At 42.9% G+C, this 144,179-nt stretch overlaps 4 protein-coding genes across 10 annotated transcripts; 3 read left to right on the top strand and 1 right to left on the bottom strand.

Moving 5' to 3' along the window:
- The first annotated feature begins 963 nt into the window (after nt 1-963).
- Nucleotides 964-13,201, top strand: LOC139576526 (ABC-type oligopeptide transporter ABCB9-like). The gene is given in 13 exon segments (XM_071402726.1): nt 964-1,241; nt 2,470-3,209; nt 4,274-4,388; nt 4,588-4,718; nt 6,966-7,171; nt 7,383-7,580; nt 7,828-7,956; nt 8,110-8,298; nt 9,296-9,469; nt 9,716-9,875; nt 10,259-10,395; nt 10,863-11,086; nt 11,088-13,201. Coding segments are annotated over 12 exon segments (2,484 nt in total). The 5' UTR covers nt 964-1,241; nt 2,470-2,521; the 3' UTR covers nt 11,221-13,201.
- A 123-nt stretch (nt 13,202-13,324) lies between these two features.
- LOC139576530 (vacuolar protein sorting-associated protein 37B-like) lies at nt 13,325-45,338 on the top strand. Its single transcript, XM_071402738.1, has 4 exons — nt 13,325-13,567; nt 20,484-20,655; nt 41,562-41,644; nt 41,954-45,338. The coding sequence occupies exons 1-4, from the start codon at nt 13,463-13,465 to the stop codon at nt 42,422-42,424; spliced, it is 831 nt and encodes a 276-aa protein (XP_071258839.1). The 5' UTR covers nt 13,325-13,462; the 3' UTR covers nt 42,425-45,338.
- A 5,283-nt stretch (nt 45,339-50,621) lies between these two features.
- Nucleotides 50,622-121,275, top strand: LOC139576528 (serine/threonine-protein phosphatase 2B catalytic subunit gamma isoform-like). 7 transcript variants are annotated; one of them, XM_071402731.1, is made up of 14 exons: nt 50,622-51,268; nt 65,552-65,749; nt 70,009-70,133; nt 97,146-97,257; nt 101,875-102,020; nt 103,470-103,609; nt 105,978-106,055; nt 107,700-107,794; nt 108,520-108,645; nt 108,882-108,959; nt 109,459-109,546; nt 111,757-111,854; nt 115,897-115,923; nt 117,981-118,261. In XM_071402731.1, the coding sequence occupies exons 1-14, from the start codon at nt 51,199-51,201 to the stop codon at nt 118,121-118,123; spliced, it is 1,524 nt and encodes a 507-aa protein (XP_071258832.1). In that variant the 5' UTR covers nt 50,622-51,198; the 3' UTR covers nt 118,124-118,261. The 7 variants fall into 7 exon arrangements, with proteins under 7 accessions (XP_071258832.1, XP_071258831.1, XP_071258833.1 ...); XM_071402730.1 differs by having other exon boundaries at nt 50,625-51,268; nt 109,456-109,546; nt 117,981-121,275; XM_071402732.1 differs by having other exon boundaries at nt 50,625-51,268; nt 109,456-109,546; nt 117,990-118,261.
- Nucleotides 121,276-121,710: 435 nt separating this feature from the next.
- Nucleotides 121,711-134,741, bottom strand: LOC139576527 (zinc metalloproteinase-disintegrin-like berythractivase). Its single transcript, XM_071402727.1, has 22 exons — nt 134,592-134,741; nt 133,320-133,405; nt 133,048-133,124; nt 132,680-132,758; nt 132,507-132,583; nt 132,230-132,413; nt 131,899-131,961; nt 131,576-131,647; nt 131,075-131,244; nt 129,784-129,865; nt 128,473-128,606; nt 128,016-128,193; nt 127,074-127,163; nt 126,081-126,276; nt 125,489-125,594; nt 125,210-125,366; nt 124,998-125,084; nt 124,110-124,203; nt 123,757-123,865; nt 123,506-123,596; nt 123,304-123,393; nt 121,711-123,187 (listed from the first exon to the last, which is right to left on the bottom strand). The coding sequence occupies exons 1-22, from the start codon at nt 134,647-134,649 to the stop codon at nt 123,158-123,160; spliced, it is 2,310 nt and encodes a 769-aa protein (XP_071258828.1). The 5' UTR covers nt 134,650-134,741; the 3' UTR covers nt 121,711-123,157.
- Between the last annotated feature and the right edge of the window lie 9,438 nt (nt 134,742-144,179).

Here is a 144,179-nt window from a genome sequence, read left to right as displayed (position 1 = left end):
TGGAGTACCCCCTGGTTTCTGATGTTCATTGAGGCCTGCTATGCTGGGGTTATGGTATACAGGGTACAGAATTGAGACTCATACAGTGACTGTATTGATGGCTCAACTATTTGGCTCGCTTCAGTGCTGCGATGGAGACATTATGTCCACATAGCTAAGCAGCTTCACCTCTGAGAGAAGATTGGTAAACATAGAGGCACCAACATCAAGAATCCTGACCAAAAATATTTATGAATTATTGGGTTGGTCACGTGTCCAAATTAATAGGATCTCTCTAGCAGTGCCTGGTGGATTTGTGGTCTTGTCATTGCTATTGTGACGCCAGTAGGTGCTAAAGGCCAATTTGTTTTCAGCAAGAGGTGAACGAAATTAATAATTTTACACTAGATAATGTAGAATACACCTGGATCTCCACCTCTGTTCAAAATCGGATATGAAGTCGCATTGATGTCACGGAGCAGTGCACTTGGAGCCAGCATCAGTTTTTTTGGGGGGCCCACACTTGGGATACTTCAAATCCACAATCAGTCATTCATGAATACTTTGAATTTCGGCTCTGCTACATGCTTTAGGGAAGAAACGTTATTCATTGGTTTGGGTCCATATCAAATGATGTCTTAAAAGTTTATTGCTGTGCATGGATCAAAATTCCCCATAGGCCCCACATTCTACTGAATAATCTTTGAATAGGGACATAACCACACAAAAAAGTTTTGTTATTAACAGACTCAGTACCCCTGAAGTGATAACTATGACTTTCACATGGAAGTTATGAGTCACTTAATGCACATTGTAATAAATAAATGCAACAGTTCTCCTATGTTTGTCCAAATGATCTCTGTCGTACATACAAAACACACACACAATCTCTGAGACCCTTTGAATAAACCTCATAATAATACACTGTATGGCTCTGGCTATTTAGTCCTGTTGACGAGACTCACGTGATTTAGCGCAGGGAGCACCGTGTTAGAAGGACTCCGAAATACTGGCTCTCTGGATTGCCCCGCCAGTTCCGTCCTGGGATGATCTTGTAGGAGGAGCCTCGCACACCATTTATATTACCGGTTTCCATATACATTGCATAATGGCTCACCAGTGCAGCTCAAGTGCAAACCGATATGAACTCAGAATGCGACAGAGTGGCGAGACGGCCATGTCGCCTAAAATATAATAAATGACTGTATCAAGGAAAGCTGTAAAGTGAACGAATATCCGAGAGGAGATAAGAGCGCCGCACGGTAGGTCAATGTGATACAGTAACCTTGTCGAAACCTGATGTCACGGGTGCATTTGTGATCATTGATCACGGAAGGCATTTATACTGAACAAAATATAAACGCAACATGCAACAATTTCAAAGATTTTACTGAGTTACAGTTCATATGAGGACATCCGTCAATTTTAATACATTCATTAGGCCCTTATCTGGGGATTGCACATACCTGGCAATACAGATATGCATCTGTCGGCCACAGATACCTTAAAAAAAAAATGGGCCTCACTATGGGCCTAAGGATTTAGTCACGGTATTTCTGTGCATTCAAATTGTAATCGATAAAGTGCAATTGTGTTCGTTGTCTGTAGTTTATGCCTGCCCATACCATAACCCCACTGCCACCATGAGGCACTCTGTTCACAATGTTGACATCAGCAAACCATAAGCCACATGATGCCATACATGTGGTCTGTGGGTGTGAGGCAGGTTGGACATACTGCACAATTCACATAGGAGGTGGCTTATGGTAGAGAAATGAACATTCAATTATCTGTCAACAGCTCTGGTGGACATTCCTGCAGTCAGCATGCCAATTGCATGCTCCCTCAAACCTTGAGACATCTGTGGCATGTGACAAAACTGCAAATTTTAGAGTGGCCTTTTATTGTCCCCAGCACAAGGTGCACCTGTGTAATGATCATGCTGTTTAATCAGCTTCTTGATATTTTTAAAAATCTTTATTTAGCTAGGCAGGTCAGTTAAGAACAAATTCTTATTTTCAATGACAGCCAGTGGGTTAACTGCCTTGTTCAGGGGCAGAACGACAGATTTTTACCATGTCAGCTCGGGAATTCGATCTTGCAACCTTTCGGTTACTAGTCCAACCACTAGGCTACCTGCTGCCCCTATCAGATGGATGGATTATCTTGGCAAATGAGAAATGCTCACTAACAGGGATGTAAACAAATTTGTGCGCCAAATTTGAGAGAAATAAGCTTCTTGTGCGTATGGAACATTAATGGGATTTTTATTTCAGCATATGAAACATGGGACCAACACTTTACATGTTGCATTAATATTTTTGTTCAGTGTAGTTCGGTGAACTTCCATTTGGGTTGAATTCAAAACACTTGTTCAAAAAAAAAACGTCATATAATTGTAATAGCCTATAAATGTATTGTAATAGCAACAATATTAAAACAAAACAATAGGCTACAGTTTTAGCTTTTTGTATTCTTGTTTCTCCCCAGACTTGTTAATTCTTCACAGGACACTATCTCTCCACGGATAGACTGAAACGGAATGGAGGTCATAGTAGTGGTGAGCTGTATCTTGTTATTTATCCTGGTGGATGTTATTGTCACCACTGTCCTCTACTTACATGGTTGCCAGACTGCAATATTCACAGAGGATGTGCAGAACTTTGACATTCTCCACTCCGTCCTGGACCTCTGGGGGACTATGCTGGTCAGAGTCTGCCTTCTGCTTGGGGCCTCCATAGGGGTGTTATGGAACAGAGTGGACGGCCCATGCAGGGTCTCTGCTCTGGGGACCCTGACTCTCCTAATCTGCCTGACCATCAGCACCTACGCCTTAGCTAAGCTCCTGATGCTCTCGGAGCAGGGCGATCTGGCACACCAACCCTGGTTCCTCAGTCTGTTTTCCTGGACCTGTGTGTCAGTGCTGGGGACCGTGCTCCTCTGGAGGCTCCTGGGAAGGTCTCCTAACACTGTGACTGACGGAGAGGGAGATGGTGGAGGAAGTGTCTGTGAGGAGACTGAGAGGCTAGTGGAGGCAGCAGGAGAGAATGGCACTGAGGAGGTGGAGGAGCAGCAGAAGCATGGGGAGAAGAAGAGGAGTAGGGCGAGCAGGAAAGGAACAGAGGACCAGAAGAACTCAGGGGCCACACTGGGGCGTCTGCTGTCCTACTGCAGTAAATACGCTGGGCTGCTCTCTGTAGCCTTCCTCTTCCTCCTCATCTCTGCTGTATGTAAGTGGCAACTTGTTTAATTACAATGCACAGACGACTAGGGCCCTACGTTTTTCCTGAACACATGACCTGACCAGGAACAACTCAGGGCTCTAGTTACAGACTATAACTAGGGAACTGAGGATTTCCCTGGTCAGGTCACATCAGTTATTTGGCCTGGCCATGGTCAGGAAGAACTCGTGGGCCCAACAGATGACAAGTCAAGTTGATTAATGTAGAGATCATCACCATTGTGAGGCTGGCATATTACAGTGTTGCATGAGATAGTTACACAGAAGATGTGTAATAAAGAAACATAACCAGCCTCTTGGAAGTTCTGTTTGGATCCCATGCGTTTGTATTTAAGACTTTATTACTGAACTCATAGCAGCATGGTATTGCATTCAGGGTTGCAAGGTTGCTCTACTACTCATTATAAACTGGGTGAGCCGAGCCCTGAATGCTGATTGGCTGATAGACGTTGTATATCAGACGTTGTATATCATACCACAGGTATGACAAAACATAAATTTTTACTGCCCTAATGATGTTGGTAATCAGTTTAAAATATCAATAAGGCACCTCAGGGGTTTGTGATATATGGCCAATATACCACAGCTAAGGGGCTGTGTCCAGGCGCATAAGAACAGCCCGTAGCTATGGTATATTGGCCATATACCACACCCCCTCGGGCCTTATTGCTTAATTATAGGAGTGACAAATTACATTAATGACTCATGTACCATGAATAAAGCATGATGGGGCTCCTGAGTGGCACAGCAGTCTAAGGCACTGCATCTCAGTGCAAGAGGCATCACTACAGTCCCTGGTTTGAATCCAGGCTGTATCACAATTTGCCCAGCGTCGTCCGGGCCCGTGTAGGCCGTTATTGTAAATAAGAATTTGTTCTTAACTGACTTACCTAGTTAAATAAAGGTTCAATTAAAAAATACTCTACCCTACTCATTTCCTTTCATTACAGACAAATCAAAATATATCTATACATTTAACTGTATTTATATTTTACACAATTGTGCTTATTATTTTTCATAACATTTAATGGTACTATGTTATCCACTTTATAGGTGAGGCCTTCATCCCCTACTACACTGGGCAGGCTATAGATGGCATTGTTATTCACAAGAGTATGGAGTACTTCACCAAGCCCCTGATCACTCTCACAGTGTTGGCCTTAGTCAGGTAAGCCATGCTGAAGTGAACAGTGTTCACAAGACGTGTGTTTTGTTAACTGGTTGTCCTTGTTGTGTGCCATATCTTCTTTGATGTCTTGCACATACTGTATATCTATTATTGATTCTACAATATATACATTGATCTTGTGTGTTTGTGGAGTGTAATGTATCTCTGACTGCGTTTCATTTCTTGCGTCTCTCCTTAGCTCTATAGCTATTGGAGTACGAGGTGGCCTCTTTAATCTAACCTTTGCCAGACTGAATCTTCGCCTGCGGAATCTTCTCTTCAGATCTCTGATGCGTCAGGAGGTGGGCTTCTTTGACTCTAACCACACAGGTGAGCTCTCAAGGTTTGTCTTTATTCCTTCCCTTCATGCTTTTCCCTTGTTCCTCTGATTAAATCAAATCAAATCAATCAAATCAAATTTTATTAGTCACATGCGCCGAAAACAACAGGTATAGATAGACCTTACAGTGAAATGTTTACTTACGAGTCCCTAACCAACAACTCAGTTAAACAAAATATGGATAAGAATAAGAAATAAAAGTAACAAGTAATTACAGAGCAGCTGTAAAATAACAATAGCGAGACTATATACAGGGGGGTACTGGTAGAGAGTCAATGTGCGGGGGCACCGGTTAGTTGAGGTAATATGTACATGTAGGTAGAGTTATTATTGTGACTATGCATAGATGATAACAACAGAGAGTACAGCGGTGTAAAAGAGGGGGGGGGGGGGGTGGACAATGCAAGTAGCCTTGGTAGCCATTTGATTAGGTGTTCAGGAGTCTTATGGCTTGGGGGTAGAAGCTGTTTAGAAGCCGCTTGGACCTAGACTTGGTGCTCCGGTACCGCTTGCCATGTGGTAGCAGAGAGAACAGTCTATGACTAGGGTGGCTGAAGTCTTTAACAATTTTTAGAGCCTTCCTCTGACACCGCCTGGTATAGAGGTCCTGGATGGCAGGAAGCTTGGCCCCAGTGATGTACTGGGCCGTTCGCACTACCCTCTATAGTGTCATCTGCAAACTTAATGATGGTGTTGGAGTTATGCCCGGCCGCGCAGTCGTGGGTGAATAGGGAGTACAGGAGGGGACTGAGCACGCATCCCTGAGTGGCCACTGTGTTGAGGATCAGCATGGCGGATGTATTGTTACCTACCCTTACCACCTGGGGCAGCCTGTCAGGAGGTCCAGGATCCAATTGCAGAGGGAGGTGTTTAGTCCCAGGGTCCTTAGCTTATTGATGAGATTTGAGGGCACTATGGTGTTGAATGCTGAGCTGTAGTCAATGAATAGCATTCTCACATAGGTGTTCCTTTTGTCCAGGTGGGAAAGGGCAATGTGGAGTGCAATATAAATTGCATAATCTGTGGCTCTGTTGGGGCGGTATGCAAATTGGAGTGGGTCTAGGGTTTCTGGGATAATGGTGTTGATGTGAGCCATGACCAGCCTTTCGAAAGCACTTCATGGCTACAGACGTGAGTGCTATGGGCCGGTAGTCATTTAGGCAGGTCACCTTAGTGTTCTTGGGCACAGGCCCTATGGTGGTCTGCTTAAAACATGTTGGTATTATAGACTCTGACAGGGAGAGGTTGAAAATGTCAGTGAAGACACTTACCAGTTGGTCAGCGCATACTCGCAGTACATGTCCTGGTAATCCATCTGGCCCTGCGGCCTTGTGAATGTTGACCTGTTTAAACGTCTTACTCACATCAGCTGCGGAGAGCGTGATCACACAGTCTTCCAGAACAGCTGTTTCAGTGTTATTTGCCTCGAAGCGATCATAGAAGTTGTTTTGCTCGTCTGGTAGGCTCTTGTCACTGGTCAGCTCTCGGTTGTGCTTCCCTTTGTAGTCTGTAATGGTTTGCAAGCCTTGCCACATCCGACTAGCGTCAGAGCTTGTCTAGGACAATTCGATCTTAGTCCTGTATTGACGCTTTGCCTGTTTGATGGTTCGTCAGAGGGCATAGCGGGATTTGTTATAAGTTTCCGGATTAGAGTCCCGCTCCTTGAATGCGGCAGCTCTAGCCTTTAGCTCAGTGCAAATGTTGCCTGTAATCCATGGCTTCTGGTTGGGGTATGTACGTACAGTCACTGTGGGGACGACGTCATCGATGCACTTATTGATGAAGCCAATGACTGATATGGTGTACTCCTCAATGCCATCGGAGGAATCCCGGAACATATTCTAGTCTGTGCTAGCAAAACAGTCCTGTAGCTTAGCATCTGCTTCATCTGACCACTTTTTTATTGATCTAGTCACTGATGCTTCCTGCTTTAATTTTTGCTTGTAAGCAGGAATCAGGAGGATAGAATTATGGTCAGATTTGCCAAATGGAGGGCGAGGGAGAGCTTTGTATGCGTCCCTGTGTGTGGAGTAAAGGTGGTCCAGAGTTTTTTTCCCTCGGGTTGCACATTTAACATGCTGATAGAAATTTGGTTAAACGGATTTAAGTTTAAAAGCCCTACACATTTCTCCCTCTACTCTGCCTTCATAATTCTGCTCCTATCCTGTCATTAAATAAGGAAAATAATTCAGAAAGAGTTTGGAAAAAATACAACAACAAAAATGTTTGTCCTGCAGGTGACATCACCTCTCGCCTGACCTCTGACACTACTCAAGTGAGTGACCTGATCTCTCAAAACGTCAACATGTTCCTGAGGAGTATGGTTAAGGGCATAGGGTTCTTCATCTTCATGTTCGGGATGTCCTGGAAGCTGACTCTGGTCACCATCATGGGTTTCCCCTTCATCGCAGTCATCTCCAATGTGTATGGGGAGTACTACAAGGTATTCACTCTGCTGCTTGTATACACACGCACAAGCATGCACACCCACACATGCACAAGCTCTCACGCACACACGTACACACATACACACTTCACCCCAACCCATGTATTAAATTGTAATAGATTTTAATACTTGTTTATTAAAAGCTTCATTCATACAGTATTTAGTTTGTACTTTTACTTGTTAAACTTTCCACGGTTCTCATCATCAGAGATTGACCAAAGAGGTCCAGACTGCCCTGGCTCAGGCTAACCAGGTGGCCGAGGAAACTGTTTCATCCATGAAGACGGTACGCAGCTTTGCCAATGAGGAACAGGAGGCTGATTCCTACTACAGCAGGCTGCATGTCATGTTTCAACTGAACAAGAAGCAAGCGTTGGCCTACGCCCTCTACATGTGGTCCAGTTGTGTAGGTATTACCGTGTACAGCAGCTACCGTCTGTAAGACCATCAACGTACATAAGAATGAAGAATTTGTTCTTAACTGACTTGACTGGTTAAATACAAGTGAAAAAAATAAAAGACAGCTCAGATGAGGACTGAATGTTAAGGAGCTCCCTCGTGTTTCATGTCGTGTGTTTTTTATTGCATCCAGTGTATCTGCTCGCTTCACCTTGGTCGTTGGGCACATTCAAATGTGTTTCTCGTTGCTCCAGATCTCAGAACTTGCTCTTCAAGTGGCAATCCTCTTCTACGGCGGTCACCTGGTCATTACTGAGCAGATGAGTGGAGGGACCCTGATATCTTTCGTCATATATGAGTTGGAGCTGGGAGAGTGCCTGGAGGTATTTCTCATATGACTCATTCATATACATCTCTAACTGTACACATGACAATCACAACCTATCCCTCTAACCACCTTATATTACCATAAGTAAGACAGCTACCAAGCTAATTGTATTATCCTTGTCCCCTGTCTTGAATAACTTGTGTTACAGAGCATAGCATCGGTCTACACAGGTCTCATGCAGGGAGTGGGAGCAGCTGAGAAGGTGTTTGAGTATATCGACAGGGAGCCCAAACACCAACATGATGGGAAAGAGGTCCCCGACACCTGCAAAGGACTGGTCGAGTTTAAAGATGTCACGTTTTCCTACCCAACACGGCCCGAAACAGACATTCTAAAGGTATGTGTCAGCTGACCATTAGGTTTGGGCTCAAAGCTAGACTGATGAGTGGAGCTATAGACAGAAACAATGTTGTCAGGCAATTCTGTATCGTTTCATGCCAGTAGAAAGCTTTTATATCATCCCCATGCAGCAAAGCCAGCCAGTACACTATCAATCATACAAGAAAGCTACTGTATTGATCAATGTCGGAACTGTTAGGTTCTAAGTTCTGGTACAAATTCCAGTCGTACTCCGAAAAAAGCTCATGCTAGATTTATTCGGCACACTGGGTCATACAGCTGCAAAGACAAGATATGAAGTCACACGCACATATATTTATGACCTCCAACTAGGCCTCAACCCCGCCCCTTTTTCAAAACAGACCCCCCTTCTGTGTGTAGGAACAATTCATCTCTGTGGCTAGGCAGGTGGTGCTATCGTACCAGCTCAAATCTGGAACCTTTGGTACACCTCCAGCAATCTCACGGTCTTCTTATCGGTCAGGAGAACCCTTAAGTTTAGGGAGTGCATATTCTTGCAGCCTGCCGCAGTCCGATAGATAATTATCCTCATACACAAAGAGCTATTTCTGTGAATAAGCAATCTATTCATAATATAGGGACGCAAAACATATTGAGAGGATACAATGATGTAAAACAGTAAAACTATAAGACAGTGTTATAGGGCAGTAGTTTACAATCTATTAGATCTAACCTATGGCTCCTATCTCACCCTTATGGAAACTTTTTGTTTCAAAGACAGGCCTCCTTTGAACTTTTACCTCTAGCAAAATACAACTGCAATGGTTGGGTATATATGAACAGATAGTTTGTCTTCTTCTTCTTGGTGGTCCTCTGTAGCTCAGTTGGTAGAGCATGGCTCTTGCAATGCCAGGATAGTGGGTTTGATTCCCAGGACCATCCATATGTAAAAAATGTATGTGACTAAGTCACTTTAGATAAAAAATATCAGCGAAATGGGTTTTTACATTTTTCTTAATCTTCTTCTTCTCCAGAGTGTATCCTTCACGTTGCGGCCTGGAGAGGTGACAGCCTTGGTAGGACCATCTGGCAGTGGAAAGAGCTCCTGTGTGGGTCTCTTAGAGAACTTCTACGCCCCACAACAAGGCCAGGTGCTTCTGGACGGCCGGCCGGTGCACACCTACCAGCATGGCTTCCTCCACTCGCGGGTCAGTGCTCCACATTGCTCCTCTGGCATTTTAACTCCTCGTTTACAATGTGTACAACTAAGCCTCTGCGTTAAATCACAATCACTGTCTACCTGAGAAATTTGCCATGAAATCTAAATATTCTGTCTCGTGCTAGATAGCTTATTCCTTTCAACCACCAGAGGGCATCAATATTCATTTTAAGATGAAGACTGGTAAAGATCCCCGTGCAAAAAGACTGAGCCTGTCTCTGTGTTGTTGTTGCAGGTAGCACTAGTGGGCCAGGAGCCTGTCCTGTTCGCCCGTTCTGTAGAGCAGAACATAACCTATGGACTGACTGACATCCCTATGGAGGCTGTGGTGCAGGCTGCCACCGAGGCAAATGCACACGACTTCATCACCGGTCTAACCAACGGCTATAACACAGGTGACATTAATGCTATTGCCTAAACTAATGGTTCGCAAACTTTTTTGGTTACTGTACCACTATCTGAATTTTGATCTGTCCAGAGTACATCTGAAGTACCCCCTCGTGTGCATTTTACCAGTAAGCATATGGTCTCCTGAGTCTTTTCAAGCACCCCCTGTGGATAGGCCAAGTACCCCCAGGGGTCCTAGTAGTGAATCTAAAAAAATAGCAAACTAAAAACTGCAAAATGTTATGTTTACTGCAACATACTGTATGAACATTGGCCAAATAATGTTTTGAGTAACACAAAATAATAGCCTCTCCTCACTATTTGCATATGATTTTGCATTTCTATTTTAAGATCTCGAACGCAATGAAATTGTTCCTCGTTCCTCTCTTAGGAGTGGGTGAGAAGGGCACCCAGTTGTCAGGGGGGCAGAAGCAGCGGGTGGCCATCGCACGGGCACTCATCCGCAACCCACATGTTCTCATCCTGGACGAGGCCACCAGTGCACTGGATGCAGAGAGCGAACATGTTGTAAGGAGACAGGCTAAATCAGTGTTCTGTGACTGTGATCTGGGTTTAATCAGATCAAGTCGTGAATTATAGATAAAGATACAGTATGGATTTAGAGAGGAAGCGTGTATATTCTGTAATATGCAGCTCCTCAAGTTTCATGACAATAACCTAGTTCATTAAATGCAGTCTAATGTTATTATAATAACTCTCAGCTGCTGGTGTCCTCTCTGCTCTCCGTCTTTAATCAGATCAAGTCTTCAACTATACTAGATACTATTAACCCTGGATAATCATTTTTAGTATAACCAAACTCTCTGCATTGTAACTATGCTGGCTTAAAAATGTCAGTATTATTATTTAATCTTGGACATATTCTCTTTATCGGTTGTCTCTAATTTGATGGCACTTTATCTCGTTTTCTGAATGCTATCTCATATTTGACTTTTAGTGTAGCTTAGGATCTTCTCTCTGTTCTCTCTCCCCAGGTCCAGCAGGCTCTGAACAACATCATGCGTCAGCACACCGTTCTGGTGATCGCCCACCGCCTCAGCACAGTGGAGAGGGCAGACAACATCATAGTCATCAACCGCGGCTGTGTGGTGGAGCAGGGACCACACAGCCAACTGATGGCCAAGGGGGGGCTCTACTGCAAGCTGGTACAGAGGCAGGTCCTGGGAATCGAGACGGGTGCAGAGGTTCTTAACCCTCCAGAGGTGGACATCTGAGGGTGGTAGTCAGCAGAGGCAGAGCGGACATGATAGCAGCAGTGCCAGCGAGTCAGAATATGAACACCATGCTACTGAGAGAGGTTCTAGGGCTTTATTGGTAGCCAACACTGACTGACTGGCACTTTTGGGCATTAATTGACTGAGCAGTGCCTCGAAACCAAGGCATTACATTACCCTTGATGTTTTATTTGCACATTAGGTTGAATAGATTCAACTCAAGTCTATTTTACAGTGTTCAAAACCTTGAATAATTGTTATTGAATAATCAATAAGAGTATACATTTTGTTTGTCATTTGACCAGCTCTTCTGGACATGAATGAGCAACACTCTAATTACTTAATCCCAGTGGTGATATTACATTGAACAAAAATATAAACACAACATGTAAAGTGTTGGCCCCATGTTTCATGAGCTGAAATAAATTATCCAAGACGTTTTCCTATATTTTCCTATTACATCCCTGTTAGGGAGCATTTTTCCTTTGCCAAAATAATCCATGCACCTGATTAAACAGCATGCTCATTACACAGGTGCACCTTGTGCTGGGGACAATAAAAGGCCACAAATGTGCAGTTTTGTCACACAACCCAATGCCACAGATGTCTCAGGTTTTGAGGGAGTGTGCAGGAATGTCCACCAGAGAAGTTGTCAGAGAATTGAATGTTCATTTCTCAACGATAAGCCGCCTCCAATGTCATTTTAGAGAATGTGGCAGTACAGCCAAACGGCCTAAACCGCAGACCACGTGTAACCACCCCAGCCCAGCCCAGGACATCCACATCCGGTTTCTTCATTGGCAGGATCGTCTGAGACCAGCCATCCGGACAGCTGATGAAACTGTGGGTTTGCACAACCAAATAATTTCTGCACAAACTGTCTGTGCTTGTCGTCATCTTCACCAGGGTCTTGACCTGATGGCAGTTCGGCATCGTAATGGTCTTCAGTGGGCAAATGCTCACCTTCGATGGCCACTGGCACGCTGGAGACGTGTTCTCTTCACAGATGAATCCAGGTTTCAACTGTACCGGCCAGATGGCAGACAGCGTGTATGGTGTCGTGTTGGCGAGCGGTTTGTTGTTGTCAACATTGTAGTGCCTCATGGTGGTGGTGGGGTTATGGTATGGGCAAGCATAAGCTATGGACAACGAACACAATTGCATTTTATCGATGGCAATTTGGATGCACAGAGATACCGTGATGAGATCCTGAGGCCCATTGTTGTGCTATTCATCCGCGCCATCACCTCATGTTTCAGCATGATAATGCACGGCCCCATGTCACAAGGATCTGTACACAATTCCTGGAAGCTGAAAATGTCCCAGTTCTTCCATGGCTTGCATACTCACCAGACATGTCACCCATTGAGCTTGTTTGGGATGCTCTGGATTGACTTGTACGGCAGCATGCTCCAGTTCCCGCCATTATCCAGCAACTTCACACAGCCATTGAAGAGGAGTGGGACAACATTCACCAGGCCACAATCAACAGCCTGATCAACTCTATGTGAAGGAGATATGTCGCGCTGCATGAGGCAAATGGGGGTCACACCAGAAACGTATCTGTGAACAACAGATGCAGATCTGTCCCAGTCATGTGAAATCCGTAGATTAGGGCCTAATTAATTAATTTCAGTCCATAGATTAGGGCCTAATGAATATATTTGAATTGAATGATTTCCTTATATGATATATAACTCTTTGAAATTGTTGTATGTTGCATTTATATTTTTGTTCAGTGTATGAATATCTTTAATATCATTGATTGTATGACGTACAAAACAATAATAGTATTGTGATACTTTATTTCTAATTGCAATATTAGGTGGAAATGGTAAAGTTATCTCTGTGTACATCTAGGCCTTTCTGTATCTGGTTAATTTGTAAACATATACTGTATACAGGACAGAGAGGTGCCTTCACTGGATGAGAATGTGCAGACTGTATATATTCTATGCAAATCAATGGGAAGTGCAATGTCTTGAAACTATATGACACTATCATTGCTGAATAGATTAGATTTCATGTGGATGCTGTCCAATACTTGATTTTGCACAAGTAAAAGTGAATGTACTGAATTAACAAAGACATGGCTACAACTAGGCTACTGAAAACATATTGTTTGTTGCTGCCTGTTGGTTTTATCGTAGCAGAGGCCTCTTCGACTGTATTACATTCAGTATGACGTCATATATCCCCACCTCCAATCCTGTGCCAGAGACACACAGCTTCCGGTTACAGTCCGTAGCTTTCTCGTTTTTTCAGCCAAGCTGTTTATTCTTCGGAGCGCGTGAGGGTGAAGGTGCTTCAACGAAGGGGATCTGAGGGGAAGAAATAATCTTAAAACAGATGTGACAGAAATGTCTGGTTTTTGGAACAAGTTTAGCTCCTACTCGATGACGCAGCTCAACGAAATGCTTGAAGATGATGACAAATTTAACAAAATTATTCAAGAAATGGAAGAGGTAAGCCACTGTAACAAATTCTCGAATCACTTGGGTTTACTGCCGCAATGTTTACATTTTTCAAGCCTTTTGTTTTGCTTTTGCCAGCATGCAGGGTAGGTAACGAAGCATTTAGTGAATGTCGAGAATTAGCGCGAAATTATATTGCATACTTTCCACTACATTGTTTTCAACCTTTGCTGCGTGGACAGATAACGTTAAAGTAGACTCCCGTCAATGTCAGGTGTTTTTAAAAAATATATAAATATTTACTCTTTGAACACCTTTAGAATTTTGCTGTCTAACTCGAAGTGGCAAACCTTCCTGGAACTCGAGATGCTTTGCAAAAACATGTTATCTTGTATAACCAGCTGCCTTTTTAGCCATAAGGAACCTTGAATGAAGTTTGGTAACACAACTGGCTATAAAGTCACTGATGACGACGATCATGAAATTGTCAGCTGCTGAATGAACTTTGCTGCCAGGTGTGCCGAGTCATTACTTTCAGTATGGTAGTTTATTTGTTAGATTATCTTTAATATAAACTTATCCATTGATGCTTGCTTATTAGGGAGGCAGGTAGCCTAGTGGTTAGAGCATTGTGCCAGTAACTGAAAGGTTGGTGGATCGAATCCCTGAGCTGACAAGGTAAAAATCTGTCGTTCTGCCCCTGAACAAGGCAGTTCGTAGGCCATCATTGTAAATAACAATTTGTTCTTAACTGACTTGCCAAGTTAGATAAAAAATTACACAGACTAAGTTCTCAGAGTTCTACTCCTTGGGCAGGACTTCTAGTAGCACACCTGAGACAAGAACAAGCTGTGAGGGTGAATTTACATAGTTGTTCCTCGACAATTCCATAGATCCATCTGTAGGGGAAAGGATAATTCTATGTAAGTTGTAAGGTCTTTAACTGACCTTGTAAATTAATAAAGGAAACCAGCTAGCATTGATTTGCATGTGTCTCGATACCAGAGAACTGCTTTTTATAGTCCCAGTTACGATTTTATTCCTCCCTGTATCTGATTCTAGCTGCCAATGGTTTCGTTTTCCTCGCTTTGTGGCAGTGGAGTAGAATGACAAAGGGCTTGATATCACAGCTGCTTGCTGTAGGTTACCAACCATAGATCATTTTTTCCCCTCATAAATCTACACAATAGCCCATAATGACAAAGCGAAAACAGGTTTTTAGATTTTTTTGAAAATGTATTAAGAATAAAAAAAAACAGTATTCAGACTAGGGATGCGCGATATATCAGTGAGCATATCGGAATCGGCCAATATTAGATAAAAATGGCGACATTGGCATCGGCCCGATGTCTAGTTTAACGGCAATGTGCCAAACCGATGTCAAAGCTGATGTGCATACGTGTTTAACGTAAGTAGATGACGTAATGACGCCACGAAAAATACAGCGCTACACAGAACAAAAGCAGAAAAATACTAAGCGCACACTTCCAACAAGTTTAAGTTGAGCAGTGATTTGAGAGGCGAAATCCATTAACGCCAAGATAATGGAATTCATTATGCTACTTGCTATGGGCGTCACGACTGACATTTGGACCAGCGACGTCAGCCCCATGAGCATGCCGAGTCTGACAGCACCGTGGGTCGTCGATGATTTCGTACTGAGGAAAGCCTTGTTGCATGCTCAAGAATGTGCTGGTTGTCATACCGCTGCTGTCATTTCAATGACATTTGAGAACATGTTTGAAACATCAACACACTTCTAGCGCCATTCGAACAACTCACTTGAGAAATAAGCTAATCAACTGCTTCTGCAGCAGATGTGATACCCTCTGTCATGGCATTGAAACGCCTGCTCAACAATACTGCTGACACAGACCGTGGGGTTAAAACTTACAAAAGTACTCGAGGCTGTGAACAATCGATTCGATGGTATTCTGTCTGAGCTTCTTTACTGTGTCGCCACCATGCTCTACATATGTAAATGGGGGACATAATGTACGTAAATGCCAACAAAATAACCTTTTGTTCAGTGTGGTGTGTGTGTAACCTTTATTTAACTAGGCAAGTCAGTTAAGAACAAATTCTTATTTACAATGACAGCCTTTGAACCAGGGACTGTAGTGACGCCTCTTGCACTGAGATGCAGTTCCTTAGACCGCTGCGTCTGTGTTTGTGTGTAACTATTTAACTGTACTAGAATGCTTAAAAGGCCGCTAAAATAAAAGACAACGGTGCGTTTTCTTTTTTTTGGCCAGGATTTTGGTATCGGTCAAAGATGTCATATCGGTGCATCCCTAATTCAGACTCTTTGCTAAGAGCCTCGAAATTGGACGTGATTTGTAAAGTCACACACCTGTCTATTTAAGGTTCCACAGTTGACAGTACATGTCAGAGCCAAAACCCAGCCATGAGGTCAAATGAATTGACGGAAGTCACACCTCAGTAAAAGCACATGACAGCCCACTTGGAGTTTGCCAAAAATGCACCTAAAGAACTCTCAGACCATGAGAAACAAGATTCTCTGGACTGATGAAACCAAGATTGAAGTCCTTGGCCTAAATGCCAAGCGTCACGTCTGGAGGAAACCTGCCACCACCCCTACGGGGAAGCATGGTGGTGGCAGCATCATGCTGTGGGGATGTTTTTCAGCGGTAGGGACTGAGCGACTAGTCAGGATCGAGGGAAAGCTGAACGGAGCAAAGTACAGAGAGCCTTAAAGAAAACCTGCTCCAGAGCGCTCAGGACCTCAGACTGGGGTGAAGGTTCACCTTCCAACAGGACATCGACCCTAAGCACACAGTCAGGACAATGCCGGAGTGGCTTCAGGACAAGTCTCTGAATGTCCTTGAGTGGCCTGGATCTAACATCTCTGGAGAGACCTGAAAATAGCTGTGCAGCGACGCTCCCCATCCAACCTGACAGAGCTTGAGAGGATCTGCAGAGAAGAATGGGAGAAACTCCCCAAATACATGTGTGCCAAGCTTGTAGCGTCATACCCAAAAAGACCTGAGACTGTAATCGCTGCTAAAGGTGCTTCAACGAAGTACTGAGTAAAGGGTCTGAATAATTATGTAAATGTGTTATTTCTGGGGTTTTTCCTTATACATTTGCAAAAATTTCTAAAACAGTTTTTGCTTTGTCATTATGGTGTATTGTGTGTAGATTGAGTGGGGGGAAACGATTTAATCAATTTTAGAATAAGGCTGTAACGTATCAAAATGTGACAAATGTCAAGGGGTCTGAATACTTTCCCGAGTGCCTTCTGTTTTCCCCGCTGCTCACAAGGATTCGTTAGAAGGGAGTGTGACCAATAACACACCTTATGACTGAGAGAAATTAATTCTCAACATACTTCCTTCAGACTGGAATTTGACATAGTATCTTTGTATTATTTATTGAGATGCTTAGTCTTCAGGTTAAAATGACCTAATTACTTTAGGAATATTTTAATAGTTGTGTCCTTTTCAACGATTATGAAGAAAAAAATTGGTTGTACCTCGACTCATGTTGGTTGAGCACCCTCTGCTTCTTTCCTAATTACTTTGAGAAACATTTAATTTTAAGGAAAGTTCTTTATTGGTGTTTGCATTGCTTTTTATACAGGTCTTCTGAAGAATAATAGCATGTGGAAAATCTCCACCCCCTCTGCAATTAACCTTTTTTTTGTTTACGTCTGGCCCCTCTAAGAATATGGTTGATTAGCCCTGACGTACACAATGTAATCTGAGCAGGTACAGTAAGTAAGTACACTGTACTGCTCCGGTATGGAAATGCATTGAATGCATACCTGTAAATATGGACACTTTTACACTTCATGCTAGCTAACTAACCACTCTTTTTCACACTTGGAATACACACTCGCACACCTGCTCACTCTTTGTATGCAAATGGTGTTCAATGGGTGTGTGTTCCTATCATCTCAAATAACCAGAACAATGTCACTGCCTCTCGCTGGAATCACATGAATCTCTTCTCTATGGCCAACCTTGGTTAATATCATGGCTACATACTGACAGTTCATATTTGTCTGGCATGTGTGTGCCGTGCCAGGAGATATAAACCCCTTGTCCCAAGTTAACAGTAGTGCGTTATCATTTTACTGCACACTCTAATGGCATGTTTGGATTGTGTGCGTGAATGTACATGGCAGTCGGGGACAGACAGGAGCAATAGCTGCCAGACTGGTCTTGGTTAATGCAGTTGCTGGGCCTGATCAAACTTCAACTCAACACAGCCAGCTAATAATAGCATATCAATCAACTAAAGTTCCTTTTCAGCAAATGTACCAGGTAGTATCTCAACACTGGGTGGCGGTTGACCTAGTTCTCCATCACCACATGATGTGTCCGCTGATTAACTTTGTGTTTTAGACATTTCACATGTGAAGTGAATTTGAGATTAAGCCGACTTTGTACAGTCATTCAGCCCCTCTGTGAATTCCTTCCATGATCAGTCAGTCTCAGTAGGAAAATCCTCCCTCAATAGAGCGCTGTAGAGAGATGTACTGTCACTTTGAAGTGATTGTGGTTCAAAAGAGAAATGGAAGGAAGGAAAATAACATAACCGCAGGTATGAGCAAGTGTCACTTAGTTGGGAAACTGTGATTTGCAGATATGTAGCTAGACCTATACCAGGCATGACATTGAGACATGTAGCCCTCTATATCTTGCTCCCTGTTTGGCAGAGCTCTAGAATAGAATCATCTCTTGGACTGGGCTCCAGAGGAGGCGCTGAATGAAAACCCTCTTTGGGTGTGATGCTGGCTGCTGATGCTGCTTCTGGCCCCCTGAGCTGTGGTCCTGTATTCATAAATCATCTGAGTAGGAGTGCTGATCTAGGATTAAGTCCTCCCTGGCCATGCTGTCTTATTTCATAATAACTTCATTATGTTAAATGGAGGGGTGTCTTAAATGTGAAGAAAAAAGGAATGTATTGAACACAGTATGTTTGTTGTGACGATTTTGGTGTTCCCTCTAGTATTTTTCACTAGGGTACTGTCACTGTGAACAGAGAAAGTGGAGAGTTTTTCTGAAAGCATTTCCTTCCCCCGCAAAATGTGTTTGGTTGGACAGAATAAGCCTGCAGTTGTGGATGCTATTTAAGGGCCTACTTTTTTCGGTGCACAGTGTTGGAGTGGCTAATTGAGCTGTTTGGTCAGCTCAGGACATGGCAGTGCAGTGGCGGAAGCAGTAAAGCACAGTGGTACTAAGTGTATTTAGCCTCTGGCCTTGTCTGAAATGTTGTTTTTTCTCTGTCACCCTCCAACCCACAGCCCAGCGGCCAAAGCCCACACGGCTGTCTGGTTTGTGTCTTTCTGTTACAAGATAATCCGTTTTGGTTTATGTATTTTCAGAGCTGGGTCACATGATTCTATTCACGCCCAAGCCACTTGCTATTTCTGTCCTTGGAGAAAATGTAGCTTAATGCGACTGTGAATTTGAGTCATGTGGGAAAAGCTCTTGAATAGTTAGTTAGTCATCAGCCACTGTTTAGATTCTTGGCTCAAATTAAACTCCATATTCATATTTTCTTCACGTGACTAATTAGATTTAAAAAAAAAACATAATCCACATTTACATTTAAGTCATTTAGCAGACGCTCTTATCCAGAGCGACTTACAAATCCCGGGGGCTTGTTGTGAGAAGTCACACAGCGGGTTCTAGCTTTGAGTGTTGACAGGACAGGCACAAGATCTGATCCCTACCCATCCTGGTGTTGCCTTACATTGTGTTTGTGTATCCGCATGTCTTACCATGTGTGTCTTTATAATGTGTCGTACAATGTATCTCTCTCTGTATGTCTTAAAATGGAACTGACAGCATTTTAACTACTTTGCAGATATGAAACACAGGCGATCAGTCAAATATCAAATTCCCAGTTTATGCTACAAAACCAACTTTATACGAGGTTTTAAAAATAGGTTCTATTTGACTCAAAATTCCGTTATGTAGAGTAAGGCATTTTTGGCAGAATAGATGGATACAGTTCAATGCATGATTCATATAATTCACTAATACATTATTTGGAAGTCCAAAAACTATTGCTATCAGGTTATAAATCACAGCTGACCTGGTACATTGTTTGCTGCCTCCACCCATTCAGGATGCATGGTTTGTTTCAATGACTCAATATTTTGGACAAAAACTGACAAATGTAACCAAGGCTGGGAATGTCAATACAATCAAACAGCAAGGACAGTGACCACAAGTCAATCATATCATGGCCAATAGGTTAGCATATCTATTCATTTAGGTCTTTATTTAGCAAGCTTGATTAAAACACGAAGCCTACTTTAGCTACCTAGCTAGCTAACTAATGGGAGGTTGTCAGCTTTTTCCCCTCATCGTTTTTCGCTGGCTACAGCTAGAGATGCAGGTGTCATTTGGTTAGCTAGCAAGAAATGGCTATCACTTTGCTAGCTAGCTATGCTGAACTTCAATGATTATCCACAGTTAGCATGCATATCTCTTAGTTGTCAATCAAATGTATTTGGCATCGATCAAATGTGCAGGCAGGCAATTCCCATTCAGTTGTCACTGCCTGTAAACACACAGTCCAGTTCAAAGTGAATGATGGCAGGCCTGTGTGGCAACTAGCTGATTTGCATATATGCCTACTGTAGCTCTGATTGGATATGGGGCACCGGTCTGCGTAGGGTCCGGTCCTGGACAAGACTAACAGTTTTTATTAGGATTTATTTACCGCAGTGTCTATTAATTGTCCGAACGCACGGCCGCTTTCCCACAATATTGCTGTAGAATTTCACAAATGCCTTACTCGACGTCATTACCAAACGTTCTGTGAATGTATGAAAACGTGAACAGGAAGCTGTCTCAGTGCTCGCTTGTCAGAAAGGAGTCATATTCTTCCTGGGGGTGTGCTGTATCTGAGCAGATTTCTATAAGATTTGATGTTGCTTAAAGACTGTCAGTTTCACTTTGTTTGTGGGTCTTAATGTGTGTTGTAGATGCAGGAGGTGCAGCAGATCAAGGAGATGATCCTGGCCAGTAATCGGAGCCTGGCAGAGCAGAATCTTCAACTGCAGCCCAGCCTGGAACACCAGAAGAGCCAGCTCACCAAATGCTACAGCTCACTACAGGAGAGCTTTGAGGCCTACCAGGTCCACAAGTCCAAACTAGGTAACGCATGTTCACTTGTCTTCAGATTTTGAGTACATTTCATTATACACTGAGTGTACAAAACCGTAAGAACACCTGCTCTTTCCATGACATAGATGAACTGGGAAGGGGGGGGGGGTGCACAACTCCATAAGGAAGTACCAAAACCCCTTACTATAGGGGAGGTGCATGCAAGCAGATAAGGACATTTGGCTAGGATGGAATAAATTATATTGTAAAACCTGCAAAAGAGCGAATGTAAACCTGGGGAAAAACTACCCTCCCTGTGCACCCTCCCCAAAGCAAAAAAAAAAAAAGTTTGACAACCCTCCCCTATTTTGGACCACCCCACAGTAAATTGCGATCTGTCCCTTACAATGAAAAAGCAAGGTATTTTTTGTAAAAATTATGCATGGCCATCATATTTCTAATATTTATCATAGAAAGAATGAAGCCTGCTACATATCCTAATGTTTTGCTTAAAGTTAATCTTGCATTTTAAGTACCGGAGAAAAGTACAGTGGCAAGAAAAGTGTGTGAAGCCTTTGGAATTACCTGAACTTCTGCATAAATTGGTCATACAATATCATCTGATCTTCATCGAAGTCACAACAATAGATAAACAGTCTGCTTAAACTAATAACGCACAAAAGATTTGACATTTTCATGTCTTTATTGAACGCACCGTGTAAACATTCACAGTGCAGGGTGGAAAAAGTATGTGAACCCTTAGATTTAACTGGTTGACCCTCCTTTGGCAGCAATAAGCTCAACCAAATTTTTTCTGTAGTTGCGGCTCAGACCTGCACAACGGTCAGGAGGAATTTTGGACCATTCTTTACAAAACCGTTTCAGTTCAGAAATATTCTTAGGATGTCTGGTGTGAATCACCCTCTTGGGGTCATGCCACAGCATCTCAATCAGGTTGAGGTCAAGACTCTGACTGGGCCACTCCAGAAGGCGTATTTTATTCTGTTGAAGCCATTCTGTTGTTGATTTACTTCTGTGTTTTGGGTCGTTGTCCTGTTGCATCACCCAACTTCTGTTGAGCTTCAATTGGCGGACAGATTGCCTTACATTCTCCTGCAAAATGTCTTGATAAACTTGGGAATACATTTTTCCGTCGATGATAGCAAGCTGTCCAGCAAAGCAGCTCCAAACCATGATGCTCCCTTCACCATACTTTACAGTTGGGATGATGTTTTGATGTTGTGCTGTGCCTTTTTTTTCTCCACACATAGTGTTGTGTGTTTCTTCCAAACAGCTCAACTTTAGTTTAATCTGTCCACAGAATATTTTGCCTGTAGCGTTGTGGAACATCCAGATGCTCTTTTGCGAACTGCAGACGTGCAGCAATGTTTTTTTTGGACAGCAGTGGCTTCTTCCGTGTTGTCCTCCCATGAACACCGTTCTTGTTTAAATCAAATCAAAATCAAATTTATTGATATAGCCCTTCTTCCATCAGCTGATATCTCAAAGTGCTGTACAGAAACCCAGCCTAAAACAGCAAGCAATGCAGGTGTAGAAGCACGGTGGCTAGGAAAAACTCCCTAGAAAGGCCAAAACCTTGGAAGAAAACTAGAGAGGAACCAGGCTATGAGGGGTGGCCAGTCCTCTTCTGGCTGTGCCGGGTGGAGATTATAACAGAACATGGCCAAGATGTTCAAATGTTCATAAATGACCAGCATGGTCAAATAATAATAATCACGAGTCGAGGGTGCAGCAAGTCAGCACCTCAGGAGTAAATGTCAGTTGGCTTTTCATAGCCGATCATTATTAAGAGTATCTCTACCGCTCCTGCTGTCTCTAGAGAGTTGAAAACAGCAGGTCTGGGACAGGTAGCACGTCCGGTGAACAGGTCAGGGTTCCATAGCCGCAGGCAGAACAGTTGAAACTGGAGCAGCAGCACGGCCAGGTGGACTGGGGACAGCAAGGAGTCATCATGATAGGTAGTCCTGAGGCATGGTTCTAGGGCTCAGGGCCTCCGAGAGAGAGAACGTAAGAGAGAAAGGGAGAATTATAGAGAGCATACATAAATTCACAAAGGACACCGGATAAGACAGAAGTACTCCAGATATAACAAACTGACCCTAGCCCCCCGACACATAAACTACTGCAGCATAAATACTGGAGTCTGAGACAGGAGGGGTCAGGAGACACTGTGGCCCCATCCGATGATACCCCCGGACAGGGCCAAACAGGAAGGATATAACCCCACCCACTCTGCCAAAGCACAGCCCCCACACCACTAGAGGGAAAACATCAACCACCAACTTACCATCCTGAAACAAGACCGAGTATAGATCTCTGCCATGGCACAACCCAAGGGGGGCGCCAACCCAGACAGGAAGATCACGTCAGTGACTCAACCCTCTCAAGTGACGCACCCCTCCTAGGGACGGCATGAAAGAGCACCAGTAAGCCAGTGACTCAGCCCCTGTAATAGGGTTATAGGCAGAGAAATCCAGTGGAGAGAGGGGAACCGGCCAGGCAGAGACAGCAAGGCCGGGTTCGTTGCTCCAGAGCCTTTCCGTTCACCTTCACACTCCTGGGCCAGACTACACTCAATCATATGACCCACTGAAGAGATGAGTCTTCAGTAAAAACTTAAAAGTTGAGACCAAGTCTGCGTCTCTCACATTGGTAGGCAGACCATTCCATAAAAATGGAGCTCTATAGGAGAAAGCCCTGCCTCCAGCTGTTCGCTTAGAAATTCTAGGGACAATTTGGAGGCCTGCGTCTTGTGACCGTAGCGTACGTGTAGGTATGTACGGCAGGACCAAATCGGAAAGATAGGTAGGAGAAAGCCCATGTAATGCTTTGTAGGTTAGCAGTAAAACCTTGAAATCAGCCCTTGCCTTAACAGGAAGCCAGTGTAGGGAGGCTAGCACTGGAGTAATATGATCAATTTTTTTTGTTCTAGTCAGGATTCTAGCAGCCGTATTTAGCACTAACTGAAGTTTATTTAGTGCTTTATCCGGGTAGCCCGGAAAGTAGAGCATTGCAGTAGTCTAACCTAGAAGTAACAAAAGCATGGATGATTTTTTCTGCATCATTTTTGGACAGAAAGTTTCAGATTTTTGCAATGTTACATAGATGGAAAAAAGCTGTCCTTGATATGTTCGTCAAAAGAGAGATCAGGGTCCAGAGTAACGCCGAGGTCCTTCACAGTTTTATTTGAGACGACTTTACAACCATCAAGATTAATTGTCAGCTTCAACAGAAGATCTCTTTGTTTCTTGGGACCTAGAACAAGCATCTCTGTTTTGTCCGAGTTTAAAAGTAAAAAGTTTGCAGCTTCATTATGTCTGAAACACAGGCTTCTAGCGAGGGCAATTTTGGGGCTTCACCATGTTTCATTGAAATGTACATCTATGTGTCATCCGCATAGCAGTGAAAGTTAACATTATGTTTTCGAACGAAATGTACAGTTCATTTGTCAGAGGACAAACCATCCACAGAGACAAACTGATATCTTTCCGACAGTGTTTTACGTATCGTAGACTCGTCAACGGAGATGTTAGCTAAAGACTTACAGAAATCCCTGGAACATGCTGACACTCTAGGATTCTTCTCATTGAGCTGGGCTGTGCTCTTGCAGTCCTTTGCAGGATGGCTACTCCTAGGGAGAGTAGCAAGAGTGCTGAACTTTCTCCATTTATAAACAATTTGTCTTACTGTGAACTGATGAACATCAAGGCTTTTAGAGATACTTTTGTAACCCTTCCAGGTTTTTGCAAGTCAACAATTCTTAATATTGGTTCTTCTAAGATCTCTTTTGTTCGAGGCATGGTTCACAACAGGCAATGCTTCTTGTGAATAACAAACTCAAATTTTGTGAGTTTTGTATAGGGCAGGGCAGCTCTAACCAACATCTCCAATCTCGTCTCAATGATTGTACTCCAGGTTAGCTGACTCCTGACTCCTATTAGCTTTTGGAGAAGTCATTAGCCTAGGGGTTCACATACTTTTTCCAACCTACACTGTGAATGTTTAAATGATGTATACAATATAGACAAGAGAAATACAATTTGTGTGTTATAAGTTTAAGCACACTGTGTCTGTTGTGACTTAGATGAAGAGCAGATCTAATTTTATGACCAATTTCATGCAGAAATCCAGATAATTCCAAAGGGTTCACATACTTTGTCTTGCCACTGTAGCTACACATCACTCAGTGTTGTCTGCTTATTGAATACCCGTTTATGAATTCTCACCCAAGTGGAGAAGTGCAACTGAACATTTTTCTAATGCCGAGAAGAAATTACAATAAGAAGCATTAAAGGTCTGCGTTTACAAAACGCAGCATGATATTTCTTATGCGTTTTTTTTTCTTTCTTTTTTTCTCCTCCACTGCTCGGATAACAAAATTATTTGTTAACGCGACCCCTAAATTTAACTTGCTAGTTATTTATTCAGTCATTTACTTAGATAAGGTAATGGGGCATCATATTGTGTTAGTTGTCTGTAGTGTTTGAGAAGTCAACGCCCTTTTGGATGAGTCATTTTTGTTCTCACCCATCTACACACAATACTCCATAATGACAAATTGAAAACGTGTTTTTAGACATTTTTGCTATTTAAATACAGAAATATCTAATTTACATACAGTAAGTATTCACACCCCTGAGTCGATACTTTGTAGAAGCACCTTTGGCAGCGATTGTACACTACCCTTCAAAAGTTTGGGGTCACCTTAGAAATGTCCTTGTTTTTTAGGTGAAAATCTCCCAAAAATTGTCCATTAAAATAACAGCAAATTGATCAGAAATACAGTGTAGGCATTGTTCATGTTGTAAATGACTATTGTAGCTGGAAATGACAGATTTAAAATAAAAAATTTAAAAATGGAATATCTACATAGGTGTACAGAAGCCCGTTATCAGCAACCATCACTCCTGTGTTCCAATGGCATGTTGTGTTAGCTAATCCAAGTTTATCATTTTAAAAGGCTAATTGATCATTAGAAAACCCTCTTGCAATTATGTTAGCACAGCTGAAAACTGCTGTGCTGATTAAAGAAGCAATAAAACTGCCCGCCTTTAGTTGAGTATCTGGAGCATCAGCATTTGTGGGTTCGATTACAGGCTCAAAATGGCCAGAAATAAAGACTGACGAGTTTCAGAAGAAAGGTCTTTGTCTCTTCTTCTGAATGAAGGGAAGTGAATGGTCGTAGGTGACACACCCCCTTCAACATGCATGCTATAAACAGACCAAACTCATCTTGTCTCCTCTTATTATCTTTGGTCGATGTGAAAGTGTTTTACTCAATTATTTCGATCAATGGTGAGCTCACCCGTGATGTGATGAATTATAAATAGTAATTGCTATTAGCTAATTCAATTCAAATTCAAAACAAAATAGATGATCGTGGACTTCAGGAAACAGCAGAGGGAGCACCCCCCTATCCACATCGACGGGACAGTAGTGAAGAAGATGGAAAGTTTTAAGTTCCTCGGTGTACACATCACGGACAAACTGAATTGGTCCACCCACACAGACAGCGTTGTGAAGAAGGCGCAGCAGCGCCTCTTCAACCTCAGGAGGCTGAAGAAATTTGGCTTGTCACCAAAAGCACTCACAAACTTCTACAGATGCACAATCGAGAGCATCCTGTCAGGCTGTATCACCGCCTGGTACGGCAACTGCTCCGCCCACAACCGTAAGGCTCTCCAGAGGGTAGTGAGGTCTGCACAACGCATCACCGGGGGCAAACTACCTGCCCTCCAGGACACCTACACCACCCGATGTCACAGGAAGGCCATAAAGATCATCAAGGACAACAACCACCCGAGCCACTGCCTGTTCACCCTGCTATCATCCAGAAGGCGAGGTCAGTACAGGTGCATCAAAGCAGGGACCGAGAGACTGAAAAACAGCTTCTATCTCAAGGCCATCAGACTGTTAAACAGCCACCACTAACATTTAGTGGCCGCTACCGACATACTGACTCAACTCCAGCCACTTTAATAATGGGAATTGATGGAAATTATGTAAAAATGTATCACTAGCCACTTTAAACAATGCCACTTAATATAATGTTTACATACCCTACATTACTCATCTCATATGTATATGTATATACTGTACTCTATATCATCTACTGCATCTTGCCATCTTTATGTAATACATGTATCACTAGCCACTTTAAACAATGCCACTTAATATAATGTTTACATACCCTACATTACTCATCTCATATGTATTTGTATATACTGTACTCTATACCATCTACTGCATCTTGCCTATGCCGTTCTGTACCATCACTCATTCATATATCTTTATGTACATATTCTTTATCCCTTTACACTTGTGTGTATAAGGTAGTAGTTGTGGAATTGTTAGGTTAGATTACTTGTTGGTTATTACTGCATTGTCGGAACTAGAAGCACAAGCATTTCGCTACACTCGCATTAACATCTGCTAACCATGTGTATGTGACAAATAAAATTAGATTTGTAGTTTCTGTCAGCCGAGAGTTATAAAAATATGACTGCTTTTGTTATGTCAATCTTTCCTCAGTTAGCGCTAGGATAAATGTAGCCTACATTTTTTCCGGTTTGGATGATTGTGTTATGCTGTAGGTACTTCTGTGATGGTCTGAGCATTGCATCCAAAAATAAACTGCTCACATTCTGGACATAACTTTCTAAGGACTGTGTTTGTGCAAAATGTTTCTGAAAAAACTGTGTGGCCAGCTCAAATGCTGATTGTTGCGCCATTCGAAACTGGATGTTCTAAATAAGCATTCTAATCACACTGGTTTGATCGTACGCTACAGGGACCGCTGTAGAATGATCACACCTGTGTGTTGGTACATGTGAAAAGGTTAGTCACTATTGGCTTTATGGTAAAATCCCTGAGCAGTTTCTTTCCTTCCCGGCAACTGAGTTAGGAAGGATGACTATCTTTGTAGTGACTGGGGATTTTGATACACCATCCAAAGTCAAATTAATAACTTTACCGTGCTCAAAGAGATATTCAATGTCAGATTATTTTTTTTGTAACATTTTTTTAATTGTACATTTTTAAAAATAGTTTACCCATTCCAATAGGTGCCCTTCTTTTGTGAGGCATTGGAAAACCTCCCTGGTCTTTGTGGTTGAATCTGGGTTTGAAATTCACTGCTCAATTGAGGGACCTTAAAAATATCTGTATTTGTGGGGTACAGAGATGAGAGTTATTCAAAAATCATGCTAAACGTTATTGCACAGAGTGAGTCCATGCAACTTATTATGTGACTTGTTAAGTAAGTTTTTACTCCAGAACTTATTTAGCTTTGCCATAACAAAGGGGTTGAATACTTATTGACTCAAGACATTTTCATTGTTCATTAATTCCACTTTGACATTATGGGGTATTGTGTGTGTATATAGGCCAGTGACATTTTTTCATCAATTTTAAATTCAGGCCATAAGACAAAATTGGCTAAAAGTCAAGGGGTGTGAATCATTTCTGAGTTTAACTTTATGAGCTGGATTGCCTGTCTATGCAATTTGTTTATTTTAATTTGTGCTCGTTAGCATATTTATATAAAGCCAATTCCTCCTTTGGCCGCCTCTCCTTCCAGTTCTCTGCTGCAATTGAGTGGAACGAACTACAAAAATCTCTGAAACTGGAAACACTTATCTCCCTCACTAGCTTTAAGCACCAGCTGTCAGAGCAGCTCACAGATCACTACACCTGTACATAGCCCATCTATAAATAGCCCAAACAACTACCACTTCCCCTACTGTATTTATTTATTTATTTATTTATTTTGCTCCTTTGCACCCCAGTATTTCTACTTTGCACACTCGTCTACTGTCAAATCTACCATTCCAGTGTTTTAATTGCTATATTGTATTTACTTCGCCACCATGGCCTATTTATTGCCTTTACCTCCTGTATCTCACCTCATTTGCTCACATTGTATATAGACTTATTTTTCTACTGTATTATTGACTGTATGTTTGTTTTACTCCATGTGTAACTCTGTGTTATGTGTTGAACTGCTTTGCTTTATCTTGGCCAGGTCGCAGTTGTAAATGAGAACTTGTTCTCAACTTGCCTACCTGGTTAAATCTTTGTCCCCTTGTGTAATAAGCTGGTAATACCGTAAATCATGGATGAGAGAAGGACGATATGAAAATCTGTATATCATCCAACCCTATTAATTGTGATGGCTTAATGGTTTGAAAAGGTTACATGCCTATTATCTGGAGTGCCAAATCAGTTGACAACTCACTCTGAACTTTTGAACATTGTTTACTGTCATGGATAGTTTGAGATGGTAGTTACAATGTTTTTCTCTTGTTTGTTCTTCCATTGACACGTTTCTCCAGACCTGACCAGTTTCTCCATTTCCTGAATTTTTCTTTCTTTTTTTTCCCCCATTAGAAGACTCCAGGGGCCAAATAGTGGCCCTAGTGCATTTGTCATTTTCCTTCCCGCAGTAGCTGATCTCTGCCAGTATTGAGCAGAATACAGCATTGACTTAGATCCCAGCTATACTGCAGTAGGAGAGAGGTAGAGTACTGTATACCCCCATGTTGGCACACCTTAACAGCACTTTGTGTGGAGTGAGTAATAAATTGTGTGCTGATACCTATGACTTGGTATGACGCAACGGTTGCCAGTGAAGTCACTCTGAACAGCATGCCAACATTTCATTACTTACTTTGTTCTGGTGGGTGTAGTTTAGCACTCACTGATGAAGTTGGTTTAACCTTGTATTCTCCTGTAGTCAAAGGAGCAGTGATTTAGAACTCCCCAAGGCATGTACACTGCCATTTTCCATCTTGTAGTTGAACAGACTTTCTGTCTCTCTCTGCCTCCTGTTGTACACAGAAGATGGTATTATGGTTTTATATTCCCATGCTTTGTTTGTGTGGCTGTTAGGCTATTTCATGGAATGGAGTAAACAAATAAACTGCGACAGACAGCGCCTGGCCTCCTGCCATTTGCTTGTTGAATGCGAGCAGGCTTTTGTCAAATGTAGATTCCCCTGTGCGCTGGCTGTCCTAGCAGCAGATGCCTGGGAAGGACAGAGCAGAACAGCACTACTGCGTCCCAAATGACAGCCTATTTCCTATGTAATAAACTTTATATAGAAAATAGGGTGCGTCATTTGGGACGCATCCCACAGCAAAAGAAAATCAAGGTCTCCAAGCAGAATCAACCCAGTATTGTTTGTTTCCTTTGTATACAGTGACTCCCCCACCGATCCTTCAAGGCAATGCCAAAGGGGGTTCTTCAGAAGAGACTCCCAGTTTGGCAGTGAGTGGGAGCCAGGATGACAGGACAGGCTCCCCTGCCCCTTATTACAGTAGTCCACAGTGAGCCATTGTGCTGCTGGGCATGTGAGAGTCAAACGGTGCTAGAGGGAAAGAGGGAGGTAGGGATAGAGGGAGGCCAAAAACTCTCCCTCAGACTATCAGTGGAGGCTGGCCTGTATCCATTACTAAATGGCAGTCTCATGATCCCTGGGTCGAAGGTGTGTGTGTGTTTGTGTTCCTCGCTGGTCTTTGAGGTAGAGAATCATTCCATTGTGTGGAGGAGTGCTGATACTCCTGTGAGTCTATCTTTAGAGGGGGGAGAGTCATTTTGCTGGGGCCTTTGCTGGAGCCATAGTGGGTGGAGAGACACTTGCTGTGCCAGAATACGAGCTTCTATCATCCTGACACCTCAGAATCAACTTTATTTGCCAAGTACATTTACACATACTCAGAATTTTACTTGGTGATATGGTGCTGCTAGTGATAGACAACATTTAGAGACAGAATACAGACAGTGGAGTTTAAGCAAATTTTAACATACATTATATACAACTAGGTAGAGTGAGCATAGAGCTATAAGAGAATGAACAGATATCCAAATATACAGTGGGTATACGATTGATATACAGTATATTGGATGTACAGATTTACAGTATAAAAATGAATATATTGGATCTAAATGCAGAGATGAACAGAATGCAAATGCAGTGTACACCGACATGGTAACTAGGCTGCTGACGGTCATTATTAGCCTACCAAACTTGCTAACTGCCTGGTACTCAACACTCTATTGTCCCTCTAATCACTCTGATATCAATGCAAATGTTATCGAAAATCGAATAAACTTAATGAGAGCCCATGAGCTTATGTTGCGCAACATTTCTATAGGCTATGCAATTGCGTGATAATTATTTTGGTGGCCTCTTAAAAAGCGGATCCCATCAGCTTTCTAGGCCTACTATATTTATTTATCAACTTGCCTAATATTAACCACATTGCTTTGCTTTACAACAGGAATATAGCTTACCTGGCTGGCATGAAAATGAACCACGTGAAAAGCGTCCTTCATTCGCTATTTAAGTATAGATAACATGTTTTTTCCCCCATGCCGCTGTTCCAAGACAGTTGCATGATAATGGTTCATTCTAAATCAAAATAATTTCTCACACACACACACACGTATATGTGTATATACATGTGTGTATATATATATAATTTACTATATGTAAAGACGACATTAAATTAAGAATAGAATGATGGGTGACTATTAGCCTATCACCTGTGAATGATGCCCAGCTTGTGCAGTAAGGCAGTCGTATACATTATTATTTTTTTATTTTTTTACTTTCTTCAAATCATAGTCGCACACCACTGTAGCCTAGCCCATGGGCCTATAGGTTTTGATAAGGTTTATCACAACTGAAGTGGCCAAATAACTTCTTAAAATTAAGCACATGAATCCGCTTTATAATCAGTTTAAAGCCTAACTGGCGTACCTAGTCTGCGCATAAGTTTCAAGTTTGTGGAAGAACATTTTCACACAAAAAATGCACCTTTATAATAAAGCATTACATGGATAATCACATTTGCTGTCACTTTCAAGAACGTTTTACCGTTAATTGATTACAGTATGGAACATTTGTGCTTGTGGCATACTGCCGTGTGCGCATTGCTGCACTTATAATGTGAAGAAATAGACTATTAGGCTATCAACTTTTGTAAGCTAAACGTTCTGATCTGTTGCATCAGCCTCATTGCTTTTAAAATGTTTTTTTATGGGAGTGGTTGTATTAATTTGGGATCTATCACATTCCACAACTGTCCCAGAGTATGTTTGGAATATTTATTTATTGCACAGAAGGACAAGTTGACCAATAGTACAAAAATTGACCTATTCTATGGGGGATAGTAGATTGACATAGGCTAGTGCTTCTACTGTTCGTTAGGCCTACTCATCTTGTTGGCTGACAAAGTAGGCTAAATGTGGACATCTTCAATATGCGCCTTGGAATTCGATAAGAGGGACGAGCACATTTGTGTCTTAATTAACTTGTAGCATACTTAGCTGAAAGGCCTGTGAGAAGGACCGGATCACATGATGGGCGTTTGCTAATAAGAATTGAGATATCTGAGAGTGCTTCGGAGCATGGCAGCCAGGAGAAAGGAATTATAACTGTTATATTCAGCCCAAGGGCACAACGGCCACTTTGGCCGCAAAAGACAGATTTTTTTTTTGCGGGCATTATGGCCACACAACCGCTGGGAAATTCAAGTCCTGGTGAGAATATTATCAAGTGCTTGTCAAATTGTGAATGAGAGACTGATGAAGTGTGCAGCTTGAACAAGAAACAAATCAGAGCTCATGCCTTTTCATGCAACTTTTTTCAAATCATCATTAGAGTTCCCATCATGTAACCTTAGAATGTATTAAAAATCTGAGCATATAGCCCAGCATTTTGTATCACCACAGAAGTTGCATAAATAACTCAAAATTAAGCATATAGGAGGACCTGTTTCTTTGTTAACCGCTCAACACAGAATAGACGTATGTGTGCACTTCCTTTTAAATCGTTTGGAGAAAATATCCTTTGTATTTTATTAAGCTATGTTCAATTATATTCTTCATACTATAAAATAATAACAAGTAATGCCACGGAATTCTAAAAATCTTGTCTGCTGAATGAACTCATGTAGCCCACAGCCATATTTCATAGCTATATCAGGGCCTAACATAAGGACAACTCATAGTATGCTAGTCTGTTCTTCTGAAATATAAATTTTATTCATATCATGTTTATTTAGACCCGTCTAAAATGTATTTATTGTGAAGACTATATTCAATTGATTTATTCTACTTTTTTTTCATGAACGCCACAGCAATGTTCGCTCTAATAATCCATGAATGGCTATTTGCATATAGGTCTACTGCAGCTCTGATTTGTTTAAGGCGTAGTCTGTGTAGATTACGGGCCTGAGTCGTGCCTGTCAATGCAATAGGATCATACTCCAATTCACTCTTGCTACAAGAAAATCTCTTGCGCAGTTAGAATTGCATACTAAGTTTTCCATAGTTGGTTTTTGTTTCTGTATGTTACATTGAAAGTGGCTAATATTGCGTTGATTCGATCACAATTCCCACAGTAGAGCGAAATGTTGATAGTGTTAACTGAAGGGAAGAACTCTAGAAAGTTGAGTGAAGTTCAATCTCGTTCTTCTCTGCGCAGGCTGATATTACTTCTGTGCGGCTGTCTGAGGGGAGCTGCGTGCAGCTTAGACGGAACATGCTTTTTGCTCTAGAGTCGTGCAGGACTTTGATGGAGGGCAGGTGGCAGCCGACGACCCTCTGCAGACTGGATAATGCGTTGCAGTTTGCCATTGCAGCGGGCAGATGCAGACCCAAACCAGACTGTGATGGAGGAAGTGAGGTTGGACTCAACGATTGATGTGTAAAACCGGAGCAGGATTGACTGGGAGATTTCAAGATTTTTCATATGCCGCAAGTAGTACATCTGCGCATGCGTCTTCTTGGTGACCGCCGTGATGTCCTCCCACATGAGGTTGTGGCAGATGATAGTCCTCAGGAATTTGAATGATTCAGCCGTGCCAAAAGCTGAGCCATCAATCTCTCGAGGGGGAGAGATGGTGGGGGGTGTTTTCTGAAGTCAACCACCATCTCCATGGGTTTGTCTGAGTTCCAGGTTATTGAGACTGCACCAGGCCACCAGCCGGTCGACCTCTCCACGGTACATGGACCCATCGCCGTCAGTGATGAGACCGACCAAGCTTGAGTAGCTTGACAGATGTGTTGATGCAGGTGCCGTCATTGGTGTAGAGTAGAGATGATAGCACGCATCCTTGCGGAGCTCCAGTGCTGAGGGATAAAGCGTTCAAAATATGTTTTCCCAGCTTCACGTGTTGCGTCCTGTTGGTCAGGAAGTCAGTGATTCGCTGAGAGATGGTGCTGGACATGTTCAGCTGGGAGAGTTTGTCTTGTAGCAGTTCTAAGATGGTGTTGAATACAGAGCTAGTCCACAAACTATATCCTTGCATATGTCTTTGGGTAATCAAGGTGTTTGAGAATGTAGTTAGGCCCATGTTGACCGCATCGTCCACAGACCTGTTAGCTCTGTAGGCGAACTGCACTGGGTCGAGGGAGGCTTCATTAATGGTCTTGAGATGGGACAGTACCAGGCCTCAAAGGTTTTCATGAGGTAGAGCAAAGGGGTGCCTGGAGAGGAGTGGGGTAGATGGGTGAGATGGGGAAGTGGCTCACACCTACAGTACATTTGGATTTAGGTTCTAGTACACTACTCGTAACATGTCTAGTTCATCAAGAAATCCAACAGTCTCAGTCATGCCAGTTGGACCGACAACCACTTCCCCTGCCCCATACTCTCTGTTTTAATGTTTTCCTGTGATGTTATCAATAGAGTGATGATGGTGGATAATGGACAGACAGTTCTCTCTCTGTATCAAAAAGGGGCTTAGCTGGTGAGCGTGGCAGGGGGGCGTGCCCACCATCGAGAAAATGTTAGTCCTCCATCTTGGCGGTGCCAATAATTATATATATATTTTTTTTTTGTTGCATTTTTAAGGCTAGGCACCACAAGCAAAAACTGTCAATTTTCAGATTTTGGGATATTTTGCAACTATAACTTTCATAGAATGTTCACATAAATTGTCAATAATGTATATACGTACTTTATTTGTATCATTTTATCCCAAATTCGTCAAATACACCTACCATAAATGTCGTTCTTGATAGCATGTTTCATGTAGAACTTCAACCACTATTTTTAAAACACTCCATGTTGAATCATATATCATTCAAAAGCTTGTTTTCCGGATCATATTGTTAGCTAGCCCATACATGGCTATATCCTTTGTAGACGTAGTACTTAATGCTGAAAGATTAGTAATTTCCTGACATTCGATTGGTTACTGGCATTTAAAGGCCCTTTCCGGCAACCTGATTGGTTAAAACGCCTCACGTGGCGCGCAGCACTTGTCTGAAAATATCTCCCGCGAAGAATCAATGTAAATGAGAAAATCTCGATGAATATACCTACAGTATGTGAATAAATAGGCGATCTCAGTTAGCCAATGCAAGAAAAGCAGTGATTGAAAGAATGTGCCTGATCCGCCAATCGAGGCAGTGGCAGTACAGGTAGAGGAGGAAAAGGAGGTCGCCCGCAGCAGCGCGTTGAGACGCAAATTAGTTGAGATGAAGATGACAACTAGCAGCAATCAACCAGACAGCAGCCGGCCGACAGTGGCTTTTATTACCGCAAAGTCCACTATTGTGGCTAGTCCTTATTGTAGCTAGCTTCACATAGATGGGTCTGACCACCATTAATCAAATAAAAACTGTCTTATAAATTAGGGCTATTTTAGATGACCGCTAACTATAGCTACTGAAACAGATGTTGTGTTATTTGACGTGTATCTATTTTGACACGCAAAGACTCAAACAGCGTTCCATAGAAATCCTGGTTGAGAATGAAACGACTGAACGACGAAACAGCACAGCAAGTAAGTGAAAGAAATATGTTTTGATTTATGTTTTACTGGTAACGGGGACATATGTAAATGCTAATAAAATAACTTTTGTGTGTGTGACCTTAACTAGACAAGTCAGTTAAGAACAAATTCTTATTTACAATGATGGCCCGGACGACGCTGGGGCAATTGTGCACCGCACTATGGGACTCCCAATCACGGCCGGATTTGATACAGCCTGGATTCAAACCAGGGACTGTAGCGATGCCTCTCGCACTGAGATGCAGTGCCTTAGACCGATACGTCCGTGTGTGTTAACTATTTAACTGTACTAGAATGCTTAAAAGGCCGCTAAAATTGTAAATATTGGGTATCAGTATTGTTTTTTTTTTGGCAAGGAGAATATCGTATCGGCCAAAAATGTCATATCATTGCATCACTAATGCTAATATTTACAAGGGGTAACATGTTGATATTTAGTCCTGCAGTTATGTCTGTAATGTTGATAGACATAAGTACTTTTCCCCCTCACTTAAGTTGCAAAGATTCAGAGAGGGCTACAGTCAATGGAGAGTGCTGCAAAGATAATTAGAAGAGCATACGCAGATATATACCCAGACATAGCAGAGATGTTGGAGGATGAGGATGCCATCATAGATATTCATGTATCCTTTGATGGCACTTAGCACAAGAGAGGATTCACTTCCAACTCCGGGATAGGTGTGTGCGTTGCTGCTGGTACCAGCGAGCCATAGAAAATAGTGAAGATCCACCCTGTCACAAAAACCTTGGGAGGCCATACATTTTTTAATAGAGGTTGCACCGAAAATGTTACCTGTATATCATAGGCTCTCAAATTATAGCATCCTCAAAATAATGTATCACGGAGGAACCCAAAATGCAAATGAATGTCTGAACTCTAATATGGTCTCGATGCCCCAAAACTGTCTTAGTGGGAAAAAGCCTCATTGATGCAGAAGCCGTATGGCAGTAGCCACGTTCAATGAGGGAGCCACTACTATAACAAATTATGAACAAATTGTGGCCTGACCGCACTTTGGTGACACTGGAGAAATCAGCGAGTAGTTGTGAGAGCTGATGCTGCTTCAATGGAGTGTGCCAAGCGTAGGCGCAGGTCCCATGACAGTCAAAGTAGTGGCACCAGCAACAACTCAGAGGGCCTTACATATGGGGCAGGCATAGCTGATTTAATGTTCTGCACATTTCAACAGCCATACAAAAGCATTGTATGTGAAAAATTGAGCAAAGTTATATGATAATTTGCCCAAAACCACAGATTTGCCCAACAGACCAGTATTCAAAGCATATGGTCTTTGCTTGAAACAAATGTCTTAAATGTATGAATGTATTTGTAAAAGGTATATTTAATGTTTATTTGTCAGTTTAGAAGTGATATGTGAATAAAACATTAATTAATGTGACATAAATGGTCATATTTATGGGAAGTACATTTTAATTGCGTTAGCCTATCTTTATCGGCCATTTTCTCAAAATGACATGTTTCCCGTGCGCCAATACATTTTTCTCAGTCTTCAAAAGACATACATTCACATTATTCCACACACAGGTTCTTAGGTTTTATAGTCAGACTTTTACAGAGGCTTTTTGTTTAAGTGTAATTTTGTGTAAATATATGCAAAATATGCATCCGTCATACATGTGAAGTGTTTTTTAAATTATTCCATGAAATGACAAGATTTTGATGAACTGATCTGTAAAAGTCTGACCATTTGAGTGTCTTATTACAATAAAACAAAACAAAAAACATTCTGCCATGAAGCAATGTGTTGAAAGACAGATTCTCGTAATATGCAAATGAGCACATATTTAAGGACGTTTTTCCTCTTTACATATTTTAATTGAAAAATAAATACCTTGTAATACAATAATATCTTGTACTTTATGTATACTTTCAACTGGAAAAGTTTCAGTCAGAGTAAAGAAGAAAAACAAATTCCCTATTAGCCGGTGGTGCCTGGCCTTGAGCAAATTAAGGCAGCGATGCATGTTTGCAGTTTTAAAGCTAATTTCCTGCTATTCTTTGTATTTTGCCATGGCTAATGCTGTTATTTTGCTCAAACATAATAACAAAATATATACTGCTACTTTTTTTTCTCCCTGACTGTCTAGCTTTTATTTTGGTGTTATATTATTTGAAAGTAGTGTTTTATTATTTAATCTATCTATTTTCAATTTTTTACTGTTTTTGATTTACCTGCTGACCAGTACGTGCGCCATCGCGCGCATGTTGATTTAGTCCACCCACACCAGACACGCAGGTTGAAATATCAAAATGAACTCTGAAACAACTACATTAATTTAGGGACCGGTCGAAAAGCATTAAACATTTTTGGCAATTTAGCTAGCTGTCTTGCTGTGGCTAGCTAATTGGTCCTGGGATATAAACATTGGGTTATTTTACTTGAAATGCACAAGGTCCTCTACTCCGACAATTAATACACAGATGTGTTAGAGTTTGTTTCTAGTAATCTCTCCACCTTCAGGCTTCTTTGGACTTCATATTGCGGTTGGCAACCAACTTTAAGGTGCATTAGCACTACCAACTGCACTGGAGTGTGAACCTCAGTTTATCTTTCAATCACCCACGTGAGAATGCTATTCATTGACTACAGCACAGCGTTCAACACCATAGTGGCCTCAAAGCTCAGCACTAAGCTAAGGACCCTGGGACTAAACACCTCCCTCTGCAACTGGATCCTGGACTGTCTGAAGGGCCGCCCCCAGGTGGTAAGGGACGGTAACAACACACCCGCAACACTGATCCTTAACACTGGGGCCCCTCGGGTGTGCGTGCTCAGTCCCCTCCTGTACTCCCTGTTCACTCATGACTGCACGACTCCAACACCATCATTAAGTTTGCTGATGACACAACAGTGGTAGCCTGATCACCAACAATGACGGGATCAGCATATAGGGAGGAGGTCAGAGACCTGGCTGTGTTGCCAGTACAACAACCTCTCCCTCAACGTGATCAAGACTAAGGAGATGATGATTGTGGACTACAGGAAAAGGAGGACCGAGCACACTCCTAAAAACCAATGAGGAGATGGGAGAAGCAGGACTTGCAGTGCGTTATGTATCACAAATAGAAGCAAGTTAAATTTTGGCGCATGGCTTCGCAGAGGTATGGGTGCAATGATTGAGTAATGTATGTGTACATTTATTTTGCAACGCTTCCCCCTGTGATGCGAGTGGTGTAGTCAGCATGTTAGGCGACCAGAGGAAAATAAAAAAGCTTAGGTGGCTCGCCCAAGGTTTTCAATGGCAGAAAAATCCTTTCACTGGCTGGAGCAACTGTGAAAAGCCTTGCGTAATGCTGGTTAAATTAAGCCTCTTATTTGGCACTGAGCGGGGAGGAGCGTGCCAGGGCGTTGTCGCTCTCTCTCTTCCCCCCCCCCCTACTGGTGCTGCCAACTTTAAAAAGTTAGGAGCATAACATTTAGGAGCACCAGAATCTTTTCTTTTTTTTAACTATTGATATTCAGTTTCTTGTCGGTTTCTCACATGGAATAGCCTTAATTTCTCAGAACAAGAATAGACTTACGAGTTTCAGAAGATAGTTCTTTGTTTCTAGCCATTTTGAGCCTATAATTGAACCCATAAATGCTGATGCTCTAGATACTTAACTAGTCCAGTTTTATTGCGTCTTTAATCAGAACAACATTTTTCAGCTGTGCTAACATAATTGCAGAAGGGTTTTCTAATGATCAATTAGCCTTTTAAAATGATATACTTGGATTAGCTAACACAACATGCCATTGGAACACAGGAGTGATGGTTGCTGATAATGGGCCTATGTAGATTTTCCATTTAAAAAATCACCCGTTTTCAGCTGCAATAGTCATTTACAACATTAACAATGTCTACACTGTATTTCTGATCAATTTGATGTTATTTTAATGGACAAAAAAATGTGCTTTTCTATCAAAAACATGGACATTTCTAAGTGACCCCAAACTTTTGAACGGTAGTGTATGTGTGCTGTGACCTGGTTGCTTTGGTGTCAGGCCCTGCATGTAAACCCATCAGCTCCAGCTGGTGTTAGTCAACTTTGTCAGCAGACCGACTCCACACAAGAACACGAACCAGGCTGGCTTCTTGCTCGGCTTCCTTGGAGACTCCCTGATTGTGTCCCAGATGCCACCCTATTCCCTATACAGTGCACTACTTTCGACCAAGACCCACATACACACAAGGGAAGGGGAGGGGAGGGGGGGGGGGGGCGGGCTCTCACGGGCTGGGAGGAGGAGGAGTTGTTGTTGTTGTTGGCCTCAGCGTAGAGGGAGTAGGGTGCAATTTCAGATGCAGGCTCCAGTCTTAGTTTACCACTCATTGTGAAAGACAGTCAGTCTCTTTGCTCAGATGTTCTGTCCTTGGTTTGGGTGTCAGAGGAGGTTGTTGTAGACAATGAGTGACTGATGGAGATTTAGCTGTGTGTGAACGCATGTTTTTTTTTCAACTGTCCTGTGACTGATTGAGAGTGTGAATTATACACTGCTCAAAAAAATAAAGGGAACACTTAAACAACACAATGTAACTCCAAGTCAATCACACTTCTGTGAAATCAAACTGTCCACTTAGGAAGCAACACTGATTGACAATAAATTTCACATGCTGTTGTGCAAATGGAATAGACAAAAGGTGGAAATTATAGGAAATTAGCAAGACACCCCCAAAAAAGGAGTGATTCTGCAGGTGGTGACCACAGACCACTTCTCAGTTCCTATGCTTCCTGGCTGATGTTTTGGTCACTTTTGAATGCTGGCGGTGCTCTCACTCTAGTGGTAGCATGAGACGGAGTCTACAACCCACACAAGTGGCTCAGGTAGTGCAGTTCATCCAGGATGGCACATCAATGCGAGCTGTGGCAAAAAGGTTTGCTGTGTCTGTCAGCGTATTGTCCAGAGCATGGAGGCGCTACCAGGAGACAGGCCAGTACATCAGGAGACGTGGAGGAGGCCGTAGGAGGGCAACAACCCAGCAGCAGGACCGCTACCTCCGCCTTTGTGCAAGGAGGTGCACTGCCAGCGCCCTGCAAAATGACCTCCAGCAGGCCACAAATGTGCATGTGTCTGCTCAAACGGTCAGAAACAGACTCCATGAGGGTGGTATCAGGGCCCGACGTCCACAGGTGGGGGTTGTGCTTACAGCCCAACACCGTGCAGGACGTTTGGCATTTGCCAGAGAACACCAAGATTGGCAAATTCGCCACTGGCGCCCTGTGCTCTTCACAGATGAAAGCAGGTTCACACTGAGCACATGAGCACATGTGACAGATGTGACAGAGTCTGGAGACGCCGTGGAGAACGTTCTGCTGCCTGCAACATCCTCCAGCATGACCGGTTTGGCGATGGGTCAGTCATGGTGTGGGGTGGCATTTCTTTGTGGGGCCGCACAGCCCTCCATGTGCTCGCCAGAGGTAGCCTGACTGCCATTAGGTACCGAGATGAGATCCTCAGACCCCTTGTGAGACCATATGCTGACACATGCACATTTGTGGCCTGCTGGAGGTCATTTTGCAGGGCGCTGGCAGTGCTCCTCCTTGCACAAAGGCGGAGGTAGCGGTCCTGCTGCTGGGTTGTTGCCCTCCTACGGCCTCCTCCACGTCTCCTGATGTACTGGCCTGTCTCCTGGTAGCGCCTCCATGCTCTGGACACTACGCTGACAGACACAGCAAACCTTTTTGCCACAGCTCGCATTGATGTGCCATCCTGGATGAACTGCACTACCTGAGCCACTTGTGTGGGTTGTAGACTCCGTCTCATGCTACCACTAGAGTGAGAGCACCGCCAGCATTCAAAAGTGACCAAAACATCAGCCAGGAAGCATAGGAACTGAGAAGTGGTCTGTGGTCACCACCTGCAGAATCACTCCTTTTTTGGGGGTGTCTTGCTAATTGCCTATAATTTCCACCTTTTGTCTATTCCATTTGCACAACAGCATGTGAAATTTATTGTCAATCAGTGTTGCTTCCTAAGTGGACAGTTTGATTTCACAGAAGTGTGATTGACTTGGAGTTACATTGTGTTGTTTAAGTGTTCCCTTTATTTTTTTGAGCAGTGTAGTTGCGGTCATAAAGAAAATGCTAACTTTTGTCTTGTCCCTTTTTTCTTTCTATTCTGCTCACAGACCACACCTCTGGGAACAGTTCATTGGACACATTGCTAGCTCTACTGCAGGCAGAGGGAGCCAAGATTGAAGAGGAGACTGAGGTAAGCAGCATGAAAATCTCTCTCGCACGCACACACACACACACACACACACACACACTTTGGCCCAGGGGGACTTCTATGATTTATTAATCTAACTCTATGGTCCCTTTTGTTACAAGTAAGGTGGACACCTCTCAGCTTTTCTTTATAGTTATGTTACTGTCCAATCCTCACATCTTTTCATCATATTTGTATTTATTTTTTATAAACAAGTGTTTAAAAAAAAAAGGGAAAAAGGCATTTGCATGGAATATCCAGAATGTGCTTTTATTTTAACGTTTTAAACTGTTCCTGCTTCTTCCTAAACAGAACATGGCCGACTCCTTCTTGGACGGCGACGTCACCCTGGATACCTTCATAGACTCGTACCAGAGCAAGAGGAAGCTGGCCCACCTGAGGAGGGTGAAGATTGACAAGTTGCAGGAGATGGTGCTGAAGGGCCATAGGCTGCCCCAGGTGCCAGTCTCTTGCTCCCATCCCCAGGAGGTCTCAGCCAGGCCAGCCCCCCTCTACACAGAGGTCAACAACCACTCCCCTGTGCCCCAGCCCAGGAGAGCCCCCCCTCCCCCTCCAGCCCAACAACCCCCAGGTGTAGCCCCCCAGCCTGCTGTCTTCTCCTATCCTGCCATCCCTTACCCCCCTATCCCCCCCAGGGCAGCCCACCTTTTGCCCAGTGTCAACCCGGAGCACCAGCACCACTTCATGTCTCAGTGCCCCCCTGTCCTTCCTCAAAGGCCTCCCCCTCGCATGGCCCCGCAGTCTGGCTTCATGATTCAGTAGTGAAGGGGGTACAGTACATGCAGTGGACTTGCACTGCAGTCTTGCTGGAACTATCTTCTGTGTTGTCAGGCTGTGAGCCTCTGAATATGGCACAACGTAATGCAAAAGGGGTCGACTAACTTAGATTGAAGGCTGGTCTGGGCATGTTCAACTGAAAAACAGAATCGAGTTTGAATTTGCACTCTTCTCACCAGAATCAGCACTCCATTGCTACAACACCCCAGAAAGGACTTGACTGACCAGTGCTTGCATCTGCAAAGTTAAATCTCTCAGCGACAGGGCTTTAGATGTAGTCTAAAGTGAAATAAATGTCAATTTATGGTTAGCTGGCCTCATACAACTGGGCTGGCCATGACCCCAGTCAGATGAGGCCTATTTTTTTCAGCACTTTATGCACCTCAGGTGTTTCCTCAGTCCTCCCTCTCCTCTTCCTCCTCGTTACAGTGAAGGTGCCTCTCATTATCTGTGGTGTCTAAAGCGAATGGGGACTAGAGCCATTCATTGTTTCTCCTTTGATCTACAGTGTCATTTGAATTTGTTGTATTTATATTGTGTAACCAGAGACTTCCCAGAAGACGATGGTAAATCATATGCAAAATGAACAGAGACCTTACTGTGCTGTTAAAAAAAACGTCTTTCCCAGGTATAGCTGCACAAACCTGTAGCCATGATATTCTGACATTTACTGACTTAATTCCATAGGGTACTTAGAAATGTTGAGACTTCATGAATTAATTAATAGATATTTAGAGTACTAATGTCATATAGCATTATTTTTGCCAGGAAAGATTGGACAGACATTTTGAAAGAACTAATTTGTGAGGTGTGTGCATCTCTTCTCCAGCATGGACAGTTGTCAATAAAGTGTGTGGATCTCATGCCCAGTCCAATATGGAGGACAGTCGAATTGGTCTCTGTCGCTCAGGGCAGACATGTGCAAACATGCACATAGTAGGGGTGGGTGGGGGTTGGTGTCACAAACACTCTGAAACCTTGGCCTCTTGGTCTTGCCTGCGAAGGATCTGTCATTGCCATATAAACAATTTACCTTAAGTGTTGTTTTAGTCAATAATATAATAAGCATACTTGATGCGCAACAGTTTTGGAAAATTCTTTTTTTGTCCTTCCGTATATCACTCCTTTAATCATTGAATGCCGTTTTCTCTTGGGTACGTTATAAAGCTGATTGTCGTCATTGCTGTTGAAACAAGATTAGTCTATTTAAATTCATTCGGTGATATAACCATATACAGTCCATATCAAATCAAGTATATACTGCAACTAAGCCAGTCATCCACTGTTGTGTGAACAGTAATACCCTCTGTAATTGAAGGTAATTATCACATTGACTGAACAACAAAGACTCTGTTATCTTAAAGAGATTATCCGGTACTTTTATATACTTAGCCAGTAGATCTGAAAGTAGTGCTCATGTGCCAGAAGTGGTCTGCGAAAATTGCGTACTATGTCACATATGTGCCGATATGTGCACCACGTCATTGCTCTGCTGTGTATGCATCTTACTAGCTGTCTTTCAAATGGTGAGTGGCTTAAGCTCATTGGCTAGAACTCCAATTGCTAGGGGGCTGGTCCACATGTAGGGAAAATGTTGCACAGCTTCCAGAAAAACATTCTCTTTCAAACTAGGGATTTTGTGGCTAATTGAAGTAAGACAGTAATTCTGCTCATAGATTATGAATGTATGAACTACACATTGACACGTCAATTCCAAAGCCATTTATTGAGAAACCATTGTGTAAAATGACTATTTTCATACTTTCCTGCATCCATTTGTCAGGTTTATACCCATGTTATGACAGTAGTTTGAGGTGTGCACATTTTTATGTTTGATCCATATTGATGAAAATTCAAAAATAATACAGTACCCATCTAAAATGTTTCTTGCACCATTTGTATTACAAGTACTAATCCTAAAGAAGTCACATATAAGAGTGTTTGGTTACCTTGGCCTAAATGCTGCAGTTGTGTACTGTTCGAGCCACTGAGTGCCTACACTGAACTGGACTGATATCACACTGCTGACTGCTCAATGCCTCTTATCTGTGTAAACTGACCAGGCTTGACTGCTCTTCTGGTCTGGATCACCTTAGTTAGCCCCACCATCAATGTCTACTTCCCCAGGCTGTTATAATTTGCTGTCTGCAACCGATGTGATGGTGGTACAAGCCTGGGGGCAGGAGAGGCTTGAGTCAGTCTGTCTGCCTGGCTTCTTCTCTCCTAACTGGTGCTATGGGGCCGGTGCAGTTTTCTTCTGAACATGTGCCAGAGAGATATATCTTTGGGGTATGTGCCTAATGCTTGTGGTACTCCTACAGCTTCTTTGTACCATCAATACAAACTGTGGTTTGCCTGCCCTGAGGTGGGTGACCACCATTTATATTCTTATGCATATCAGTGGTTCGCCAAGACAACAGGGCTCCTATATTTTTAAATGTATCTTAATATCAAACAGAAATGCATCTTTCTGAGAAACTGGCCAAATTGGCGCAATAACTGTTTGCCGTAAGTTAGGTTGAAGAAAAAGCCATGTCCCTATTTATTTCTCAAATGCAAGAAATGTTATGTATTGTATACCAATTGTTTTGATATACTTTAGCCTACCAGCATTTCTAAATGAAACGAATGATACACTATTAATCATTGTGTGCATGTTTTTATTTGATTGTGATTAATTTCAGAGTTTTTCTGCTGTAACAGTTTGTTTATAACTGGCATTATTTGGCTGTTTGGGCTGCTTTAAAATACAGATTGATTTTCAATACTCATGTTCATACATGTTGTTCATTGTAATGTTGTAGGTATTTTGGCTTATGCAGATTGTAGAGGTGGTTGATTAGAATTAGGAAACAATTTTTTTAAGGACGGACAGTGAATAAAGAAATTGTTTTTTGTATTGATGTCTTTTGAGTTGCCTCACACCAAATCACAGAGCTTGATCTCTGGTTGTTAGGAGTCAGTTGGCCATTTCAAGTTATTTTTTAATATTAAGGCATATTCCTACATTAAGTACAAATTGGGGGCGGGGTGCAATATTGGGAAGGTGTTCCTAATGTTTGGTATACTCGGTGTCCGTTTTGAATTTTCAAACTAGTTTTAATTGGGAAAGCAGATGGTGTTTATCAAAATATATCACTTTGCATGTGAAAACACAGAATCCTACTCATTACTCCACGTTCTTAACCTGTGTCACGTTTGTTTTGAGACGACTTCGCTGTCGAACAGAGCGCGGCACGGCTTCCAAAACGAATGCAGTCACTTTTCACACGGTACAATCTACGCCCACCTGGGCACCTGGGACAGATTAATCGAATCCCCTCATTGAATGCAACTTCACAACAAAATACATTGTCACATTTATCTTGATTATGTTAAATGTTATTATAATGAACATTGCAGTTCACTGAGGAAGGTTTTATTCAATTAATCAAAATTACAATACAGGTGCCAGCCTTGATGGTAAAAGCAGGCTCTGCAGGGTAAATTGAAACAAGACCGCCATCTAGTGTTGATTTACTGACATTGCTAGTTCTACTTTTGAGGCAAAGGCTAGGGGTTAGTATGATCAGTGGTGTAAAGTACTTAAGTAAAAATACTTTAAAGAAAGACTTAAGTGGATGTTTTGGGTGTCTGCACTTTACTATTTATATTTGTACTCAAATAGTATTTTACTGTGTGACTTTTACTCTTTTCTATTAATGAATCTTTACTTTTACTCAAGTATGACAATTGTGTACTTTTTCCACCACTACATATGATGTTCCTTTGTATGATTGATGTCCCACCCTGGGAGAATATTTAGGTGTATATTTTGATGTTCCTGAAATGAAGAAATTCCCAAAAATGAAATTGATAAGGATAGTGATAGGACAGGTGGGCTGCCTGGTAGATGTGTGCATTGAATATAGCAAATGTATGATTAAGACAAACAAATTAATTGTTAAACCCAAGGACCTTATAAAACAGGTTAAACCAATGACTGTATACCAGTATATGAAAACCTTGCTGGATCAAATCCCCGAGCCGACAATGTACAAATCCGTAATTCTGCCCCTAAGCAATTGCTGTTCACGTGGTAGTTGGAACCAAGAAACTCACATTTTCGACTTGCTAACTGGTTGTAGTTATACATGTGCCGCGTTCAATGAATCAGCAGGTCAGAAATGTCAAGAGTTTCCTAGTTCCGACTAGCATATGAACGCGGCATTGATGATGCGTTCAAAACAACTGGGAACTCAGAAAAATACGAGGTAAAATCATGACATCAGTGATGATCAGGTCGGAAAGTTGGAACTCTAGAAAAAGGCCCAAGTTCCCGAGTTGGAATTCCGAGTTGGATGACCGTTCAAATAGATTTTTCCCAGTCGGAGCTCGTTTTTCCCCCCGAGTTCCGAGTTGTTTTGAACGCACCGAAATCGAAAGTCAGAGATTTCCAAGTTCCCAGTTGGTTTGAACGCGGCATAACCCCCAACAACTGCTCCCCGTGCGCCGATAACATGATGTTGATTAAGGCAGCCCCGCACACCTCTCTGATTCAGAGGGATTGGGTTAAATCAGTTGAATGCATTCAGTTGTACAACTGACTAGGTATCCCCCTTTCCTTACCCCTTTCTGATACAGCCAACACGTTGTGGATTTTGAATGCGCCCCAAGTGACCTGCACGTGTACATACTCCAACCAAAAGCCATGGATTACAGGCAACATCCGCACTGAGCTAAAGGGTAGAGCTGCTGCTGTCAAGGAGCGGGACTCTAACCCGGGCGCTTATAAGAAATCTCACTATGCCCTCCGGCGAACCATCAAACACGCAAAGCGTCAATACAGGACTAAGATTGAGTCCTACTACACCGGCTCCGATGCTCGTAGGATCTGGCAGGGCTTGCAAACTATTACGAACTACAAAGGGAAGCCCAGCCGCAAGCTGCCCAGCGACACGAGATGACCAGACGAGCTAAGTGACTTCTATGCACGCTTCGAGGCAAGCAACACTGAAGCATGCATGAGAACACCAGCTGTTCTGGATGACTGTGTGATCACACTCTCCGTAGCCAATGTGAGTAACACCTTAATACAGGTCAACATTCACAAGGCCGCAGGGCCAGACGGATTACCAGGATGTGTACTCCGAGCATGCACTGAACAACTGGCAAGTGTCTTCACTAACATTTTCAACCTGTCCCTGACCGAGTCTGTAATACCTACACGTTTCAAACAGACCCCCATAGTCCCTGTGCCCAAGAAGACCAAGGTAACCTGCCTAAATGACTGCCGACCCGTAGCACTCACGTCTGTAGCCATGAATTGCTTTGAAAGGCACCATCATCCCAGAAACCCTAGACCCACTCCAATTTGCATACCGCCCCAACAGATCCCCAGATGACGCAATCTCTATTGCACTCCACACTGCCCTTTCCCACCTGGACAAAAGGAATACCTACATGAGAATGCTATTAATTGACTACAGGTCAGCTTTCAACACCATAGTGCCCTCAAATATCCTCAAAAACGTTGACAGCTGCACCATCAAGAGCATCCTAACTGGTTGCATCACCGTCTGGTATGGCAACTGCTCGCCCTCCATCTGCAAGGTGCTATAGAGGGTAGTGCGTACAGCCCAGTGCATCACTGGGGCCAAGTTTCCTGCCATCCAGGACCTCTATACCAGGCGGTTTCAGAGGAAGGCCTAAACATTGCCAAAGACTCCAGCCACCCTAGTCACAGACTGTTCTCTTGGCTACCGCATGGCAAGTGGTACCGGAGCGGCCAAGTCTAGGTCTAAAAGGCTTCCTTGAAAATAAAGGAGAGCTGCACACTCTAGGAGCTCAGATGCAAACATGTAATATCCAACGTTTTGACAGCCAAGCTGTCTTCATCAGGGTATAATCACAAACACTGCGGGATGACTCGTTTATATAGTGTCAAAAGACACACAGGTGTCTGTAATCATGGCCAAGTGTGGCCTAATATCATTAGTTAATTCTCAAATATAAAAATGGCATACAAAGAACAGCATACAAAAAAGGCTTCCGAACAGCTTCCACCCCCAAGCCATAAAACTGCCTACATGTACAGTACCAGTCAAAACTTTGGAAACACCTGCTCATTCAAGGGTTTTTCTTTATTTTACTATTTTCTACATTGTAGAATAATAGTGAAGACATCAAAACTATGAAATAACACATGTAGAATGTGGAATCATGTAGTAATCCAAAAAGTTATAAACAAATCAAAATGTATTTTATATTTGAGATTCTTCACAGTAGCCACCCTTTGCCTTGATGCTTTGCACACTCTTGGAATTCTCTCAACCAGCTACATGAGGTAGTCACCTGGAATGCATTTCAATTAACAGGGGTGCCTTGTTAAAGGTCATTTGTGGAATTTCTTTCCTTCTTAATGCATTTGAGCCAATCAGTTGTGTTGTGACAAGGTAGGGTTGGTATACAGAAGATAGCACTATTTGGTTAAAGACCAAGTCCATATTATGGCAAGAACAGCTCAAATAAGCAAAGAGAAACGACAGTCCATCATTACTTTAAGACATGAAGGTCAGTCAATGCGGAAAATTTCAAGAACTTTTAAAGTTTCTTGAAGTGCAGTCGCAAAAACCATCAAGCGCTATGATGAAACTGACTCTCATGAGGACCGCCACAAGAAAGGAAGACCCAGAGTTACCTCTGCTGCAGAGGATAAGGTCATTTGAATAACTGCACCTCAGATTGCAGCCCAAATAAATGCTTCACAGAGTTCAAGTAACAGACACATCTCAACATCAGCTGTTCAGAGGAGACTGTGTGAATCAGGCCTTCATGGTCAAATTGCTGCAAAGAAACCACTACTAAAGGACACCAATAAGAAGAAGAGACTTGCTTGGGCCAAGAAACACGAGCAATGGACATTAGACCAGTGGAAATCGGTCCTTTGGACTGAAGAGTCCAAATTTTAGATGTTTGGTTCCAACCGTCATGTCTTTGTGAGATGCAGAGTAGGTGAGCGGATGATCTCCGCATGTGTGGTTCCCACCGTGACACATGGAGGAGGAGGTGTGATCGTGTAGGGGTGCTTTGCTGGTGACACTGTCAGTGATTAATTTAGAATTCAAGGCACACTTCACTAGCATGGCTACCACAGCATTCTGCAGCGATATGCCATCCCATCTGGTTTGCGCTTAGTGGGACTATCATTTGTTTTTCAACAGGACAATGACCCAAAACACACCTCCAGGCTGTGTAAGGGTTATTTAACCAAGGAGAGTGATGGAGTGCTGCATCAGATGACCTGGCCTCCACAATCACCCGACCTCAACCCAATTGAGATGGTTTGGGATGAGTTGGACCGCAGAGTGAAGGAAAATCAGCCAACAAGTGCTCAGCATATGTGGGAACTCCTTCAAGACTGTTGGAAAAGCATTCCAGGTGAAGCTGGTTGAGATAATGCCAAGAATGTGCAAAGCTGTCATCAAGGCAAAGGGTTGCTACTTTGAAGAATCTAAAATATATTTAGATTTGTTTAAAAAATTTTGGGGTTACTACATGACTCCATGTGTGTTATTTCATAGTTTTGATGTCTTCACTATTATTCTACAATGTAGAAAATAGTAAAAAAATAAGGAAAAACCCTTCAATGAGTAGGTGTGTCCAAACTTTGACTGGTACTGTACATATTACCTCAATTACATTGACTAACCTGTACCCCGCACATTGACTCGGTACGGCCTGTATATAGCCTCGTTATTGTTATTTTATTGTTGCTCTTTTGTTTTTTTAACTTTAGTTTATTCAGTAAATATTTTCTAAACTCTTATTTTTCTTAAAACTGCATTGTTGGTTAAGGGCTTGTAAGTAAGCATTTCACGGTAAGGTCCAAACCTGTTGTTTTCGGCGCATGTGACAAATACAATTGGATTTGATGTGTACGCATTACGTTACCATAGCTACGTCATTTCGTTAGGGAGTCAATTCCGCCTCCGCCATATTGTAGGAAATCCGTCTATGGGTTGCCACTAGTTACCACAGTCACAAAGGCAACATTTCCTATAATCGTAAAAATGTATTATTATTATTGTGTTGCTTTTTTGTCTTAATTTAAGTTTAGGCATAAAGTTAGCATTGGGTTATGGTTAGGATTAAAATCAGATTTTAAGAAGATACATTTTAGAAATAGGAGGGGTTTATTACTTGTGGTTGTGGTAAATAGTGACGACCGTCTGTGTGCGCTGTCAGATTAGAGTTTAATCCGTGGGGTTACGGTCAGAACGGGAACAATAGCTAGTTACACCTGGAACAGGGCTCGATTACCGCGAGGAAACGCTGGTTTGAAAGCGACAGGTTTTATGGATGAATCATCTAAGTAATCCAAGCAATTTGATAATGAGGTTACTGACTAACGTTAACATTAGCATTCAAATGGATTGCAAGTGATTTGTCAATCTGATACCCAGCTAGTTTGCTAGCTAACTCTTAAAGTCGAAAATCGCATTAACTTTATCCACTAAGTAAATAGTCAAGATTTTTGCTACACGGGACAGTCACCACTTCTCCGTTTTCTATGGTCCATATCAATTTGTGACATTTTGACACGGATTAACGCTGTTAGTGTTAGCAATCGAACCTAATCAAATCAAACCTCTCGGGAAGAATACAAATCTCTATTCATTCTCATAACTTCAAGACGGAGTAACCAGCTGGCGCTACAAACTAGCTAGTAAAACTAGCTCATCAAACTTGGTCCTGAGTGGAGGCCAGACGGAACTAACATGTCTGGAAAAGACAAAGACAAGGAGAACGCCGGAGAAAAACAATCTACAACTGAGCGGCTCGTAAAAGGTGAGTCGATTTTGCAAACGTAGCTAACTACTGTACCGTTAGCTAGCTATGTAACGTTAAATTACCTAGCGTTCTGTTTTAACATTCCAAATATTAGCCAGTTAGCTAGTTAACAAGTTAGGTAACGTTACTGTAGTTACACCAAACGAAGCTGCAAGAACATGGTACAGTAATTAACTAGTTATATTGAACGAACCAGAACTGTATCTACTTGGCTGCAGTAACTAGCTTAGTTTAACTTAGTTCTGTCACAATGTTCAATTTCGCTTATTAACAGTAGGACACAAGTTAACTTGCTAATATATATTTAGTATAACTCACTCCCCACATGTAGAAGTCAACAGGCACGATGATATACACAGAATGGTTTGAGAAAGGATTGATAGTGGCCAGTATATTTTCAAGACATGGTTTATAGCAGGCCTGCCATGAAGCTTTACTGTGACCAGAGGTGAATCAAGAGGCACCTAAATCTAAATCACCAGGGCATAGCTTTGTGGTTGCGGTCTGACACGTTCTTCCAGGAGGTCTACTTAGTCTATGGTCATGGAAAGTGATGTAAGGTACTTGGTATCATTAGGCAGGTTTCAGTGGGGTGGTCTAGATAGGCTAATGATATCTCATCATGAGAAATGTAGTGACTGTGTGCAGTGTGCAACACAAGGGCCACTGAGGGAGAGCGGGCTGTGAGAGGTTTGCTATTGCTGTGATTAGGCTGGCAAGGTGGATTTCTTAACTCAGCTGTTGTGGACCTTGTTAGCACTGCATGGCCTGAAGGGTCTGTTCAACTGAGCACAAGCCAGTTCTCCCCCTCGGCCAGCCCAGCGCTACCCACCAATTCAGGGTGAGAGGGCCAGGAGCAAGAGAATGGCCTGGCAGGGGATCAAAATGTATATGTATGCCAGTAGGGAGAGGGTGAGTTATTTGCGGAAAGAATCTCCCCAGTAACGTGCCCAACATGGTCTAGCCACAGGGTGTGAGATTGTGGGAGAAAGTGCAAAGTAGGGAGGAAGAGTGGGAGGAAGAGATTTGTTTGTACATCCAGTCAGGACCAGAGGGGTCCCGGCATGGCAGTTTTAACTGTACCAAGGCTAAGGAGCGGCTTGATGAGTAGAATGATGCTGCTAATCTTCCGATAGTGGTACTATCCACTTTTTTTTTTGTCTCACACTAAAACTGACACTTTCTGTTTTCAATATGAAATCCTCTCCTTTGTGGATAGCCTACAATATTAAAGAGGTGGATTGGATGGGATGTGTTGTACAAGTGCTCTACTTGCACCACAGCTGCAGTCCAGATGGAAAATGACAGATATGCATCTTTTTTTTCTTTATTGGTGAGTTGATATTTTGCGCTTCACTTCATTTATGTGGTTTAGAGGTAGCCTCAAAAATCTGTCATTTGGTAATTGAACCAGACTGAACCAGAGTGTATGCTAATCATGTCTGCCTGCCTGAAAGGGAGAGGCCCAGCTGAGTCCTGTGCCGTGTACAGAGCATGTGATGTCACTGACTCAGTGGCAGAGAGGACCACCACTCTGTGTTAGAGCTGGGACGATAAGCCAAAAATGATGGACACTGATCACTTATCGCAGGCATTTTGCTCATATAATTTATTACTATACGTAGCCTATACTAGAGAGATGTGAAGTTCAAAATGAAAGAAGTATCCTAATATGGGTTATTGTTAATGGGACAATCAATGTCTACAACCATCAAACTAGTAGTAGTAATTTTAAAGGATATTTTAGGGCCCTATAAAAGCCATTAACTCATCAATTCTGGCAATTTATAGTAATATGGATTTTTGTCCATATCTACACTGTAATTATCTAATTTGGCTGAGTAATGTGTTCAGGGCAATTTGGATGGGAGGACAACATAATGTCGAACTCCCCCCACAGCTACCTGAGCCATATTTTTAACCAGGTAAGTTGACTGAGAACACGTTCTCATTTACAGCAACGACCTGGGGAATAGTTACAGGGGAGAGGATGGGGATGAATGAGCCAATTGTAAGTTGGGGGTGATTAGGTGACCATATGAGGGACAGCTTGGGAATTTAGCAGGACACCAGGGATAACACCCCTACTCTTAAGATAAGTGCCATGGGATCTTTAATGACCTCAGAGAGTCAGGACACCCTTTTAACATCCACCTACACAGGGTGGAATATCTTTTTTTTTTTTAGACCAAAGGAAATAGTGTCTCCTACTGGCCCTCCAATATCTTTTCCAGCAGCATCTAGTCTCCCATCCAGGGACTGACCAGGACCAACCCTGCTTAGCTTCAGAAGCAAGCCAGCAGTGGGATGCAGGGTAGAATGCTGCTGGCATCCTGATTCTGTAGCCTAATCATTCAGTGTGCCATTGTCCCCTTTTGTGAGTGTTTGATGATACAATAATAGAAGGACTATTTCTATACCAGCAGGATCCAAATCTGAAACAAAGATTGAATAAATATTGGCCCTTTGTCCTGTTTGTTGGCATGCCAATTTGGGTGAGATGTAGGTCTTATTTGTCATTAAGTCGTCTGTCTCGTTTGTCATGAAGAGGCCATTGAACGTCCATGCTAATTAGTCAACTAATCTTAAGGACATACTTTTATAAACATAGTGTATGTGGACACCCCTTCAAATTAGGAGAATCGGCTATTTCAGTAACACCTGTTGCTGACTGGTGTATAAAATCGAGCACACAGCCATGTAATCTTCATAGGCAAGCATCGACAGTAGAATGGCCTCACTGAAGAGCTCAATGACTTTCAATGTGCCGCTGTCATAGGATGCCACCTTTCCAATAAATCAGTTAGTCAAATTTCTGCCCTGCTAGAGCTGCCCCGGTCAACTGTAAGTGCTGTTATTGTGAAGTTTAAATGTCTAGGAGCAATAATGTCTCAGCCGCGAAATGGTAGGCCACACAAGCCCACAGAAAGGGACCGCAGAGTGTGTAAAAATCGTCAGTCCTCGGTTGCAACACTCACTCCCAAGTTCCAAACTGCAAGCAACGTCAGCACAAGAACTGTTCGTCGGGAGCTTAATGAAATGGGTTTCCATGGCCGAGCAGCTGCACACAAGCCTAAGATCACCATGCACAATGCCAAGCGTCGGCTGGAGTGTTGTAAAGCTCACCGACATTGGACTCTGGAGCAGTGCAAACAAACACGTTCTCTGGAGTGATGAAATCACACTTCACCATCTGGCAGTCCAATGGACTAATCTGGGTTTGGTGGATGCCAGGAGAACGCTACCTGCCCGAATGCATAGTGCCAACTGTAAAGTTTGGTGGAGGAGAAATAATGGTCTGAGGCTGTTTTTCATGTTACAGGCTAGGCCTCTTATTTCCAGTGAAGGGAAATTTTAACGCTACAGCATACAATGACATTGTAGACAATTCTGTGCTTCCAACTTTGTGGCAACAGTTGGGGAAGGGCATTTCCTGTTTCAGAATGACAATGCCCCAATGCACAAAGCAAGGTCCATACAGAAATGGTTTGTTGAGATCGGTGTGGAAGAATTTGACTGGCCGGCACAGAGCCCTGACCTCAACCCCGTCGAACATCTCTGGGATGAATTGGAACGCCGACTGCGAGCCAGGCCTAATCGCCCAACATCAGTGCCTGACCTCTCTAATGCTCTTGTGGCTGAATGGAAGCAAGTTCCCGCACCAATGTTCCAGCATCTAGTGGAAAGCCTTCCCAGAAGAGTGGATGGAGGATGTTATAGCAGCAAAGGGGGGACCAAGTCCATGTTAATGTCCATTTTGGAATGAGATGTTCAACAAGCAGGTGTCCACATACCTTTGGTCATGTAGTGTATATAAACAGTGTAGGCCTATCCTAACCTATGATTTTGTTTCCAAACTCTTGGTCCTCCTGACCAATAGCAGTTTGAATCTTGTCTCCAACACTCATTTTGCAGTGGATTTAGTCACCACCACTGTAGACTGGGATCATGTGCAGGTGACCCTAGAATACTATGGCTGATCTGTGCGACGTGTGATCCAGCCCTCTTGCTCCAGTCAGTTTCACTGAGATGGTGTTGTTGATCCCAATAACTGGCCAATAGGCCTAGCCCTTGACACATGCTAGCTACTGCCTGCCTTGCCTTCGCCCCTCACTGAGTTGCCATCCATCCATATTTTCTTGGATCCTTGCGGCCAGGATCTTGCCATCAGTGGGGCTAGCTAGCTAGGCTTCTAAATAAACAGACTCTGAACTTCGAATCCCCTGCTAATAGAGGCTTTGCCTAATCTCTTAACGCTTGTACCCAGCTTACAGTTCCTTTCGTTGCCTGCCTTGTAGGTCCAGGAACGCTTACTGTTTATTTATACCACACTTGTCAGAGCATGACAGCTTGTATTGATCATAGGCTGACCAAGTGGGAGCTCACTGTTTGTTCTGCTGGTGCAATCCCACTGCAGGCCGGCCAGGTCCGTGCCAGTAATCCCCCTCCCCCATTCCCCATTCCAAGCCAGCTCATCACACAACCAGCCTGCACCCTACCTGTCCTGTGCTGCACACCAAAACAATGCTGCTGGACTCCTAGTAGGCTATCCATAAGGCTCTGGTCAAAGGTAGTGCACTATGTAGGGAATAGGATGGACTGATTTGTTGCTCCAAAACCTGTCAAAGATGCCAGTGGAGTAAAGAGGCGTGGCTTTTTGTTACAATGTCGGCCTACACCGGCCAAACCCAGACGACGCAGGGCCAATTGTGCGCTGCTCTATGGGACTCTCAATCACGGCCGGATGTGATGCAGCCTGGATTCGAACCAGGTACTGCAGTGACGCGCCACTCGGGAGCTTTGACTCAGTTTTTTTCACTTTAAAATGTATGCCAAACAAAAATCATTGATTTCAAGTTTAACTATGCACAAGGACTACTTTTAACAATTTCCACAGACAAAAAGTCTAAAACGTATTTAGTGCAAGAACTGTGCAGATACCAACTTTGGTAACAGAATTATGGTTAATAATAAAAAATATTTTTTTTGTCTGCAGAAAGAATGTGTCAACAATGACATGGCACCTTGAGTTTGAAAAAATCTCTTTTGGTTATTGAAGGGAAGTGGATTTACACCCGGAAACGGAATTACGATAAAGGAATTACATTATGGGTCCCTGATCTGTACTACACAGAAATGCAAATGCATATCTCCTCATGTTTCACAAGTTTGGACAGCACAGTAGAGAAAAGTGCAGTACAATACAGCAGAGTATGGTAGAGTTTAGTGTAGTTGAGTACAGTACAATATACCTTACTTTTCTGTACTGTATTGTACTGTGTTATTGTATTAGAATGTACTCTACTGTGCTCTACTCACTGTACAGTGCTGCACTGGTCTCTACTGTTCTCTAGTCACCGTAGAGTACTGTATTATCCAAACATACAACTATGATAGGTTCAGATTTGGTCCGGTCCGTCTGTGGACATTATCAAGGCCAGGGTGGACTGACCAGATTTCAACGTCCATGGACATACGGTGTCGGTCAGTGCTCAGTGGGTGAGGATGCTGGTAACAGTACATGGAAAGCAAGGGGACTCATGGGTAGGTGTCAGAAAGAGCTGGGAGAGGTGGCATTAACTGGAGAGAGAGAGGGGGGGGGGGGGTTGTCCATACTCAAGACTGTTTTAACACTCTTGGTTTGACCACCAGACAACAGAAAGACAAAGAAAACAGTTATGAGTTGAAAATACAGTGCATTTGGAAAGTATTCAGACCCCTTGACTTTTTCCACATTGTTACATTACAGCCTTATTCTAAAATGGTTTAAATAAAAACGTTTCCACAATCTACAGACAATACCCCATAATAACAAAGCGAAAAGTTATTTTGTATTTTTTGCAAATGTGTTTAAAAAAATAGAGAGACTTTATTTACATAAGTATTCAGACCCTTTGCTATGAGACTTGAAATTGAGTTCAGGTGCATCCTGTTTCCATTGAAAATCCTTGAGACGTTTCTACAACTTGATTGGAGTCCACCTGTGGTAATTTCAATTGATTGGACATGATTTGGAAAGGCACACACTTGTCTATATAAGGTTCCACAGTTGACAGTCCATGTCAGAGCAAAAACGAAGCCATGAGGTCGAAGGAATTGTCCGTAGAGCTCCGAGACAGGATTGTGTACAGGCACAGATCTGGAGAAAGGTGCCAAAAAATGTCTGCAGCATTGAAGGTCCCCAAGAACACAGTGGCCTCCATCATTCTTAAATGGAAGAGGTTCGGAAACACCAAGAATCTTTCCAGAGCTGTCCGCCTGGCCAAACTGAGGAATCGGGGGAGAAGGGTCTTGGTCAGGGAGGTGGTCACTCTGACAGAGCTCCAGAGTTTCTCTGTGGAGGTGGCAGAACCTTCCAGAACGACAGCCATCTCTGCAGCACTCCACCAATCAGGCCTTTATGGTAGAGTGGCCAGACGGAAGCAACTCCTCAGTAAAAGGCACAACAGCCCGCTTGGAGTTTGCTAAAAGGCACTTAAAGGACTCTCAGACCATGAGAAACCAGATTCTCTGCTCTGATGAAACCAAGATTGAACTCTTTGGCCTGAATGCCAAGCGTCACGTCAGGAGGAAACCTGGCACCATCCCTACAGTGAAGCACAGTAGTGGCAACAGCATGCTGTGTGGAAAACAATTTAATCAATTTTAAAATAATGTGGAAAAAGTCAAGGGGTCTGAATACTTTCCGACTGCACTGTAACAGTATGTGGTTTGTGACTTATTATTTCCCATTGTAGCCAATTGTTGCATTAATTCCATTACTGATTTGTTTGGTAATTGGTAACGGAATGGTAATTGGTAACGGAATTGCACATTTTTATCACTTGTTTATGAATTATTATCAGTAAAATCACTATTTGGTAGCTCTACCGTTACTTGTTACTTCTGGGAACTTTCATTATTCTCCCTCATGAGGGAGATAAATTAGAAAATATCTTGTGGGTTTTTGGTAATTGAATTACAATGAAATATTTCTTAAATTTACTGAAGATAAACAATGTATCCAAAACAAAATAAGTGTTATTAGCTGGCAGGGTTCCTTCTGTCAACATTGTGTTTTGGTGTATTTCTGATACCTTTTTAAGACATTTTCTGGTAAATGTTTTCAAAGATCCCTTTTCCATCTGTTTATCCAGAAACCAAAGCCTTTACTTATGCCTAATTTTTAAGATGGAAAATGGTTGAAAAATGTATCCATGCCTTCATTCTCCCAAAATATAGACTCTTTGCTTTAGTTTGACACCCAATTTGTACATGCCCCTATGAACTTCACATGTTTATGCTCATCGGTCCTTTGATGGAAATGCCCCTGTGTACATTTATTTTGCAATGCTCAACACACTTACTAGAAACTGCTTAACACACTTACTAGAAACTGGAACCAGCCACGCTGGGTGCCAGCGTGGCTGGTTCCAGTTTCTAGTAAGTGTGTTAAGCAGGGTTCAAAACTGCGAACAAAACACATTAGCGTCCTTTTGACTTGGCAGTGCAACACCAATCTTTTTTATTGGTTGCCAGTGATTTACATTTTTTTTGCTGGTCACGTTAGTTTTTGATTCACAATTAGCTTTATTTTATTATCAAGATTTATTGAAGCTGAAATGTGTATGCCACAATTTGTATGCAGACCAGGTAGCTTATTAAAGAAGTTTGGTCCGAAGTCTTGGTTGAATCTTTGCGATGTGCGATTGTCATCATGTGCTGTTTGAATGAACATTTCTAAAGGCTTTCCCAAAAACCTTCCCAATTAAATGTTTTCTAAAAAGTAGGGGTACCTGGCAGAATGATATCATGATGATTTGTATCAATCGCGGGGCATTTGTTTATCAAACTCTGCCATCGCATGTAGTCTACACTAGAGGTCGACCGATTATGATTTTTCAACGCCGATACCGATACCGATTATTGGAGGACCAATAAAAGCCGATACCGATTAATCGGACAATTTTTATTTATTTATTTATTTGTAATGACAATTACAACAATACTGAATGAACACTTATTTTAACTCACATAAATAAAATCAATTTAGTCTCAAATAATGAAACATGTTCAATTTGGTTTAAATAATGCAAAAACAAAGTGTTGGCACATATTGCACTTTTACTTTCTTCTCCATGTAAAAAAGCTAACGTTTAAGTTCCTTGCTCAGAACATGAGAACATATGAAAGCTGGTGGTTCCTTTTAACATGCGTCTTCAATATTCCCAGGTAAGAAGTTTTAGGTTGTAGTTATTATAGGAATTATAGGACTATTTCTCTCTACCGTTTGTATTTCATATACCTTTTGACTGTTGGATGTTCTTATAGGAACTATAGTATTGCCAGTGTAACAGTATAGCTTCCGTCCCGCTCCTCGCCCCTACCTGGGCTCGAACCAGGAACACATCAACAACAGCCACCCTCGAAGCATCGTTACCCATCGCTCCACAAAAGCCGCGGCCCTTGCAGAGCAAGGGGAACAACTACTTCAAGGTCTCAGAGCGAGTGACGTCACCGATTGAAACGCTATTAGCGCGCACCCCGCTAACTAACTAGCCATTTCACATCAGTTACACCAGCCTAATCTAGGGAGTTGATAGGCTTGAAGTCATAAACAGCTCAATGCTTGAAGCACAGCGAAGAGCTGTTCGCAAACGCACGAAAGTGCTGTTTGAATGAATGCTTACGAGCCTGCTGCTGCTTACCATCGCTCAGACTGCTCTATGAAATCATCAACTTAATTATAACATAATAACACACAGAAATACGAGCCTTAGCTCATTAATATGATCAAATCCGTAAACTATCATTTCGAAAACAAAACGTTTTTTCTTTCAGTGAAATACGAAACTGTTCCGTATTTTATCTAACGGGTGGCATCCCTAAGTCTAACTATTGCTGTTACATTGCACAACCTTCAATGTTATGTCATAATTATGTGCAATTCTGGCAAATTAATTACGGTCTTTGTTAGGAGTAAATGGTCTTCACACAGTTCGCAACGAGCCAGGAGGCCCAAACGGCTGCATATTTTTATTTATTTTACCGTTATTTTACCAGGTAAGTTGACTGAGAACACGTTCTCATTTGCAGCAACGACCTGGGGAATAGTTACAGGGGAGAGGAGGGGGATGAATGAGCCAATTGTAAACTGGGGATTATTAGGTGACCATGATGGTTTGAGGGCCAGATTGGGAATATATACCCTGACTGCTTGCACGGAACGCAAGAGAAGTGACACAATTTCCCTAGTTAAAAGAAATTCATGTTAGCAGGCAATTAACTAAGTATGCAGGTTTAAAAATATATACATGTGTATTGATTTTAAAGAAAGGCATTGATGTTTATGGTTAGGTACGCATTGGTGCAATGAAAGTGCTTTTTTTCAAGAATGCGCTTGTTAAATCATCACCCGTTTGGCGAAGTAGGCTGTGATTCAATGAGAAATTGACAGGCACCGCATCGATTTATATGCAACGCAGGACAAGCTAGATAAACTAGTAATATCATTAACCATATTTAGTTAACTAGTGTTTATGTTAAGATTGACAGTTTTTTATAAGTTTAATGCTAGCTAGCAACTTACCTTGGCTTCTTGCTGCATTCGCGTAACAGGTAGTCAGCCTGCCACGCAGTCTCCTCGTGGAGTGCAATGTAATCGGCCACAATCGGTGTCCAAAAATGCCGATTACAGATTGTTATGAAAACTTGAAATCGGCCCTAATTAATCGGCCATTCCGATTAATCGGTCGACCTCTAGTCTACACTGTACATTGTACAGTACAAGAACACTGCTAGCCAAACAGGGCAGTATTTCTTTCATTCGGGGCAATAGCTTTCAGTTGGCACTGGCCTGGGTTGCCACTGGCAAATTTACCTGAATGTCAAGCCCTGCAAGGGCATGCTAATTTCAAATATGGCTTGTCGTTATTAGCCTGGTTCTGTATGGAATGCAGGCACATTATGGGACACAGGTGTCTGGTCTCCACCCCGCTGATCCTCAACACTGGGGACCCACAAGGGTGTGTTCTCAGCCCTCTCCTGTACTCCCTGTTCACCCATGACTGCGTGGCCATGCACGCCTCCAACTCAATCATCAAGTTTGCAGATGACACTACAGTGGTAGGCTTGATTACCAACAACGACGAGACTGCCTACAGGGAGAACGTGAGGGCCCTCGGAGTGTGGTGTCAGGAAAATAACCTCACACTCAACGTCAACAAAACAAAGGAGATGATCGTGGACTTCAGGAAACAGCAGAGGGAGCACCCCCCTATCCACATCGACGGGACAGTAGTGGAGAGGGTAGTAAGTTTTAAGTTCCTCGGCGTACACATCACGGACAAACTGAAATGGTCCACCCACACAGACAGCGTGGTGAAGAAGGCGCAACAGTGCCTCTTCAACCTCAGGAGGCTGAAGAAATTTGGCTTGTCACCAAAAACGCTTACAAACTTTTACAGTTTGTAAGCGAGAGCATCCTGTCGGGCTGTATCACCGCCTGGTACGGCAACTGCTCCGCCCACAACCGTAAGGCTCTCCAGAGGGTAGTGAGGTCTGCAGAACGCATCACCGGGGGCAAACTACCTGCCCCCAGGACACCTACACCATCCGATGTCACAGGAAGGCCAAAAAGATCATCAAGGACAACAACCACCCGAGCCACTGCCTGTTCACCCCGCTATCGTCCAGAAGGCGAGGTCAGTACAAGTGCATCAAAGCTGGGACCGAGAGACTGAAAAACAGCTTCTATCTCAAGGCCATCAGACTGTTAAACAGCTACCACTAACATTTAGTGGCCGCTGCCAACATACTGACTCAAATCTCGAGCCACTTTAATAATTAAAAATTTGATGTAAGAAATGTATCCCTAGTCACTTTAAACAATGCCACTTTATATAATGTCTACATACCCTACATTACTCATCTCATATGTAAATACTGTACTCTATACCATCTACTGCATCTTGCCTATGCAGTTCGGCCATCGCTCATCCATAAATTTGTATGTATTCTTTGTACATATTCTTAATCAATTCTTTGAAATTGTTAGATTACTTGTTAGATGTTACTGCATGGTCAGAACTAGAAGCACAAGCATTTCCCAACACTCGCATTAAAATCTGCTAACCATGTGTATGTGACAAATAACATTTGATTTGATTTGGTCTTAATCACTTTGCAGCGGTGAAAAATTGGTGCGACCATATCATGTGCTGGTGCCATCAACTGAACCTTTTGTTGGAAAAAGTTAGTATCGATCCATGTTAAGCTCATTGTTGATGCATTGTATGCTCATGCTTTGTCATACTAGGAGGGATAGCAATACAATATTTCCATTCACCTGCAGGCTAGAGTTGAGAGACAGAAGATCGAAGATTGATTCGCTGTGTCTGATTTGGTCATTTGTTTTCTAAAGAAGACCAGTGTCTCTAGTCTTTACTCCACTGAGCTAGTAGTGGGTTAGATGAAGAGACTGTGGCTCTATGAAAGCTTCCAGGTCAATTCACCTGCTACCAATGGAACAACCAGGACGAAGGGAATGTTAGGCCCTACCTACAGTACATGCCACACTGGAAATAATAGCCTGGGTACAAATATGTGGCAAATGCCTTATCACTACCCTGTCTGTCTGGGTGGCTGGCTGTTGAATTCTAAAATGAAAACGCAGTGCTTTTCTGTTTAATGAATGGAGATGGTTGTTTCCTGTATTCCAACTGCCGACCCACCTCCAAGTTCCATACGTATAGTAGTAGGATAGTCTACACCTAAAAGCAGCATCATTGTCATAATCTTTTCTAATTGCTTGCCGGTGTTGCTACGCAGTTTAGTAGGGCTGGGGATTGCCAGGGACTTCACAATTCGATATTATCATGATACTTAGGTGGCAATACAATATGTATTGCAATTCGTCGGGGCATGGACTCTACAAGATGTCGAAAGCGTTCCACTGGGATGCTGGCCCATTTTGACTAATGCTTCCCACAGTTGTCAAGTTGGATGGATGTACTTTGGGTGGTGGACCATGGGAAACTGTTGAGCGTGAAAAAACCAACTACCATACCCCGTTCAAAGGCACTTAAATCTTTTGTCTGGCCCATTCACTCTCTGAATGGCACATATACCCAATCCATGTCCCAATTGTCTCGAAGCTTAAAAATCATCCCTTAAACCTGTCTCCTCCCCTTAATCGACACTGATTTTAAAGTGGATTTAACAAGTGACATAAATAAGAGATCATAGCTTTCACCTGGCCATTCTGTCATGGAAAGAACAGGTGCTCTTAATGTTTTGTATACTCTGTGTATGTCAGCTGCCGAGAGACGAGAGAGCCATAATTAAAACGAGTTTTCTATCAGTCATGGAAATAAGTGCTGAAAACATGTTGGCTCACTATTTAAAGAGAACAAGCTATAGGATGAAAAATAGCGGTGTATTGGCGCAGGTACAGTCGACTAGCTCTAGCTAATGCTATCGATAGTCAAAGTATCTATATAATATCGTCCAAAATAATATTGTGATGTAACTGTATATTTTTTTCCCTCGTCACTACAATTTACCCTCGTTTTTTTTAACAAAAGATGGACATTTCTCTCTTATAATTGTTTTGACAGCTGAGAGTCCAGTATCTAAAACAATAAAGGGTTTTACACTATAGCAACCTTTTGCACTCTGCAAAGGATTGATGGACTGTGGAACAGATTACCGCCCGGCCAGGCGGGCAATTTGACACTGACTGACTAGCCTACCACGGGATACGGCTGCCTACTGCCATAGGATCTATTAATGGCTGGGGTAGACACTGGATGCAGATGGGAAAGGTTTTCCATCAGTTTGTCTTAAATTACTACTCGATGGGTTATTGTAGTGTTTTATTGCCTAAGATGTGGGCTCTCTAGGAGAATTTGTGTTAACGTATGTAAACTCAGCAAAAAAGGATACTGTCAACTGCGTTTATTTTCAGGAAACTTAATGTGTAAATATTTGTATGAACATAACAAGAATCTACAACTGAGACATAAACTGAACAAGTTCCACAGACATGTGACTAACAGAAATGGAATAATGTGTCGCTGAACAAAAGGGGGTCAAAGGAGGAGGGGGATGTCTTCACTGTAACGCACAGCATTGAAATTGCCTGCAATGACAACAAGCTCAGTCCGATGATGCTGTGACACACCGCCCCAGACCATGACGGACCCTCCACCTCCAAATCAATCCCGCTCCAGAGTACAGGCCTCGGTGTAATGCTCATTCCTTCGACGATAAACGTGAATCCGACCGTCACCTCTTGTGAGACAAAACCGAGACTCATCTGTGAAGAGCACTTTTTGCCAGTCCTGTCTGGTCCAGTGACGGTGGGTTTGTGCCCATAGTCCCATTGTTGCCGGTGATGTCTGGTGAGGACCTGCCTTACAACAGGCCTACAAGCCCTCAGTCAAGCCTCTCTCAGCCTATTGCGGACAGTCTGAGCACTGATATAGGGAATATGCGTTCCTGGTTTAACTCGGCAGTTGTTGTTGCCATCCTGTACCTGTCCCGCAGGTGTGATGTTCGGATGTACTGATCTAGTGCAGGTTTTGTTACACTTGGTCTGCCACTGCGAGGACGATCAGCTGTCCGTCCTGTCTCTCTGTAGCGCTGTCTTAAGCGTCTCACAGTATGGACATTGCAATTTATTGCCCTGGCCACATCTGCAGTCCTCATGCCTCCTTGCAGCATGCCTAAGGCACATTCACGCAGATGAGCAGGGATCCTGGGCATTTTTCTATTGGTGTTTTTCAGAGTCAGTAGAAAGGCCTCTTTTAGTGTCCTTAGTTTTCATAGCGGTGACCTTAATTGCGTACCGTCTGTAAGCTGTTAGTGTCTTAACGATTGTTCCACAGGTGGACGTTCATACATTTTTTTTATGGTTCATTGAACAAGCATAGGAAACAGTGTTTAAACCCTTTTACAATGAAGAGCTGTGAAGTTATTTGGCTTTTTACAAATTATCTTTGAAAGACCGATTCCTGAAAAAGGGATGTTTCTTTTTTTTGCTGAGTTTAGATAGTATGCAGTTTGCCAGCACAAATGAGCAATCTGTAGAACACTGTCAGACATAATGCATTGTAGATCACTGCACTCTGACTGACTCATGGAGGTATTAAAGCTAAATGCAAGAGAAATCTCTGTGGGTGGGACCCAGTGGACCTAAGTTGTACCAAAGCCCTGCTCAAAAGTAGTGCACTAAATAGGAAAAGGGTGCCTTTTTGGGACACATCCTTAATATTGTTTCCCCTCTTTTCCCCTGTCAAGCCGTGCCGTACCCTCCCCAGCAGCGTCTCTCTATGAAGGAGCTGTTTGAGGATGGCAAGCCCAACACAGAGACGCTCCGCACCCACCTAGTGAAGGAGGGCCGGCTGGAGGAAGAGGTGGCCCTCCGGGTCATCAACGACGGCGCCAACATCCTGAGACAGGAGAAATGCATGCTGGAGGTAGAGGCACCCATCACAGGTAAGGGAAGAATAGCACTTTATTAATCCGTTTGAGACATATGTGCCTTCTGCTATACCCAACCCCTCCAATATACACACAACCTACACACAAACAAACATTAGGTTGGAAAGATGGAACTTGGTCTCCTTTTTTGGTGTTGCTGTATGTGACCGGCTGTTGACTTGAAACACCCTTTCTTTCACGGTTTCACACAAGAGGATAGTGTTGAGTATACAACACCGTTGTGTATCCTCCCTTCCTTTGCTTGAGGAGAAGGAACTTACCTGCTTCTCCAAAGGCAGTCAGTCGCCTGGCCTCCACTAACTGCTTCAAAGAGATCAAATGCAAATGGGAACGTTTAGCCCGTCATTAGTTGTTTAGCTTGTGAAGCCTGACCTTTGCATTTTGCCTGAAGCAACATCCGTCTTCAGGAAGTTAGTTTTAACACCCAGGTCTTGGATTTAGGCTACATATACTTCGTGCCATTTGGGGAGGCAGGTAGCCTAGCAGTTAAGAGCGTTTGGCCATTAACTGAAAGGTCGCTGGTTCGGATCCCCTAGCTGACTAGGTGAAAAACCTCTGTGCCCTTAAGCAAGGCTATTTGCTCCTCCTGTAAGTTGCTCTGGATAAGAATGTTTGCAAAATAACTCAAATGTAGATGTCATCTAGTTCATATGGATTTGGATATAATTATTTTGCTGACGAAACCACGGTTGTAGGCCTGATAACCAATAATGACGAGTTGGCTTATAGGGAGGGAGGTATGTGAACTGGCTTTGTGGTGCCAAGACAACAACTTCTCCCTCAATGTCAGGAGTTGATTGTTGACTTCAGGAAGCAGAGAGGGGAACATGCCCCGATCCACATCAATGGGACTGCAGTAGAGAGGCAGCGGCTTTAAGTTCCTCGGCGTCTACATCAGAGGACTTGACATGGACCAACACCACCGCCACTCCTCTCCAAATACTACCGCTGCGCCATTGAGAGCATCCTGACTGGTTGCATCACAGCCTGGTACAGGAATTGCTTCGTCCACGACCGCAAGGCCCTCCAGCAGGTGGTGAAGACAGCCCAGTACATCACTGGGACCGTACTCCCACCCATCCAGGACATCTACTCGAGGTGGTGCCTGGGGAAGGCCTCGAGCATCAAGGACCCCACACACGAGCTGTTCACTCCCTTAGTCAGGCAGACGGTATTGAAGCATGAGGTCTGATACCAACAGTCTCAGAGACAGTTTTGATCTACAAGCCATAAGACTGCTGAACACTTGAACTGGACTGACCACCTGCTCTGATTCTCCACACGTTAGCACGCACACACACTCATTCATCCTACACACACATCAACTGCTGCTACTAGACTTATGATTGCTAAATACTGCACAATTTAAATAATTTCCCCAATTCCCCCTTCCCCAAAAGACATGTAAATATTGGACTATAAATTGTGCCTTCCTGTATTATACTTATGCACGAAAATGTACAGTTGAAGTCGGAAGTTCACACACTTAGCTCGGAGTCATTAAATCTCGTTTTTCAACTACTCCACAAATTTCTTGTTAAACTATAGTTTTGGCAAGTCGGTTAGGACATCTTCTTTGTGCATGACACAAGTAATTTTTCCAACAATTGTTTGCAGACAGATTGTCACTTACAGTGAATTATATCACAATTCCAGTGGGTCAGACCTTTACATACACTAAGTTGACTGCCTTTAAATAGCTTGGAAAATTCCAGAAAATAATGTCATGGCTTTAGAAGCTTCTGATAGGCTAATTGGTATCATTTGAGTCAATTGGAGGTGTACCTGTGGATGTATTTCAAGGCCTACCTTCAAACTCAGTGCCTCTTTGCTTGACATTGTGGGAAAATCTAAAGAAATCAGCCAAGACCTCAGAAAAAAAATCCACAAGTCTGGTTCATCCTTGGGAGTAATTTCCAAATGCCTGAAGGTACCACATTCATCTGTAGAAACAATAGTATGCAAGTATAAACACCATGGGAACACGCAGCCGTCATACCGCTCAGGAAGGAGACGCGTTCTGTCTCCTAGAGATGAACGTACTTTGGTGTGAAAAGTGCAAATCAATCCCAGAACAACAGCAAAGGACGTTATGAAGATGCTGAAGGAAACAGGTACAAAAGTATCTACTTCCACAGTAAAACGTGTCCTATATCGACATAACCTGAAAGGCCGCTCAGCAAGGAAGAAGCCACTGCTCCAAAACCGCCATAAAAAAGTCAGACTACAGATTGCCACTGCACATGGGGACAGAGATCGTACTTTTGGAGAAATGTCCTCTGGTCTGATTAAACAAAAATAGAACTGTTTGGCCATAATGACCATTGTTATGTTTGGAGGAAAAAGGGGGAGGCTTGCAAGCCGAAGAACACCATCCCATCCGTGAAGCACGGGGGTTGTAGCATCATGTGGGGGTGCTTTGCTGCAGGAGGGACTGGTGAACTTCACAAACTAGATGGCATCATGAGGAAGGGGAAATTATGTGGATATATTGAAGCAACATCAAGACATCAGTCAGGAAGTTAAAGCTTGGTCTCAAATGGGTCTTCCAAATGGACAATGACCCCAACCATACTTCCAAAGTTGTGGCAAAATGGCTTAAGGACATCAAAGTCAAGGTATTGGAGTGGCCATCACAAAGCCCTTACCTCAATCCTATTGAGAATTTGTGGGCAGAACTGAAAAAGCGTGTGCGAGCAAGGAGGCCTACAAACCTGACTCAGTTACACCAGCTCTGTCAGGAGGAATGGGCCAAAATTCACCCAACTTATTGTGGGAAGCTTGTGGAAGGCTACCTGAAACGTTTGACCCCATGTTAAACAATTTAAAGGCAATGCTACCAAATACTAATTGAGTGTATGTAAACTTCTGACCCACTGGGAATGTGATGAAAGAAATAAAAGATGAAATAAATCATTCTCTCTCCTATTATTCTGACATTTCACATTCTTAACAAAGTGGTGATCCTAACTGACCTAAGACAGATAATTTTTGCTTGGATTAAATGTCAGGAATTGTGAAAAACTGAGTTTAAATGTATTTGTTTAAGATGTATGTAAACTTCCGACTTCAAATTTCTTATTGTTGTTTCATTGTTGAGAAGGAACCCCACAAGTAAGCATTTCATTGGACAGTGTATACCATGTGTATCCCGTACATACAACTCATAAAACTCTCCTCGGCTGGTGGAACCAGCCTGATCTCTCCATTGTTTTACTGCACAAGTGAAATAGAATGCAGGGATTAGACTGGTTCCATCAGGGTTTTATTTTTTATTTATTTTACCAGGTGAGTTGACTGGGAACACATTCTCATCTACAGCAACGGCCTAGGGAATAGTTATCGGGGAGAGGAGGGGGGATGATTAGGTGACCGGGATGGTATGAGGGCCAGATTGGGAATTTTGCCAGGACACCGGGTAAACACCCCTACTCTTACGATAAGTGCCATGGGATCTTTAGTGACCACAGAGAGTCAGGACACCCGTTTAACGTCCCATCCGAAAGAAGGCACCCTACACAGGGCATTGTCCCTAATCACTGCTCGGGGGAATTGGGATATTTTTTTTTGACCAGTGGAAAGGGTGCCTCCTACTGGCCCTCCAACACCACTTCTAGCAGCATCTGGTCTCCCATCCAGAACAAACACTGCTTAGCTTCAGAAGGAAGCCAGCATTGGGATGCAGGGTGGTATGCTGCTGGCTAGCCTGCTCCCTCTGGCCTACACATGCTGAGTGAGTGAGTGAGGATAATACATGCACGACTCTCTTTCTCTGGCACCCAGCAGACAGACATTCATACAGTGCCATGGAATAGTGCCCAACCAGGCCCAGAGTAAACACAGCACATGACTGGGCACTATGCCATGGTACCACACAACTGTTAACTGCATCTGTTGACAGAAGGTATATTGGAGTGGACCCATTTTGCTGGCCTGAGTTATGGGTGTCATCAAATGCCTTTGAATTGAACTCCCAGTTTCACACAGTTGTCCTCGCTGTCCTGGTCCAGCTTAGTATATCTGTTCTGCACCCTGCTAGTGCTCACACACAGCCTCAATCACATGCAAATAGGCCTACATGTCCTCGCTGCATATGAATAGATTACTTTGTCATAGACAGAATTGGGTAACTCTGAAATTACTCTCACTCTTGTGCATATCAAAGTATTGTCATATCAGACCATGTCTCTCCTGTACTAGAGGATAATAACCTATTGTTTCCTTCCCTAACAGTGTTGTTTGTTTGTCCTTAGTGTGTGGAGATGTCCACGGCCAGTTCTTTGACCTAATGAAGCTGTTTGAAGTGGGAGGCTCGCCCAGCAACACACGTTATCTGTTCCTGGGAGACTACGTAGACCGAGGCTACTTCAGTATTGAGGTGATTATACCCTACTGACCCAATTCCCCCTCTCCTTGAGTCTGCCAATGAAAAAGGAGAATCTGAATTGGGGTGAAGGGGGAGGAGTGAATAAAAAGTTGGATCAGGTTTGGCGACTGCTTGGTTAGTCTATTCCAGAGCACTCAAAAGGAGAGGATAAATATGATTGGCCTTATTTAGATTCTGCTACAGGAGGAAATTCCCTGTGTTGTGTTTGAAGGCGAGCAGAGCGGCAGAGGTACACTACCGTTCAAAAGTTTGGGGTCACTTAGAAATGTCCTTGTTTTGGAAGAAAAGCAAAAAAAAATTGTCCATTTAAAATAACATCAAATTGATCAGAAATACAGTAGACATTGTTGATGTTGTAAATGACTATTGTAGCTGGAAACGACAGATTTTTTATGGAATATCTACATAGGCGTACAGAGGGCCATTATCAGCAACCATCACTCCTGTGTTCCAATGGCACGTTGTGTTAGCTAATCCAAGTTTATCATTTTAAAAGCCTAATTGATCATTAGAAAACACGTTTGCAATTATGTTAGCACAGCTGAAAACTGTGGTTGTGATTAAAGAAACAATAAAACTGCCCTTCTTTAGACTAGTTGAGTATCTGGAGCATCAGCATTTGTGGGTTCGATTATAGGCTCAAAATGGCCTGAAACAAAGACTTTCTTCTGAAACTCGTCAGTCAATTCTTGTTCTGAGAAATGAAGGCTATTCCATGTGAGAAATTGCCAAGAAACTGAAGATCTGCTACAATGCTGTGTACTACTCCCTTCACAGAACAGGAGACAGAACGCGTCTCCTTCCTGAGCGGTATGACGGCTGCATGGTCCCATGGTGTTTATACTTGCGTACTATTGTTTGTACAGATGAACGTGGTACCTTCAGGCATTTGGAAATTGCTCCCAAGGATGAACCAGACTTGTGGAGGTCTACAATTTATTTTTCTGGGGTCTTGGCTGATTTCTTTCGATTTTCCCACAATGTCAAGCAAAGAGGCACTGAGTTTGAAGGTAGGTCTTGAAATACATCCACAGGTACACCTCCAACTGACTCAAATGATGTCAATTAGCCTATCAGAAGCTTCTAAATCCATGACATCATTTTCTGGAATTTTCCAAGCTGTTTAAAGGCACAGTCAACTTAGTATATATAAACTTCTGACCCACTGGAATTGTGATACAGGGAATTATAAGTGAAATAATCTGTCTGTAAACAATTTTTGGAAATATGACTTGTCATGCACAAAGAAGATGTCTTAACCGACTTGCCAAAACTATAGTTTGTTAACAAGAAATTTGTGGAGTGGTTTAAAAATTAGTTTTAATGACTCCAACCTAAGTGTATGTAAACTTCCGACTTCAACTGTATAACAAGGTGATGTGTGTCTGGCCCTGCTGGACTAGTGTGCCATGTTTAATTTAGACATCTCTCGCTCTCTGTATTTACCTCTCAAGCCCATTGAGGGACACCCACTCTGCGGTGCTCTCACGTGTTATTATGTCATGTCTGAACGTGGCTCAGGGTCAAGTTTGCTAAGTCTTTTGTTACATCACATAGTCAAAACCTTAATAATAGCTGCCATTTTGGGTCATGGTCATACGTTTGTTGCTCTTCTCAAGGCAGAGCACGTGAATTGGGGTCAGTGTCCTCTAGTTAGTTAGCTTGATTAATCTGGGTAAACTGGGTGTGTAGACCACAGAAATGGCCTACAGTGCCTTAAGTATTCACACCCATTGACATTTTGTTGTTAAAGTGGGATTAAAATGGATTTAATAGTTTTTTTTTTTGTCAACGATTACACCAAATACTCATTTGAAACTGGAAGAAAAATTATAACGTTTGTAATATATATATATATAAAAACACACTATCATGCTTACCAGACCGCTCGCTCGCGCGCGTGTGTCCACCATCGAGCGCATGTTGATTTTGTCCACCCACACCAGGCGCGATCAGGACACACAGGTTGAAATATCAAAACGAACTCTGATCCAACTATATTAATTTGGGGACAGGTCGAAAAGCATTAAACATTTATAGCAATTTAGCTAGCTAGCTTGCTGTTAGATAATTTGTCCTGGGATATAAACATTGGGTTGTTATTTTACCTGAAAGGAACAAGGTCCTCTACTCGGACAATTAATCCACAGATAAAAGGGTAAACAGAGTTCATTTCTAGTAATCTCTCCTCCTTCAGGCTGTTTCTTCTTTGGACTTTATATGGCAGTTGACAACCAACATTAAGGTGCACTACTAACTGGACTGGAGTGTGGACCTCAGTTCATCTTTCAATCACCCACGTGGGTATATGCTTCTACAAACCAATGAGGAGGTGGGACTTGCAGCGGTTCTTGCTTCACAAATATAACCAAGTTCTATTTTAGTGCCTGGCTACGCAGACGCTTGTTCACGTGCGCGAGCAGTGTGGGTGCAATGATTGATTAACATTTATTTGTACATTTAGTCAATCAGTACATCTTAGAATCACCTTTGGCAGTGATTTACAGCTGTGAGTCTTTCTGGGTAAGTCTCTAAGAGCTTTGCACACCTGGATTGTACAATATTTGTAATTTAAAAAAGAAAATATTCTTCAAGCTCTGTCAAGTTGGTTGTTGATCATTACTAGACAGCCATTTTGTATTTGTATTTATTTATTATGGATCCCCATACTCTTCCTGGGGTCCAGCAATATTAAGGCAGTTAAATACAATAAAAAAAACATTACATTACATTTCACAATAGATTAGGTGTGTGCCCTCAGGCCACTACCCTTCTACCACATATCTACAACACATAATCTATGCTGTTGTGTGCCTGTGTGTCTCTCTACACAGTCCCTATTTCATTTTTACATTTTTATTTTATTTAACTTGGTAAGTCAGTTAAGAACCAATTCTTATTTATAATGACGGCCTAACTCTAACCCGGATGACGTTTGGCCAATTGTGCACCGCCCTATGGGAATCCCAATCACGGCCGGTTGTGATACATCCTGGAATTGAACCAGGGTCTGTGGTGAGGCCTCTAGCACTGAGATGCAGTGCCTTAAAATGCTGCACCACTCGGGAGCCTTACTGTTCGATAAGGTGTATTTTTAGTTGTTGTTGCTGTGTTTACTGCTTCCATGAGTTACTTGATGTGGAATAGAGTTCCATGTAGTCGTGGCTCTATGTAGTACTGTGCACCTCTCATATTCTGTTCTGGTCTTCGGAACTGTGAGGAGACCTCTGGTGGCATGTCTTGTGAGGTATGCATGGGTGGCTGAGCTGTGTGCTAGTAGTTTAAACAGACAGCTCGGTGCGTTCAACATGGCAATACCTCTCACAAATACAAGTAGTGATGAAGTCAGTCTCTCCTCTACTTTGAGCCAGGAGATATTGACATTAATAATATCAATGTTAGCTCTCTGTGTACATTAAAAGGCCAGCCATGATGCCCTGTTCTGGGGCAATTGTTATTTTCCTAAGTCCCTCTTTATGGCACCTGACCACACGACTGGACATTAGTCCAGATGCGACAGAACAACGGCCTGTAGGACCTGTCTTGTTGATAGTGTTATAAAGGTAGAGCAGCATTTTATTATGGACTGACCTCTCCCCATCTTAGCTAATGTTGCATCAATATGTTTTGTCCATGACAGTTTAAAATCCAGGGTTACTCCAAGCAGTTTAGTATCCTCAACTTGCTAAATTTCCACATTATTCGTTAAAAGATTTAGATGAGGTTTAGGGTTTAGTGAATGATTTGTCCCAAATACAATGCTTTTCATTTATGAAATGTTTAGGACAAACTTATTTCTTGCCACCCATTCTGAAACTGACTGCAGCTCGTTCTTAACTGTTGCAATGATTTCACATGCTGTGGCAGCTGACATGTTGAGTCATCATCATACATGGACACACGTGCTTTAATCCGAGCAAGGTCATTAGTAAAGATGGAAAATATTAAGGGGCCTAGACAGCTGCCCTAGGGAATACCTGGCTCTACCTGGATTGTGTTGGAGAGGCTTCCATTAAAGAACACCTTATGTGTTCTGTTCAGACGGGCCAATAAAGCCAATAAGTTTTTCCAGCAGCAAATTATGATCAATGATGTCAAAAAATGCATTGAAGTCTAATAAAAAAGCTCCCACAATTTTTGTATCATACCTTACCTTGACTGTAAGGTATACCTTTATCATACCTTACCTTGATTGGGGGAGGTCTGCAGAGATTGTTGTACGTCTGGGAAGTTCTTCCATCTCCACAGATGAGCTCTGTCAGTGACTATCGGGTTCTTGGTCACCTCCCTGACCAAGGTCCTTCTCCCCCGATTGCTCAGTTTGGCCAGGCGGCTAGCTCTAGGAAGAGTCTTGGTTGTTCCAAACTTCTTCCATTTAAGAATGATGGATGACACTGTTCTTGGGGACCTTCAATGCTGCAGAAATGTTTTGGTACAATTCCCCAGATCTGTGCCTCGACACAATCCTGTCTCTGAGCTCTACTGACAATTCCTTCGGCCTCAAGGCTTGTTTTTGTGCTGATAGGCACTGTCAACTGCGGGACCTTATATAGACGTGTGTGTGCGTTTCCAAATCTTGTCCAATCAATTGAATTTACCACAGGTGGACTCCAAGTTGTAGAAGCATCTCAAGGATGATCAATGGAAACCGGGTGCATCTGAGATCAATTTTGAGTCTCATAGCAAAGGGTCTGAATACTTATGTAAATAAGATATTTCTGTTTTTTAAATTTGTAATACATTTGCAAAAATGTCTAAACCTGTTTTTGCTTTGTCATAATGGGGTATTGTGTGTAGATTGAGAAATTTGTATTTTAATACATTTTAGAACAAGGCTATAACGTAACAAAATGTGTAAAAAGTCAAGGGGTCTGAATACTTTCTGAATGCATTGTATGTGTGGGGTACAGAGATGTTTTAACATTAAATCATTTTAAACACTATCTTATTATGTCATTTATAGACCATTTAACTTATGTGACTTGTTATGCAAATGTTTACTCCTGAACTTATTTAGGCTTGCCATAACAAAGGGGTTGACTCAAGACATTACATCCTTAAAAAAATGCAATTTGTAAAAACATAATTCCACTTTGACATTATGGGTTTGTGTGTGTGTGTGTGTGTGTGTGTAGGCAGGCCAGTGATCCATTTTAAATTAAAGCTGTAACACAACAAAATATGGAAAAAGTCAAGGGGTGTGAATACTTTCTGATGGCACTGTAGATTATATTTCTATGGTATAGACCAGGGGTTCTCAAACGTTTTCACTCAGGTCCCCTCCTGCGAGCGCCACGTCTATTTCTATGGGCACGAACACTGTTGATTACACAAACTGTTCACACCCCTCTTGTTGATGGAGAAAATGTTGCAGTTTTAAAGCAAATTAAATTGAAATTCTATACATTTTGCCATGTCTGTGTATTCATGTGATGTTTAAGCGACTCAAACATTATTACAACATCTATGGACTAAAGAAACGTTAGCTGACATGGGCTAGTCTGGACATTTCTGACAAGTTATAAATAGCTCTACGGTATGCAATGACTGACATGACGAGAAAAACGATGCACTACCCAATTTCAAATTGCACTTTGTATTCTGCTATTACAACCTTCAAGAGTAAGTTGAAAGCCAGACTGAGTTCTTAGCCCCACTGTTTGGGAACCACTGCAGACCTGCCAACATGCACGCATTTTGCGTAACAACTACACGATTCTCTGTCGATGTACGAGATCCGAGTTAAAAGTACGCATAAATGAATAGGGCCTGATTTTGATTTTTTATTATTTTTATATACATTACATTTTAATCAAAAGGAAATCCACTGAGTAAGTCTAACATCCCGATTCTCAAGCTGTAACACACAGACATGTACGGAGTTTGTCACTAAGCTAAGGACTCTGGGACCAAACACCTCCCTCTGCAACTGGATCCTGGACTTCCTGATGGGCCGCCCCCAGGGGGTAAGAGTAGGCAACAATATGTCTGCCACGCTGATCCTTAACACTGGGGCCCCTCAGGGGTGTGTACTTAGTCCCTTCCTGTATTCCCTGTTCACCCACTGCTGCGTGACCAAACACGACTCCAACCCTATCATTAAGTTTGCTGACGACACAACAATGGTAGGCATGATCACCGACAACGATGAGACAGCCTATAGGGAGGAGGTGAGAGAACTGGCAGTGTGGTGCCAGGACAACAACCTCTCCCTCAATGTGAGCAAGACAAATGAGCTGATCGTGGACTACAGGAAAAGGCGGGCTGAACAGGCCCCCATTAACATCGACGGGGCTGTAGTGGAGCAGGTCGAGAGTTGGTCTGTGGTCCAAACATACCAAGACAGTCGTGAAGAGGGCACGACAAAACCTTTTCTCCCTCAGGAGACTGAAAATATGGGTCCCCAGATCCTCAAAAGATTCTACAGCTGCACCATCGAGAGCATCCTGACTGGTTGCATCACCGCCTGGTTTGGCAACTGCTCAGCACCCGACCGTGAGGTGCTACAGAGGGTAGTGCGAATGGCCCAGTACATCACTGGGACCAAGCTTCCTGCCATCCAGGACCTATACGCTAGGCGGTGTCAGAGGAAAGCCCATAAAATTGTCAGAGACTCCAGCCACACGAGTAATAGACTGTTTTCTCTGCTACTGCACGGCAAGGAGTACCGGAGCGCCAAGTCTAGAACCAAAAGGCTCCTCAACAGCTTCTACCCCCAAGCCATTAGACTGCTGAACAGGTCATGAAAATTGCCACTGGACAATTTACATTGACACCCCCCTCGCTCTTGTACACTGCTGCTACTCGTTGTTTGTTTGTTACCTATGCGTAGTCACTTCGCCCCTCACCTACATGTACAGATTACCTCAACTAGCCTGTACCCCTGCACACTGACTCGGTACCGGTGCCCCCTGTATATAGCTTTGTTATTGTTAGTCTTATTGTGTTACTTTTTATTATAACTTTTTATTTTAGCCTACTTGGTAAATATTTTCTACTTCTTGAACTGCACTGTTGGTACAGGGCTTGTAAGTAAGCATTTCACGGTAAAGTCTACTCTTGTTGTATTCGGTGCATGTGGCAAATAAAGTTTGATTTGTGTTAACGTATATGGAGATTAATATATCATTATTCGGCGTAGCTACCCCGTGTCTCCTGTTTGTTGTGATGCCTAGTTTGCCGACTGTCAGCTGTACGTAAACACGTGGACAAATCCCTTTTCAACCCCGTATGTTGTGGAAAGGTAAACACTAATTGTTTCAAGTTAACGTTATCGAACGTAAGATGGACATTCAGTGGGCTCTAAATTGCCAGCAGTTCACTTGCATTTGCTCGTGAAAGAAATGAAATCCAAATACGAAAAATAACTGGTGTGATATTCATTTTAATTCTGTGTCCCATTAGTTGTATTTTCCACGTAACATTACGAGGATCGATAGACTGTAACTGTAATTATGATCCATGTCACAAAAAGCATTACAAAAGTATAATCAAAAATAAATATAAACATCTTGGCTTTAAATGGAGTCGGGAGTTTCGAAGACTGCGCTGTAAGGAATGAATGAATGAGTGTCCGGTATTAGCTATAGAGGCAATGCTTCTAAAATGCCTTTGCACTTGTTTTTGAGATGTTATCAATTTCCGAAAATCTGAAATGTATGCGCTGCAAAGAAATACAATAGGCACCTTTACATCGGCTGAAACACCGGACTGTTCTAGCGAACAGTGTTCAGAGTTCAGATTCCCTTTGCGGTAGCCTACTTAAGCTTTGTGTTGCCAGTTTGTGATCTGCGGGGGTAAAGAACCCCAATTCAGCGAGTGTTACATCTCCTATTTCCCCGCCCGTGTCTGGTACTCTAAAAAGTTGGACAGGGTTGGCAGGTCTGCCACTGTTTTTTTATTTTTGTGTTTGCTTCTAAGTAGGGTTCAATGGTTGTGTGTCTGTCTGTGTGCGAGGAGACTGGCTGTGCGTGCATTAAAAGAGAGTTTCATATAGCTAAGTCTGAGGCCCTTGGCTGCCTCTCACTGAACCAGCTGTCTTTGTATAATCAGGCCTCCACCTCCGTGACAGACACACAGACTATCCACTCAAGCCTGCCTGTGTGTCTGGAATCTAGTGCATCAGTGGTGAGAGAGCAAGATAGTGGTGGGTTTTGACCCTAATGAGCTTTAGCACTTCTTAGACAGCCCTGCTGACCACTACAGGACCATTTAGGCTCTGGTCAAAAGTAGTGCACTATATATGGCATCCATGTTGAGTGTAACGCATTACAGTAATCAGATTACTTTAAAACAGTAATATAACGTGTCACTTTTTAAAATTGGATAATATAATTAGTTACTTTTTCAATTTCAGAATCATATCTCTGCCAGTGTGTTATATACCCTCAGTGGCCAGTTTTAGGTACACTCATCTAGTACTAGGTTGAACCCCCCCCTTTGCCTCTGGAACAACCTGAATTATTCTGTGGATTTAAAGTTGGTATCAAGGGACCTAACGTGTGCCAGGAAAACATTACACCACCGCCACCAGCCTGTACCTGTACCAATCATGCTGCTTACACCAAATCCTGACTCTGCCATCAGCATGACACAACCAAAGCCGGGACTCGACGGACCAGGCAATGTTTTTCCACTCCTCAATTGTCCAGTGTTGGTGATCGCGTGCCCACTGGAGCCGCTTCTTGTTTTTAGCTTATAGAAATGGAACACTGTGTGGTCTCCTGCTGCAATAGCCAATCTGTTACAAGGGCTGACGAGTTGTGCATTCCGAGATGCCGTTCTGCACACCACTGTTGTACTGTGCCGTTACTTGTCCATTTGTGGACATTTGTGTTAGCTTCTCCTTCATCCTCTCATCATCGAGCTGTTTTCGGCCACAGGACTGCCGCTGACTGGATTTTTCTTGTTTGTCGCACCATTGTCGCATAATACTCCATAATGACAAAGCGAAAACATGTTTATAGAAATTTTGGACAATTTACATAAGTATTCAGACCCTTTTGCTTTGAGACTCGAAATTGAGCCTAGGTGCATCCTGTTTCCATTGACCATCCTTGATGTTCCTACAACTTGATTGGCGTCAACCTGTGGTAAATTCAATTGTTTGGACAGGATTTGTTAAGGCACACACCTGTCTATATAAGGTCCCACAGTTGACAGAGCAAAAACCAAGCCATGAGGTTGAAGGAATTGTCTCTAGGGCTCCGAGACAGGATTGTGTCGAGGCACAGATCTGGGGGAGAGTACCAAAAACTGTCTGCAGCATTGAAGGTCCCCAAGAACAGAGTGGCCTCCATCCTTCTTAAATAGAAGAAGTTTGGAACCACCAAGACTCTTCCTAGAGCTGGCCGCCCGGTCAACTGAGGAATCGGGGGAGAAGGGCCTAAATTCAGAGAGGTGACCAAGAACCCTATGATCACTCTGACAGAGCTCCAGAGTTCCTCTGGAGATGGGAGAACCTTCCAGAAGGGATAACCATCTCTGCAGCCCTCCACCAATCAGGTATTTATGGTAGAGTGGCTGACGGAAGCCAATCCTCAGTAAAAGGCACATGAAAGCCCGCTTGGAGTTCGCCAAAAGGCACCTCAAGGCTCTGACCATGAGAAACAAGATTCTGGTCTGATGAAACCAAGCTTGAACTCTTTGGCTTGAATGTCAAGCGTCATGTCTGGAAGAAACCTGGCACCATCCCTACGTAGAAGCGTGGTGGTGACGGCATCATGCCGTGAGGATGTTTTTCAGCAGCAAGGACTGGGTGTTTAGTCAGGATCGAAGCAAAGATGAACGGAGCAAAGTACAGAGATCCTTGATGAAAACCTGCTCCAGGACGTCAGACTGGGGTGAAGGTTCACCTTCCAACAGGACAACAACCCTAAGCACACAGCCAAGACAACGCAGGAGTGGCTTCGGGACAAGTCTCTGAATGTCCTTGAGTGGCCCAGCCAGAGCCCAATCAAGCATCTCTGGAGAGACCTGAAAGTAGCAGCGACGCTCCCCATCCAACCTGACAGAGCTTGAGAGGATCTGCAGAGAAGAATGGAAGAACCTCCCCAAATACAGGTGTGCCAAGTTTGTAGCGTCATACCCCAAACGTCTCAAGGCTGTAATCGCTGCCAACGGTGCTTCAACAAAGTACTGAGTAAAGGGTCTGAATACTTATGTAAATGCCATATTTGTCTTATTTTTTTTTATTAATTAACAAACATTTCTATAAACCTGTTTTTGCTTTGTTATTATGTGGTATTGTGTGTAGATTAATGAGGGGGGGAAAACAATTTAAGCAATTTTAGAATAAGGCTGTAACATAACCGAATGTGGAAAAAGTCAAGGGGTCTGAATACTTTCCGAAGGCACTGTATATACAAAGCTCATGTCTTTCAAGCAACTTTTTTCAAATAATCTTTCGTCTCATCATGCAGCCTTACAATGTATTAAAAATCAAAACATATAGCCCAATTTCTGGAGAACAACTAAAGTTACATTAATAACTCTAAATTAAGCATATAGGAGTACATTTTTATTTGTTAGCCGCTCAACACAGAATCGCCGCATGTGCGTACTCCCTCATCGTTTGGAGAAAAATATATATTTAAAATTGTTTAATTGTATTCATACTATAATGCCACAGATTATAAGCAAATATTGTATGCTAAAGCAACTGGTGTAGCCCACAGTCATTTGGCATAGCCACATCAGGACCTAACATAAGGACAGCTCATAGTATGCTATTCTTTTCTCCTGAAATAGACTACATTTTTTTTCATATCATGTTTCTTTAGACTTGTCTAAAATAAATAATGGATTGTTTGTGAAGGTGTAGGCTATATTACATGGATTTATTTGACTTTTTAAAATGGCTTGTGGGCTATTTGTGGAAGCCAGGAGATGCTAAATGTGTTTGTTAATTAACGGTCAATTACCGTGATACTGACCGTTATTTGCTTGACAATCACCAGCAGACGAAATTTCATGACCGCCACAGCCCTAGTCTGGAGTCCTGCGTACATTTTCTAAACAACAACAACAAAATGATCTGATTGGCTCTATTTTAAAAATATAATTTCTTTGTAGAATAACTGCGATTCCATGCTTTCCTCAAGTTGAAAAATATATTATTTCAATTTTATTCAGTTATATTCGGTTATATTTTACTATAAGTAATATAACAATTAATAACTCATTAATCTGCACAGAAAGTAATTTTGTAACGTAGCACGTTACAAAGTAACGAGTAATGGGTAATATGCCGCTTTAGGAAACGAATTCCAGCACTATAGGGCATAGGGTGCCATTTAGGATGCATGCTCTTACAGCCCAAGCTTACTATTGAGTGCTGATTTTGACATGTTTTGCCGTGACAGATTTGGTTAATGTAGATCAGACCCATTTTTGTATCCCCATATAGCTTTTGTGGCCTCCTGAAATTGGGTCTGCTGAAACTAGAAAAAAACGAAAATGAGACGGCTGTTAGATTTTTTTTTAATGGGTTTTCTTTCTGCTGCTTTCCTGTGCTCTCTGAATGGTCATCATGGTAACTGCATGATTTAGCGTTTCTGTCAGTTTGAAATTAGAGTGTTAAACGAACATTTCTGTCCAGGAGCCGTTGTCATGTAAAGTGGATTAAAGCATTTTCATTATTACGTTGATAGAGGATTTAAATAATGGATTTTGCAGCCACTAATGAGAAGAGCAGAAACTGGTAGACTTGACCCCTAGAGTGGAAACCTGGATCCTCACAGCAGAGTAGTGTTGCACTGTATGCCGAAACGTCTTAACTGTTTCGATACTAGAACATGAAAAACAGTTTGGTACTAGAATTTTTGTTACTTTGATACTTATGTCAAATGTTTCACGTCGTCTACTAATTGAGAGAGGATCAAGTCTGTCTACCAGCGCAGCCAATGTTCCCTTTTTATAACGCAAGCACTAGGGTTGAATGGCGGGAACGCTGTAACTGAGATTTACCGGGATTTACTGCTCAAAACCACTAAATCGGGCTTCTCTACGGCCTCCGCATGATGAATCATCAATGCTCAGGGTGGGGACAGACAGCCCATCTCAGATTGGAGCGCAGTTCATAATGTGTAGATCGATCATCTCATCATGGTAACTTTTTTTCTTGTGGCAGGTAGGCCTACATTTGTTGCAGCATAGTCTATAATATAAAGATTGAATGTGTGTCTAATTTACCCATCTCCATCTGGCTTTTGGGGGTCACCTAATTTGTTTATTGTAAAGATTTTTTTTTAAAGCATTATTTTAAAACAGCTCATCACTCGAATATCGTTGCTTTAAACCAGTGCACACACAATCACTCTCTCGCAGTCTTGTGCTCTCATCAATTCCATTCAAATTGCATCAGAAATAGATAATTCTGTTCTAGTTGATATACTGTATAACCCTATATACAGATGTCCCAGCTTACCTCTTCCAGGTAATCCATTGTTAGCTAATTAATGATGGGTTATGCATAATAAGCTTCTAACTTAGAGCCTCTGTCTCTTGCACAATATGCATGCACATGTGCTCAACTGGCCTCTCCTTACACTCTCCTTAGCTCTTGAAGTCAAATCACATTTTATTGGGCACATACACATGGTTAGCAGATGTTATTACAAGTGTAGCTAAATGCTTATGCTTCTAGATCCGACAGTGCAGCAGTATCTAACAGGTAATATCTAACAAATAACACAACAAAACGAATACACACAATCTAGTAAAGGAATGGGATGAGAATATATAAGTATAAAATATATGGATGAGCAGTGACAGAGTGGCTAAGATGCAATAGACTATAAAGAATAGATAGTGAAGGATACAGTATACATTATATACATATGAGATGAGTAATGCGAGATATGTAAACATTCTTAAAGTGACTAGTGTTCCATTCATTAAAGTGCCCAATGTTATCAAGTCTGTAGATAAGCAGTCACCTCTGTGTGCTATCTGATGACCTTGAGATAGAAGCTGTTTTTCAATCTCTCTGTCCCAGCTTTGCTGCACCTGTACTGACCTCGCCTTCTGGATGGAAGCGGGGTGAACAGGCAGTGGCTCGGGTGGTTATTGTCCTTGACAATCTTTTTTGCTTTCCTGTGACATCGGGTGCTGTAGGTGTCACGGAGGGCAGGTGATGACAAGCCAAAAGGTTGAAGAGGCGCTGTTGCGCCGCCTTCACCACACGCTGTCTGAGAGCATGGACCATTTCAGTTTGTCGGTGATATGTACACCGAGGAACTTAAAACTTTCCACTTTCTCCACTGCTGTCCCGTCGATGTGGATAGGGTGTGTGCACCCTTTACTGTTTCCTGAAGTCCACGATCATCTCTTTTCTTTTGCTGACATTGAGTGAGCGGTTATTTTCCTGACACCACACTCCGAGGGCCCTCACCTCCTCCCTGTAGGCTGTCTCGTCGTTGGTGGTAATCAACAAGCCTACCACTGGTGTGTCGTCTGCGAACTTGATTATTTAGTTGGAGATGTGCATGGCCACTCAGTCGTGGGTGAACAAGGAGTACAGGAGGGGGCTGAGAACGCACCCTTGCGGGGCCCCAGTGTTGAGGATCAGCGGAGTGGAGATGTTGTTTCCTACCTTCACCACCTGGGGGCGGCCCGTCAGGAAGTCCAGGAGCCAATTGCAAAGGGCGGGGTTGAGACCCAGGGTCTCAAGCTTAATGATGAGCTTGGAGGGTGCTATGGTGTTGAATGCTGAGCTGTAGTCAATGAACAGCATTCTTACATAGGTATTCCTCTTTTCCAGATGGGATAGGACAGTGTGATGACGATTGCATTGTATGTGGACCTATTGGGGCGGTAAGCAAATTAAAATGGGTCTAGGGGGACCGGTAAGGTGGAGGTGATATGACCCTTGACTAGTCTCTCAAAGCACTTCATGATGACAGAAGTGAGTGCTATGTGGCGATAGTCATTTAGTTCAGTTACCTTAGCTTTTTTGGGAACAGGAACAATGGTGCCCATCTTGAAGCATGTGGGGACAGCAGACTGGGATAGAGATTGTTTGAATATGTCCGTGAACACACTAGCCAGCTGGTCTGCGCATGCTCTGAGGATGCGGCTAGGGATGCTGTCTGGGCTGGCAGCCTTGCAAGGGTTAAGACGTTTTAAATGTTTTACTCACATCGGCCACGGAGAAGGAGAGCCCACAGTCTTTGGTAGTGGGCCGCGTCGATGGCACTGTATTGTCCTCAAAGCGCGCAAAGAAGTTGTTTAATTTGTCTGGAAGCAAGACATTGATGTCCGCAACGGGGCTGGTTTTCCTTTTGAAATCTGTGATTGTCTGTAGACCCTCCTACATACGTCTCGTGCTTGAGCCGTTGAATTGCGACTGCACTTTGTCTTTATACTGACACTTGCTTGTTTGATTGCCTTACAGAGGGAATAACTACACTGTTTGTATTCGGCCATATTTCCAGTCGCCTTGCCATGACTAAATGCGGTAGTATGTGCTTTCAGTTTTGCGCGAATGCAGCCATCAATCCACAGTTTCTGGTTAGGGAAGGTTTTAATAGTCAGTGGGTACAGCATCTCCTATACACTACCTTACAAACTCGCTCACCGATTCAGCGTATACGTCAATGTTATTATCTGAGGCTACCCGGAACATATCCCAGTCCACGTGATCTAAGCAATCTTGAAGCGTGGAATCCGATTGGTCAGACCAGCGTTGGATAGACCTAAGCACAGACGCTTCCTGTTTTAGTTTCTGCCTTTAGGAGGGGAGCAGCAGGATGGAGTCATGGTCAGATTTGCCAAAAGGAGGGCGGGGGAGGGCATTGTATGCATCACGGAAGTTAGAGTAGCAATGGTCGAGCGTGTTACTTGCTCGGTAGAGCAATCGATATGCTGATAGAATTTAGGTAGCCTTGTTCTCAAATTAGCTTTGTTAAAATCCCCAGCTACAATAAATGCAGCCTCAGGATATATGGTTTCCAGTTTGCATAAAGTCCAGTGAAGTTCCTTGATGGCCGTCTTGGTTTCCGCTTGTGGGTGGATGTACGCGGCTGTGATAACCGAGGAGAGTTCTCTTGGCAGATAAGCATATGTCGGCATATGATTGAGTCGGCATATGATTGAGGAATTCTAGGTCAGGTGAACAAAAGGACTTGAGTTCCTGTATGGTGTTATAATTACACCATGACTCGTTAATCATGAAACATACACCCCCGCCCTTCTTACCAGAGAGATGTTTATTCCTGTCGGCGCGATGCACTGAAAATCCTTTTGGCTGTATGGACTCCAACAGCATGTCCTCAGCTAACCATGTTTCCATGACACGGAGTATGTTACAATCCCAGATATCTCTTTGGAAAGCCACTCTTGCCCTGATTTCGTTGACTTTGTTAACCAGGGACTGGACATTAGCGAGTAATATACTCGGAAGCCTCACTAGAAGACCGCTCCGGGACCCCCTCCTCCGGCGATGTTGTTTTGGGTCGGCCTCTGGAATCAGTTCAAATGCCTTGGGCGGTGCAGACAAAGGATCTGCTTTGGGAAAGTCGTGTTCTTGGTCCTAGTGCTGGTTGTGCTGTTACGTTGACGTCTCTCTGATATCCAATAGTTCTTCCCGGCTGTATGTAAAAACACTTAAGGTTTTCTTGGCTAACAATGTAAGGAATAATACATAAAAAAAAAAAAATACTGCACAGTTTCCTAAGGACTAGAAGCGAAGCTGCCATCTCTATTGGTGCCATCTTGTCATTAACATGAAGTCCCATGCAGGAAAAGCTAGACCTTGTTGGACATAATGTTTTAGCATTTCTTATACCAATAGACTCAGAGGTACGCAAGCTCGTTTGCTTTATGTTAAATACAGCAGCCACTAGAAATCACGGGTAGTTTGAAAGAGTGAACGCGTGATGGAGAAAGGCTATAGCAGTTATTATTTCAGACCCATAACCATTCAATCTTCGTGAGAAGGGAAAGACTTCTGCATCTGATTCTAGTCCTATAATATTTAAGGATGTCATTAGAATGATGATCAGGACAACAAAACATATTTCATTTAACTGTTGAAAGAGAGGAAGGAATGAAGCAACAATAGAGATCAAAAGAGCCTACTAGGCTAATAACATTAGGGGAAATATTATTTAAAAAATATTTTATTTTATTTAACTTGGTAAGTCAGTTAAGAACAAATTCTTATTTACAATGACAGCCAAACCCAGACAATGGTGGGCCAATTGGGAGTCCCATAGGGCGGTGCACAATCACGGCCGGTTGTGATACAGCCTGGAATTGAACCAGGGTCTGTTGTAGTGTTGCCTCTATCACTGAGATGCAGTGCCTTAGACCGGTGCGCCACTCGGTTACCCCATTATGAAAGGTGTCATCCTACTAATTATACAAATAGGCCCTTTTCAATCAAATTCGCACGCCTATACCTTTGTAGGCCATGTGCTGCACCAGAATCCCATGTTCTCTCTTTGTTTTAGAATGGTTTGAACAATGTGTGTAATTTCAGTCCATATAATGCAGTATAATACAGTTTACGCTCAAAATATTAGCCTACTACAGCTAGTATAATCCATTTACCCAAGAGAGTATACAGTCGTGGCCAAAAGTTTCGGAAATGACACATATTAATTTCCACAAAGTTTGATGCTTCAGTGTCTTTAGATATTTTTGTCAGATGTTACTATAGAATACTGAAGTAGAATTACAAGCATTTCATAAGTGTCAAAGGCTTTTATTGACAATTACATGAAGTTGATGCAAAGAGTCAATATTTGCAGTCTTGTCCCTTCTTTTTCAAGACCTCTGCAATCTGCCCTGGCATGCTGTCAATTAACTTCTGGGCCACATTCTGACTGATGGCAGCCCATTCTTGCATAATCAATGCTTGGAGTTTGTCAGAATTTGTGGGGTTTTGTTTGTCCACCCTCTTCTTGAGGTTTGATCACAAGTTCTCAATGGGATTAAGGTCTGGGTTTCCTGGCGATGGACCCAAAATATCAATGTTTTGTTCCCCGAGCCACTTAGTTATCACTTTTGCCTTATAACAAGGTGCTCCATCATGCTGGAGAAGGCATTGTTCGTCACCAAACTGTTCCTGGATGGTTGAGAGAAGTTGCTCTCGGAGGATGTGTTGGTACCATTCTTTATTCATGGCTGTATTCTTAGACAAAATTGTGAGTGAGCCCACTCCCTTGGCGGAGAAGCAACCCCACACATCAATGGTCTCAGGATGCTTTACTTTTGGCATGACACAGGACTGATGCTAGTGCTCACTTTGTCTTCTCCGGACAAGCTTTTTTCCGGATGCCCCAAACAATTGGAAAGGGGATTCATCAGAGAAAATGACTTTACCCCAGTCATCAGCAGTCCAATCCCTGTACCTTTTGCAGAATATCAGTCTGTCCCTGATGTTTTTCCTGGAGAGAAGTGGCTTCTTTGCTGCCCTTCTTGACACCAGGCCATCCTCCAAAAGTCTTCGCCTCACTTTGCGTGCAGATGCACTCACAGATGCACTTCCTGAGCAAGCTCTGTACTGGTGGTGCCCCGATCCCGCAGCTTAATCAACTTTGGGAGACGGTCCTGGCCCTTGCTGGACTTTCTTGGGCGCCCTGAAGCCTTCTTCACAACAATTGAACCGCTCTCCTTGAAGTTCTTGATGATCCGATAAATGGTTGATTTAGGTGCAATCTTACTGGCAGCAATATCCTTGCCTGTGAAGCCCTTTTTGTGCAAAGCAATGATGACAGTACATGTTTCCTTGCAGGTAACCGTGGTTGACAGAGGAAGAACAATGATTCCAAGCACCACCCTCCTTTTGAAGCTTCCAGTCTGTTATTCGAACTCAATCAGCACGACAGAGTGATCTCCAGCCTTGTCCTCGTCAACGCTCACACCTGTGTTAATGAGAGAATCACTGACATGATGTCAGCTGGTCCTTTTGTGGCAGGGCTGAAATACAGTGGAAATGTTTTTTGGGGATTCAGTTAATTTGCATGGCAAATAGGGACTTTGAAATTAATTGCAATTCATCTGATCACTCTTCATAACATTCTGGTGTATATGCAAATTGCCATCATACAAACTGAGGCAGCAGACTTTGTGAAAATTAATATTTGTGTCATTCTCAAAACTTTTGGCCACGAATGTATATCTAGCTACATCTATGGACTTTTATGTTATTCTGTTGTGTGTGTAATGTGCAGTAGCCTATATCATACACTACTGGTGAAAAGTTTTAAATACCTACTTACTCAAGGGTTTTTCTTTTCTTTTCTACATTGTCGAATAATAGTGAAGACATCAAAACTATGAAATAACACTCATGGAATCATGTAGTAACCGAAAAAGTGTTAAACAACATTCTTCAACATTCTTCAAATAGCCACCCTTTGCCTTGACAGCTTTGCACATGCTTGGCATTTTCTCAACCAGCTTCACCTGGAATGCGTTTCCAACAGTCTTGAAGGAGTTCCCACCAATGCTGAGCACTGCTTTTCCTTCACTTTGCGGTCCGACTCATCCTGAACCATCTCAATTTGGTTAAGGCTGGTGGATTGTGGAGGCCAGGTCATCTGATGCAGCACTCCATCATTCTCCTTCTGGGTAAAATAGCCCTTGCACAGCCTGGAGGTGTGTTGGCTCATTGTCCTGTAGAAAAACAAATGATAGTCCCACTAAGCCCAAACCAGATGGGATGGTGTATTGCTGCAGAATGCTGTGGTAGCCATGCTGGTTACGTGCACTTTGAATTCTAAATAAATCACAGACGGTGTCACCAGCAAAGCACCCCCACACCATAACACCACCACCTTCATGCTTTACAGTGGGAAATACACATGCAGAGATCATCCATTCACCCACACCGCGTCTCAGACAACGGCGGTTGGAACCAAAAGTCGCCAATTTGAACTCCAGACCTAAGGACAGATTTCCACCGGTCTAACATCCATTGCTCGTGTTTCTTGGCCCAAGCAAGTCTGTTATTATTATTGGTGTCCTTTAGTAGTGGTATCTTTGCAGCAATTCGACCATGAAGGCCTGATTCACACTGTCTCCTCTGAACAGTTGATGTTGAGATGTGTCTGTTACTTGAACTCAGTGAAGCATTTATTTGGGCTGCAATTTCTGAGGCTGGTAACTCCTAATGAACTGATCCTCTGCAGCAGAGGTAACTCTGGGTCGACCATTCCTGTGGTGGTCCTCATGAGAGCCCGTTTCATCATAGTGCTTGATGGTTATTGCAACTGCACTAGAAGAAAGTTCTTGAAATGTTCCGTATTGACTGACCTTCATGTCTTCAAGTAATGATGCACTGTTGTTTCTCTTTGCTTATTTGAGCTGTTCTTGCCATAATATGGACTTAGAACTATTTGGTAAAATAGCATCTTCTGTATACCCCCCCACCTTGTCACAGCACAACTGATTGGCTCAAATGCATTAAGAAGGAAAGAAAATACACAAATAAAATTTGAAGAAAGCACACCTGTTGAATTGAAATGCATTCCAGGTGACTACCTCATGAAGCTGGTTGAGAGAATGCCAAGCTGTCATCAAGGCAAAGGGTGGTTATTTGAAGAATCACAAATATAATATATATTTTGAATTGTTTAACACTTTTTTGGTTACTACGTAATTCCATATGTGTTATTTAATTGTTTTGATGTCTTCACTATTATTCTACGATGTAGAAAATAGTAAAAATAAAGAAAAACCCTTGAATGAGTAGGTATTATAAAACTTTTGACTGGTAATGTATATGTATTGGATAACGGCACAAACATTTGGGCTTGGGCTCATTAAATGTATTTTAATGTAGGGCTCATAAAACGTATTTATTGTATGGCTCATCAGGCTCTTAACATCAGGCTTGAATTTTCTATCAAAGCTCTAATCAAATCCAGACAAGCCTATTTATATGCTTTAGAATGACACTTCGGGTTTTGGCAGGAATAGAGGGTTACCCGGGAGAAAAGTGATTTTTATTGTCGGGACGGAACATTTGTAAAATACCGGGAAAATATTCAACCCTAGCGAGTGCACCGTGCCTGCTCCTCTTAGTCGTTCCTAGCTCTAGCCTGTCCTGATGAACCACTGCACTCACTGGGAGTCTGGGCTGATTCACATGCAACACTTATTCAAGTGTGTTAACTGCAGCATAATGTAACGCTGCATGTCTTTTCTTCTTTTTTTTAACGGAATTACTGTTCACACAAGCATATCCATTACAGGCTAGAACACTTAATGCAATAGGATGCAGGTAGCATCCAGCTTTGTAGGCTAACTTTCCTTGCTTGCATACAGCTGAAGCTAACATCAATTCACTATCCTAGTATCAGCAAAATATTGCTGATTTTAAAGCTGATTGTCACCAAAAACGTTATTCATTCACTTAGTCTCCCCCGCCTCGCGTCTCTACCTTTTCAAGATGATCTTTGTCCGAGCCTCGAACTGACTGCATGTGTGAATGAGACCGTGCACACTTTCATAAAATAAGAGATTGCTTCTTCTATGCAAATATTGTTGATCAGTATAATAAATAAGTCCCCAATGGAAAGGAAACGGATTGTGTTTCATCTATAGCCCATGAAATCAGCCAAAACGAGCTCAATAACTCAATCCATGTACTCCCACCTGTATTGTGAATAGGCCTAAGCTGGCCTACAGCTTGATTTACTGAGTTTATCATTAGAGATGTACTATTCAAATAAGTGATTACCATTATGTAGTCAGATTGGTAAACAACAAAGTCATATTGATTTTATTATTGTGTAATTGATTAATTAAGGCATACATAAAAATAAACATTTCAAATGTAATGATATTCAACTCAAAAGATCTGTCTGGCTCAAGCACCATTCTGTAACTTTGTCTAATAAGCCTGCTTTTTTTGTTTTTGAGTATTGTAATGGTATTGAGTATCGTGATACTAAACCTGGTATCGAATACAACATTCTGCAGAGTTTGACTGGTCCTCAGGGTGCAGAGCTGGGCTGGCTGAGTTATGACCTGTGGGTGTTGAATGGAAGAGTCGACGGGGCTATAGGGCTGAGGGGGGTTGAATGGGAGAGTCAACAGGGCCATAGGGCCTGGACGGCTAACTGGGCTAAGCATCGACCTGCTTTGTCTGTGGTTCTGGGGGGCTTTTGATGGGAGGCAGTAGGTGAAATGTCACAGATGAAAAGGGGTCGGTGAAAGAGCATAGGGAATGACAGGTGACTCCTGGGCCATTGATCAGCTATTCTAGATGAAATGTTCTCTTCCCCTCATAACCAGACTGGACTCACAGGAAATAGGTAGGCGAATGTCCATCCATGACTCCTCTGGAAGCACAATGGAGTTATGTGCCTGTAAAAATCAAGGCTCATTTCACTCACCCAAAAAGTTTTTGAAACGCTTATTGTGTAGTTAAGCCTGCGTTGTTTGGTGTTCACTTGATTTTCACTTTACTCCCGGGAAAACAGTGTAAGGCCCTATTAAAATCGATTTTATTTTGCCGACTTCGTTCTGTTTTTACCAAATTTCCAAAATCACATTTTAATAGAAAAACACCAAAAGTGGATGTTCAAGTCCACAACAATGCTTAAACCATCAGGAGACCACTTTTGAGGTCTGTGAAAAATCAGACTTTTTATTTTAGGTGTTAACCTTTAATGCAGCTGAGCACCAGCCAGAGACTGTTTGGTTAGCAGTGTTTCTGTAGCGCTTGTGATTGCAGAGTTTGCAAAACAAATGGCCACTGGATTGATGCAAATAATCATGATATCATTCTGCCAGGTAGGCATAGGCTACTTCGTAGTTATCATTTAATTGAAAATGTTTTTGGGAACCTTTACCAGAAGACGATTGTCATTAAATTTGCATCATCGCTATAGGCTACACAAAGTAGTAGACAAACAGACTGGGGTATTTATGTGCTGTTGCCTCTTCACAAAGTTGAAGTAAAATACAATGTATTTTGTTCATGTCTTATGATAAACTTGGGGAAATGTATGAATTAAAATTCTGTTTTAATGTCTTGATTCTGTCCACATTCTCTGCAACACAGATTTTGTAGGGCCCTAACAGTGGCAAGTGTTACTTAGTTGACTATCCTGGTTAAAATGACAAGAATGAAATGACTCCATGTGCTTTCTGTTACACATCAAATATCTGCTAGTATAATGACCGACTGTGCCTTAGTCTAGGGGTAAGGAGGAGGGTACTGCCAGTGCCTTGCCCTCCTAGAAGGACTGGCAAAGAGAAGCTCTCTTTGATGTGCTGCGTAAATTAAACCAGTGTGTTGACTAGGCCAGTAATGAGATCTACCATTGGACGTGGGCCAGAGTTGGACCACAGCATAACTCACTGGATTTATGGGTGGATGTGTCCCAAATGGCACCCTTTTCCCCTATGTAGTCCACTACTTTTCACCAGGACTCATAGGGCTCTGGTCAAAAGTAGTGCACTACATATGGAATAGAGAGACACATGGTGAGCTCTACACGTAATTGCCAGAATAATGGATACTTGAGTAAATAAAGGATACAAAGTATATTGAAAGCAGGTCCTTCCATACAGGTGTGGTTCCTGAGTTAATTAAGCAGTTAACATCCCATCATGCTTAGAGTCATTATTTTGGCTACCAGGCTATGCCCCCATCCACAGGGCATGAATGGTCACTGAATGGTTTGATGAGCGTGAAAACGATGTAAACCGTATGCCATGGCCGTCTGTCACCAGATCTCAACTCAATTAAACACATAGGCGATTCTGGAGCGGCGCCTGAGACATCATTTTCCATCAACCAAACACCAAATGATGGAATTTCTCATGGAAGAATGGTGTCGCACGGAGTTCAAGACACTTGTAGAATCTATGCCAAGGTGCATTGAAGCTGTTCTGACTCGTGGTGCCCCAACGCCCTGTTAAGGCACTTGTTGGTATGTTCTTTATTTTGGCAGTTACTTGTATCTGTACACCCAGATTGATTTTGATTTAGTGGAAATGGGCTCAGAAACCTGTGTTGTAGTTCCATATGAAGGCCAAGAATGGAAAGATTGACCTTATCCTTTTGTAGAAGGTAGGTAGCATTACCATTTCAGGCCAGACATTTGCTCGGTCTAAATTCAGGATGTGTGAGCCATCCATTTGATTCTCCTGTTGGCCCTCCTTTGCCTCACCGCCTCCTCATTCCTTTCTCCCTCTTTGATGCAGGAAAGTGCTCTAACCTATGGACCCCTCCCAGCCTCCAGCCACCCCCAGGCAGCACACTGCTGTCTCAGGCTGAAGTGAAGTATGTGTGTTTCGAGGTGAGGGAGGTAGCAGCCACTTGTGTCTGACACACAACGTGCTGTTCTGCTGCCTTTGTCTGCCTCCCCCGCTCAACGCACGCAGGCAGGGAGGGAGGGAGAGAGGGGGGGAGAGACTCATTAAATCGCCCTTCAGCCTAAGGCACTCCACTCAAAGCCCCTCACTCAGACTATAGGTCCTTTCACTGACTCTAAACTGCCCCTCTCCTCACCCTGGCTCCCTCCCTGGCCTGAACCTCTCCCCATGGTCAACCAGTCCCCTAGTCATTGTTAACCCATGTTTGACATGCCAAAGAATGACAAGGAGTTGGCATGATGATGACACAAACAATCCCAAGTCCCTACCTGCACTTCTCAGCTTTGTAACATCCCAGCCTTCCTAGAAACTCCGGAATTGTGGGTAGCGCAATGCCCACTTCTCTATTGTGTATTATTTGAATGGACACCTGCTGGCCTTGGTTGCCTTGGCATCCTGTTCTCAGGACTTAATGTAGGGCTCTGGTTGTGTTCCTGCCTGGCTGTATTTTAAAGTAGAGGATGAAGAGTGAGGGGGCTGAGATAGAGGGAGACTGAGAGTGGCAAGCCAAGTGGAGACTAATGAGTGCTGCTACCTTGTTTGTCTGTCGTCTGAGGCTGGAAAGTGGAAGGGGAAGCAATCTCATTTGGATTGTAAATGTAGCCCGCTTTTCATATTGTCGTCACACATTAAATACGGCCCGAACTCTATTTGGGTACTGCATCAAAGAGTGTCTGAGGATAAATTAATTTTGATTGAATCTGGTGTTTTTTTATCCTCTCCCATTGAGAGCCCTAAACGGGGAGAGAATGACTAGTCTGTTGTTGCTTTTCAGAGGAGACCTGGGCCCGTAGCCACAAATCAGCGCAAAAAAGGTCCTTGGAATCCTGTTAAAACCTGTTTTGACAAAAAAAATAAAAACATCTCAGAGTAGGTTTTAGGGTGATGCTAAGACACTGCCCAGACAAACTCTGAGCCAGGAGTAAAATCAACTCATAAAAGTGTATCTCAGATGGTAGTCACTGTAGTTTGAGGCAAAGGAAAGATTGTGATGATGCTCATTGGCATTGTTGCAAATTATGGGGAATAACCAATTGTGATGAGGCATCGCCAGCTGGGAACTCTATAGCACGCTTCAGACAACCACGGTAAATGTGACTACATCAAATTTTGCAATGGTTAAAGGTCCAATGCAGTTGTTTTTATCTCAATATCAAATCATTTTTGGGTAACAATTATGTACCTTACTGTGATTTGTTTTCAATTGAAATGGTAAAAAATAAACAAAATAGCTTCTTAGCAAAGACCAATTTCTCAAGCAAAATTTTTGCTAGGACTGTCTGGTAGTGGTCTGGGTGGGGAGGGGGAAACTAGCTGTTATTGGCAGAGCGATTTGGAACTCTTTCATATCGGTCTATTAACTCATTTTACTGCCTGGTGATGTCACTAGCAGGCCAAAACTCCATCCCACCAAAACAGGCTGCTGTTTCAGGCGGTCTTTTCAAATAAACAGTTCTTACACTAAAAGGGCATTATCATAATTTTCATAATTTCACAGTACTAGTCCAACCTCAGTGTGGAAATATACACTGCTCAAAAAAATAAAGGGAACACTTAAACAACACAATGTAACTCCAAGTCAATCACACTTCTGTGAAATCAAACTGTCCACTTAGGAAGCAACACTGATTGACAATAAATTCCACATGCTGTTGTGCAAATGGAATAGACAAAAGGTGGAAATTATAGGCAATTAGCAAGACAACCCCAATAAAGGAGTGGTTCTGCAGGTGGTGACCACAGACCACTTCTCAGTTCCTATGCTTCCTGGCTGATGTTTTGGTCACTTTTGAATGCTGGCGGTGCTTTCACTCTAGTGTTAGCATGAGACGGAGTCTACAACCCACACAAGTGGCTCAGGTAGTGCAGCTCATCCAGCATGGCACATCAATGCGAGCTGTGGCAAGAAGGTTTGCTGTGTCTGTCAGCGTAGTGTCCAGAGCATGGAGGCGCTACCAGGAGACAGGCCAGTACATCAGGAGACGTGGAGGAGGCCGTAGGAGGGCAACAACCCAGCAGCAGGACCGCTACCTCCGCCTTTGTGCAAGGAGGAGCACTGCCAGAGCCCTGCAAAATGACCTCCAGCATGCCACAAATGTGCATGTGTCTGCTCAAACGGTCAGAAACAGACTCCATGAGGGTGGTATGAGGGCCCGACATCCACAGGCTCAATATTAGGAAGGTTTTCCTAATGTTTGGTGTACTCTGTGTACATTTCCACACTGAGGTTGGAGTAATACAGTGAAATTGTAAAAATTTTGATAATGACGTTTTAGTGTAAGAGCTGTTTGAAAATACCTGAAATTTCAGCCTGTTTTGGTGGGATGGAGTTTTGGCCTGTCTGGCGACATCACCAGGCGGTATAAGTTAATATACCAATAACAAAGCGTTTCAAACCTCTGCCAATATCAGAGTTTCCTGGTTACATATCCCTCTCATTAGGCTTGACCAATTAGGCCCATATCTCAGACCACTCCCAGGAGTGAAAATTAATTATAATATTATTATTAATTATTTCCATCTTGTCCTGTCAAACTTTTTCACGTACTTGTCTGTCCCATCCCGATAAAAATCACTTCCGACCCATGCAAATTTTTATGCGCAGCCTGTTTGTAGCTAGATACTTTCGAGTCGCGTTGGAGACAATTTGAGCTAACCCTAACCTTTTCTTAACCTTAACCTAATTATCCCAACCTACCACGTTAATTCTCCTAACCTGCTACGAAAAGTCACTTCTTATAGTCAAAACCGGAAGATATTCCCTGAAGTCTTTGTTTCCACTAATGTGATACAGGCGCTCTGCGTGTGAGTAGCTGAGCAACTGCTCGTTTTGGCTGCTGCTCAGCGCTCACGAGACAGTTGCCTGTACACAACTGATAACAACCAAATGAGAACCCGCAAGAGTCCTCTTCCCGCTTGTAGCAAAATTCTTGCTTAAGAAATTGCTATTTGCTAAGAAGCTGTTTTTAACCATTTTAATATTTTAAAAAATAACACTCACTAATTATTTGATTTTGAGATAAAAATTGCTAAATTGGCCCTTTAACAACTCCAAAGCAATTGTGTGTGGCACACAAACCACTGACTCACTGCATTTTTCTATTTTCAAGACACCTGCTGGTACAGTAACTCTTAACTGCTCGTGAGGTGTCCTAAATACAGTATCTGTCGCCTAGGTGGGACTCTTATGACTAAAGAGGCTTAATGTATAGCTTTTATTTTTACCCATAAGGATAGGTGTAAAGTCTTTATTCTCAACACTTACAACCAATTTCTACTCTTAGGCACTTTGTGGATACGACCCCAGTTTTAATGCGCTGTTTTTATTTTTGCACTGGACTGTAGACACAGCCCGTCTGGTTGGTTGAAGAGGTGTAGGCAAACCTTTGGCTGGAGCGTATCCGTTTGAAACCACCTGTTGCAGTTGACAATTCTCCTCGTCCTTACAATCTGGAGGGCCTGGTCCTGTGCTTCTTCTATCATTTTGTGTTTTTTGACCTTCTCACCCTCAACAGAATGTAAACGTGTATTTTGTATAGCGATTTGTGATTTATAATTCATGTTGGGCATTCAGGATCTATGCTGGGGTTGTGTGCTTGACTTACATGCCCTGGTTGCCTTGTGTCCCTCACTCGTTCTCTCGCTCTCTCTCTCCTCTCACAGTGTGTGCTGTACCTCTGGTCACTCAAGATCAATCACCCGACCACACTCTTCCTCCTGCGAGGGAACCACGAGTGCCGGCACCTCACAGAGTACTTCACCTTCAAACAGGAATGTAAGTATACTGTCACTGCAGCATGATATGTCACACCAATGAGGGCAAGCCCAATGTGACGCAACACCGTAGGGTACTACTTAGAGATCAAAGGCCCTCTCCAACCGAGAGAAGCAGACTTGGCCCTACTCTGCAAACAGACATAAAGTACATACTTGAAGGGGACATTCTTCCCCCTAGCTCTATGGCTTATTGATGCTCTTATTATAGTGCAGTATTATTTGTGGCTGGTGAGTTTAGCAAACGTTCAGTGACAGACAAAAGAGACAAACCAAGCGATAAACAGACACTCAGACAGAGAGACGGAGTCGTTCACAGAGACAGACACACGCACGCACACGGGCACAAAGAGACAGACAGACCCCTCCCTGCCTGTGCCCGATGGCTGTCTCCCTGATTTGAACAGCCTCCCTCTAGAATGACACATCAGGATCAGGAAGCCTGTCAGTCACAGTTCCCAATAGTAACATCTCATTTGTTCAGATGTCTTTATCCATCGTGCATAGAGACCACGTCTCCTCTTCATGGTGCAGCCAGGCGGCGAGCTGCTGAGGCATGGAGAGCAGCCAGCCATGCAGATGACGTTATTCAGACAGTTACACACAATGAAAGAGAGCTGACACACCCACAAGGTGTGTGTTTTGTGCACGCGTATGGGTATGTGTGCGTGAACAATTATCGCTGTGCATTCAAGTGGCTGCACAGGTGTGAGGCATTAGTATGCAAACCTCATCAAAGAAACAAACCTTACTTTGGTGGACAGGACAGGAGAGGCAGCAACAACATTGGTCAACAGCATTTGAATGGGAAGAACCTATTGGAAAGAAAGATGCTTCAGTCTAATTAGTTTCTAATGAATGCATTCATTAGCATGCGTTTAAACTAATTGACAAGCGCTGGGCTGACAGAGGCAGTTAGCATTAAGCAGCAGATGGCACCACTGATAAGTGTTGCTCTTTTCTTCAGGATGAAAGTCAACATACTGTAAAAATAGACTGCTGCCCTCCTGCTTTAGATTTAGGTGGCGTTCCAGGTCGTCGTTTAGCAGTCACGCTGCACACCCGAAGATTTCTAGATCATGTTAATGTGGTTTCTCCAGGTGTTGCGAGATCGGATCATCGGCTGTGAGATCGGATCATCTGAGAAAAGATGACCTGGAACACCACCGGAGAGAGTGTTATGTGCCTGTATGTCTCTCAGGCGTTTTGAGAAGCGACAGGTCTAAGACACAGGGCGTGTTCTAAATGGCACCCTATTCCTTATGTAGTGCACTGCTTCTGACCCGAGCCCTACGGGTGCCAGTTGGGACACAGAGTGCGCCTAACCGTTGAGCCCAGTCAGTGCGTGTCTGTCTGTTGTTACTAAAGCCTGGTCTCGTAACAGCAGCACTGATCCACCCTGGTCCAGCCCCATCTGTCAGGACCTTATTATTTCTCCTCTCCGGATGTCCTTCTTACGCAGCCAGGAGTTAATGTAACTGACAACAGTTTAGCTCTGGGTCCTTTATGCACCTTGGGGAGATGCATGGCTTTTTCACTTGATCGGTTACATCGTTAGCTGTAGATTAAATTAGCTGGGCTATTGTCTAGCCCGAGTATTTCAAAGAGACTTGCTGTTTGACTGTTGTTGTTTTGGTTGGTTCTTCAGCCTTTGGGTTTGTGCAAGGCTATTGCAAGACTGATAAATGAACTTCTGTGTTGCTAGAAAGGCCTCTGAGAGTTTGAACCATATCAGGAAGCACGAGTTCCATACGAACTGACTTCAAACCCTGAAGGCCAAATGAAGGGAGTGCGGTGCCGTGCTCTCTCCCTTCCCTACCTTGGAATAGTTTGAATGCTACTCTCTCTCACCCCGGGGACTCACAGATTATCTTGCTTTCCTTGAGCTCTCATTGAGAATGGCCCCTGTCCAGCACTAAGCATTTTATGCTGAACAAAAATATAAACACAACCTGTAGTGTTCGTTTCATGAGCTGAAATAAAAATAAATCTTCGATACACACAAGAAGCTTATCTCTCAAATGTTGCGCACAAATTTGTTTACATCCCTGTGAGTGAGAATTTCCCCTTTGCCAAGATAATCCATCCACTTGACAGGTGTGGCATATCAAGAAGCTGATTAAACTGCATGATCATTTCACAGGTGCACCTTGTACTGGGGACAATAGGCCACTCTAAAATGTGCAGTTTGGTCACACAGCACAATGCCACAGATGTCTCAAGTTTTGAGGGAGCATGCAATTGGCATGCTGACTGCAGGAATGTCCACCAAAGATTTTGCTGTGGGTGGAAACAAGTGTTATAACTCGCCAGTTGTCACATTCGCTGAGGTTTCCGATCTTTGGCCCAGATCTTGCTAAAGAGATCAGTCAGCACCTTGGTAGCTGTGTTGTCATCAGCTTTAAGTAGCTCAGCCTGCTGAGAGAATCCCTGGTGCTTTGCCACTCTTCATAGCCTTGATGGCTGCTTGGACCTCTGCTTCAACTGGTGGGTCGGTGTCTATACCATCAATCTCATCCGAGGGTGGTGGGTCTGCTGGATCATTAGGCTTTGGCCAGTTGAGGACCTCTTGAGGCCAGTTGAGGACCTCTCAATCTTGCAGTTTGTTCCTCTTTGGTTGTTAACATTTTACCTTGTCTTTGACTGGCATTGTGTGGTTGCTAACTTGGCCACAGAGCTGTCTTTTGATCTTATATACAGTGCTTAGTTCTCCTCTTGCTGCAGCTTGTTCTGCCTTACAGGCCAATTCCTGGACAAAGGCTCTCTTATCCCTTCAAGCACTCATTTTATGTCTTTGTCCATGGTCTTGTATTCTTGCTGTGCTCGCACAATCAGCCTGGGGGATTTTTCGCTCAGCAGTTGTTTGCCCAGCCTTCTCATCTATACAAGAATAAAAATATAAATGCAACAATTTCTATGATTTTACTGAGTTACAGTTCATATAAGGAAATCAATTAATTTAAATAAATTCATTAGGCCCTAATCTATGGATTTCACACGACTGGGCAGGGGTGCAGCCATGGGTGGGAGCCCGGCACAGCCAATCAGAATACGTTTTTTTCCCTCACAAAAGGGCTTTATTACAGACAGAAATACTCCTCAGTTTCATCGGCTCTCCGGGTGACTGGTCTCAGACGATCCCGCAGGTGAAGAAAGACGGATGTGGAGGTCCTGGGCTGGCGGGGTTACACGTGGTCTGCGGTTGTGAGGCGGGTTGGTCCAAATGCTCTAAAATGACTTTGGAGGCGACTTTTGGTAAAGAAATTAACATTCAATTCTCTGGCAACCGCTCTTGTGGACATTCCTGCAGTCAGTATGTCAATCTGTGGCATTGTGTTGTGTGACAAAACTGCACATCTCGGAGTGGCCTTTTATTGTCCTTAGCACAAGGTGCACCTGTGTAATGATCATGTTGTTTATTCAGTTTATTGATATGCCACACCTGTCAGGTGGATGGATTGTATTGTATTTTGAAGTTTCAAACATGGTGCGGACGTTCCATGCTCCAAGGCGGGCTGTGGTTTTGGGCCCAAGAGAACTTATCGCGCTCCTGATTTCTCGGGTGGGGCTTTCATCTGGTCAGTGTTGTGAAAGACAAGTTACACTCAATCTGATAAAACTTGTCTATTAGGCCTGAAGTAAAAGAAGCTTAAGCAATCACCTAGGAGGACACGACATCCCCTGCGGAGTAGCTAGTAACTGTGGAGGTAGTGGTTGAAAACATATAGGTTACCAGGCCCAAATTACGGATGTGGGAGCCACAAACCAAAACAACAACACCCTCTGAAAACCCAGGCTATAGCTAATTGAGATGATTCCCTAGCAGTTATTTTGGCATGCATGGTTTTTCTGGATCAAAAAGTGGCTTAGGTGGTGGGTGGAGGCAATGGTCAGCCCCAATTATTGAGGCCCCCATCTTGGCTATGGAGAGAATTTCTGTGTTTTTAAAGCAAACTTTTTGCAATTCTACACATTTTGCCATGGAGCTGAGAGAAAATGTTGCAGTTTTAAAGCAATTGTTTTCTGCAATTCAATGCTTAAACATTATAACAAAATCAATCTCCTGAATTCAGGCGCACCGGTTTGAGTTTGTGAAGAACCTCAACGCTGCTGTGTTTTTTACGCTCAACAGTTTCCTGTGTGTGTCAAGAATGGTCCACCAGCCAAAGGACATCCAGCCAACTTGACACATCTGTGGAAAGCATTGGAGTCGGGGCCAGCATCCCTGTGGAACGCTTTCGACACCTTGTAGAGTCCATGCCCGACGAATTGAGGCTGTTCTTAGGGCAAAAAAAATCGTAATATTAGGAAGGTGTTCCTAATATTTTGTACACTATGTATCTAGGTCCATTATCTTTTCTACATACTTTATATATGATTTTGGTCATGAAGTTTACACTGAAATTGTTTTCCAATCCCGAAAATATATTAAAAATGATATATATATTTTTTACACTTTCACTATGCAGAACCTGGCATGTAGTGAAGCTTAGCTTGACCTTGGTTACAATTGAAGTGGTACTGCCTCATTTAATCAAGAGTTTAGCAAGCGCAAGTAGATGCTCTCTGAAAGCGATAGTGAACCATATCTTATGTGAATCCCCTGTTCCATGTTTAGGTAAGATCAAGTACTCAGAGCGCGTGTACGATGCCTGCATGGAAGCCTTTGACTGCCTGCCACTCGCTGCTCTCCTCAACCAACAGTTCCTGTGTGTACATGGTGGGCTCTCACCAGAAATCAACTGCCTAGACGACATTAGGAAAGTAAGTCCGTGTTTGACTACAAACTAAGTTTGGATGAATTTAAACTCAGCAAAAAAAGAAACTGCCCTTTTTCAGGATCCTGTCTTTCAAAGATAATTCGTAAAAATCCAAATAACTTCATAGATCTTCATTGTAAAGGGTTTAAACACTGTTTCCCATGCTTGTTCAATGAACCATACACCACCATTAATGAACATGCACCTGTGGGACGTCGTTAAGACACTAGCAGCTTACAGACTGTAGGAAATTAAGGTAACCGTTGTGAAAACTTAGGACACTGAAGAAGCCTTTCTACTGACTCTGAAAAACGCCAAATGAAAGATGCCCAGGGTCCCTGTTCATCTGCGTGAACGTGCCTTAGGCATGCTGCAAGGAGGCATGAGGACTGCAGATGTGGCCAGGGCAATAAATTGCAATGTCTGTACTGTGAAGCACCTAAGACAGCTCTACAGAGAGACAGGATGGACAGCTGATCATCCTCGTAGTGGCAGGCCACATGTAACAACACCTACACAGGATCGGTACATCCGAACATCACACATGTGGGACAGGTACAGGATGGCAACAACTGCCCGAGTTACACCAGGAACGCACAATCCCTCCATCAGTGCTCAGACTGTCTGCAATAGGCTGAGAGAGGCTGGACTGAGGGCTTGTAGGCCTGTTGTAAGGCAGGTCCTCACCAGTCATTACCGGCAACAACGTCGTGGAGGGTCCATCATGGTCTGGGGCGGTGTGTCACAGCATCATCGGACTGAGCTTATCATTGCAGGCAATCACAACGCTGTGCATTACAGGGAAGACATCGTTCTCCCTCATATGGTACCCTTCCTGCAGGCTCATCCTGACATGACCCTCCAGCATGACAATGCCATACTGCTCTTTCTGTGCGTGATTTCCTGCAAGACAGGAATGTCAGTGTTCTGCCATGGCCAGCGAGGAGCCCGGATCTCAATCCCATTGAGCACGTCTGGGACCTGTTGGATCGGAGGGTGAGGGCTTGGGCCAGGGCCATTCCCCCCCCCCCCCCCAGAAATGTCCGGGAACTTGCAGGTGCCTTGGTGGAAGAGTGGGGTAACATCTCACAGCAAGAACTGGCAAATCTGGTGCAGTCCATGAGGAGGAGATGCACTGCAGTACTTAATGCAGCTGGTGGCCACACCAGATACTGACTGTTACTTTTGATTTTGACACCCCTCCCCCCTTTGTTCAGGGACACATTATTCCATGTCTGTTAGTCACATGTCTGTGGAACTTGTTCAGTTTTATGTCTGTTGTTGAATCTTATGTTCATACAAATATTTACACATGTTAAGTTTGCTGAAAATAAATGCAGTTGACAGTGAGAGGACGTTTCTTTATTTGCTGAGTTTAGTAGATTTAAAAAATCTGTGATCAATCAACTTTCTTTGACTCACGGTGCTGTGCGTGTGTGTCTGCGCTCCACAGTTAGACAGGTTTAAGGAGCCTCCAGCATTCGGCCCTATGTGTGACCTGATCTGGGCTGACCCAGGAGAGGACTACGGCAGTGAGAAGACAGCAGAACACTTCAACCACAACTCTGTTCGAGGCTGCTCCTACTTTTTCAGGTATGCTACTTGCTCTATTTCAAGGTTCAGCTACATAAGAAACTTATATGGCCAATAATACTGGCCATAAGTTGAAGATAATATGGTTTGCTACTTGAAGAGCTACAGAAAACCCACCAGGGATAGATCTGTGTTTTAGTTAGTTGAAGTATAGGCCCCTGCACTGTCCAGTTTGGGAGTGTACTGTAAGGTATTGACCCTAGGAAGCGCTAGTCCATTGCCTTCCTAGCTGTACTAGCATTCAGAAAGTTTTTCCACATTTTATGTTACAGCCTTATTCTAAAAAAATTTTTTTTTTTAAATCATCATTAATCTACGCACAATACCCCATAATGACAAAGCAAAAACAGGTTTTTAGATTTTTTTTCAAGTGTATTAAAAATAAAAACTGATATCACAATTTACATAAGTATTCAGACCTTTTACTCAGTACTTTGTTGAAGCACCTTTGGCAACGATTACAGCCTCAAGTCTTCTTGGGTATGACGCTACAAGCTTGTCACACCCGTATTTGGAGAGTTTCTCCCATTCATCTCTGCAGATCCTCTCAAGCTCTGTCAGGTTGGAGGGGGAGCGTCACTGCACAGCTATTTTCAGGTCTCTCCAGAGATGTTTGATTGGGTTCAAGTCCGGGCTCTGGCTGGGCCACTCAAGGACATTCAGAGACTTGTCCCGAAGCCACTCCTGCGTTGTCTTGACTGTGTGCTTAGGGTCGTTGTCCTGTTGGAAGGTAAACCTTCGCCCCAGTCTGAGGTCCTGAGCGCTCTGGAACAGGTTTTCATCAAGGTTCTCTCTGTACTCTGCCTTGTTCATCTTTCCCTTGATCCTGATTAGTCTCCCAGTCCCTGTCGCTGTAAAACATCCCCACAGCATGATGCTGCCACGACCATGCTTCACCGTAGGGATGGTATTGGTCAGGTGATGAGCGGTGCCTGGTTTCCTCCAGACATGACGCTTGGTTTCATCAGACCAAATAATCTTGTTTTCCACGGTCTGAGTCATGTAGGTGCCTTTTGGCAAACTCCAAGTCAGCTGTCGTGCCTTTTACTGAGGAGTGGCTTCCGTCTGGCCACTCTACCATAAAGGCCTGATTGGTGGAGTGCTGCAGAGATGGTTGTCCTTCTGGAAGGAGCTCTGTCAGAGTGACCATAGGGTTCTTGGTCACCTCCCTGACCAAGGCCCTTCTTCCCCAATTGCTCAGTTTAGCCTGGCGTCCAGCTCTAGGAAGAGTCTTGAAGGTTCCAAGCTTCTTCAATTTAAGAATGATGGAGGCCTCTATGTTCTTGGGGACCTTCAATGCTGCAGAAATGTTTTTGTGCCATTCCCCAGATCTGTGCCTCGACACAATCCTGTCTCAAAGCTCTACAGACAATTCCTTCGACCTCATGGCTTGGTTTTTGCTTTGACGTGCACTGTCTGTCAAGTGTGGGACTTTATATAGACAGGTGTGTGCCTTTCCAAATCTTGTCCAATCAATTGAATTTATCACAGGTGGACTCCAATCAAGTTGTAGAAACATCTCAAGGATGATCATTGGAAACAGGATGCACCTGAACTCAATTTCCAGTCTCATAGCAAGGGTCTGAATACTTATGTAAAGAAGGTGTTTCAGTTTTTTCAACCTTTTTGGTTTGTCATTATGCGGTATTGTGTGTAGATTGATGAGGGAAAAATAGTATTTAGTCCATTTTAGAATAAGGTTGTAATGTAACAAAAGTGAATGGGTCTGAATACTTTCCGAATGCACTGTATATCTCTTTCCGCTGTTGATGGGTTTTTGCCACGCTAACTAAATGCAGGTGTCCGGCTAATTGCCCGAGCAGTCTTTGATGAGAGGTGGAGTAGGCTGGTGGGATCATTGTAGAAACCCAAGTAAAAGCCGGTCAGCCACATAGATGGGCTGCTTCCCAAATGGCACCTTATTGCCTATATAGTGCACTACCTTCGGCTATGGCCCATAGAGCGCTGATTAAGGAAGTGCACTGTTTAGGGAATAGGGTGCCATTTGGGATTCACACCAAGTCTGCTCTCCTGTGGCTGTGCCCTACTGGCTGCCTCTGGAGCAGCTATAAGAGTCCATAAATACCACAGCCCTCCTTGGCACTGTTCTGCTCTGGCCTCAGTGGTTCAATTAAACACTCCCTACCTCCCAGGCCAGAGGGCAAGAGACTGACAGGAATTCCAAATCTATTTCCAAAAGTAAAGAACAGCCAGAAAAATGCTTCTAATGGCCACACGCTGTTCCTCAAAGAATGTTGGTCATATCTCACACTACATGGTTGCCAGACTGACTCTGTGAGGTCCAGCTTTAACCTCACTCCACTGGCTGTTATAAATTGGCTGTTTTTCTCTCTCTCTTGCCTTGCAGTTACCCGGCAGTATGTGACTTTTTGATAAATAATAACTTGCTGTCGGTAATAAGAGCACACGAAGCACAGGATGCAGGGTAAGTTTCACTGTTTACAGAGTAATACATTTAACCGTATAACAGATTTTTTTTAAATTAAGGCGAAAAAGGGCAAAAAAATAAAAATAATAATAATATAAAAAATGTATAAGTTGTACCCATTGTAATAGTAATAATATTAAACAATCTTAGGACAACACCTAGCGACCTAGAACATGGGTTGCTGCTGTGAAAGGCCAACACCCTACACATCGCACCAATAGGGTAAATCTACTTGGTGGGAATTATAAAGTGGCTCATATAGCGAGCATCGCTACAGTGCCCTTTCCGAACGGGAGGCACGTCCCTGCGCTGTGACTACTCGGCACCCTAGTACGTCCTGGCCGTGCCTTCGTTCCGATACCCTCACGGCCGTCTTCCCACTTCTGCCACCAGTGTAGCAAACGGCGTGGCAGGGAATCAAAACCGGGTCACTGGTGTGAAAGGCCAGAGGGTAAACCCTCTTGGTGGCAATTGTAACGCTGCTCATATAGCGAGGATCATGATAGTATAATGGTTTTGGAATGACAGATCCACTAGATCCACTAACCCAGTTTTAGTCACAGGTGCATAGATCGACCATTTTTAATAGTTGATGTGCTGCTGATAGCAGTCTACTAAACTAATCAGACTTATTCTTACTATACTGAGCTGCTTCAGTTTCTGCTTGAACTATTTAGCTTGAATTCGACACGTCTCCCACTACCGTACAAATAAGACGGCTGAAGCAAGCGCGCACCTTTTCTTCAGCGAATGTAGTTATTCTGTAGTAGTTCCCCTAACCACGCAGGTAGCCTAGTGGTTAGAGGGTTGGGCCAGTAACTGAAAGGTTGCTAGATCGAATCCCCGCGCTGACAAGGTAAAAATCCGTCGTTCTGCCCCTGAACAAGGCAGTTAACCCACCGTTCCTAGGCCGTCATTGTAAATAAGAATTTGTTCTTAAACTGACTTGCCTAGTTAAATAAAGGTTAAATAAAAAATAATTGAACTGCCTCCTCGCAAGAGGCCATTGTGTTACTATTAGCAGAAATAAAGACTATTACGCACCCGATTTTGATACCAAGCATCATGATATCATTCTGCAAGGTAGGCCTACATTTAATTGGCATGTTCTTTTTAAGGATAACCTTTAGAATTTACTGTTTTGGCATGCTTTTCCATATTGCAGATTTTATAGAGCCCTATATATACTGTATCTTACCTTAAGAAGTGTTTACCTCAGGCTGACTTCTGGCATCTATTGGTGCAATGTTCCATAAATGTCCAAATCAACTTAAAGTATCTACAAAATACGTTTTTTGCAGCGACAACAATCTGTAAGGCTACAGCTAACATGTTTTCCTTTTACCGTTTGCGATTCACAAATTATTTGATTCACCTCGATTGAACAGAACCCTAACTATTACAATGGCAAAGCGAATCATTCGATTTCTCAAAAAGAATTGTTAAAAAGAATCGATTCATATTAATTAAATGATTCGCTCAATTTTATATATATATATATATATTTTTTTTTTACTATTTTGAGAAATGTGAAACATCTGTTGTACAGTGCATTACATTTGTATGGCCTTACAAAAAAAGAATTGCTCTCTCTTCACCATTTTATTTCTCAAACTAAGGTAATTTTGTCTCTCATCCCAGGTATCGGATGTACAGAAAAAGCCAGACTACAGGCTTTCCTTCATTAATTACAATCTTCTCAGCACCAAATTACCTAGATGTATACAACAACAAAGGTTTGTGTACTCTTTATATCAAGACTGTGATGTGTTATATGCATAGTGTGGTACGTGCCTTTCTGCTGTTGTAAAGAGACAATTTCTGTTTACCATCAAACGTCACGTTCGAGTGAGGCGCCTATCCCTACATCAAAAATCTCTGTAACAGGATAGCTAACGTTGATGTCGGGACCTTGACAAACTTCCAGTGAGTGAGTGAAGACAATGAAAACATGCAAGACTGGTGGCTATAGCTATGTTCAACAAGTATATTACTCTTCTGGCTTTATCTAGCTCTATTTGTGATAGTTTACTTTGCGTTGCTGGCTTGCTAGGTAATCAACCCTTTTGACGACATCTGCGATGTTGTAGATGATAACTATCTGATTACATGTTTGTTAACTTGCGCGAACTGAATTTGAAGTTGCATGTGATCGTATCCTCTTCCACGTAAACAAACTTTCTGATGCACACGTGTGGCCAACTATTCATGACGGGGCCGGGAAATGGGTCTATAGCTGTTGTCTGCTGGCTGGCATACAACCACAGGGTCAGGTTTCACAAGTCTGTGATTTTGATTCCCGTCCCTTCTCTGACCTTTCCGCCCCTCCAGGTCCACTTGGGCTGTCCCCAAAATATGACAACACTTGGCTCGTATTGTTTCCTGTGACACATTTAGTCTGTTAGTCAGAATGGCTAACTTGATCATTCTTTTGTTCTTTACATCTCACTCCAACTTCCAGCTGCTGTGTTAAAGTATGAGAACAATGTGATGAACATTCGGCAGTTCAACTGCTCCCCCCACCCCTACTGGCTGCCCAACTTCATGGACGTCTTCACCTGGTCTCTGCCCTTTGTTGGAGAGAAAGGTATGTAATGTGCTCCCTGTCCATAATCAGTGTTTTTGTCAGAGTTAAGAACGTGCCAGTAGAATTCCAGGAATGAGCATTGGAACATTCTAGCATGAGAGAGGGGTGTGTTTTGGTGCTAAAAATGCAACTACAAAAAAAAAACAGTACTAGGTCTGCACCCTTAAAGATGTAGCAAAGAGTGTTTTGGTGGTGGTGCTAACTGAGTTGTGGCGGTACCTCCCTTCTCCGCACAGTGACAGAGATGCTGGTGAACGTGCTGAACATCTGCTCAGATGATGAACTCATGTCAGAAGGAGACGACCTGTGTGGAGGTAAGAGGAACAGCCAGGATTTAATGAGGCACGTTTAAGTCCCCCGCACCCCTCCTAACTCCACATTATCACGAGTGTTAAGAAGGTAAAGCTGGTAGCTTCATTTTTCATTACAGCTGGTTCATCAGCGTGTCATAACAGCTCTGTCAGACAAACACACGCAGTCTCATGTCTGGAGATCATCTAGAACATCTCAGGAGTCACTAGAGATCTGACGGAGCTCAACACGACATTCCACTGTACGCTCCTCTCCTTTACTCCTCTCCCCTCCGCTCCCTGTCCTCCGCTCCCTCCTCCGCCTCCTCCTCCTCCTCTGTTCCCCTCTACTTCATTCCTTTTCTCCTCTTTACTCTCCTTTCTTCCCTCTGTTCCCTTACTTTTCTCATTTTTTCCCACCTTCCTCTGCTCTATGATGTTCACAGACTATTTCAAGCAGTAGAAAGCATTATAATGCCCAACCAAATGCTTAGAATATTTTATTGTTGTGTTTTATGAGAAGACGGTGGAATCCCAGCAGTGCGCAAGGAGGTGATTCGGAACAAGATCCGAGCCATCGGGAAAATGGCCAGAGTCTTCTCTGTTCTCAGGTGAAAAAGCCTTTCGCTCTCTCTGTCTCGTCATCACACACGACAGCATAAAGGCTGAACTAAACGGCACACTATTCCCTATATAGTGCACTGTTTTTGACCAGGGTCCATAGGGCTCTGGTCAAAAGTTGTGCACTATACAGGGAATTGGTTGCCATTTTGGACGCAACCATACTGAAAAGGGAAAGTCAGACTTGGAGTGAATGGAGCAGAGAGGGATGGGAATAGACTGGAGTCTCTATTTTTAGTTGAGACTAGAATGAGTCTAGTTTATGAAATGAGTGAAGTCAGTTTGAAAGTGCACAATGACTTCATGTTTGAAAACACAGTGCTGCTTTTCGATAAGGATGAATGAACAGGCAACAGTGAGTCATGGGGCAGCACACGGTGAGGCTGCATAATGCCATTAGACATGATTCCAGATTAATGCTGTCTATGTGATTAGCCTGCCACACAACTGCAATGGGGAGAGGGAGATATGTAGATCAGCACAGAGATCCTATAATTCAAGTCTGTTCTAGAAGTAGGCCTATTTCTTTATAGAGCAGGCTGTCTTTCACAGTGGCCCATATACAGAGATATCATGGGATGCTGCAGCTGCTACAGCTCTGTATGAGCAGAAATTATGAGTGTTTTAACATATGTAAACTCAGCAAAAAAATAAACGTCCTCTCACTGTCAACTGCGTTTATTTTCAGCAAACTTAACATGTGTAAATATTTGTATAAACATAAGATTCAACAACTGAGACATAAACTGAACAAGTTCCACAGACATGTGACTAACAGAAATGGAATAATGTGTCCCTGAACAAAGGGGGGGTCAAAATCAAAAGTAACAGTCACTATCTGGTGTGGCCACCAGCTGCGTTAAGTACTGCAGTGCATCTCCTCATGGACTGCACCAGATTTGCCAGTTCTTGCTGTGAGATGTTACCCCACTCTTCCACCAAGGCACCTGCAAGTTCCCGGACATTTCTGGGGGGAATGGCCCTAGCCTTCACCCTCCAATCCAACAGGTCCCAGATGTGCTCAATGGGATTGAGATCCGGGCTCTTCGTGGCCGTGGAAAAACACTGACATTCCTGTCTTGCAGGAAATCACACATAGAACGAGCAGTATGGCTGGTGGCATTGTCATGCTGGAGGGTCATGTCAGGATGAGCCTGCAGGAAGGGTACCAGAATGAGGGAGGAGGATGTATTCCCTGTAGCGCCCAGCGTTGAGATTGCCTGCAATGACAACAAGCTCAGTCCGATGATGCTGTGACACACCGCCCCAGACCATGACGGACCCTCCTCCTCCAAATCGGTCCCACTCCAGAGTTCAGGCCTCGGTGTAACGCTCATTCCTTCGATGATAAACGCGAATCCGACCATCACCTCTTGTGAGACAAAACCGAGACTCATCTGTGAAGAGTACTTTTTGCCAATCCTGTCTGGTCCAGCGACGGTGGGTTTGTGCCCATAGTCCCATTTGTTGCCGGTGATGTCTGGTGAGGACCTGCCTTACAACAGGCCTACAAGCCCTCAGTCCAGCCTCTCTCAGCCTATTTCGGACAGTCTGAGCACTGATGGAGGGATTGTGCGTTCCTGGTGTAACTCGGTCAGTTGTTGTTGCCATCCTGTACCTGTCCCGCAGGTGTGATGTTCGGATGTACCGATCCTGTGCAGGTGTTGTTACACGTGATCTGCCACTGCGAGGACAATCAGCTGTCCGTCCTGTCTCCCTGTAGCGCTGTCTTAGGCGCCTCAGAGTACGGACATTGCAATTTATTGCCCTGGCCACATCTGCAGTCCTCATGCCTCCTTACAGCATGCATAAGGCACATTCACGCAGATGAGCAGGGACCCTGGGCATCTTTCTTTTGGTGTTTTTCAGAGTCAGTAGAAGGCGTCTTTAGTGTCCTATGTTTTCATAACGGTGACCTTAATTTCCTACAGTCTGTAAGCTGTTAGTGTCTTAACGACTGTTCCACAGGTGCATGTTCATTAATTGTTTATGGTTCATTGAACAAGCATGGGAAACAGTGTTTAAACCTTTTACAATGAAGATCTGTGAAGTTATTTGGATTTTTACGAATTGTCTTGGAAAGACAGGGTCCTGAAAAAGGGCAGTTTCTTTTTTTGCTGAGTTTAGTTACTAAAAGCTTTATTAGATCTCTAAGGTGTTTGTGTCTCTCGTTCCCTCTTTCTCCCCTCTCTTTCTTCAGGGAGGAGAGTGAGAGTGTGCTGACACTCAAAGGACTGACCCCCACTGGGTCGCTGCCTCTAGGAGTGTTGTCAGGGGGCAAAGAGACCTTGCATACCGGTACGTGTCTCTCACCCCCTCAAACTCCCCTCTCCTCCCCCACCCTGCTGTCGCTGTCTTTCTCTATCTCTCTGATGCCCCCCTCTCCCCCTGTCCCCCATGCCCTAGGAGGGCGTTGGGGTGCCGTTTAACACTGTGCCGTTCTCCCTGCGCTAACACAGGCTTAGCCCAACCGCACGGTAAACTGAAGGATGTACGCTTCACTGAACGTTTTGCAATTTTTACATTTCGTTATGGAAAACAAAATCATAGACCCTGCTCCTCTGCGTTCCGTTTTCAATTATGCAGTCGAGAGGGAAACTATCAATGCCACTGAAGCCTACATATGGGACGCAGCCTTTGTCTGTCTGGGGCTCTGTGTCAAGCCAGTAGTCTCGAAAACCCGACCCGAGGCAACAGAGAATGGTTTCAATGACGGACTCTTTTGGCATAGAGGAACTACGTCACTGCCTAAAATACAGGGAATCTTCCCGACAAATCACGAGGCAGACATGCCAGAACATCGCGATTCAAAGCCAAAGTTTGCAGGCAAAACCTTTGTTGTGGTTTTAGTTGTAGCTGATGTGCCATCTAGTCAAATGGCTACCCAGACTATTGCATTGCCCCCCCACCCCCTCTTCTACGCTGCTGCTACTCTGTTATTATCTGTGCATAGTCACTTTAATAACTCTACCTACATGGACATATTACCTCAATTACCTCGACACCGGTGCTCCCGCACATTGCCTCTGTACCAGTACACCTGTATATAGCCCCGCAATTGTTATTTACTGCTGTTCTTTAATTATTTGTTGTTCTTATTTATTTTTTAGGGGTATATTCATAAAACTGCATTGTTGGTTAAGGGCTTGTAAGTAAGCGTTTCACTGTAAGGTGTTGTACCTGTTGTATTCAGCGCATGTGACAAATTTGATTTAATGCGAACTAGCCACTTAATGCACTCGTAAAAAAATAACCTCTTTGTTCTCCATCTTGCTAGCTACTATTTAGTATTTTATTAAAGCCGATAAAGTAGTAACGAAGGCAGTGTCGTAGTTTTTCTTTGCCAAAAGAGTCATTGAAACCAGACCCTAGTCACTGTGTTGCCTAGGGTCAGGTTTTCGAGACTAGTTGGGTAGAAGAGGAGGGGGACTGAGCTGTGGGCGTGCGGTTGGAGGGGGGCTGGACCGAAGAGGCCTGTCACTGATGTGGTCAACCAGCCCATCTAAAGGTCAACCAGCCCAGCCAGCTGGGGGAATACACACACACGGCGCAGGAGGACCTGGTCTGTCAGCAGGGAGGAGAGAAGGGAATGCTGGGGTTTGGGGGCTGGTCTCCTCCCAGGCGAGGCAGAGGTGTAGCGAATAGAGTTAGAGCTGTAAGCATTCGGACGGAAACCACATGACATGACCTTTACCAGAATGACATTGTCTGTGTTTGCGTCCCAAATGGCATCCTATTCACAATAGAGTGCACGACTTTTGACCAGAGCCCTATAGGCAATGGTCAAAGGTATTGCATTATATATAGAATAGGGTGCCATTTAGGGGACGCACCCTGTGTCTGTCAGCCCCTCCAGTCAGATGTGTGTTCTGGTTCATTACATCCCCTGTTTGTTGTTTCTCTTCACTGCTTCTTAGCACTGCTCTAGTGACATTTTAGGGGTACGCTGTCCAGTTTTGACTGCAGTGCTCTTTAAAAACCTGCCGTGCCAAATTAAGAAGGGAAATGCCTTAGCCGAGCTATTTCTATTCCACTCCTTCTAAGATGTTTTATTGTCACACACACTGGATAGCTGCATCGAAATATGCCTTGCTCAAGGGCACATCAACCGATTTTTATTTATTTGTATTTCATTTTTAAAATGTTCACCTTGTCAGCTTGGGTATTAGAACCAGCGACTTTCCGGTTACTGATTTTGAAATTCAACGGAGGGCAGCATTTTGTGAGGGACTAATTGTTTGTTAAATCAATTTGCGGGGGACGCACCGCTCTCGAGCTTCGCCTCTCCCGAGTCCATACGTGAGTTGCAGCGATGAGACAAGACTGTAACTACCAATAAGATACCACGAAATGGGGGCGAAAAAAGGATAAAATGATGTCTCGCGGGCCGGATTGAAGTGTCCGGCGAGCCGTACTTTGCCCCCCCTAGCTCCAACCGCTAGGCTACCTGCTGCCTGTATGACTATAACAAATGAAAGACGGTCTTATAGCTGGATTCACCACCAGTTATTCTGTGAGTGACACCAGTAACAAAGCACCTCATTAAGAACAACTCGAATAGAAAGATTAAAGCTGTCATCTCACCACAGTTCTCATCTGTCTTCATCACATGTATGTGTTCCTTTGAAAACTGAGCCTAAACACACTTCATTATGACAATGTGAGACGTAGTGAGGCGCCTTTATTGACTTCACAGGAAATCAGTTCCCTTCTCCTCAATCTACGCACAATACCCCATAATGACAAAGCAAAAACAGGTTTAGACATTTTGGCAAATGTATTACAAATAAAAAACAGAAATCTTATTTACATAAGTATTCAGACAATTTGCTATGAGATTTGAAATCGATCTCAGGTGCATCCTGTTTACATTGATCATCCTTGATGTTTTTACAACAAGATTGGAGTCCATCTGTGGTAAATTCAATTGATTGGACATGCACACACCTGTCTATATAAGGTACTACAGTTGATAGTGCATGCCAGAGCAAAAACCAAGCCATGAGGTCGAAGGAATTGTCCGTAGAGCTCAGACAGGATTGTGTCGAGGCACAGATCTGGGGAAGGTTTCCCAGAAATTTCTGCAGAATTAAAGGTCCCCAAGAACACAGTGGCCTCCGTCATTCTTAAATGGAAGAAATTTGGAACCACCAAGACTCTTCCTAGAGCTTGCATGCTCGGCCAAACTGAGGAATCAGGGGAGAAGGGCCTTGGTCAGGGAGGTGACAAAGAACCCAATGGTCACTAACAGAGCTCCAGAGTTCCTCTGTGGAGATGGGAGAACCTTTCAGAGGGACAACCATCTCTGCAGCACTCCACCAATCAGGTCTTTATGGTAGAGTGGCCAGACGGAAACTACTGCTCAGTAAAAGGCACATGACAGCCCGCTTGGAGTTTGCCAAAAGGCACCTAAAGACTCAGACCATGACAAACAAGATTCTCTGGTCTGATGAAACCAAGATTGTCCTGAATGCCAAGCGTCACGTCTTTAGGAAACCTGGCACCATCCATACAGTGAAGCATGATGGTGGCAGCATCATGCTGTGGGATGTGTTTTAGCTACAGGGACTGAGAAACTAGTCAGGATCAAGGAAAATATATATGGAGCAAAGTACAGAGAGATCCTTGATGAAAACCTGCTCCAGAGCGCTCAGGGCCTCAGACTGGTGCGAAGGTTCAACTTCCAACAGGACAATGACCCAAAGCACACAGCCAAGACTACGCAGGAGTGGCTTCGGGACAAGTCTCTGAATTGCCCAGCCAGAGACCAGACTTGAACCCAATCAAACACCTGACAGAGCTTGAGAGGATCTGCAGAGAAGAATTGGAAAAACTCACCAAATACAGGTTGGTGCAGCGTCATACTCAAGAAGACTCGGCTGTAATCGCTGCCAAATGTGCTTCAACAAAGTACAGAGTAAAGGATATAATTTTGTTTTTTGCAAAATTTTCTAAAAACCTGTTTTTGCTTTGTCATTTAGGGGGTATTGTGTGTGTAGATTGATGAGGGGGAAAAAATATTCAATCAATTTTAGAATAAGGCTGTAACGTAACAAAATGTGGAAAAAGTCAAGGGGTCTGAATACTTTCCGAATAGACTGTAAGCACGACCTAATTCTATATTATTATTATTATTATTATTATTCCTGTCCTCTGTTTGTCAGGGATGTTTTTCTCCTGCCTGCCTGTTTTCTCTGATTTGTGATGGTGATAATGGGGGATCTCGTCTATGATTGGTTGTTTGGATGATTCGGACTGTCTGTTCTGTGGTTGATGATCTCTGGTTCTTTGCATTGATGACTCACTTTTCTCCTTCTCACCACTACTCACATTTACATAGCCGCCGCTGAGGCAGCGGAGGCAAAAGGTACGCAAGCGGTCCCCGGATCCCTCCCTCAGTGTGTTGTTACTTTTAACCCTTCCAACAGGGCCCTCATTCTTTATGCACCCATGTTGTCCCTTTTTAAATGTTCCTTTTGTTTTTGTTGGTCATTCACTGTGTGTGTGTGATTTGTGAGTTTTGTCATGGATTGGTGTACTTCACTTTGCAAAATTGCTGCTCTTGCATTACCAGTTCCTGCTACTACTGTACTTGCATGATAGGACTCAAATGCCCAAGCAGTGGGCACTCCATTTGGCAGGAAGGACTTTAGCTTGAACCTCAACATGCACTGTATAGTTACATTATTCCTGGGTTCCTGGGTCCTAATTACACTATGTTGACAATGATAACATAAGGGCAAAGCCTAAACACAGTCTTCACCGATAGGCTACAGATATAGATACCGATACAGTGAGTCAGGAATTTGGCCTAGCAGTGACATGTTGAGAAACAGAGACTTGTTAACAAACAGCTGTAGGCAGAGGTCACATGGGTGAGAGCTAGATTCCTTGCCACTGCTGCAGGCAGCTCGTCCCTGAGCAAAGCCAGCTAAGACTCTGCTAGCCTAGGGAGCACCTCCCTCCTCCTCCTGGCTATCCAGGGATATATTCAGAGTCTAATCCTGTTACGCTGCTTGGCTGTTGCTACTCTGTCACTGTCTGCTTCTGTTGGCATGTTACTGTTCTAGCATTCAGATACCCTCTTTGATCGCATACACGTTTGGAGTAGTAATAGGTCGTTTGGTTTCTGTCAAAATATATTTTGTTGATGTCAGAGCATGTTTAATAGCAGGGGTGTCGAACTCATTTTGGCCCGGGGCCCACATTCAGTCTTCAACGAGGTTCCGGAGGGCCGCACTGAAAGTTTATTTCCTCTCTGTCAACATGTTCTGAAGAAAGTCCTCTAGCCATATGGATTTTAGAATTTCCGATGCTCCCTGACTGTCTGACTTTCATTTAGGTGATTATTAGCGAGCTGGACATGGTCAAGAAACTGTATGAATGTAGTTAAATTATTGTCATTTTTTTTACTCAAACCACCCGCGGGCCGGATTGGGGAAGACCCCTGATTTATAGCCACCTATTAAAGCTGCAATATGTAGCTTTTTGGGCAAGTTGACCAAATGCACATAGAAATGTGAGTTATGGATCTGTCAATCTCATTGAAAGCAAGTCTAAGAAGCGGTAGATCTGTTCTAGGTGACCTATATCTAGGCTTCCAGATTCGTTTTTTTGCGTGTTTTACCTTCGGTTTTGTACATCAGCTGAAAATACTATATTTTTGTTTATGGAAGAGATATTTCACAACAGTTTAGATGGTACAATGATTCTCTACAATATACTTGCTTGTTTTGCCACGGAAATTAGGCGACTATTAGAATTTTAGCAATTTCAGATTTCTGCGTAGTGCACCTTCAACTACAACTAATGTTTGCCTTGCAATGATACATTTCTCATTAACAAACCAACTAACTTAAGATGTTATTTAAAATTGCAGATCTGTTTTCTATGAGTGCAGTTTCATTGATCACATTCTCCTATTGTCAACTGTAAAACATCCATATTTTCCTCTTATTCTAAATGTTTGCCTTATTGTTTTTTTGTTGTTGAATAGTTACTTACAGTATATCTCTCGTTTGCCCATGTTTTCTTTGTGGTTTTTACTTGGCACTTGGAATTTTACAGTAAGTCCCACATTCACTGTGAGGTGTTGTACTGTAGCTTGTTCTGTGGTTTTGTCAACAGTACTAGGACTGTGTATTCACCGTACGTACAGCTGTTGTATGTCTGCACTGTTTGTCTAAGGACTGTCAGCTATTACCTGCATTTGTAAGCATAAGAAACTTGAGTTTACTAAGGACATACAATTTGACACAATAAAGGCAAAACTAATGGGTTAATTTTGCAGGTTTTACCTGAAGATCCTTATTGCAGATCCTTAAAAGAGATGGCTAACTATTTTTCACAAACATTTCAAGTTGAAGCATTCAAACTATTTTTCCCCTGTGATTTCTAATTTCCCCTCTCTTTTCTTCCTTCCAGCTATTCAAGGCTTCTCTCCCACGAGGAAGATCAAGGACTTTGCGGAGGCGCAGAGCCTGGACAAAGTCAACGAGAGGATGCCCCCACGCAAGGATGGCCAGCAGCCGGTCAACCCAAACACCCCCAAGAATGGCACAGACTAGGCCCGGAGAGTGACCCCTCTCTCATCCCCACCAGACCCAGGCCATGGCCCTGTCTCATACACCAAAACTATCTCCTCTCGCTCTCTGTTTTCTATCTCCCTCATTCTCTCTATCTCTCCCTCTCTCTATATCTCCCTCTATCTTTCTTTATTTCTCTCTCTCTCTCTCTCTGTCCCATTGTGACTCTTCACCCAGCTGGCCTATAGTTGGACAAGCACAGGACATGTAGGTAGGGAAGACGCCATCACACTGGGAGAATGGTTTCAGCCACCACAGAGTACAACCATGAAAATAAACAAAAAAAAACGATTTTATTTATTAAATGAAGTATATTAAGTATATTATGTAAGGCTACAATTTGAGTGAAAGCATACATTTCTAAGATGTTCAAATAAGCATATAACTATGGTAAATGTCAAAGATAAAGACCATTTTGTAAATTTGAGTTGATGATTGAGGTAGCTAGTAAAGGAGACCTTATCCTTTATTAGTCAATTAAAGTGTTTCTATTGTTATTTTATGTGCTTTGCAAGGGAAAGTTGACTGAATCTACAGATATCTACAGTTTGTGTGCTCTCATACATGTTTGTCCATTTTTAAAGAATATTATGTGTGTTAAGTAGAGAGAAAATAATGAAGGGAACAATTTGACACCATTGCAGAAGATTATTTTATACCTCCAGCAGAAGTTCAGTAGAACTGTTTTGTTCTTCTGTCCAATTTCTTTGGTAAAAACCTTGAAACCACTGAATGCTATTTATGCTGCTTTGGGTCAACTTGTTGCTCCTATATTTTATAGTTAGGTTAAACAGGATTTAATTTGACAGCCTTTAGTCAATCCTTGACAAACTGCCCAGAATTTCAAAATGATTTGTCAAAGAATGTAAAAAAAGACTATGGAAGAATTGATCCTAGTTTGCTACGATCATTGATGTGATGTATCACTGGACGGTGATTAGTTTTTCTAGTGTTAGGTGTTCTGCATAGTGTTTTGATAGTTGTTTTGCAAGCTGTCACTAACCAACAGTTACTACCAGTGTGTTTAACTGAGGTCAGTTGGGGGGGGGGGGGGGGTTTATACACTGTGTGTACAAAACATTAGGAACACCTTCCTAATATTGAGTTGCACCCCTTTTGCCCTCAAAGCAGCCTCAATTCGTCGAGGCATGGACTCTACAAGGTGTTGAAAGCGTTCCACAGGGATGCAGGCCCATGTTGACCCCAATGCTTCCCACAGTTGTCAAGTTAGCTGGATGTCCTTTGGGTGGTGGACCATTGTTGATACACACGAGAAACAGTTGAGCTTGAAAAAACCCAGCAGTGTTGCAGTTCTTGACCCACTCAAGCCGGTGCGCTTGGCACCCACTACCATACTTCGTTCAATCCATGTCTCCGTTGTCTCGAGGCTTAAAGATCCTTCTTTAACCTGTCTCCTCCCCTTCATCTACACTAATTTGAAGTGGATGTACAAGTGACGTCAATAAAGGATCATAGCATTCACCTGGTCAGTTTATGTAATGGAAAGAGCAGGTGTTCTTAATGTTTTGTACCCTCGGTGTAGATATTCTGCAAAACCAAAGTCTGATTCAAAAGGGATATAGGCCGACGGTATGTATTGAAGACAGCCACCAGTACCTTGGGTGTGTGGTGCCCCCATTTGGTTAGCTTTTCTGGGACATTGAGCGGGGAGCGGCCTACTCTTCTTGAGAGTGATGTGCTGAATGTGGAAGGAAGAAAGTCATCATGGTTCATGGTGAAGAAACATACTAAACACAAGGGAAGAGCAACCAGTGGTGTCGTCTTCTCAATGCCCTCCGTGACAAGATGGTGGAGAAATCTTTCCCATGGAGCAAATGGTAACGCCACAGATATGTCCCAAAATGAACTGAAGCTTCCGCGTGTTCATTATTTTATGTTTTAGATAAGATTTCTCTGTTGAAAAAATAACGACGCTTGGTTTGATTTCATACTGCTTTTCTTGTCAACGCTACATAAATGAATATTCGGGGCGTTTCTTGACAAAAGCTGTGTCAATGTCTCCATCTACTGTTGATGTGATGCAGATGCGTTCGAATGACTCCAATGTTGTAAACGTAAGGGAAAGCTGGCCTCCCAAATTGGCTCCAATTCAGTGTTTTAGTTGCTAGCAGTTTGAGGAAAGCAGTACCCTGAAGAGGAGTGGATTGAGTCTTTCAGTGTGACGCTGTGAAGATTTGATGTTATCGGAATTTCCATTCTCTTTAGTGGCTCTTTGTCCATCCTATGAGTTATCGCTCCCTATGACACAGTTTTCACTATCTGTGGTAGAGCAAAGCTGTGGACCTACAGTGTCTCTACATTGATCATGTAGTAATGTCTGATGGTTCTTCTGAATGAATTTGATTGTGAGTATTATATGGTCTTAACACCTTTTTGGTACATAGTAATCGTTCCTCCATGGCAGGAACTGACACTACTTTTATAACACCCACTCTCAACCCTTTAAGGATTGACTTGATTCTTTAGGACTTGTGACTCAATGAACCGGTGCTTAGTTTTAGCCCTAGATTTTTGGGGGCTACAACTGCTTGTCTGACACTCCTCCCGTCGCGCCACATGTAGTTATTCTATTGTGTTTTATCATTCAAGAAAAGCTTTTAAGATTTTTATTCTCATGTGAATTTTCCCTTTTATAATATATATTGTAAGGCTTTTAAACGAGTTGCATTCAATGTGCCATGCCACTACCAAAACACACGCCGACACCTGTGTGTGACTGGTGAGGAGAAGGGAAATCAGAATGTCCCATTCTTGTGTTCAGCAGTGGTCATGGAGAGATCTTGGAGCCTGTTTCAACTCAACATGGGTCAGGTTCATCTGAGTTGTGTCATGGCCCAGATGCTTTTGTTTGTATTTAAAAATGTGATTTGTTTCTCTTCAATGTATTGTGCTCCGAGTTAGAGCAAGTACAGGCCCCGTGGGAGGGCCGTTTTTCTCACCTCTTGTCAGTTTCTAAACATATCTCGAATGTACAAAAATATTTGTAATTAAAGTCTCTTAATAGCTGTAAAAAGGGTGAGAAAAAGAATTTTGTCAAGTACAGTGCTTGTCATGCGAGGCCATGAAATCTATGTAGATGTATCACTTAAAAAATAAAATTTAAATGCAATGTTTCTTGTTCTCCCTGTCGTGGCTGTCTGGAGTTTTTAGCTCTGCAGAATTGAGGATAGTGTGCCAGATGCTTTCTCGCTTCAATTGCTCGTGTTAGGCCTGCATTCTAGGTCTCTCTTGATCTGAATTACACTACATGTTGCTAATATATTCTCTACACGTCTGGTTGAATGGGTGGATGCATGTACTCTGGTAGACTTCAGTGTCTAAATGTTGCGCGCCGAATAGTTGTTTATAAATGTCAAAGTTCTACATAAGCAGGACAGTCGTGTCAAATATTTAAAAAAAATATGCCTGACATGTTAATCAGGTGGCATCTTTTTACAATCCGAGAGATTGTGATTACAGAAAATGCTGTTCAAGTAATAGTATACTGTCATTGCAAATCAGACACTTTCACACACAGATACAGTGCCTTGCAAAAGTATTCAGACCCCTTGGATTTCAGAACACTTTATTTTTTATAAATTCAGTACTAAAATATTGTTGCATAAGTATTCAACCCCTTTGTTTAGTCAAGCCTAAATTAGTTCAGGAGTACATTTTGGCTTAACAAATCACAAGTTACAATAATAGGGGTTGACATGATTTTGGAATGACTAACCCTTCCTCCTTCCTCATTCATACATTTAAGGTCCCTCAGTCAAGTATTGAATTTCGAGCACAGATTCAACTACAGAGACCAGGAAGCTTTTAAAAAGCTTAAAAGAAGGGCAGTGATTGATTTGTTTGTTACCCATCTACCAGACATTGAATATCTCTTTAAACATGGTTAATATAATGCTGTGGATTTTGTATTAAATCACCTAGATACATAGTCGTCCAGGTGTGTAAATATCTTAGACTTCCCCAAGAAGACTGACAGCTGTAATCTATGCCAAAGGTCTTTCTACCATGTATTGACTCAGGGAGCTGAATACTTATGCAATGACTATTTTAGTTACATTTTTATTAATCTTAAAAAATACATTTTTAAAAATCCTTAACTTTATGCATAGATTACAGTATTTTGTGTTGATTGCCAAAATGACAAATCAATTTTAATCCCACTTTGTGACAAAATCCAAGGGGTCTGAATAGTTTTGCAGTTGTATTATCTGTGGCTGCAGAGTTGCAGTTAGTTGTGCATCATTTAAGAATGTCCCCCCCCCAAAGAAAATCATTTTTTAATTTTTTAAAAATAAAATGTAAATTCTTGCTCACTAGACTTCCTCAATCTAAAATTGAGGAACTTTATCAGTATTGAGCATGTGTAATTTTTTTTATACAGAACTTTAGTCAGCAATGGCTGTCCTCAGTAATACTTTGAATTAATAAAAAATATTTACTGTAGACTCAGTACTCAGCCAAAGTCGGGAATAAACAGTCACCATTGACAAATGTAATAGTACAAAAATAAATGGCATATTATCACATACTGAACACTCACTCCCTCACATGGCAGTGACAAATAAATACTAAAAAGTGTCATTATTTTAAGACGTTCCTCGTAAAAAGAGGACTCCTCAGTCCATTCCATATTTGTCACTATACTGAGTTTACCCATCATGCACATCATTGGCACAAACACATTCCTTGAGCTTCATAGGTAGCCTGAGTGCCAGTCTGTTTGTGCCATCATGCCAATTCCTTGTCACTCATTGTCATGCCAAACAATGAGCAATGGAGTTGGCCAGAGAACAAAGAGATCTGGGACCAGGCTTTTTCAGAAGTGGTGGCAGAGCCAACTTGTCTCTAGTCTAGGGTTCTGTAAAATTATCCCAAAGAAGTGAGGTCTCTGGACTGACTGTGCTCTGGCTGGCCTGGCAGTTGTGGCCCTGCATTTGAGGTCTTGGTAAGGTTTGAGATCCTCCTGTTTCCACTCTTCTCCTTTAGATGTTGACATCAGACACGTGGTGGTGGTGGTCTCAGAGCCTGAGAGAGAGAGAAATATTTACTTAATACTAAATGTTATTCCCGTTCATATCTAAATGGATTAATTCACCTATGTGCCATTTGTAATATCTAAAATTATGCTAATAGTCTCTTACCTGTCGTGCGGCCCTGAAGTCATAGACCGGGGCTTGTGATTGGTTAGCAGCTGGAGGGGGTGGGGGCGGAGCTACTTTTGGTCGCTTGGGCTGGAAATAGTAAAGCGATTAATAAATAGGCAACAGTCCACGGACACAAGAATCTTATCAACCAAGACCAACATTGAGATGATACTGTATAAATCAAAAGGTATTTCATTACCTGCTGTGGCATAGCTTTGTTTTGGCTGGGGATTGGCAGTTTGTTATGGATGTGGTTGTCCACTTCATGGATTTTCTTCTGGGTATGGTGGCTGGTGGATGAGCAGACAGATTTGTATTTTTATCCAGGAAGTCCCATTGATGTCAGAATACGTATTTTACAATGGAGACCTGACAATTAAGTACATCTTAATTTATCAAAGAATAATCTTGGCAGTGAATGTTTATATATGCCCCACGTGGTGGACTAACCTAGGCAGAGTGGGGGACTGTCGTCTCTTCTTTAGGAACACAGCCACTGCCCCAGCAATAGCAGCCAGGAGCAGCAGAGAGACTGTCACTGCAATGCCAATCACTCCTTCTACAATCACACATAGAGAGGTTGGCAAGGTTAAGGAAAGGTCTATACAGAAGTTGAATACAATGAAAACACAGACCATAACTATTGGCAAAACGTTACATAACGATGCTCAAATACCTGTAGTAATCACTAATTACTCTAGCAATATTGTAGTAACATGTAAATAAAGTAAAGGCTTATCCCTTGTATCAATTGAAACCGTTTTTTTTTTTTAAAAACAAGATTTTCTGATTTATGTCTTTACCTCTGGAGAGGCCTGTGAAGCTTCCATCCTTTGTATCACAGCCTGGCTGTGACCATCCAGGTTCACACTGGCACTCCATTCTGTGATTACACTCCTGCAGTGTCACAACACAGAAATGCATACATTATAATAAAGGCAGGGGTCTTCAACCTTTACTTGCCTAGGGAACCCCCTCCCGGGCAAACCGGCAACCCCATAATGCATTAACAAAAAGGTGAATGATAATGGGAAGACGAAGTAATCAATATTTTGAAATTAATAGATTTGGTAGATAGTTTCGTTATTTTGACCTTCCCACATACAAATTGGAAGAGGAAGTGTAAACTTTAACATAGCCTATCAGCATGAAAGGTGACACCAAACACATTTTTGCTAAGAGCAGTTGTTTAGCTGGTTAAACAAAGGTTAGCCATGTGTTGGCAAAAATGTAATTCCAAGTCAAGAAAGCTTACCAGCAGCAAATTGCCGTAATGGTAGCCTATTCACGGGTGCGTTTTCAAAGCCTATGTCAAATAATCCAGTGAGTGCAATTGGCTCCAATGAGTGTAATTTGCTCAATATTTGGAGTTGAGAATTAAAAAGTTGACATCATTAGAAAGAAAATATTATCATTTTTTTCCTACAGTAGGTATGTAATTCAAAATTAGTTTGCCTTTTAACCAGTTTTCATCCTCAAGAGAAAAAAAAGAAAGCGCAACCAAGAAACACTTGGAGGGGAGACGTCCAAGCAGAGATGACAGAAAGCAGCCTCAACTGGTGAGGCCTGGAAAATCTTGCCTCAAACCGAATGATAATGGAGGACATTCGTCAATGGCCTATGCTCCTTATAGCAGTGTTTCATCCTGAGCTCACAAATACCAAACCAGAGACAGGGGGTGCTGTACTCACAGCATGTCCTTTGCACCGGGCTGAGCAGTTGGTGGCTTTGGGTCCGTAGGCTGTCTCAAGATCCACACACTCGTTCTTGCTGCACACCTTAGAATAGAAGACAGGAATGGGCACAAGAATAAAAGAGAAAATAACACGGTACACATTCAATTTGATTTAATTTCCAAAAACTAGAGGTAGCCCCAGCAGCAACAGACAAAAAGTAACCTTACCTTCCCATCATTACACTTGGTCCCCGTGTTCACCTGTCCAAGGTCACTGGTGTGATCACCGTAGAATGTGGCTTTGCAGTCGGAGAATTTCACCATGCGACCATAGTTGGGGTTATCGTTACCGTTCTTGCAGAAGAGTTTCCCACACTGCACATCTCTACAGAGGAGAGCCACAGGAGGGAGTCCTATCAGTGACATGCCGCTTAAATAAGCAACACCACAATCTGAGTAGTAAAAGCAGCCTATTGAAATGACATGGTATTGCTTGTTCGGCCTCACTGGCTCTGGCAGGGGATGAACTGGTCCTGTGAAGGCCGTCTGCAGTAGGCGTAGTACAGTCCTCTGGTGTTCTGGTTATAGCAGTACGTTGTGGCCTTTTCAGCAGCTGAGGAGGGAATAACACCCAATGTTACACAATGCATTAGAGTAGTTCAGAAAGGAAACACCACGTGTACGTTTTAACCATGTATTAGAAAATATTACAACGCATAGTCTTGGCGTTAGGGCTCTGCTCCTTCAGGGTATCTGCCAGAGCGAAGCGTCATATGAAGATGATAATATAACTACAGGCAATGAGCACGAAATTGGTGCAATATCTGCTGACACGACACACGCTCGTGTTTATCTTCTGGGCTGAATCACCACGTGTCAAAAAGGCTGCAACAACAAAAGTGACTATTGTGTCCACACTTTAAACATGCATTAGAATACACTTGACTTGACCATTTCATGACAGAAAATGGATTAAAAAAAAAAGACAAGCAACAGAAAGTTTGCAGCATGAGAAGATGAACCAGAAGAGCTAGCTACCTACATCACCTGATCTGATGAGAGGTGATGACGAGACAGAGGGAAATGCTTTCACACTTACATGGGCCATACATTTTCACACACTGGTCGTGATGCTGTGGACACTGGCCGTTGCGGCAGTAGCCCCTCCCTCTGTCACAGGAGATCCCATTGACGGAGAAGACGTCCTCAGGACAGACGGCTGAATTCCCTGTGCAGTACTCCGCTAGGTCACAGTCATCATGTTTCCTTCTGCACTCTGTGGACGAGGCCACGATCTGTGGAGAGAGTGGTAGTTGCTATGTTCACTATCACTAGCTTGTTAGTGTTCCGACAGTCATGAGTATAGAATGCATTGTAATGAAACAGCAGGGAGCAGGTCTCGAACGCTCGACCTTCTAGCCCGAGGTCGGGCGCGCGATCGAATGTGCCGCAGAGTCGATTTCCGCGCTTATAAACCCAGGGTCGTTACACTACTCCCTCCTTTCAAAGAGCGCGTCGTGGATGCAAGGTCCGATCACTTCTGACACCAATGTAATGAAACAGCAGGGAGCAGGTCTCGAACCCTCGACCTTCTAGCCCGAGGTCCGGCGCGCTAACGACTGTTCCGCAAAAGCATGCTCGTGCGGCAGAGTCGATTTCCGCGCTTATAAACCCAGGGTCGTTACAGTATAGTCTATTAGCTTGGTGAAGGAGGTGTGATGCTGCATCTGTACTCTGAATCCACTCCGATTGCCGAAATAGAAGATGAATTTAGCCTGGCTGACGCGCAGATCCACGTGTACACCGCAAGTTGCTTTTGCCAGACTAGTTCTGAACAAAATACGCGTTCAAGAGGATTTGTTTTCAAGTGATGACATGGAAAATATTCTGCTTCCACTAATTCCATTCCTTTTTAAGTTTTATAAAACAAAGGAATGCAAGTGAAATGTCTTCATTGCACATGAGTCATAAAAACCCTTTGACATAGTTATACGTGTCTGCTGCATGTTCTCAAGAGGGCTGTAGTATCAAATGAACACATCCGGATATCTAGAGCAGACAGAGGCATGGTTGATATGTGGTCGGGTCTCACCTTACAGTCTTCACAGCACTCTCCTGCAGCACACTCGGAGCCTTTGGTCAGTGTGCAGCTGGTGGCATTACAGCAAGGGTTTGTACACTCCTATAACATCAACATCCTACATGTCATTATGATAATGCTATGACGAGATCAGAAAGTTAGTAAGGAATGAGAACATAATGTACCAGTGTGTAAAAGTCTCAAAGTCAAGCCACTATGTATGTGTAGGCTTTATCTAGATACCAAGGGGTTTCCCCACTCCATGTTTACCTCTAGAGTATTATACCGCAGTAAGACACTCTAAGTAAAACAAACATTGTACCTTAGTAGGCTATAAATAGGAATTACAAGCATCTGATGCAAACACGACTTGGCAGGAGAGGTGTAGTTTAGCAAGACAGGTACACAAAAAGATGGTATCTTATCCGACTGACTAACAGGTCTGGACAGATTGACTTGACTAAACTGCACACCTAACTCCCTCTGACTGGAATGTAAACAGATGTTCATGGATTGTTACTTTCAAAGTTTCCTCCACCAGATCAACATATAGTCTTGACTATTATACTATGTGGGGAAATGTATAGACTACAAAGTCTGGAAATGTGAGTCATCTAGTGAATCTTATCATTGCATTACTGCTATGTCAGTACTCATTTGAAGAGACATTCCCAAACTGGGTAAATATGTACGTTTTTCTAAGGCGGGTGGTGGCGGATATATATATATATCAGGATAGGCCTGTGCTTGTCAAAGGCATTCTCCATTTTGACCCTAGTTAAGGAAAACAGGCAAGACCACACAGGTAAAACTTAAATGTCATTCCCAGAAATGCAATGTAATCACTTGACACACTTGTATTAACTCCACGAGAACCAACTTTTGTCTGATTTGATTGCCACATTGTTGATCTAAATGGTGGGTAGATGGAATAGAATGAGAAGGTTAATTCACCTCCAGGGACCCACAATCACACTCCTCTCCTTTCTCCAGAAAGCCATTCCCACACACTGGGGTTGATTCCACATTTCGGTAGTCTGGCTTGTTCAGTAGGCACTCAGGGTTACGATTATTCAGGAACTGGTCATAGCTCAAACTACTGCAGCTACTGAATGACTTTGGGATATCCCAGCTGAAAGAAAAAAACTGTTAAGTTACCTATAAGGTCATATACTGACTTTCAATATAACCACTGTAGTACAAACCACTGTGCTGTCCAAGGGGTCAGTACTGTATGGCTGCTCTGTGTGTGTTATGAGCAGAGAAAACAATGCCTGTAAGTATTCTTGAATACAAGTTCCCTCTTGCTTGTAAACCGCAATCAATCATATGGTTTATCATTGATAGCATTCCAATCTAGTCACAACATTATACTGTATATCTTGAAACGTTTCATAATAACAGTCCTTACCTGAGGGCCCCAGCCATTATACAGCTATTCCCAGAACAAGCACAGGCACTGGAGTCATCGTGGTTCATGCCCAGATTGTGGCCCATCTCATGGGCCAATGTTGCCCCCACAGCTATGGCCCGGGGGTTGTGATCCTGTAAGGAAGTAAATAGTTAACATGAAATAGAATTGACTGTGTTTGATGACATGTTCTATCAGTGAAACTAACCTGAATGAATAGGTTAGAGATTAAATTGATATAGAATGACTGTCATTGTCTCATTCTCTCAAAATGTGCTAAGATCTAATCGAGCTTCCTTTTTCTGATTTAGACATCTTGTTCTGAATGATGGTTGATTAGATAAGTTAAAGAGCAAAAAGCAACTTCTCCTTTTGAAAATTCCTACGTTGCATTGATATGAGTCAGAAACATTTATTCTACTGTCAAAATTTACTACAAAGTGTAAATAGGATACTTTTGCTCATATAATCAGTCTCGTCCAAAACTGAGATTTATGAAACAATTGTATGTCACAGAATAAAGGGTACTTTTTCCCCCCTTGGATTGGGTTTGTTTAAATACTGCCCAAATGCCCACAGCACTGAAGTAATCATCAATTAATAGCGCAGCTGCATGCAACCTGATCGTAATGCCCAATGACATTCGATATCCTTATGGGGCTATTTAGGGACCATCAGTAAATTACACAATGTACATGGGAAATAAAAATGATGTCAATAGCTCCAAATTTCAATGACTTAAAAACCTCAAACCAACTATAAGTTGTAGAAATTCATATACAATTATTGAAAACATTTAATGAGACAACTAAAGGTGTGCAACATGAAAATATTGTCCCATTTACATTGTGTAATTTATTGATGGTCCCTAACTAGCCCCAGAGAACTCTTTAATGACTTCTCTGGGGCTAATGATTACACTTTTCATAAAAAAAATTCACATGAGTCATTTAGTAGATGCTCTTATCCAGAGCGACTTAAAGTAGTGAGTGCATACATTTTTTTTTACTTTTTTTGTATTCCTGTGGGAATTGAACCCAAGAACCATGCTCTACCAACTGAGCCACACGGGACCGTAAAGTACATTTCATTACCATGCCAATTTTCTCACAACTATTTCTAAAGAAGTTAATCTTGCAATTCAACTTTCACTCTTTCTGCTTTGTAAACGTCACAGTTTGAAAACTTGGTAGAACCTCTCCATTGTCCCATTTTACTTCAATTCCTCAAGCAAAAACGATCCTACTACCACATTTCAAACAATGGCAGCTTATTGTGTAGGCAAATGTAGACCTAATGAATGTACTTTACCTGCACCACCCCAGCTGAATGACCTGAACATAGTGTCCCGATGAAGGCCAGACCCACCGTCGATCCCTCAAAGTCAATGCCACTGAAACACAGGGAACAAGAAACATATCAATCCCACATACGTATGTATACATGTCAGCCACAGTGTTTTTGTGCTGCCCATGTATTCGTTGTTTTTGTTTGTTTACTCATGGATTTGCGACGAATGCGGATTACTTTTACTCAGGATGAGCTACTGAATATTAGAGACACATTGCCAGCTGTTTTTGTTCACAAACTTTTGTCCTCAGTCACCGAAATACTGATATTGTATCTGTATGATGTCTGTGGACTGGGTATGTGTAAATATGTACTGGGTGGTTCGAGCGCTGAATGCTGATTGGCTGAAAGCTGTGGTATATCAGACCGTATTCCACAGGTATGACAATTTTTTTTTTTTTTTACTGTTCTAATTACGTTGGTATGCAGTTTATAATAGCAATTAGGCACCTCGGGGGTTTGTGGTATATGGCCAATATACCACGGCTAAGAGCTGTGTGCAGGCACTGTGTCGTGCATTAGAACAGCCTTGAGGCGTGGTATATTGGCCATATACCACCCGTCTTCAGGCCTTATTGCTTTAATGTACTTGTTGAATAAAGAAGATTCTGATTCTGATGTCAAATACCCATGTTATGAATTCTTCAATATGAGTCTATCAAGAATAAAAATGTTCCAAACCAAGATGGCCTAATCAGGTGACCATCAGCTGACCCTATAAAGATGTCTGACAAGCACACACTATATGAGAAAAACTGTTTTTACGCCACTTCGATACCGCTACGACCAGAAGTTACCTTTTTTGTAGCAGGTTAGGATAATTAGAGTCAGCAAAAAATTATCACCTAACCTGCTACAAAAATCACTTCCGGTCGTAGCTGTGTCGAAGTGGCGTGAAAAGAGTGTCCCCAAACCAAACATTTCATGGTTTGGCAGACATTGGAGGACTTGCGTTCATGTTCAAAGTGAATGTTATCTGCCTCTTATTTTATATTCACTGTTTACCTTATACTCAACTATGAGTGCCTCACAGAGATGAAACACTTCAACCAGTCAGAGATAGAGGTGAGGACATTTAGATAAACAATTCAATTTCTTTGGCCGAGTCCTATAGTTACCTGATTAGATGTGCGTTGTGGCCTACCTGATGACGTGTGTATGTCCAGGCCTACCCAATGAGGTGTGAGTTGGGGCTTACGTGATGAGGTTTGTGTTGGGGCCTACCTAATAAGGTGTGTCCGTCATGGCCTACCTGATGAGGTGTGCGTTGTCATGGGGCTTAGTCTTGACCAGGTCGTTGTTCCTCCACGTGGTAAAGGCGTCCAGGGTGGCACCAGCAGGGGCAGTCACTGATATCTTATCGCTGTCTGACCACACCTCCAGACCAACCAGGGCAATAAAGGTGTTGAGAGGCTTATACACCTGCAGGCAAATTTGTTTCATGGTTAGGTTAGACTCTCCGCATTAAAACAATTAGGGGTGGTTTACCAGAACTACTCTTAATCGGTATCCTGGAAACCATTACAGTTCATTGGAAAGCAATAAAAAAATAGAGAGGTTTGAGTTGAATGACCTTCATTAAGGCAGAGAAGCAAACAAGTACAGTACAAGCAGAGCCAGAAGACAAAAGAGTTCTGAGAAACGGATTAAATATGAAGGTGTTTGATATTCGGATACCAGGCCAGCAGGGACATGGTGCTGTAAGGGGATCTTATAGGTATGTAAAGCTGGCATCACCATGTGACTGACTCACCATGTTGACAAAGTTAACCACTTCAAATATCCTCTTACGCAGCTCTCCCCGATTACTCTCCATCTTCTTGTACTGAAACGGTATGGATGCAATATGTTTTAGTGTGCGCACGAGAACAATGGACATCTTGTCACAATGCATTACTCACTAATTAGATATGATTATTAACATTATTTTATAGATATTGCGTTGCTTTCCTGAATATAATAATATAAAATAAATGATAAGAATGAAAGAATGATAAGAATGAAATGTTGAAGTTTATTGTGTTGATTCGGGTAGAAGTGAGGTACTTGTGTTTTTGGTGTATTGTCAGTTCTTACCTCACGGTTGTCTGCAACGAGGACAAGCTCAACATATTTTTGCTGTTGAAGTATAGATGGACCCTAGTAAACAGGAAAACGTTGCGGTTAGAAGTGTAGGGCGCTAAACCAACGTGAGTTGAGGTGCAACCAAAAAACTATTGGGATCATCATTGAAATGGCTCAACGCTCGCTCACCACTAAAAACTCGATGTTTTATTCGCGCAAAGTTAAAAAGGTGTTGTTTCGGCCATCAATGGCCTTCATCAGAACACATCATTTCCTGTTAGGGAATATCAGACTATATTTAACTAGGGACATTTTAGGTGTATTCATAGATTGGATGTCTTACTGAGGCTCGAGAACGGCTCCTGCCAGTAATGGAAGGGTAGTCTTCGTTCCAGGTAGTATTAGTGACTCCACACACCACAGGCTTGGGGATCTGGTCCTCGTATTTCAGCACTGCGTGATCACCATCATCCCCCCCTGACAGGGGCTCAATCAGGTACCTTTGGGCGGCCGTTCTGAAATATCCACTAAAATAAAAACACATAATAGACATTATACAATCGATTTGGGGGATGAAATAGTGTTTCACTGTGGACTAATAGAAATGTAGGGCTGCCTGCCTGAGTCCATCGCAGGTGCTCATGCTGACCGTAGACTCACTGTCATCCACAATACTCCCGTGATAGTAGCAGTGATCCTGGAGAAGAGAATTAAGTAGAAGGCGAGGTTAAAGGGCCTTAATCAAGACACTTGTAAAGAGCCTACCTATCAAGGGTATGTTCTAATCACTTACCATATCCTGAGGCGTAGAGGTGACTGGTGTGCCATCCTCAGTGTAGTAAGTCTCACTATAGTCTTTAGTGAGTAATTCCCTGAGGGGATTTTTTTTTTTATTAAGTTATTTATTACATCATTTCCTTAGACTGACCTACATGTTCAAAGGAATTCATGAGGTGATAACAAAATTCATGTATTTTTTTAAATATATTTGAGGATGCAGTGTGTGGCTACAAATGGGAACTAAGATAAGCTGTGGAAAGACAGTTCTCCACATAGTGCCGTTCCTTATTTAGGGGAAAGAAGAAGCATGTGATAATCCTACTTGTGTGAGAAGTTAACATTTTGGAGAATGAGATAGGAGTCTTTTGCCAGAGTACATACCTATTCTTCTCCAGATGCATCTCAATGTCTCTCCCACCCACTCTCATTGCATACTTCAACGTTTCTGGCCTGGATGACTGAGCGAGAGGATTAGGATTAGTTGATACCATAGATATAATCTCTCCTCAGTATATTAACATGGTCTCTTATACCACTTTGTTACAAGCAGTAAACACAATTGTTAACAAAGAATAGGTTGGCATTGATGTCTACAGAGTAATTCACAGCAAAACAGCTCCTGTGCAGGAAGGAAGAACAGGAGACGAATCTACCTCGGTTTCTCTTTTCTGCAGAGTATGTAGTCTGATGGGTCGGACTACCTCATAGTCCCTCACCCCTTCAAGAGGACCATGACTCACTGTGGGGAGAGAAGGAGAGAGAACGATGAGGGATAGAGAGAATTCAAGAATGGACCATCTTTGTCTGTCTCCATTCTATTCCAAACGTGTCATAACCTGAACCTTGTTTTCAGGCATTGACTGGTCCATTGGTAAGGAACAGTCAGATGGCAGTATAGCAGTGTTTTACCCTTGAACTGCAGCAGTATAACCCCAGCTTTCCTTATATTCAATGCATTTCATTAATTCATTAAAACTACAGTATGAATAGCTCAGATACATGATGAACACAGGCTGTTTGACCCTGGTATATGATCATTATACTAGGTGCTGTTTTGTTAGAGAGTGTATATCAAAGGCTGACACATGGATAGATGTTTTTTGTTTTTCCTTATTACCCTTTCTTGTTCTCTGTCAGGCCTGTTTGATTTGTACTTGACCTTGGCCCATTGAGCCATGATTGGGCCGTAGAGGAACATTGGGAATTATGTCATTAAAATCGGTCATCTCGTTTCCAGACACTTCCACAGCACAAGGTTTTGACATATGGGCGATGTCCACCACAATCAGTTTGAGTTTACCAGATAATGCAATAATCTCTGCCTTGTCATTCCATCCATACTGTACCTGGTGTGTCAACACTTACTAACACTACTAAATGGATGTTTCCCAATAGTCGCTGTGAGAATGAGACTTAGTTAAGGATTTATCACTATAAATCAGTGATTCTTGACTGGTGGATTGGGAGGTTTTGAATGGGTTGAGGGTGTCTGAGTAAAAAATATTTTACTTAAACCACAAAAACACAGTAGAAAGTGATGAAATAATTGAATCTCTGAACAATTCTTCTTCAGTCAGTATTTTGAATATAGAGCTATTTGCAGTGCTGTTCAGCGGATTTGGTTGATTTGTGGTCTCTAACCAGTGAGCTTATTAACATCAAGAATATGGGCAAAATTGAATTATTGACAATGAAAAGGTGGGAATGTTGTCCCTTGTCCCTTGTTATACAATTGCAACATTTACTATCAATATAGCAGTAAAAAAAAAATCCAGATTGCAATTTAGCGATTTTTCTCTCTATATCTATACACTCACTGTACTGTTAGTGCAACTAGTCTGAATAAAGTGCCCTTTGAATATGGCTGACAAGGGCTTAACCTGTGTCATTGTGCTGTGAGGAGACGGGTGTATCAAATGGCTTACCTGAGAGATTGCGGCATGCAGTTAGAGTAAAGATCCACAATAGAAGTGTATGTGTCATTGTCGAAGTGCAGACAGCTACTGAAACACAAGTGATGGTCTGAGGGGCTTAATGGGTTACCTGTTTGCATGCTCATGTGATACCATCTACAGGCCACACCTTATTGGGCGGCCCCAGCCTGTCAGTGATGGAGTTTGTTTTTCATGGCCCAGTGGTTTTCATGGCCACTTCCTGTTAGTCATAGCTAGTGTACACACGACTTGCTACAGTGTCTGTGTTTCCCAAATGGCACCCTATTCCCTATAAAGTGCACTACTGGTCAAAAGTAGTGTACTTTATAGGGAATAGGGTGTCTATATCTATAAAGTGAAAGGTACTGTATGAACAAATGTATTTACTTAGTTAATCTCTGTAATGTTGTGACTAAGGGTACAATGAGAATATATATATTTGGCACGTATGACAAATGACATTTGATTTGGTATCTATCTCGATATATTTTTCAAAACATCGGACACATTTAATCAGAACATTTGAATTACCTGTAAGCAATATTCACCACTTATCACACTGACCAATCACTGAGTCATCTTCATTTCAGAGCAAAAGCCTGAGATGTTATTATATTATTTTACTCATGTGAGTCCTGGCCTCCAGTAAGCTGTTTTTGTCTGTTAGGAGAAACTAACCTTTGAGAGTAAAATAAATACAAAATTGTGATAAAATATAACACCACAAGAGGGCAATCTCTCCTCATTATACCGCAGGGTCTCAAGCCAAGTGAATCTCTGCAGTCCACAGTGGAGCTCAGCTCAGCTGCCTGCCTGCTTTGCCTGCCTTTCTTCCTGCTCTGCCTCCCTGCCTGCCTCTCTGCCCAGGCAGGTCACCCGTGATACGAGTCAGTATTCGACGTCCATCCATGTCTGAGGACGTCGGAAGTTGATGTGGAATTCAGCAACTAGGGGCATCAGTGGGTGCTATTACCTTCAAGTAGGTTTTGGCGTTGCGGACAGGGATGGAGGATGGGTGTAAGCAAAGGTTGCATGTTGAAATCCAGTGATAGAAAGTTGTTTTCATATTTTTGCTTTAAGCCTGTCCCAAACCTTAACCCTTACCATAACCATTCAGAGTGAATGATTAACTTTTACAAATTAGGAGATAATGCCTAAACTTAACCTTAACCACTTTGAAATTTGACGTTTGAGAAACATGGATGAACGTCTAATTCTGACGTGAGACTGAGAGTTTGTAGCTCTGCCTACCTCTCTGCCTGTCTCTCTGCTCTTCCTGCCTCTGCATGTCGTCTCTGCTCTGCCTGCTCTGTTCTGCCTACCTCCCTTCTTCCCTACCTCTCTGCCTGTCTCTCTGCTCTGCCTGCCTGCCCGGGGCAGATATGATCACAGGGCAAAAAGAGGACAGCTGGCTGGGTTTGTGTGCTCATCTATGTGGTTGGAGCTTTGCCAGGGACATGGCAATCTGTTCTTTGTTTTTTTTTTGTCCTTGATGACAGAGGGAAAGTGTGTGGCAGGACTGTGCACCACTGTTTTATAATTGGATTTGTATGCACCATTTAGAATGCATGTCACCAATAAAAAAAGACAAATCAGACAAATCTCAGACAATTTTGGTAGACGGGGAGATTATGCTCGAATTTGTGATTGGATCTTTTTATGTGGAACTCTTTCTCCAATATGCACCATGTTGCATGATTCATGATTCCCTAGCTCTGCAGAAGGAGGTTAAATCTGCCTTTTGAAGCTGTAGCCTGTCCTGTAAAACGGATTACCATGTTATGTTATTGCTATCATGACAAACGAGAGCTGTCTATGCATGTATTTTATTGCTGCTTGGTTTAATACGTGTTGGTGCAGACTGCGGTGCTGAAAGTCACTATGAGGAACCATACAAATGAGGAACTGCCACTGCAGAAAACATTTGCATGTGTGGTCCAGGTTGAATTCTTAATAGAATACAGCTTCAATATAAATAACTTAGATTAAGCATCCTTTTAAAGCTATGAAACTAGGGGATTTATAATTTAACCTACAGAATTTGCATGATTATTAATGATATGACTGAAGCTCAGTAGAGCCTTCATTTGTATTCACTGTCTGTATTCTTTTTGTATAACAAGAATACACGAGGCCGTGGGCTGAGCAGTAAAAAAAAAACGAGGCTCTGTGGTGCTTTGTCTTACGTCAGATAGCATGACTTTTGTCAAAACGTGATTGAGTTATTGAGGATACAAGGTGGCGTTTTGTAGATGTTATTCAGTCTCATGTGATTTGTCGATCCGTCCATTCTACAATGGATGTTATCAAACACAGCTCGGGTCTGTCTGTCTGTGGTACTGATCTGCAGATGCGGTTACTGTGGAGTTTTGCTAATGTCACCAGATTGGAAGATGCAGCCTTGACCAAGATCGCTGAAAAGGAGGAACTCCAGAACAAGGAAACAACAGAAGTCAGCTAAGAGATTGACAGTTCATGCTAGACTGGAATGATCCACTGGGCTAGAGTAGCCGACTGCACGTGTGGGACTTAAAAAATAGAGCAGGGATAATGTTGCCTACTACAACACATGGTCTATTCTGCTCCAAAACACTTATCTCTTACAATAAACCATTTCGGTCTTCTCGGCTAAATTTAGAAAGAGTTAAAACACACGTGAATGGTTTTATAGAATTCATCTCGTTGTGGAGTTGGAGAGTCATGTCTGTTTGACCTAATTCTGTTCTTCTCTTTCCTCACCATCCGTCATTCTATGATACAATTCCAGGAGAGCTTGTGCACTTTCTAATCATCCTTGAGATGCCGGGAGAATAATTGTTGGTATGGTTGAATGTTATTCCCTGCCTGTCTCTCTCTGTATGGTGAGCTGCTGATACTGATATTGCTGGACCTCTCTGACCTGCTTTCTCCATTATCTGGCCCCAGAGCTGATGCTATGCTGGTGGATATCCAAAGCCCTGCCTTGTAAGTGAGTTAAGTCATCTGCAAGATTGGTTTATTTTTCCGGCTGACCAGTTTGAACCAGCATAGAACCGACTGCACTAGGCCCTGGTTAGTGCCTGGCCGAGCTGTCGGCTCTCAGTTCCTCATCCAAGCAGCCACGCTAAGCACAATAAAACCTCTCTGAGCTCACACTGTTTCCTGCGGGGCCAGTCGCAAGACAGCTCTGTTGTGGTCAATCCTTCTGTTTTTATTATTCGAGTATTGTTACGTATTACTATGTGTAAATCTCATTGGTGTTTTGTAGGATTTGCATTTGAATAAATGCACCCCACTGCAGGTTGTATAATATGAGGTACTGTCTGGTTGGATGACCTATTTACTATAATTATCACATTTTTGTGTGGAGAATGGTAATAAATGTGGGTCATATTCATTCGTTCTTTATAGAAACAATACAGACACTAACATTTGTCACACTTTCCGTTATGCTGTAGAACAGCTGTAGAATGTCTGACGTACCTTGCCCTCCACTACACTAGCAACTTGACCTCCACTACACTAGCTTTGCTCGACTTTGATCATTGTAAAGGGGATTTTCAGGTGGACAAGGAGAGCAGTCGTTGATAATATCAATAACAAATCTGGTTTATTGCAAGTTGCAACAGGGAGACACCTCCAGAACAGAAGCAGAGAAAATGTCTAACGAGCCTTCTCTGAGAAGACCGTTATATATTAAACACACAGTACCAAATGTTCTGTAAACACCAGCCCGAGAGGCTTGTAGGAAGTCACAACATCAGCTGCTACAGAATCACACAGTGTCACAGATACATTATCAGTGTGTCCTTGAATCCAGTCTGGCGTCAAACTTTAACCATAACATTCAACACTGGCAGACATTTGATACTGGCAATTAAACAGGTCAAAGGTAGAACATCCGTACTTAATTACAACAGATTTTGTAGACTAACAAGTGAAAACTACTTAATTAAATATGGTGCGTAAACATACATGGTTAACTCCTGGTTTCCTTCTCCCAAGGGGAATGCATCTGTCTGCGTCTTCCCGCACATACGTTCATGTTTAATACATATCAATCCATATCAACAGTAAATCACATACAGGAAAATAATTCATAATAATTTCCCATTCCACCAATGAAAACCACACATTGGTTTTGTTTTGTAGTACCGGGCAACCCTACTCTTTAGAGTTCAGAAGCGCTAGCTTTTCCATTGAAAGTGCTGATGTGGATATCCCAAGCTTTAGCCAGGGTTTCCGTCAAAGTCTGACAGATAGTTACTGTAAATAAGTGCTGTAATGTTGTCCCTTAGCCAATCTGTTGGTTCTAAGGCCCTTGGCCCAATGCTCCCAGTCCAAATGTGTCCTTTGGCACACAGCATACTCTGCTGCTCTCAGTAGGTAAGGGCTACCACAGACACGAGCAGCTGATTAAAGGCATCCGCATTCTTCCCAGCCGAAACACTTAGTGTATTTGTTTTAAACTAGGCAAGTCAGTTAAGAACAAATTCTTATTTACAATGACGGCCTAGGAACAGTGGGTTAACTGCCTTGTTTAGGGGCAGAACGACAGCTCGGGGATTCGATCTAGAAACCTTTCAGTTACTGGCCCAACGCTCTAACCACTAGGCTACCTGCCACCCCATATATGACCAGTAGTGGAAAAAGTACCCAAAAGTCATACTTGAGTAAAAGCGAAGATACCTTAAAAGAAAATTACTCACGTAAAAGTGAAAGTCACCCAGTAAAATACTACTTGAGTAAAAGTCTAAAAGTATTTGGTTTTAAATATACTTAAGTATCAAAAGTAAATGTAATTGTTAAAATATACTTAAGTATTAAAAGTAAAAGTATTAATCATTAATCAATCAGGGGCACTCTCCAACACTCAGACATCATTTACAAACAAAGCAGGGATGACCAGGGATGTTCTCTTGATAAGTGTGTGAATTTGGAAATAAATTCTGTCCTGCTAATCATTCAAAATGCAATGAGTACTTTTGGGTGTCAGGGAAACTGTATGGAGTAAAAAGTACATTATTTTCTTTAGGAATGTAGTGATGTAAAAGTTGTCCAAAATATAAATAGTAAAGTACAGATACCATCAAAAACTACTTAAGTAGGACTTTAAAGTATTTTTACTTAAGTACTTTACACCACTGAGTGAGGTGGGAGCTAGTCAAAGGCCCCAGCCGTGGGGAGAGGGAAATGGAGAGTATAGGGAGTTGGGAGGCTCTAGTCGTGAGGACAGGGGGAGGGAGCTCCAGGAGTGGAGAGTGTGGAGGCCCCAGCCATGGGGTGGAGAGAGGAGAGTTGGCAAGACTGAGCCCTGGGGAGGGAGCACCAGCCTCAAGTCTGCCTGCTCTGACCTTGTCCTCCAGCCAGGATGAACAATGAGCCTGTCCCTCCCAGAGCCTCTCCCGCTCTCCTCTGGAACTTTCCTGTCCTTCACCTGGCGCCAGTCCAAACGACTCCCCATGGGATTGTAGGCTCAATGTTAGGTCGGCAGGGCCAATAGGACAGATCCAAGATAAAATTGTTCTTGGGAGGACCTATGCTGTCAGTTTGATTGTTACTCAAGTAAATGTGTCCATTGCTATTGTAACTGGTGTTCCTGTGCGTGCCTAACAGTATAGCTTCCTTCCTCAAAGGTCCTTACTGGTACTCGATCTCAGATCCTCTGCCTTTCAAACACACGTGACCGCCCACTTGCCAACATCTTATCCAAAACCACTTACATAATAAGTGGGTAGAAAGAGATGCCATATCCCTCTGATATGGTCGGACAAAATGGCCAAAACCATTTGCCACTGTGACAGGAAGCCACATTCTAATGTACTAACCATTCTGACTAAGTTGTGAGTGGGACTGCATTACTATGGTGATTGGTGACACAGTCGAACGTGCTGATGTCATTCACCCTACCCTCCTACTCCCTCTCGCACCCCTCCCCCCTCCCACTCTCACCTCTCCCCCATTCACCTGATCTTGTTGTCACCTCAGCGTGAGGTAGTGTTGGAAATCCCTTCCCCCTCACCTTTCCTGTTCGTGTCCCTGCATTGCCATGGAGATGGTAAGTAAGGCACATGACCCACAGGTGATCTCAAAGACACAACAACAGTGTTCGTCACAGGTAACCTAACCTAACTTAGCAGGTGTAAAAGAAAAGCCTGAAACTAGATCCCCTACATACTGGTCTTGACGCGAAGAAAATAAATGTTGGGGGAGGTTCTCGTCTGCACAGTTCAACCAATCCAGTAAATGTGGAGGACAAGTTAAGATGGAGTGTCGCCTTGTTAACATCCATAAGCAAAAGTCGCGTCACAGGCTCTCTTTCCATTTCCCCTGAAAACCAGAACATCTGTAATGATACACATAGACAGCAACAATGTGTCAGTTTTTGTTCTGGTTTTAGTGGTTATTATGTTGTAACTGAAACTGTACGATATCAAGAGACATTAAGTTTGACTGATACTTGTTTATGTTCTTGTGTGTTACATGCAAGACAAAGCAACATTGTTTTTAACTTCTGACCCGATTTGGTACAGTCCTACAATATTCACACCTATAATTCGTGGTTGAGTGGTTATGTGGCAACCAGAGGAGTCTGGTGGGAGGAGCCTCCTCTGGAAGGGTCATTGTAATGACTGGATTGGGATAAATGAAACGGAGTCCAACGTGGTTTCCATATGTTTGATGCGTTCCATTTATTCCATTCCAGCCATTACAATGAGCCTGTCCTCCTATAGCTTCTCCCACCAGCCTCCTCTGGTGGCAACTGTACAAAGTCAAGGGTCATGTTTATGTTTAGACTTCTGTGTAAGACAAAGGAATCGGCACATGTATTTTCAGCCTCCTCACTGGATTACACCCTTATGTTCCTGATCTGTATAATTCATATAAATTCTTCCCTTTTTTCCCAAACAATTGAAAGAGGGATTGATAAAGAGAATTGAGGTGAAAGGTGACCCAAAGGAGAAGTAGAACATGCCTAGCAGAGTTCAGGTGGGTCTTCGCGCTTCAGCAAACAAAGGAAAGGAGGGTTGCTCAACAACATTAACACATTTCATGAGAATGGCTTACCAAGAAAAACTTCCAAAAGGACTAACTTGAGGTAAAAAGAAGTTGGAGCACTCGACAGAGTGTTGAGCTTGAGTAAGGAAGGTACAGAGTACAGTACACTACAGTAGGCAGTAGCATCTAGGATGCATCCTAAATGGCACCCTATTCCCTACATAGTGCACTACTTTAGACCAGGTGCTCTGGTCCAAAGTAGTGCACTATATAGGGTACAGGATGCCATTTGGGATGGTGCCCTAGTCTGGAATGTCACCTTGACCCCCCAGGACCATGCAGTGACCCTAATGAGGTACCTGATCATGTGTTTCCTTGATGTGTCTTTGGCGTTCAGACTCTGATTGGATAGTGATGTGAAGACAGATGCGCCATGGCACTCGTGGCCATCTTAGTGCAACCAGCCGTGATCAGAGGTAGAGGCGAGCCGGCGGCGGCCGGTTTGAGCCGGTTCTGTGTGCCCAGGCTGTGTGTGGGAGCGATGCACAGTCATTTAATCTGCATGTTCAGGCCTGTCCCTGGGGGAGAGGAAGAGAAAGGGAGAAAGAGAGAAAGAGGAAACACAAGCTCTATAGCTCTGCCTGCTCTGTGCGTGCCAGTGCTGCCTCCAGAATCTCTGGCCAAAAGTTGACCGATCTCTCTTGCCTGCCTTCTGCGCCAGGCTCCCTGAGGGTTATGAAACTCATCCCAGAAAAACTGAAAAAGCTTATTTGTTTTTGTTTTTCCATTTTTGTCATCAAAAACACAAAAGCTTTTCTGGTAAACCCTACTCCGTTGGATGATTTATTAAGCCGATTTCCCATAACTGTAGGTATTAGACTTGTATTGACACTAAAACTGGACCGGACCCCCCTTGAAGAGCTCCTCTTTATAATAGGCTTTAAAAGTCAGTCAAGCGTTGCTGTGTGTTTTTCAGTCACAGGCCAATGAGTGAACTGATGAATGCACCTGTGTTACCGTCAGGCGATCACGCACGCAAGCACACGCACATGCACACACACACACACACACATAGTCTTGTACAGGTAACCTTGTGGACACACACAATTCAGTCCCATTCAAAATTATATTTTCCAGAACCCCTAAACCTAACCCTAACCCTAACCTTAACCCAAAAACCTAATCTTAACCCTAAACCTAACACTAGCTCCTAACCCTAAAGCTAATTCTAACCCTGTAACCTTCATAGCAGCCACATACAAACAGCACGATCACTTTGCTCGTTAATAAATCCCTCTACAGTATACGCCCTGTCTAAGCTGGGGGAGGGGGGTTCTACTAAGCTGTATGGAATTGTTTTAAGGTCATACTCAGGATAATTTAGCTTTTGATTTTGAATTTTAAAACACCTTACAGTATCCGATTTTTTGTTGTTGAGATAACATTTTTTATTTGACCCATAAAAACACATTGAATAACAGAAAATCCCCCAAATAAATTGAAAGGAAGTTTGTTCGGGAAGTGTCTATATCTATACCTGAGAGATATAAGAAAGATCAGGATTTTTTTTGTTACATATATTTAACCCCTTATTTTTGGCACTAAATAGTCTCCATATATACTTCCATAAATCTTTTCAACGGGTACGGGGAGACCTTCATACGGGTCTTGTGAGGCCTGTGGGCGCCCTAGAGCAAAACAACCAATGTATTCGTGAGAGTCTCACCTTCCCACAGAGGGGTGGAAAGGTTAGTGTGTAGCCCAAACTGTTCGGACGCTACAGTTGGCAGATCGGCTGTACCGACTTCAGACCAATCCCAAGACATTTGTGGAGAACTGAGAACACCATCGTGTTAGTGAGAGTCTCATCTTTCCATAGAGGGTTCACAATAGTTTGTAGGCCAAACTTTTCGGACGCTACAATATATTTTGTGTGAAGATCGATTTTCGTCTCACAGTCTGACAAACACCGCTCTAGCTCTGTCACCTTCACCTCAGATTCGGAAATGAGACATCGGCGGATGCGGTGTTACAACAATATCTCTAACTTAAACTGACACTTTTTTCAGGTGAATTTTTTATTATGCTAATTGGTTTCCACGGGGCCGCAGAAATCGACGCTAGGTGTTCCTACTCGCATCGATACGCTCTCCTCCTCTCACCTTTTCCCCAATGCTTGTGGACTTCAGTGCACAACACATCAGCTGTCTGTGACCAGGTGAAAAAACCTTTGCAAGCCAAACCATCGTAACCGCTTCACACAGCCTACATCGTTGTCATCATATTAGCTAACGCCATAGTCAACATAGCTACTAGAACTAACGCGTTAGTAAACCCGCTACAATCATGCAGCACAGTGTACAGTCAAGTAGTTTAGCAGTTACGCCGGCGGGCCTCGGTAGCAATAAATTAACAAAACCAAAAGCTTATCTTGGAAAAGCACCAGTGTTGGATAGCCATAGACAGCTAGCTAACATGGCAACCCTCTATGTTTGAGCCGGGTGTTTGAGCAGGCTAAACTGACTAGCTGCATTCGCTAGCAAAGTAAGTGAAAGTGAAAAAAAGACAAGAAAATACAGCTAGCTCTCTCTCTTTTGCTTC

This window comes from Salvelinus alpinus, chromosome 5 (genome assembly GCF_045679555.1).
Source record: "Salvelinus alpinus chromosome 5, SLU_Salpinus.1, whole genome shotgun sequence".
NCBI classification, from domain to species: Eukaryota; Metazoa; Chordata; class Actinopteri; order Salmoniformes; family Salmonidae; genus Salvelinus; species Salvelinus alpinus.
The sequence above is the reverse complement of the archived record's forward strand: the minus strand, read 5'-3'. Positions and strand labels throughout refer to the sequence as shown.

Coding starts and splice junctions, on each gene's coding strand:
- LOC139576530 (XM_071402738.1), top strand. CDS start 13,463: ATGTCTGGTTTTTGGAACAAGTTTAGCTCCTACTCGATGACGCAGCTC. Junction 20,656..41,561: donor GGTCCACAAGTCCAAACTAG/GTAACGCATGTT, acceptor TTCTGCTCACAG/ACCACACCTCTGGGAACAGT. Junction 41,645..41,953: donor AGATTGAAGAGGAGACTGAG/GTAAGCAGCATG, acceptor CTTCCTAAACAG/AACATGGCCGACTCCTTCTT.
- LOC139576528 (XM_071402728.1), top strand. CDS start 51,199: ATGTCTGGAAAAGACAAAGACAAGGAGAACGCCGGAGAAAAACAATCT. Junction 70,134..97,145: donor GAGGCTACTTCAGTATTGAG/GTGATTATACCC, acceptor CTCCTCTCACAG/TGTGTGCTGTACCTCTGGTC. Junction 103,610..105,977: donor GGCTGCTCCTACTTTTTCAG/GTATGCTACTTG, acceptor CTTGCCTTGCAG/TTACCCGGCAGTATGTGACT.
- LOC139576527 (XM_071402727.1), bottom strand. CDS start 134,649: ATGACACATACACTTCTATTGTGGATCTTTACTCTAACTGCATGCCGC. Junction 124,204..124,997: donor CCCGGTGCAAAGGACATGCT/GTGAGTACAGCA, acceptor GTGACACTGCAG/GAGTGTAATCACAGAATGGA. Junction 123,597..123,756: donor CAGTCCCCCACTCTGCCTAG/GTTAGTCCACCA, acceptor CTCATCCACCAG/CCACCATACCCAGAAGAAAA.